Source organism: Lepisma saccharinum, chromosome 8, assembly GCF_977018435.1.
Source record: "Lepisma saccharinum chromosome 8, izLepSacc3.1, whole genome shotgun sequence".
Classification (NCBI taxonomy): Eukaryota; Metazoa; Arthropoda; class Insecta; order Zygentoma; family Lepismatidae; genus Lepisma; species Lepisma saccharinum.
Window position 1 is genome coordinate 54,237,035 of NC_139236.1, and position 132,340 is coordinate 54,369,374.

Genomic DNA, 132,340 nt, shown 5'->3' on the forward strand with positions numbered 1-132,340 from the left:
TGAGCAGACGACAGAATTCCGCAATTTCAGCGACTGTCAGTTTGGTACGTTCTACTGCTGCCAACTTAGTTTTTTTTAGCAAGACTTCCTCGCACCGAGGAAAACACCATTGTTATCTGTTGTCTAACTAAAGGAATGGTTGTAGTTAATTCCAGTCTTGGCTTTCTAGATAAATGAATTTCTGACATCTGTATGTGCAAGTAAACATAATTTAAATTTTGATTATTTTCGTCTCATTTGTTCTGTTCTATGCTAATCGTGACGATGAGAATGTATGGAGAATGAATTAAAGATGATCAGGAAACATTGACATGACCACAATTAGGTCACCTAGCTTCGTAACGTGTTAGGATGACGACTACGGGGCTTTCAAGAAGAAAACATAAGTTAAGGTGACCTCTCTCATTCAGTGTTCTACCCCTTGTGTTAGTAGACACCTTTACGTGATAATAGAACATAGGATCCTTGTTTGGGACCCGGCAACACGACAGGTTACTATCTAACATATAAACAGGTTATAATAAATGTAGTTGCTTGAGAGAATAGAATCCCAATTTTTAGGCGCAATTTAGCTCTTTTCTGCCAATCTAATGTGACAACACTGGCCTGTTCCGCCAGACCTGAAACAGACATGGCCCGCGCAATGACCCCATAACACTCTTTGTCCTAAACCCCCCAAAAAAGTCTTCCCATGCATTGTACTCTCATTGCCCGCCCACTTCTCTTGTTATTCCTTCAGGGTAAACGAAACTGCCTACCTCTTCGCTTGAGTCGGCTGCATAAAAAAAATGTCTGCTTGTAATATCTATTCGACGATAGTGTTAACGCATTAAATAACGTTTCAACAACTTTTAATTTTTTAAAATATTTTGCTGTCACTTGCCACTGCTACTTGCAAAGGAAAATATAGTTGAAAACATTTTAGAAATGATTGTTATAAGAAGGAAACATGAAAGACCAAAAGTGGGTCCTACCTTACCGATGATTACATCTTCACTCAATTAAGAACTCGATTGTTCTTGTTGTTCTTGCATAAATCTGATCGCTGTACACGACACGAATCACAAACAAAGCTCTACCACCACGAACCTTGCGCTCCGAGCCACGCTCCCTTCTAGCGTCCTGAGCAGGAGGCAAGTTTTCACAGACAGGGAACAAACGAGAGAATCCCCGTTCACGATAAAAATAAATTATTCTATTTCCAGTTAAAGTAAAACTACTTTGGAAATATAAGACGTATCTAGCATTTTAATTTACATAATTTGGTATGAAGACTTACTTTGCAAATATAAGTTCTTTAGACTTTCTGTTTACGCTACGGTGTTGGGTGAATCGACAAGACCATCAGCACTCTGACCAGAAAACGAAGTCAGAACTACAGTACTCTGTAATTTTCAATTTCACTTACACTTGTCGATGAAAGGAAGGAAAACCTAAGTTTCGTACAAAATATGGAGAATGTACAATGAAATCGAAATCTCTCTGCACGAACACAAGCTAATGTTTATAAAAAATGCTGGTACAGCACAAATTTCCAACCCTGGCGGAAATGCAGTGTTGCTGATATTCTGTTCGTCCTAGTGGGTAACACCGCGAGGCCGGCCTCACGAGCACGTTATAAGCATACGTACAGAACTCGTAAGATTAGACTTCCCTCATATACGACCGTACGACGGATTGTGAAGAGGGGAGGCCCCAGCAAATGTGCCCCACTCCGTGGAAAGTTCGTATACTGGACAGGGTTAGTTTTTTTTTGTAATTATCATAAATGAAAATTCCAAACTTTTCCATTGCATTTCATATGTTTTGACGAAATACGTAAATACACCTTTAAAAGAGTAATGGCGTGGGTAGGTCCGGCCTCCTGGCCTCATAGGACGCTTCGCCACTGATGGACAACAATACCTAGCATAACATCTAACACAGATAAACACAATTCTTTCAACACAAAAGCACACGCAAACAAGTTTTATCATCCAAAGAGAATGTTCCGAAATCATTAAATGGATAATACGATATTTAAAGCATGGATTGTTTCACAGTAAGAATGAATGCAAGTTGGCCCTACAAGATTTATGCTGACAGCCAATCAAACGATTATGAGATAAATTTAGAGTTCTTCCGGTAATGGGAATTTATTGGAAAGGAAGAGAATGTATGACATTAGTAGATTGTTGGTTACCATACAGAGCTTTATCTGCGACACGTAGTTTCAATCCCACAAAAGGAGAAATTATTTAACATCAGTGAGAGAGCTTGACAATTTGGAGGTTTTGTGTCGCACAGACTTCGCCTTCGGGGCACTAGGTTCGCTACATCGAGTATTTTGTGTCCCAATGAATAAGGAAAGCCATCTGATACGGTTTATCAAAATGGACGAAGCACCAGGGCCAAAAACACCCGAAAATATAAAAATATGACGTTTCGAGTGTTGCATTTCGCCTCAATACGCTGCTTCTCCTCTAGACGCCTTTCGCACACAGCCAAGGGGTCAGTGGCACGCACGGAGGGTGTCGATATCCCCAACTAATCATTGGCCTCATTTTGGCGATACTCTCTACGTGCAGAGTATCCGGCTATTTCCGGTTTGCTGCAATAGAAGATATTGTTTGAGCGCAAAAATGTTTTTCTGGTGATCTATCCTGATGGAAAGGGAAAAATTAAGACCCTTTTCGTTTGGAAATGTTATCCTTTGTTCAGGGGCATATCCAGAAATAAAATCTGGGATAGTCCAACCAGGAGTGCCCACCCCCCTATTCCCTAAGAACAATGGCGCATCCCCCCTCGATAACGGTAGGAGGATAGTTATTTCGTTTTTTGGGGAGGGTGTTTTGTTATTTTTGGAATCGTAATTTCAGAATTGAACATCTGTTGACACTTTTTAGAAACCGTTTGAAATATTTGGCTGAACTCTTCATCTGAAATCCCCCGAAGTCTCTGTCTGAAGCACTTCTTACTTAACTGCCAAGGTTGAAGAAATTTAACAAAAACATTAATTGAATCAGGTTTTTCTATCAAGTTTCACACGCTTACAATAGTTTGATTTTACTCTCTGGTACATAATGCAATATATTTATTTTTAGTATTTCACCTCTGCATGTATTATTTATATAAAAAAACACACTTTACTTACTGTACCAAAACAGTGTCTCGCTGAAGTCAGATTTTCAGCTCATATATCACTATCCAGTGTGAAACAAAGAAAGGTTTTAGTGGATGTTATTTGCAGAATCCACAATCTGTGCACAGAGAGAATTTTCTATACCTGCCACATCAAGTGTCTCATCGGAAAGTAAGCTAAACCTTTCATAGTATTTTCAAAAAGAAGAAAGGAATTTGGGAAGGGTCTGGACCCACCCCCTGGATACGCTCTTGACTTTGTTCATGTCACTATGCCTTAATATTCAATATGGTCCCAGTAACGACACAAACACACATACACACATGCACATATATACATGCACACATACGTGAATACACAGTTTTGATTTGTTTCACTCCAATCTACCAACACTACATATTCTCTTCGATCCTTCGTTATCTAGGATTCCAAATCGAAGAAGAGCAAGGCTATTTACGTCATCCAGGGTTGGGTACTTACAGGTAATAAATAATTTTCTACATGAGAGTCAAGTATACTTGACGTGTAAAATACGCATAAAAACTCGTAAAACATGTAAAATACGTAACAAAGTGAGAAATCTAGAGGCTGTATTGTGCTCTTAAAGAAACTATAGTAATCCTGATATTGCTTTACTATTTGTATACTTTACTTTTATTGTTTATCTTACTTTATTATTCCTTTATTATGCACCCATTATGTTTTTATGTACGAGGACTTGCTGACAGCGGGCATTCTATACATCTGATGTTATTACAGCTTATAAGCATTACCGTATTCTCGATGACTTTTCACTAACTACACCACCTTAGTTGTGGCAAGGGAGGGGGAACACACTAAACTGCTCCTAACAAATATTTCCCTTGAAATAGAAATTGCGTAAACAACATTATTTGGAATGCAAAGTTCATAATACTGTATACCATTGCAATGTAAACATTTTCCATTGCTACATCTGCTGCTTTGCTATTAATTGCATGTCATGTACAATTTTAATGGCTTGTCAGAGACTAAGGTGTATGCTCAAAAACGCTTCACAATACAACATATTCAGCAACACAGTACACAGTAATTCTTGATTTTAACAGCAGTTAGTTCATCTTTTGTTGAACAATTCAATTTAAATATCGATAACTTCAAGCACGGATGTACTTGTACATACGTATGTATGTAAGGTGACAGTACACTCGACTATGACATTTTTAAAATTTTTATTTAAGTGCATGCGATTTATTGATGTATGAGTCTTTTTGTATTAGTTATTGTACTTCCTAAGAATGTTGCAAGTGTACATCACACTGAATATGTAAAGTATTATTTCACCTTAAAGAATCCGATACAAACTCATTTGCAACTTTTTAACACAAGACATTTTAAAATCAATCTTCTCACATAACAAAAATGAATCGAAATCAAGAACTTTAAAACTATCGACATTCATACAGAATCTCAATGGCTCCCTATTAATTTACAAACACATGTGCAATAGAAAGAAATTGAATACGTGTTGTTTTTGAGTGTATAAGTATGTATTTGAGGGCAAAGTTAACCCATATATTCCCGAATTATTTTATGTTGACAATTTTTGCCAAATTTATGTATTTTACTCTATTATGACTACTGATCATCAGGAAATCAAAACTAATGGAAAATCTATTCGTGTTCAGGCTAGGTGAGGGTGGGTCAAAAACGACCCAATGGGAATACCAATACTAACTGCATGGGTCGTTTTCGACCCAATGGGAAGATAGGGATATAATTTGTAACAATATAGGCACTGGCAATTCATGCAATCACTCACTGACTCACTCTCAAACACACACTCATTCACTCACTCTCCAACTTTGATAACAATAAATAAAGAAAACATATGTATTTGATGTCCACAGTTTTTTACTTTGTTATGCAGGTTTATGTTCTGTTGGCAGCATAGGCTATCACAAGAAAATAAAACATAACAATAGTTACTTGATTATACACAAAATATAGCCTATTGTAATATCACACATCTTTTCTCACTTCATGAGTACATTACTTCTTGTGAAAATTTTTAGAACATTTATCGTAGAGAAATACTTTGCACTGGCTGCAATACCTATTGATTTTGTTTTTGCAGCTGGCACAACTTTACCTATATTCCTTCTCTTTGATCATGAGATTTATTCTGAAGCACTTTATGCTAGAGGGTGGCTCTCGGGATATGCTTACAGAGGAAAGCCTACTCCAAGAATCTCTTATTATTCCATATCCTGCCAAAGACACTGTAGCAACACTTCTTCTAAACTGTTACATATCTCCATTGTAGCCTGCATGCTGAGCTAGCAACTAAGAATTTACAGTCACATCTACCACCCAAGACATGAATGGAATGTACAACATTTTACCTCTTATTGAGGTACACATAGTTCATATAGGTATAGTTGAGGTCTAATCGATCAACACCATCTATGTTGGTATTTTTCAATTCAATAACATCATGCATTTCGATTTGTACTCTCCCTCCAGCAGCAGATGAACGTCTACTTGTCAGTTTAGGAGGCGAGACAAATTATCAGTTGTCAGTATCCGTTTCCACTCTTGCGTCAAGAGGACAAAGAAAAATAGTATTTTCTCTATGTTGTGGTTCCGCTTCAAAGTGATCAAGTATCTCAGCTAGCGTAGCGACAGAGGTCTGTCAGTAAAGAGAAACACATGTTCTTGTACAAGTGAGTAACATGATTTTTTCTTCATGATAAAAAAGTGACAAAAATGCCTATACGGTATATTTCAATTAGAATAAAATAATAATTCGTAAATTTCGAAATTACAATCTTAACCCGTGGCGGAATAGTCCATTGAGAGCCCGGGCCCACCTACCGACTGCCGACTTCACTTCCCCTGATCTTACTCATTCACTCACCCGATGTGGGAGATCATCCAACCAGTTATGGCGTGACGTGTGGTCAGCACGACGAGCCCCCAGTCTTTGTTGTAGGTTTCCATGAGCAGGTTACGCTTGTCATTCGTAGCTCTCCAATTTCCTCACGATGGTTCGAGGCCACTGGTCCCATGCGCAGTCCGAAATCTCAGGAGAAAAGAAAAGTTGTTACACTCCCCCCAGGAAACTCGAACCAGAGCCCAAAGCATTACTCATTAGACTGCACGGTCTATTATGCATAAATTGATATGATGTATGAAGTATCCATGCAAACCTTACAAACCTAAAAAAATAGTAGAATAAAGTGAATAATTCCAGAAAACAAGACATAAAATGTGCTTACTCCATTAGCAACGATATTCCCATTGGGTCAAAAACGACCCACCTGATGAAAACACATAATTGTTTGAGATAATGAAACAATTTCAAAAAACTGTAATTTAAAACAACAACTAGAATTCTTTAGGAATCATATTGTAAAAAAAATGGTTAATTGTGAGAAAATAAAACTGCACTTAATTTTCTTTTGACAATGGTATTATAGCTTTCCCCACGATCAGTGTGCTCCCAAATTCAACGCCAACTGCATGCGTCATAATTTTGAATATTCAGCATCCACTTTGAACAATTATGAAAATTATAGTATGCACATTAAATCCAACTCATAAATAAGAAAGGTAAATTAGTAACAAATAAACAGTTAACAAAATAATATTGAAGTGTGCAATGGGTCGAAAACGACCCAATGGGAATATATGGGCTAATTACTTGAACATACTTCATTTCGAGCTGGTATGAAATTCGAAGTTTGCTGTGGAGAGGTATATAAAAACGATGGGAAATAACCAGATGGAAATCATCCGTATCTCATACGTACAATGAAGTGACCACCTCTCCATCCTCCCTCAAGAGCTTGTGAAATCGCCAGACAAAGGATGATGATGTGCCGAACTCTTCAACATATTGCTCATAAGCACAACTCTCTCGACTCAAAGCGCTCTAATAAAGTGCAAAGATGATGGCTAATGCTTGTGCAGACAAAAAGAAACCTGAAATCCGGATTTGACCATCCCTAGTTAACTTGTGTGCTTTTGCCAGACAACAAATGATACCGTGAATTCGTGGAGTCAGAATCTTGACCCTACCCTCTCGATTTCAATTAAATAGTTTATTTCAGAAACCCCCTATGGATCACTTCTGGCAAAAATGATACTTGTGCAGTGGGATCCATAAGTATTGCTCAGCAAATTGTCAATTACTATTTTTGCTGTTTTTATCTTCATTCTACGTATTTTTAAGGACTGTATTTTCAGATATACTGGTTCAGAGGTTGTAAGCAGATTGTTTGGTGTTTTGTGTCAGTTCTTGAAGCGCAAAGGGAGTAAACGTGGGGATGGACAATTTGCTTGGTAATATTTAAGGATCCCACTGTACAGTTTCATATATCCCTTGCCAAGACGTATCGTTTGATGCAGAAATCGATCATGTAACGATGTATCTTGGCAATGGTTATATGAAACTGTACGTACGAGTATCGTTTTTGCCAGAAGTGGTCGATGGGTGTTTGTGAAATAAACGATTCGATTGCTCTAACACAGTAACGGCTCACGATGAATATGCCTCCGAAATCCGGATAGTAAGACTTCAGAAACCGATACTTAATTTTTTTCCGGAATCCAAATATTTTTGGCCATCCATAGAAGAAACAGAGAAAGGAACAGACAAAGATAAATAGATAGATAGAAAGAGGGAAAGAGAGAGAGGAAGAAACAACGAGAGAATGAAAGATTGTATGATATAAAAATCTTAGTTGTCATGCCAACCGAATTAGAACTCATATTTACTCCAATTGCCAATCATGGTTATGGGAAATCATCCGCAAGTCGGATTTTGTCTCTCAGCAAAAAGGCAAGTGTTATGTTAACAAAGTATTATTTTCATTCACAATCAACCAAGAATTCATCATATTTCAATTAAACTTTTTGCTTTAGAAGTCACGTGGGGCGAGGGAGATGATCTTGAGTTACCACTAAGTACGACTAAATACTGTCTTAGGTTCCCTTTAGACGGCAGCATTTTGTTTAATATTTTCACTAACATAAATGCTTCCAAAAATATTTATATCAGGTAGTACTTTACACGGAAGTATTTCACGTAACATTCCGGTTAGCATTTGCAATTGCGATGCGAAGCGTGTAGATAACGTTAGAGCACGAAATGCTGTTTTCACAAAATAACTAATCATGATAAAGAGACGTAGTTACAAATAAAAAATGGTTATTTAACTCACGCGATATTGTGGAAACAAACTGAAACTCTACACATTTCTTATGACGTTAAGTAACCATCTATCTCACCTATAGCCTAATGAGATATTTCTGTTCATGAGTCAGGGCCCTGTGTTTACAATAAACAACTAATATATTCACGAGAAATGACTCAGGATGTATTTCATAATTCTACAGTGTATAATTTATTGAATCTACTGTATATTGAAGCAAACATGACCACGCACACACGTCTGTTGTATTGTGCAAATACGCTGCGCAATTCAGAATGATCAAATTATTTTCTCGACCTATGTTGTGAAATATTCACCTACAATTAGAAATTGAATTGGCCCTTCTCACCTGCCCCCAATTCACTATTAAATCTGACTCGACGATTTACCTTGATTTGCGCTAATTACATTTGTACAAGGTACATTATAAACTCGCTTCTCATACCCTGTCAGATCCAGCGTAAATGGTTTCTATCTGCCGCCGTTTGATGGAAGGTGCGTTCCTGGCAATATTAAGCAAGGACGTTTCCATGAAGAAAGAGTTATAATTGTTAGAAAATTGATCTGGTTCTCTGGATGGGTTCCAGTTCTCAAGTTTAGAGTCCTCCTTGCTGCACTCAAATGCTAAAAATGTGCCTTCAATTCTTTCGGTAAGCACTTGCCTTGGGTGCTGATGGTGTGAAAGAGGTTCGGTAACTTTTGAGGATTCCTTTCTTGGGATGTTACATAAATCTTCTTCAGAATCCGATTTGCTCACGTTTTGGTTCTCGCTGTCAAGTTCCACTTTGTTCTTGCCGTTCAAAAAGTTAGATATAGTAGGTTTATGGATCGATGTACTATTGTTTTCTCCTTGTGGTATAATAGGTGGGTCAGTAGACGACATACCACTTTTCCTGGCTTGTGCATTGGGTTTCAAGTGCGAGACATTGTGTGACAAGTCTCTCTTTAACTCTGAATATTCTACTTGAAACGGGTTGCAATTCATTTTGCGAGCAACGTTCCTCTTGTTTGATGTCACTTGGCTTTTAGAAGGAAACCATTTCTGTGGAGTTGTCTTGGAACATGTGTTTCTCGGATTCATTTTTTTCTGCATTGTACTAGGTTGTTCAGTTGCAGTTTTTACTGAAAACGCCATGCCGCCGGTTGCTAAACGCGTCTTTCTTACTGAAATTGCGTCTAAAATGTCATCATCATTGATTGAATAATCTTTATTGACAGATGACTCAAGGAATTGATAAACATGAGAAATATTTTTGAAATGTTGATGCCGTATTTTCTTTACCTTTGTTACGCTCCTTGATTCACTTACTTTTTTATCAGTCGAAACGTCATTTGGACAGTCTTCTGATATATGCTTCTCGTTTGAATCCACGATGTAGTCTTCCAAATCGTCGCCTATTCCAGAAAGAATTCGTGCATTCCCATTGACATCACACGCTATTAAAGCATTTCTGCTAATTTCTTCTTGAACTTCTTCTGAAAATACTTTCTGGGTTGGAATGTTTGGGGGAAATTCGCCCTCTTCTGCACACCATTCGTAATTCTGACTTGGATGTTCTGCGAAGGAAGAATCATGACAGATGTTTAACGTTTCGTCGGTTTCCCTTACAGGTAGACTTTTGTCCATATCCTTCTGATCTTCCTGCCCAAATGTGTTATCGTCAGTTTGGTATTCTGTGCAAGTTTCCTGCTGTGTTGTCGAATTGTTGTCTTGGTTCTGCGAATTTCTACCGTCAATTTTTGATTTACCTTGAAATGTGTTAACTCCTTCCGTCTTCTTAAGGTAAAGGCTATTCATAGCGAGATTACTGAAGCGTTGTAAGTTAGGTCGTGCTTTGGGTAACACTTTACAAGTCCAAGTCGCCAAGGTAACATTTTCAGACGCTCCTGGTTGCAGCAGCTCGATAGTAGTTCTGACAACATTCGGAGAGCCATTTGCAGCGAACTCCTCTTTTATGGTTCGTCGTTCAGTTTGCAGTAGATCAGTCATGACTTCCGCGTCCTTCTTGCTTGTGCTGATGTTGGCTGGCAGCTTGCAGTTGTCCGGCAACAAGACGAACGAGCCATTTTTGCTGACTTGTAGATGTCGGGGGTTTGTTCTCAAATCGTGCGAGATAGACACACCTTTAGATTCGGTTCCAAGCGCAGGAAGGTGTAACTTTTCCTGCACAACTCGAACCCTTGCTCCACCCCTTGGTGTTCCATCTTCTTGTTTCTCATTCCTCATGTTTCTGGGTGCCATCTGAGTTGAAGACTTAGCGTTCAGAAACGGTAAACTAATACTGTACTTCGACATTGTGCTATATTTCAACATCCACTTCGGTGAACACAAAGCAGATATTCTAATTAATAGCACATATCAACACACTGTTGAAAACTAGAAGTGTACCTTCCTTCCAAAATCATTTCAGCTCCAGTCTACACGTAACACATGTACGCCGCTGCTCATGTTCACGTTCGTCTAGTCTGGAAGGAGAAAATAAATTGTTTTGTTGATATAATTAAACGTCATATTATTAGATACATATGGAAGTGAGATAAAGTGTACTGTGCAGTGCGATTACTTACGTAAATCTAACTTCTTATTTATACTAAGAGCGAGTTACAGCTTCGAAAGCATGTGTTCATTTAACGTTGAACCATCTCAACCCTGCACTTGCACACACTCTCACCCTAGGTAGGCTTGCTAGCTAGAAAAAACTACCGTTTACCTAATACTGTAACTGCAAATTCAAAAATAAAATAAAATTGTACAATTGCATGTAAACCTTCCACGTAGTACACCCAAATGTCAACCTTACTTCCACGTAATACACCCTGGACTGTATTTTGCAGACTAACGAGGTTCTGGCGTCTGGACCTACGGCCAGTATAATCTTCGCTGGACTGTGTGTGTGTGTGTCCTGTGTTTTGTCCTTGTTTGTGCTGAGTGCCCCTTTACAGCCTGTTTTTAATCCAGGTAAGGACATTTTTGTTATGATAATGGGCGGGGCGCCGTATAGTGTGACGGGTGCAAAATAGCATAAGTGCTGACGCACCCAAGATTTTTAATTCAAATTCAAATTACATGTACTTACCGCTACTTGCTGCTCGGTAACATCACATGCAAATTAAAAATTGAAGAAACAATCAAGAGGAAGAACTTACTATGTCTTAGAACAACAATGAAACTTCCGAATTGTTTGATCTATAACACTGATGAACAAATTCAAACTTTTTTTTGCTCCTTTGAACGAAAATAGGTGATTATTTATAATTCGACCCCGCTGAATCCAAATCTGAAAGTAGAAATGCTGTATCACCTATAGTTTTCCCTGGATTTTCATTTTTTGTTTTTAATAAAAATTTAATTCCCTTTGTAATAATACATCGAAATTTGAAATTATTTTAGTTTGTTTGCTCATGAAATAAGATTTAAATATTGAAGTGAATAACTATGAAATATAAAAAAATTAAAAAATATATATAGGACCGATTTTGACTGTTCAATGAAGAAATTTCATGCAAAAAAAGGAAAAAAACACATTTTTACTCGCATTTTCAAAATTTCTTTCTTGAACTCTGCCGTTTGTAACTGCCACCAGAAACCTCTTCCTTGAGGTTCCAACTATAGTCTGTACCGATTTTCCTGCATATCGTTTCTCCATGACAGAAATATCCTGGTGAAATCTCTCGCCGCATTCGTCACTAACCGCGCCCAAGTTAAGGGGGAAAAAGTCCAAATGCGAATGTAAAAAGTTGAATTTTCAAGGACATATTGCACCCCATGCGCTGATAACACTTCAACAAGTTCTTAACAAGTTCCTTGTAGTTGTCAGCTTTCACATTTCTAAGAAAATTACAGCATACTTGTCTAAAAGCTAACCATGCGCATTTCTCTTTTTCTGTTAGCAATTCCACAAAGTTGTCATCATGAATGATCTCACGGATTTGCGGCCCAATAAATATGCCTTCTTTTAACTTACTATCACTGAGTTTAGGAAATGTTTTTCTCAAGTACCCAAAACCCTCACAGTGTTTATCCAAAGCCTTAACAAAATTTTTCATCGGCCCTAACTTTATATGCAACGGTGGTAACAAAATCTGGACTTTCTCAAGTAGAGGGTGATTCCTAACACTGTTCTCTCTAGGACTTAAGTTTTTTCGTATGGGCCAATCCACAATGTTGTAATGTTTATCTTCCGCCCGGCTGTCCCATTCGCAAAGAAAGCAACAAAATTTTGTAAATCCAGATCGCATGCCTAACAGTATACCAATCATTTTGATGTCTCCGCATATCTGCCAACCATATTTTTCATAATTTATCACTTAATACTGTATCCATACTTTCATATGTTTCCTTCATGGTGGAAGAATAGGCAAGGGGTACTGATGGGTATATATTCCCATTATGCAACAATACTACTTTTAAACTATTCTTAGATCAATCTAAATATAGTCTCCACTCGTTTGGGTTGTGACTCCTTCCAAGTTCTTGCGGAAGGCCTTCTACATCATTACAGTAAGTTAACTCATTACTAACAGAAAAAAAATGTGTCCGTGATTGTTGGCGTTTCCGATATGACACCTTAATACCATCTTGTAATAAATTCCACCCTCGGAGACGAGAACCTAATAATTCCACTTGAATTTTAGAAAGGTTGAGGTCTCTAACTAGATCATTTAGTTCGGATTGGGAAATAAAGTGAGGTATATTTGGATCAGGAAAATTTGGATCGGTGTTTGAATATGAGGGTCCGGGTTCGTCATCTGGAGAAGCACTGCTTGGTTCTGTTTCATCCACTGTCCATTCTTTAGGAGGCTTAGGAATTGGTATAAAATCATGACTCGTAGGTTTCTTGGCTGAAGGAACATCAGGATAAAATATACAATGTTTTGATTTAGAACTATATCCCACTATGTTTGTTAAACAGAAGTAACAATCCGTAGTATGATCTTTCTGTTCTGTCCATATTACAGGGTTTCCGAAGGGCATTGATTTGTGAGTGCCATTAAGCCAACCGCGTAAAGTTCTCGAACAATTACAACAAATTTTACCTGGTGCCTAGCTTTTTCCCTCGTCTACTTTACTTCCAAAATACAACTCATATGCTTTTTTCACTATAGGAGTGATAGTATTTCTCTGTGACTTCGGAGTAAATTCCCCGCAAACATAACAAAACAAGTTCAGGTTATTCACACATTTGTGTGACATGGTGAACTCATTAATTGACTTATAATATATTTCTTTAAAAAAACAATTGTGAATGCTCTCATCGTTTTGTTAAAATACAACTTACACTTCACTTCACTATACAATATAACATTCACAATTTCACGAACATACACAAACATGAAATACGGCTACTTGCGAAGGCTACTCGCGAAGTTATCGAAAAGGAAGTTAAGACTCGAATAACCCACAAAAGAACAAATTTTAACAGAGAAACAGGAAATTTCTCTGCCAGATGTTTCCTCCACTATATATTAAGTGCCAGTCATAAACACAAGGTCGCTGAAAAGTTCTTATCCATTTGCTAGGAACCAAACGTTAAGCCGGAAGCGCAGCAGGGTGCGGAGACCTGAAACCATAAAACTATAAAATGTGGGTGTTCTGCAAAAACCTTAGGTGATACAGGAAAACGGATGCGATATTAGTTATCAGCACATCTGAATACATAAAGATCACTTAGTTTTATTTAAAGGAGTATTTCATTGTTTATCAGTGTAATCTGCATACCTGTTTGAACATGAGGAGGTTGCAGGAACTTGTGGCATTCCATGAAAAGTAGTCCTACTCTATGTAAATATCAAAATGAATCAATCTGGACAGTACTATTGTTTTTAATTGCATTAAGATTCATATGTTTGTGAATGCATACAATTTGCGTTTTTCACCAACATATAATATTAGCATCTGTAGACTACATGCTTTACAGGCAAATAAAGTCAAATTTTGCTGCAGTTTTTAAAGCGACACACACGTAACGTTTTTTCGTTAATGCTTTTCAGGCATTCAGGCTATGTCATCATACTAAATTTTTCCCCCCTTTGTTACCACAGTACAAAGTACTTCACAATTCTATGAAATCAGTTCTTAAGGCCGTACTAAAGGCAATTTTGTGGTAATTTTTTGATAACAGATGGCAGCACAGTTTGCCATGGCAACCGAGGGCCATGTTGCCAGATCTCCGCGTAAACAAGATAGATACATACAGGTTGGTCGATTAGGGTACTCCTTGATGGGATATGACGTCACGTTGGTTAGCAGATTTTATTGAAAAATCTAAGTAGATGTGGAGCAACGTAATTGTTTATCATGAGATTTTAGTTGTATGTTCTTATTGAAAAAAAATACAATTTATCAGCAATGCAAGGTAGTAATAGTCGTAATAGTAATATAAAATCCCTTGTATTGTATTATGTATTTCTTTTAATATTTCGAAAGCAGAAGAGAACATACAAAGATAGCTGTAGTTAATTCAAACACGAAATGCATAAAATAAGAAGAGTAATTGAAATAATTGAAAACATTTTGCAATTACGTTTGAAGCGAATGCTGCATTGACTGTAGAATTCACTTTATATGACAGTACTTGAACATATTTATATCTTTTATCGGTGACGTTAGCAGATTTTCTTCATAAATTTGCAGAATTTCAGTGAACATCTTGTAAATATTTATAAATATTAGCGCTCTCTAACGATCCTCAATCTTTTATCCTTCAAGTGAATAAAGATGTAATTCTGCACCCTTATTTTTACTGAGTTTTAATATCGCGATTTTGAAAGAAAAATGTCAGAAGAATCCTGAATACACAATAGAAGACATATTTGTTATTTTTGTAATAGTACAATATTAAATACAGTTTTGTAGCGCATCTAATTTATTTGCATGTCATGTCACCACACAATATCCTATTTCATAGTTCTTTAAGGATTTGGTCTATTCTGGTTTTCTGTTCTGCAGCTGATGTAGAATCTTTGGAAGTATCAGTAACATTTTCAAGTAACAGTAACTGTAAACTACTTACGTTATGAAATTAGTAATTGTAACTCAGTTATTTTTCCACCTAACTAGTAAGTTGTACAATTACTTTACTGCATGGAAAGAAATATTAACTTGAACCAAATGTTCTCCTCAAAGAATGGGTAAATTGACGATTATTAAAGCCGGCCCCTGTGGCGGAGTGGTTAGCACATCGCGCTACGACGCCAGGGGTCCCGGGTTCGAATCCTGGCCTGGGCATGGATGTTCGTGAGTGTCCATTCATCAATTTCATCATATCCACTCATCTCTATCATCGTAAACTAGCCAAAAGTGACACAAAAAGCGAAGTAAAATAAAGCAAATCAATCAATCAGTTGATGATTATTAAAATCTCGAGACCATGAGGACAATTTTGTATTTTTTTCGTCAAGAGCCAGGATGTATCCCAAGTTTATTTTTATTAGAACACTTACCATATAAGACAACATACATAATCTCCAACAATCCTCATGGACAGTAATTTTATAGTTCATCAAAAATTCTAAAAAATATTTGGTTTGCTCAACAAAATTAAATGAAATGTTAATCGTCATTGCTTTGTAACAGAAGTTTACTGTGAATTTTATTGCCTCAATGTTTGTACATGAAATGTAAGAAATAAGTTATAATTTCATGAAACTTAATGCTTAGCATTTAGTGGTCATCGGTGGTGAAAAGGACATCGCGCTTGCAACTCATGATCCGAACAACGTCTTACGAGATGAAACAAATTTAGAGTAAAGTAACTGTAATAATAACTATGTCAAGTACTTTCTAAAGAACAGTAATAACAGTAATTATATGCGAATTACTTTATCAAGTGATTAACTCGGAGTTACTTTTAAAGAGTAACTATTCAAACACTGCTGATATATAATCGAGTTCAGCAACATATTGGTATGAATTGCGAGGGAAGCTGAGCCTCCCCCTTGGCAAAGTGGTAACGTAATCGCCTTGTAATACAGGAGTCCCAGGTTCGATAGACTGTGAGTGTACAGTGATCGTCAAATAAAAATTTGACAACTAGATCCTGAAAATCTCCCTTCTTTGCAATGCGTCTTGTCTAAATCTACGGCGATGAGTGATGTAATGGCAAGTTCTGTCACTGCCGTTGAGTTAGGCAACACACATAACGATTTGCAGGGATGCAGGTATTTCAGAATATAGGTGTCCCATTTTTATTGCCGGTGACTGTATATAGTGGTTTGGATCCTACTTTAAACTGTAGGTTCAGTCCCAATTAGCCTTTCTGTGTATAAAGAAGATTTAAAAAACGTATTTCGAGGGAAGATACAATACAGCAATAAATACCATTAGAATAGAAGTTCAATAGCTTACAAAATAATTGTTTACAGGGACTACAAAAACTAGATTTTCGGGATATATAAAATCATATTTACGTTGTTGTTTCAATGCATATTTATTATTTTTCTTTATCGTACCCTGCAAAACATTATTGCGTTCTCTGAGAGCAGTGTTGGCGATTGGGTTTCAAAACTTGAAGAGGGCAGGGACACTTTAATTTCCATTGGTAGATGAGGTTTTGTATAGTATTGGGGTAAAAGTGGGGGCCATCTTCCCCTCCCCCTAATTGCCGCCACTGTCTGAGAGATATGCTTTTTGCAAATCATCATCGTATTCAGGAAGAAATTTATTTCCTTAGGATTTTTGAAAATACCTCTAAAAATTTAAACTTGCAAGAATATCAATGAATGCGTAGCAATGCTTGACAGACAAGACAAGTAAGTCACACCCCTGGCACCGTTTTTTTTTCTCCTGTTTCCCCTAATATACAATTTACAATTGATGACCACTTGCTATCAGATATTATTAAGGCTTGAAACATAATTTCTTGAGCATATTTTGGACTCTTGATTTCTAGTAAATCATCACCATTCAATCAAGTGTCTGCGCTAGCAAGCAAAAATGTATGTACTCTTCCATGTAAAGTTCAATGGTACGCAACTGCCATTGTCGGTCAAACCTATTGTCCTTTTGTACAAATTTCAATAGTGCTCTTTACTATTGGTAGAAGACACTTCGATTAGTTTCTCAAATGCTCATCTGCAAAAGGAACAAATAAAAATAGTTTTAACATTTTATATGAGACTATGAACTTACAAAACATGTTTAAAAAATATTGATATTACATTGTTACAACCTTAGACAAGTTGAGTTAATAATGGAACTTGCAGATGTTGAGTAAATGAATTTGAAAATAATGGATCCAATTGGCACTATAATGGTTAACGAAATCTTCCTGTTATTAAAGGGCAGTATGGTTCACGATATGAGCTCACTTCAATGATCTAACTTTATAATGAATGTTAAATATGATGAGCCTAAAACAGAAATTGGCAAAATAATTGTTAGAAATATTTTCATAGTAGAGTGATGATTGCAACGCTATATGGAGTGAGGTTCCTCCAGGTTCGAATCATGGTTTCATGTATGTATTTAATCATTATCTTTGTTTCAATCATCGATTTTATCAAATCATTATTCATCATCATTGTTCCAAGGAGCAGAAGTTGGAGGTAAAATAACAAAAATACATTATGAAATGGAAATTCAGTTCCTACTATATTATTATTGAATTATTATAGTATGTAACGCCGTTCCTCGATGTCGGTAAAAATGGAAGCATGAACAAGGTGACCTATACTCGCAGAGGTATATAGGGCGTGGATAATATAAATCGAGGAACCGCAATTACAATTTTTACTTGTTATGGGGTTAACCGAATACTTATACGGAAATGATTCCCACAATAACAACAGTTTGAATAATGTGTGTGTAAATTCCTCACCCTTCTTTACCCTTTCCAAAAATTCAGCAAGTTATACAACAAGCATTACCTCAATCACGTCACCAATCGCAATTCGCACCAATGAAAAGATAGTACATTCACTATAGACGTTTATTTAACAAACTTAAATTTGCGGCAACATTCTTTCAATATTTCCTTCTATTTTTTTTACTAAGCTTCACAACAAAATTCCAGTTTACGTACACCCGACAATTCTCATTCTTAGCATTCTTTTTGATCAGAATAATTTACAATAAAATAACAATGCAAATAAATGGTACGCCTTTTTCGGCAACAATAATACAGATAAAATTTACATTTTTAAAATTTGTACCAGTTCGACATTCAACGGACAAATTCTACTAATTTATAAATACCTAAAATTATAACCATTTAAAAAGAGAATTAGATGCTCATTAATTCCAAATATTCAGTCGGTTAAGATTTGTCTCGTTTTATTATTAGTTGTAAAAGGACTTTCGTTATGACGTCTTTTGAGGTTGAATGATTACCTATAAAAATTACGTTCTTGGGTCACACGCGTATCGGTTACACATTTGGGTTACTGTTGCGACGACGTTTTACGCTGTTACATGGTACGCGCAAATGTACATATCTATTTTTCTCACTCGTGATCTTGTTTCAGGCACATGACACATTCAAAAAAGCCCATCTTTTATCGCGTCTTATTTGCAATGCAAAAATCAACAATTGGCAAAGTATGAATTTAAGTTTGTTACACAAGTTCCAGTTCACTATAACACACGTAATCTTACGTACCTTCATAAATGTTCTAGTTGCCAAATTAGACCGGCTGTTCGCGCCATCCAAAGTAGTCGAATTGATGCAGTCAAATCCAAATGTTCTGTTACGTAATAGATTTTATGCCGTTACTTCCTTGATGCCATGTGTGCTTGTGGATACTGCAGCAAATTGTATTGGTTCTAGTTATTTCAAGGTTCAATGTCTATGTTCCGACTTAAGTTCATGCTGACATTAAATACTTCTTGGTTAATTACTTCGTAAAACAAATACTAGTCGTGCAAATATATATGTGCGTAAAAATGGTTACCACAAATTAAAAAAAATACTGGGCGTGACAATTACCACAAAACGACTAACGCAAGATTTATGTATATGCTGAAAAATTGGTTCACGAAACAAATAAGTCCATAGCACAATTCCTTACAAAGTTTTTTAAGTGACGGGACACTATGTTGCAAAGAAGCAATGTAAGTTCAAACGGCAACACGTAAACTTTAAAATGAATGACGAAAGTTCTCAAAGTCCCAACTTACTATATGTGGTTGCACACTATACAATTAAACTTGCCCCAGTTTTTGAATAAAATACCAAGCGACATTGAACCTTGATTGTCGTGCGACGAACTGTGATTTTCCTACCTCCGCTGCTAGCGAAGAAGAAACAGGTGAAAAGTAACAGGAGAGACATCTATCGGTATAACTTGGTAGTGAGGAAAAATAACCTCATGGGGATTTTTATAGAATGAAATTTCCCGGGTGGGAAATTTTCACTCCATGTAATGGGATGACGCAAAGCGGGACTCACAAATAAGAGATTTACGTCATCACCGTTACAAATTCCCCCAACCGACGATGAAAGAAAACCAACCCCAAAATGAGCATCTCGGTATCCATAAAAGACCCATATTACAATAGTACCACTATGCCGGAAATTATTTATCCAACATTAAAACTTAACAGGCAGATCCACCACTTATTTACTATGGAAATTCATCATTATCCTTATGTTCCAATACGACTTCATCTTGGGAATTGCCCTCAAGAATTAATACTTAAAACTACACTCCATTATTGTAAAAACATGATAACTCCATTACCAAAATATCAAGTAAACGAATCCACACGATTCACAAAACTCTAAAAATAGATACAAAATTTATGACACAAACGCAGCAATAATTAATAATAAACACCACACTTCATAACTGATATAGAGGAAAAAAATAGTGAGTTCAAAAACTATGATACACAACTAACGATGGTTAACATGATAAGGTTGTTTCACGATTATCAAAAATGATTGTCCAAATGATTCATGATGGTTGTCAGAATGATTCAAGATGTCTTGATGATCGCTGCATAAGATGATGCTGATCCAATTAAGCATAACGTTCCAATAACCATACCAAAACTTCCTTAAAGATGAATCGTTGTAAGTTTCCTTGTTGCAGTTGTTCCAAAGGCTTGTTGTCCCAGTTTCTCGAAAAATTTCATGCAACGAAAAAAAAATAATAAAAATAAAAAATTGAAGAGAAGAAATAATAGGAAAGAGTTGAGAATTAAACGAGACAATTTAGCAGGGGAAACACTAGAAAAACGAGCATCTATTACAGAATCTCTGGCAGGAAAATTTTTAACTCCATGCATATGACAAATGATCATTTATGATTTTTTTTTGAAAACTCAACACAAAAATATAAATAGTACCAAATTTCATCAAAAACGAGAACATACTTTAGTTACTCAATCAAAATATATGAATCCAAATGACATACTAAATGAAACAGTTAAAAGTCACTCCTTGAATTAAATAGGTATAAAATCTTAATCCGACATATAACATCAGGACAAAATTTTGCATAAATACACATAATTATTTTTATTTTACCATCGTTGTCTTGCTATCATGACACACTCGATAAATACATCAGAGGACCCTCTGTAAAGAGACAGTAAACAACCAAGAAAATGCCATTAACCTAATACATGATATATATCAATACAAGGAACATACCCTTAATTTCTACGTTGCAAATTGTTATTGTGGGAACGTTTAGGTCTTTTGTTACATTGAGTGATCAAATGTCCCGATTCTTTACAGTATCTACAGAAAATATGATTAGCCGGACTAGATTGTAAACAATTATTAGCATTATCTGGAATTCCAGAATTCTGACCTGAGACATTAGATGATTGTCCTGTTATCGGATAACGAGTTCCACATGGTGGAGGACAAGATTGCCAGACATTAATTTTACTTGCTTCTAAATGAGCAATATCCTGCGCCAAGTTAGTTAGCTCTTTTAGAGTTCTGGGAGCTGGGCGGAAAATTAAACAACTAATAGTAATTTGATTCAAGTGTTGCAATACAAAATGTAGTATATCAGTGTCGCTCCAGTTGAGAGCCAAGGTTTTCACGGAATCAACAATCTCGGTAATATACAAAACTAACGGTTCCACCGGACGTTGCAAACGCATTACATGCAAGTCAGTCAACATATTATATTGGGGAATCGACACGAGTTGGTTCCAAATTCTTGTTTTCAAGGCTGTCCAAGATAAGGGAGACGCTAACGCGTCCATCCAAATAGAATACAATAACCCACTTGTACGGCACAAGGCACTATGCAATATCCATTCTAACTGATAATGCGGAGAATTTAACAGCTGTTGCAAGGACTTCAAAAAAAGAAATATCTCCTGTGGATTCTGACCATCGCACATTTGCAAAGATTCAACCGTCAAATTTAAGTTCTTCAAAATAATACTCTTTAGTATTGAATTAGATGACTGGGACGAATTAGGACCTAAAGATGATCCCGCTTGATTTTGCCGACTAAGAGGCCAAAAAGGTCTCTTGACTTCAGTTTCAACATTGTCAGGTCGAGATGGTGGATGATATGTTAAAGGAGGAGGAGATGCTATACTTCTATGTGAACACAAAAAATCCACTGGAGGAAAAGGTGGTGGGGGTGGAATATAAAAATTCCCACTTTTACTACCCCTAATTACCGATGAATTTACAGGATCAACAGGCATTTTATATAGGCAGTATACCAAACCCGAGGTACAACGTTCTTCAAATCGAATTTAAACGATTTACAAAAAAATGATGTAGACTCGTCCAATTCACACTACTTATGAACTGCTAAGTTAAATTTGAAAATTGCCAATTTTATTTTCAAAATCGAAGGAACGTAAGATAAGGTAACTGCAACAAATCTTAGCATAAAAATAAAACCAATAAATACAAAAGAAAAAAAAGGGGGGGAATGCATCAACCAAAAATTTTCAAAATACAATGTAAATATATTATGCTGAAAACAAAGGCACATATAGTCATACACCAGATAAATCACTCAATATCCCAAGCCAAAATCCAAAATTCCAATAGGGTGGGAAAAATTTATTCACTTCAAACTTCACTTAATGAAAGAAAAGGGGAAAATGGCCATGCTCTGACTGCCAATTTTTGTAACGCCGTTCCTCGATGTCGGTAAAAATGGAAGCATGAACAAGGTGACCTATACTCGCAGAGGTATATAGGGCGTGGATAATATAAATCGAGGAACCGCAATTACAATTTTTACTTGTTATGGGGTTAACCGAATACTTATACGGAAATGATTCCCACAATAACAACAGTTTGAATAATGTGTGTGTAAATTCCTCACCCTTCTTTACCCTTTCCAAAAATTCAGCAAGTTATACAACAAGCATTACCTCAATCACGTCACCAATCGCAATTCGCACCAATGAAAAGATAGTACATTCACTATAGACGTTTATTTAACAAACTTAAATTTGCGGCAACATTCTTTCAATATTTCCTTCTATTTTTTTTACTAAGCTTCACAACAAAATTCCAGTTTACGTACACCCGACAATTCTCATTCTTAGCATTCTTTTTGATCAGAATAATTTACAATAAAATAACAATGCAAATAAATGGTACGCCTTTTTCGGCAACAATAATACAGATAAAATTTACATTTTTAAAATTTGTACCAGTTCGACATTCAACGGACAAATTCTACTAATTTATAAATACCTAAAATTATAACCATTTAAAAAGAGAATTAGATGCTCATTAATTCCAAATATTCAGTCGGTTAAGATTTGTCTCGTTTTATTATTAGTTGTAAAAGGACTTTCGTTATGACGTCTTTTGAGGTTGAATGATTACCTATAAAAATTACGTTCTTGGGTCACACGCGTATCGGTTACACATTTGGGTTACTGTTGCGACGACGTTTTACGCTGTTACATGGTACGCGCAAATGTACATATCTATTTTTCTCACTCGTGATCTTGTTTCAGGCACATGACACATTCAAAAAAGCCCATCTTTTATCGCGTCTTATTTGCAATGCAAAAATCAACAATTGGCAAAGTATGAATTTAAGTTTGTTACACAAGTTCCAGTTCACTATAACACACGTAATCTTACGTACCTTCATAAATGTTCTAGTTGCCAAATTAGACCGGCTGTTCGCGCCATCCAAAGTAGTCGAATTGATGCAGTCAAATCCAAATGTTCTGTTACGTAATAGATTTTATGCCGTTACTTCCTTGATGCCATGTGTGCTTGTGGATACTGCAGCAAATTGTATTGGTTCTAGTTATTTCAAGGTTCAATGTCTATGTTCCGACTTAAGTTCATGCTGACATTAAATACTTCTTGGTTAATTACTTCGTAAAACAAATACTAGTCGTGCAAATATATATGTGCGTAAAAATGGTTACCACAAATTAAAAAAAATACTGGGCGTGACAATTACCACAAAACGACTAACGCAAGATTTATGTATATGCTGAAAAATTGGTTCACGAAACAAATAAGTCCATAGCACAATTCCTTACAAAGTTTTTTAAGTGACGGGACACTATGTTGCAAAGAAGCAATGTAAGTTCAAACGGCAACACGTAAACTTTAAAATGAATGACGAAAGTTCTCAAAGTCCCAACTTACTATATGTGGTTGCACACTATACAATTAAACTTGCCCCAGTTTTTGAATAAAATACCAAGCGACATTGAACCTTGATTGTCGTGCGACGAACTGTGATTTTCCTACCTCCGCTGCTAGCGAAGAAGAAACAGGTGAAAAGTAACAGGAGAGACATCTATCGGTATAACTTGGTAGTGAGGAAAAATAACCTCATGGGGATTTTTATAGAATGAAATTTCCCGGGTGGGAAATTTTCACTCAATGTAATGGGATGACGCAAAGCGGGACTCACAAATAAGAGATTTACGTCATCACCGTTACAAGTAGATCAGTCAAGAAGCAAAAAAGCTTAAAGAAACTTTTATCTGCATGGAATGTTAATAATAGGCATCCATGCAAAATCAATCAGTCATAGGTCTGAGAGAGAAACAAGTCAAGCTTCAAACTCACTGGTATTTGAAGTAAACTATTTAGTACAAACGGCTACTGAAATCCAATCTGATATTGAACCAAATATACGTAGCATAATCAGGACAAATTATGATTTCTATGAAGCTCTGTGTCATCCACAATTAAATTATTGCCCTTGTACTTGCAAGTATGGGAACATTTATCTATACCGGTACTCATTTTGAAAATCTCAGTAAACATACAGACTTGTGTTCGATAGACGGTAAGATTTTAGTCTAATAACTGTTAGGGTGTACTTTTACACTTTAAATATATACAGCATCAAGTTATTGGACGAAATGCACTCTCATTATGAGCCGTCCTAAATTATAAAAGGACAAGAAAGCAGAAGAGCTTCATACAGTTTACAAAACCGGTTATCTGACGTGTTTCTGTAAAGAAGATAACAGAACTGTGTCCGAAACTTGCAACATTCAGGGATCTCACATTACATCTATTCGAATCAAACCTAACTTAGCCTGACCTACTTAATACATATGAATATTTGCGAGCTGCTTCAAAAATAAAAAAGAGACAAACTCTTGTAGAAAATAGGTCAGCAAGTACTCGTTTCAACCATGTACAAGGACAAAGTAAAAAACATTTAAACAAACTACTGATTTGTAATAAACATTCCGATGTTGTACATGTGAATAGCACGAGTTTCGTAGGTTTGGAAATTAACTTACAGGAATGAAAATAGAGCATTTTATGCAATATTGATTTAATGATATCAGATATAATCCATATTAAGCTACGTATATTTTATGCTATAGCAATGATCTCAAAACGGTAGTTATTAGGATTATGTCTAACGTAAAATATAACATTCTATTCTGATTTTACATTTACAAAGAATTATCAACTTCGTTTGGAAGTTAAAAAAGTCATGCAGTGTCAAGCGATATTCTCACCGATATTGCATCAGAAGATATTTCTTCAACATGTAAATAAATTATACATTTTGCCTATATTTCAAACATTTTGCCTTTGATGGATAATATTAAGCAACAAGCAATTAAATATTAAGACTTACCTTCGAGCTTGTTCAGCTCTTTAACATCCTCCGTGGAATATTTGTTCCCTTGTTCTCGTATCTGTACGGAATTCGATATCCTCTGGTAGCTTGGTTTGATTTTCACTCTTTCAAGAACTTGCATTGATCACATCGTTAGACAACACGGAATGAAATATTGGCAACAGTGTATGCTAAATCTGCACCACGGAGTATATTGCGACGAAACGCCAGTTCAAAAGTTTTAATGATACGCACTATTCTCTGAAGGTACGAAATGTTTTCATTTTTTCACATAGTATTTAAGATGCTTGCGGGAAGAACATGTGATCTTTGTTTCACCACGAAATCTTCCATACTAGTCATAAAAGAAAGAAAATGCACCGGTATTAACAAAACTACCACTTCAGCGCCATCTGTACGCAGCAGTTTGAACATGACGGAAACCTTATATTTTCTGTTATTTACTTAAATCCCTTTAACCGTAACAAAATTATAAGGTTCACATGTTCTAGTGAATAAAACAATCTTTTATATCGGAAAATTTCTTCCTTACTGAATCTATATTAGTTGTACGGTTACCCTTAGAAATTTGGGTCTATGCTTTAGCATGGCTTTAGAACCCCCTTAATGAATATTTGAATCCAATCCCATATCAATAACCTTACATTTTATGTTTGAACAGTGGCGGCGATTTGGAGGCAAGGTGCAAAACTGGGGTGGGGACCATGATAGTTTACTTTCCCTTGGTAGATAAAGTTTAGCATAGTGCTGGGAAAAAATGGCAAAAAATTTGCGGGGGGTGAGGCGACTGCATCCACTGGCCCTCTCTAATCTCCGCCACTGTGTGTGAATGTCACACACGTAACGCTGTAATGCTCTTCGTGAGCATTAAATTTAAGGCATTCTATATGCTATAATGAAAGCGAGATTAGGAAAACCAACAGTGGCGTGTCCAGGGGACTTATGGGAGTTATGTTCATAAGTGAATATTGGAAGGGGGAAGAGTGGGGCAACTACTTGCTTCATAGTTATAGAAAACTATGAAACAAATCTGCCATTTCTGGGAAATGACATCTGATTTCATTTTGATCATGAGAGTTGTTATTTCCAAGAAACAGCAGGGAAATATATATAAAACGGAGTTTTTGTCCTTTTAAATATTTAACACAAAGATATGATGTGAATTAATTGTAAAAATATTTGTTGTTATATTTGGACTTTGCTCTGCTTAGCACGCCACTAAGGAGTAGAAACCTATTATTTTTGTTGTTGTCATTATGTTCTTTCTTCACTATCCAAATTCCTCTCAAGAAAAAGTACGTCGAATATTTGGGAAAATGTTAAAATATATTAGTACAAAGTAAATAAAAACTAAGTTATCAATCACCTTACGAAGTTCCATACCACCTTCTTACGAAAGTTCAGCACCGTAACTCTACGTACGGTTACGGACACTGCTGGGTTGTAACAAACCCATTGAATTTCAATGGAAACATTACAACCCAGAAGTGTCCGTGACTGTACAAACGATGTAACATGCGGAAAATATAACCTTGCACACGGTAAAACTTTTAAAACGAATAACTGAAACAACTTGCCTTGACGGGAGTGCACGGAAGCAACGAGAAGCAATATGTCATAATAACATATGAACGTTAAAGGAAGTACGTGAAGGAACAAACACGTACGTGTACAGTCACACAAGTACACAAACATGCACTTGTCGGAAACACATACTGGTTTTCATTGAATTCGAAACTGCAATCAGTTATATGATGGAGGTAATTGCGATTTTTCTCTGCACAGAATTTTAACGAAATTACACATTTTTTTAATGACTACAGAGAAAAGGCACAGAGTTATAGGGTAATTCCGGGAAAGAGGGACCAGAGGGTAAGATGGACCAGAGGGTAAGATGAACCAGTTCGTTATTTCTGAAACTAAATAGTAGAATGCACCAGTGGCGATGTTGACTGGTAATGGCGGAGATTATTATTGACACACTGTATTGTTTTTGTGTTCATTGAGCAATTATTTTAGACAATACACCGTCTAAAATCAGGTGGGTCAAAGTTTATCCACTATTTACATGGAATGGTATTATACGCGTTACCTGATAATATTTTTCAACCAGCGTCTCATAAAACGTGAAAATGATATCAGTCAATCGTCGTTCTGTGTCGCAGCGGTGCTGGCATCAACGGTGCCATCATGGCTGCCTGTTCTATTCTCTCCCGGACATTCGGGAGAGTTGGACCACGTCGCCACGGGAGAGATGGACCATTTGGTATTTGAGTAAGAAGTCAGTTTCCGGCAAATTAAAGATAACACTGATTAACAAAAAAATAATTTCGGCGGATATCTTGGTATCCAACACGCGATCTAAGACAATTGAAACATGCTGATTCAAAATATGCAAACCATTTGTCTGTAACACCCACCATTCTTGAGTTATACGACATCAACCATTTATATGTGTTTAACATTGTATCAAGGCAAACAACTCACAGACATAGGTTTCACTAGAGCACTTATTGCTACATGGAGTACTAATGAACATGGCTTTAGCTAAGAAAATAGTGCAAATGCGTCACGTGACACATATTCTATATAGTAACATCTAGTTGAAGGTATAATACACATATAAAATACATACATATAGAATATATTTTCTTAATTTAAGGTGCGTTTGGTTTGAATTTCTTGGCTGTAGAGTTGCGTTTGTGCTGAGCATTTGGCATGTCACGCTAAAGCATCCAACAGTAATCGGCCAACATTTCTGCACTCCATCGACCCCGATAGCGTGACTCCATCACCAAGATGTTCTGATGAAAATGTTCACCATGTTCGCCGCTGACCGAACCTAGGTTCTCGGGGAAGAAGTCAAGATGCATTTCGAGGAGATGAATTTTGGGGGACATGTTGCAACCCAGCTGTCTGTATGCACTAATGCACTTCTGCACAACATTCACATAATCAGCAGATTTATAATTTCCAAGGAAATTGGTTACGACTGACTTGAATGCCACCCATGCATCTCTTTCAGTGTCAAACAGTAAGTCTTGGAAGTGGCTGTCAGCAATGATCTTTCTTATTTATGGAACTATGAACACACCTTCTTTCACTTAACTCAACTCCGGAAACATGTTGCACAGATACCGAAAAGCATCTGAGTCGTTGTCTGGTGCATTCACGAAATTCTTCAGGAGCCCCAGCTTGAAATGAAGCGGTGGCATGATAACTTTTTCACGCTCAACCAACGGCACACGAAGGACGTTTTTACTTCATGGCTGCATTCTATCTCTGATCGGCCAATTCTTCTTTATGTAGTGGTGCTTCCTATCCCTGCTATCCCACTGCTATCCCACTCGCAGATGAAGCAGTATTACTTCTTCGCCTTCCTTATCCAACCGCGCAAGTTGCATGCACATGCCAAACAGATGAACTGTGGTGCCCACGACTTGCCACTATCCACCTTCAAATCAATATATACAAGTTCATATGCTTTCTTCAGAAACTGTGTAAAAGACTTTCGATGGGATTTGTCTGTTAGATAGCCACACACGTAGCAAACCAGATCTGGTGAATTTATGCAACGTCTGGACGCCATAATCCTCTGTCACTCAAAATAAAAAAGAAACAAATGAAAGTATAGTAATGCGATCTTGAAAATATTTCGACATATTACATTAAATATAACTGTTTTCACAAACGACGAAAAAAAAAATTTCGGTGTTGCGTGAAAAATAACGAAAAACGACGAAAATTTTTTCGACGAACGGTATTCCATGAAAAATAAAATTTTGTCGATATCTTCAAAACCTGACGTGATAGAGCAAAACGGTTTTTAGATTTGAAATCAGCATGAAAAACTGCATTAGAAAACGTAAACATCATGTCAGATATCTACAGCTTGTTTATCAGTGTAATTGGGTATTTTTATGAATGGTACTTCGGTACTCCAATCCATCTAAAGTGTTGGTTTTTTTTTTTTTTTTAAATAAAAGTACTGTAGCCTAATATGTTTATGTAAGATGCCCGTGAACGTACGCGTGCATGTGTATAATGTGCGTGTTTGTCTGTGTGTGTGCTTGTGTAAATCTGTGTGTGTGTGTGCTTTTGTGTGAGTGTATTTATACTACTAGCGATGAATACTGGATTTAATATACTATGTGTTCCAGTTGTACATGATAAGTGCTCAAAATTTTAAAATAAATGTGACTTGTGTTGGAAGAAAAAACTAAAACTTTAAACTAAAACAAGTATGTTCTCATTGGCTACAAGAGAACTGCAAAATAATATGATCAGAAATGCAACTTGTGTGGAAAGAAGGAATCTAAAACTTGCAAAATAAAATTATTAAAATTTAAAGAAAGTTGTTATTTTATCAGATATTTTTTTTGGTCACAAAGGTCTATTTTATATGAAAGAAATACCTCAAATAGGGGAAAGTGGGGGAATTGCGACCACCTAAGGGAGATTTTAAAAATCTCAAAAACTGTACGCAGTGAAACAAAAAGAAAATGTGGGCCTGAAGAAGCAATGTTTGTAGTATATCTCTGCGTATTACTTTGCTCCCTGTCGTTAATAGTTATCTCTGTAAACGTCAAAAAGTAACAATGTGCGTGTGAGCGCAATTGCCCTATTATTATAGTAGGGTAATGGCACTCAGTACTCATCCTAACAGTAAATCAATACCATTTTTGTACTATACAGAAACTATATCTTTAAGTACTTATATTTATTAATATGCAGATACAAATTAAATTGAGCACAATTATGCACAAAAATGCACACATGGGACGCTTATTATGAGAAACGTCTTTGCACCCTTCATGTACCCATCACAAACAGCGTGAGTGTCATTACCCGATAGGTGCCATATTATGTTCTTTGTTTCTCGTCTCATGAAGAATCTCAAATGTTTACTTTATAATAATTAAGAAATAAACAGGAGATACTATTATTATATCTGTAAAATTTTCAAGACTCTAGCTTAAACGTTCCGTCTACTTACCTTGCACTTTTTTCCTTCCCAATTTTATAACAAAATATGACAAATTCGTTTTTCGCACCCTGCTTCTTAAAAGTCAACTCCACATGTGCCGTCTTTTGTTTGGTGCCTCGTAGTACTGGGTTCTAGATGTTAGCACGGGTTACTCTTCAATAACACCTTCCGTAACGACTACAGAGGGGTGAGCGCCATTGCCCGCTGAGCGCCATTCCCCCACCTTCCCCTATACTATACTGATAAAATAGTGTTTAATACTAATGTATTGTTCTATTCCTGCTCTCACTTTTCTAAGGTCCATCTTTCCCGTATAAAATGGTCTATCTAACCCAGGGTGATATGGGATAGATGAACCACTGGCATATTTTTTAATTATTATTTTTTTAAAAAAATATGTGTCTGTTCTTTTCACATTTATAACATAATTTTTGTTAAAGTATGTCGCCAAAATACTATGGTTCAATTTTCTCACCAGTATTGCTATAAATAACAAAATTATAGCGATTCCTAAAAAGGGGGTCCATCTCTCCCGGACTTTACCCTATATTTGTTGCACAAAAACACAAAAGTTAAGAATTAATGCTATCAATACACATTATCCCACTCACTTATTCAATGACATAAATTAAGTTACCTTGACATAAATTCTAGCCATGAGGGAAGCCTCGGAGCCAGATAATCCTCCATTATGACTTCCCTGAAATTGATAAAATTCAAATATTGTCACATTTCCATAATTTTCAAGCTTAAAATACCATTTGGTGGTGAAGTCACAGATTAGTGAAGTTCCTTGCTGTGCTCGCTGACTTACCTTGGAAATGAGTTCCTTTCTTTCCTCAAGATCAATACAGATGAATCAACTTTAGATACTAAACATGCTTTCAACAAAAACGACATCTACATAAGCTGCAGTCCAAGATTACATAAACAATTTTAACTTACTACCCAATACAAAAGTAGAAATTCTCAGCGGTACATATAATGGAATACATAATACAATTCATAAGAAACCAGAGATATACCATGAAAACATTGGCCGATTTAGCGGAACAGGCATGGGACAGGTTCCCATCCAAAATGAGGACTAAATATTTAGAAAGTATTTATAGCATTTTATTACAACGAAAAATGTATGTTCGAGATATCGGTTTCCAGATAGCAAGAAAATAAAACAAAGTTTAGAAGAAATACATTAATCGGGACTAGATTTATTAGACACTGAAATAAGTTATTTTAAAGGGGTTTGCATTTACCACGTTGGTATTTACAAAGTTCATTACTGCATTCATTTGAAAATTTTGATTCTCACAAAATTTTGGAGTGGGATGCAACCCCATCAGCTCCCCCCTTGCGTGCGGCAGTGATTGTTAATACAACTAACGCATAACCACTACCATTTCACAAAGATCTACTGAAGCTGTCATCTAATAAACGAAAGATTTTGGATTCGTTTCCTGGTGGAGATACGTTATACTGTACGGTGGTTTGGATTTCACTTTGAAAGTCGTCCAGTCCAGATTGGTTATCTGACCACAAATTGAACAAAATTGTCTTGATGTGAACATACCACACACACACACACAAACACACACACACACACACACACACACACACACACACACACACACACACACACACACACACACACACACACACACCATGTATTTAGGCTGTTTGTCGTGTTTCATCTTATAAGCTTACCGAATCCAGTGCCTCCAGCAGATACCGAAACCAGGACCCCTTGATTACAAGGCTACGGGATTATTTTTCCTCGTACATTTAACGCAGTGGTACAGTCGTCGCCTTGTAATCAAGGGGTCCCGGGATCGATATCTGGTGGAGGCACATAGTGGTTCGGATTCCACTTTAAACTGTAGGCCCAGTACCGATTAGCCTTACTGTGCATAAAGTGGACTCAATCAATCAATCGTACATTTAAAATGGTGTAAAATGGCCATACGTGCCGAAGCAGCCAAAATTATAACTAATTCATTCATTCAATAAAACGAAAGTACATTTTAAAAATAATATCAGTATCCTAATATTTGTCTGAAGGTAAATGAGTGAAATTATGGAAAGTTCCCAGAAGGAGAGCAGACTGAAATGCAACGGGATGGTAGAGTGTTTCCTGCTCTTCGTGAAATATGGCATTATGTAATCTTGGACGCAGCAACACATGCGAATGGATTAAGAAACCGAGGCCACTCGAAAGGAGATAAACAAGGAACAAGAGTGTGCGGAAGGCATTTCCTATAATTATATAATAAGCCTCTCCTCAATGGTAAAGAGGTTTTTGTGTCAAGGTTTTGATTTATCTTTACCCAAAGGATATTTACTACGGTAAAATACCGGGTGTCCCAGAAGTCTTGCCCTGATTACAAACTTTATTCATATCCGCTATATGCAAGGTAGAGATGTGAAACTGGTGCCAAAATGTTGGAAAACTAACCAAGTTTATTTGTTGCAGGTTTGAGTAACGTGGCTGTAGTGTAGCAGTGTCAGTTCCCAGAAATGTTCACAAATCAGGAAAAAGCTCAGCATGTCTTCTGGTATCACGAGACCCGGTCACCAATAACAGTGCAGAAGAACTTTCAAATGTACAGAATTCTTTCGTCTATAATATCTGCCATCAATAAGTTGGTATTTAAAAATTGGAATTTATTTTCATTCCCAAATCCTGTCAAGTCCAAGAAACATTGTATGGAAAGATGCCACCCGATGTCAAGAGCATTAATTCCGGATTCCTTGGCACTGACACTGCTAGACTACACTCACATTACTGAAACCTGCAGCAAATAAACTTGGTTAGTTTTCCAACATTTTGGTACCACTTTCACATCTCTACATTGCATATAGATATGAATAAAGTTTGTAATCAGGGAAAGACTTTTGAGACACCCGTGGGAAAGCAATGCTCGTGGAGAGAGTTATAAATAGATATACGCAGTTAGATAGATTGATTGATAATTAGAGAGAGAGGAGTTAGAGCAGCAGAACTATGATTTAACTAAGAGACTTCAGAATATTGTTTTCAAGACGGCTTTTCTTTTTCAGAAACAGTTCTCTTTTGAAAAACTACAATGTTCTTCTAAATTATAGAAAATGTGACGTGAATTCACCTAACTAATACTAAAATGGATCACGATCCAAGTCTCTGTTTTTCTATAACAGCCAAGGAATAGGAAAACAATAATCGATATCTCAGAATTAAATAAAACCACAAGCTTGTAATTGTGGAGTCTATACAAAGACACACACTATATATAAATTAATTGTATGTTCTTTTTCGATTGATATGTCCATTTCTCTGTTCACGTAAACAAATTGAATCATTCGATATGTGCTGATTGTTCGGGAAGTATTATAGATAACAATATTACATTTCGTGGACTGAAAGCTGGCCTCCGTGGCGGAGTGGTTAGCACATCGCACTACGACAAATCCCGGCCAGGGCATGGGTGCTTTTGTGAGTATCTCTGCATCAATTTCATCACTCATTCCCATCCTCGCGATTTGCCAAAAGGGGAAGAAAAGCGAAGTAAAACAAACCAAATTAATCAATTCGTGGACTCAAATAAATACAGGGTGCTAATACGTATAATGGGATACATAATATTCCAAACGATCTGTCCATCTGTCTGTCAGTGGCATTTAAACGATTTCTCCCAATCAAAGTATGAGAAATATATTCTGGATAAAATTACTAAAAAATTAACAACTAGGAAAATAAAATTATGTGTAATGGAAAAAAATTCAAATGTTGGTTATGATATAAATTATCCTCGCAAATCCATGACCAATAAACCCTTGTGAAATGCCAATGTTCTTATTAGTACCCATGGAGCATATCGCGGTTTACAGAGAAAATACTGGTCCAACTTGCTAATACTTCTTTAGACAATGGCGATAATGAGCAATCAGAAAGAAACAGCTGTGGCTTTCTCTGGATTAGAAACCATTACGCTTAGAATCGCACATCCTAGGCCTTCGGAACGTGATCTCAAATGTGTAGAGCGTTCATGAGTAGAATTATATATTGTGTACACAAATCCTGAATATTTCTTATGACAGAAAAGCTATTCTATATTTCCTTATCTTGAGCATTCACCTTGTATTCCAATTAATATTATGCTTGGTAATAAGATACCTGAACCCAATATGGCCTATTTGCTGTTTGCAAAGTAGTTACATGATGAATTCAACACGTGACGTTTGTATGTCATTCAGACTGTCCAAAATGGCGTGCTTGAACCTTTTGACTGCACCTATAATATAAAAACTTGACGCCAAAGAAGTGAAACAGCTGTACCTCGTGATTGTGTTCTACATAACCTAATATTGCATAGGTAAGTTATTACATACTACATCTTCCAAGTCTCCATTCCGTATTATGATATTGGTATCTTATCATTTGTACTTTTCAACAATGCGCTTTCTTTAAAGTACTGTTAATAACGAAGAGAAAACGATCACCATGTAGGGTAGAATCAATATGGTCTACATGGGAAGATACATTATTTTTATAAAATTCACGTACAGATGGGACTCACTAAGGGTGATAAAGGACCTTGCGTTTGCCCAGACTGTAATGTGTAATCCATTTATTTCTGGTCACAAATTGCTTTTGTTGTTTTGTGAACGATCTTATTTCTTTGTGCAATCTCATGTCATTATGTAAAAAAAAAATGTAAGGGTGTCAATATACTTATCTACCTACGAAAGTAACATTGTGGTGCTTTCAATGTTGATTTTTTGGTGTGATAGAACAAAATATATCACTAGGCCATTTTGGATACATTCTGTACTCAATATGGCCTAAATGTTAAATTTTAAAAAATCTTCACTGCACCATTATTATTTTTTGGAACTGGCTCAAATTTTCAGTTAACATACAAAAATGTTCTCTCTTTTGAATCATGCCATTAGTTTTACCTTTCTGGCTTTGTACATCGTTATTAAACAATCGGAAACCTTAGGTAGGCCATATTGGATTCAGAAACCTTTTGTAATTTTATTTTTGCATAATTCCATTTATTTTTCTGACCCTCCCAGCCTCTGCAAATATTATTATAATTTTCTTCTCCCTACGACTGAGTAAAGCATGTTTTATGGTTGTAATTGGTCTTATAATACTATAGGAAGAAAAAAAAGCCACCATAGCATGTAAACTCTGAGAAATTTATTGAATAAATATGTAACACGAAATAATATACAAACATATCAAGATATTTTCTGGAAACCCTGTCATCAATCAATTCAAGTTCAACTTTTTGCGCGTTTTCCTTTCCAAATACTTCTCTTCTACCGAAATAGTTCTGCAGGAACGTCCAAAATATACATTTTTTTAGCAGTCCAGGAAATTGGCAGCCATCAGCAACTCCAGCGCCACTTCATTGGTGACGGGGAACTCCGGAATCTGAGCGGCGCTGTTGGTGTACTTGGCTTTGTAGGCGAAGTAGTCGCACACCTTCTCCAGGACATGGGACGGAATCTCCCTGAAGTGGATCTGGTTGGTTTCGTTCTCTTCGAAGTTCCCGGGCCCACTCAGCATCGCCTTGATGGTCCCGGAGGCCATGGCCAGGGCCCGCTTCACGATGAACTCGTGTCCGTCAGACGAGACCAGCTTCAGGTACTCCGAGTCGGGTCCCTCGCAACCTCCGTAGGTCTTCTCTGGAATCATTTCGGCGTCTCCTTCCATTTTTGCACACACAGCAACCTCTTTCTTAGCTTCTTGGTGATATTATTCTCAATCGAGCTCACTGGCTTCACGTGCAAGTGCTAAAGCTTCGTTATCGTTTAAGCTCTGTTGCCTAGCGAATAGCTAACAATTAGCCTGGAACTTATAACGAATACCAAGGTTTCAAGTCTCTTTGTTGCTGTTCTTGTGACTCAGAATTGTTGTACTCGTAACGTTCATTTTACAGGGTGAGTCAAAAGTCAGGTTACATAGGTATTTATACAGTAGTATCCTTCAATGTATGCACCTTGAACATCAATGCATTTGTGCACGCGACGCTTCCAGTTCTCCAGAACAATTTTCAGAACGTCCGGCATAATCATGTCTGCACATTACACAATGCGTTCCTTCAGATGCTGGATGTTCTGAATCTTAACTGTGTAGATGAGCGCCTTTAAATGACCCCAAAGGACAAGATCCATTGGTCAGGAGACCGCGGTGGCCACTCAACGGGACCACGACGACCGATCCATGCACCTGGAAACTGGACATTCAACCATTCACGGACAATTAATGACACAAGGAAACTTCCTATATAACTTGACATTTGACTCACCCTGTAGATAGATTATTGTATCGATTTCCTCATACCTCTGCCAACCCGTAGCCACACACCTCTTCTCTTTATTCCCTCCCTTAAAATAATACAAACGTGAAAAGAGCGGAAGCAAGTACATGAAGGCAAAATGTAAGAAGAAATGAAGTACAGCCACCGGCAATAAAAATGGGCCACCAAGATCTTCAAAAACTCGCTTCCCAGCCAGGTGTTATTTGTGTTGCCTACCTCTACGGGCGGTGACAGGAGCTGCCATTGAGAATTTGCTGTTAACATCCACTTACCGTCGTATAGTTAGGCAACACACACAACTTCTTGCAGCGAATATTTCAGGATCTAGTGGTCCCATTTTTATTGCCGGTGACTGTACATGCACGTACAGACAGAGAGAAAGAAAAGTGTCACAGAAAAAATTAAAATAGAGAAAGGTATAGATAGAGAGATCGAAAGAGAAGAGAGAGAAGTGAGATAGAAAGGAAAATACATAATTAAAAATGAAAGACAGGCAGAGAGAAGAAAAGAGAGGAGCGAAACACAAAATCATACGGAAGAAGAGAATTAGAATCACAAACAAAGATAGGGAGAGAAAGAAGACAAATAGGTAATAGAGAAAAGCGAGAGAATGGAAAATATTGTGCCGTCATAATTATAAATAAATAAGGAAAATCATTTTCTCCAAATATCTATTAATGAACAGTGTGTAATAAATGCTGTTCTTGATACACGGAATAATTACGTAAAGATAAATCTATATGAGCAGCTGTTTATTGATTTTCGTTCTTGTAGCGTAAAGAAATTCACAATGCGCCAACACTTACAAGTAACTAGATTTAATTTAATGTAGAAATTTTGTTCATGTTCACGTTATGCAAAAAAACTGACCAACACTGTTGCCTGACAAATAATGTAATTAGCAAAGTGCAGACAAAATTGTGTTTGTATGTATTTTACCTTAGAAGCCAAGATTGCTACGATTATTGAATTCTAATGTGACGAGAAAATTATAGACTTGCTCCCGACAATACTCGATTGAATATTGCCTGTTGATGAATGCCGTAGAAAGTAAAAAAATGGGCGCAAAGTGAAAGTTGACGAAGCAAAAAATGCTTTATTAATCTGGTTCGTGAAAGCGGAAGGAAGGACAACGCCTATTTTATGTTACACATATTAAACAATCTTCCGTAACACATTAGAACATTACACTTAAATTTTTAAATTAGCACAGGAATTTCAATGAAAAAACCCCGCGCGTGCTAACAGGAGATTAAAAAAACGTATTAGTATGAAAATCCCTGAACAGTGGAGCGTTTTAACAAGAATAAAATTGATTCTGTACGTCGAGATGAGACTTGGATTCTCTAGTACACACCAGAATCAACACAGCAGTCAAAATAGTGGATAGAAGCCGGTTGTTCGGTCACAAAGAAGAAGAAAAAAGGTCAGTTCCATGAATAGGAAATGTTATGGCGTCAGTCTTTATGGATGAGAAATGGATTTTTTTATTGCTTATCTTCAGAAGGGGTAAAACAATAAAAGGAGTACACTTTTAGATAGACTGGATGAAAAATTACATGAGAAAAGATCCAGTTTTCAGATGAAATTTATAATCAAGGCAATGCACCTGCCAACAAAAATGTTTTGGCAAGTGGAACAAATTAAGGGATATGAAATATGTATTGTTGGAACATGCAACCTATTACCCAGATTTGGTTCCCTCCGAATTCTCTCTCTTCCCAAAACGCCTCATTTTTGGTCAAGAGTTTTCCACTGAACCAAGAGGCGATTGCAGATGTAGATGGGTGTTTTGCAGACTTTACGGAAAACCAGTTCGTGGACGGTATAATGGTGCTGGAGCATCGCTGGAATAAAAGTATTGATCTTAAGGCAAATTATGTTCAAAAATAAAAATAATTTTGAAATTATAAATTCGGCTTTTCATTGTTAGACAGCGAACTTTTCAGACCACCCTCGTATGTCAGATGTCATTTTTATTTTAAGTCCACTTTATGCTCAGGTAAGCAATTGCCTTCACTGAGAATTGAGCTCGACCACGTGTTTACAAGCGACAGCTTTACCAGTACATTATATGAAAGGTTGTTCGCCCAATCATACTCTGTCTCGGGATCTCTGGAGCAAGAAAACGAATACATGTCTCTGCGCAAGTAGTGACGCGAGACGGCTTCAACAATGAACACGTGAGAGGGATGGAATTGCGAGCAGCGTGTACTGCTTCGCTCTGGCCACTCGATTTCCTCCTCTTCTCTGACACTGTGCGCGACTTCTCAAGAGATAGTTGGCGCAGAGTATAGTGTCTCCAACGAGAATTGAACTTGAACCTTGTTTACAAGGCGACAGCGTTATGATTTGATGTTATTGATTTGATTCATTGATTGTTTTAATTCCCCTTTATGCAGAGTAAGGCTAATCGGAACTGGACCTACAGCTTAAAGTGGGATCCGAACCACTATGAGCCTCCACCGGGTATCGAACCCGGGACCTCTTGATTATAAGGCGACGACGCTACCACTGCGCCATCGGGGAGGCCTCCAGTATGTTATGGGAGAGATTGTGCACCAAACCACAGCAGTTCTAACAGGTAAATTAGTCTACTGGCCACGGGCTATCAGTCCTTGAAATGTCTACTGCCAAAGAAACGGCTACATTTGACGCATGGCCTTGGAGTAAGCAGAGCAGGTAAAAGTAGCAACTTCCGAAGGGGAAAAAAAAATACGAAAAGAAAGCTGAACAACCAACCTGGTTGAGAGCTAATGTCTACAAAACGTGAGCACATGCTGAAACAATTACGTAAAAGAAAGCTCCCGAAAGAGTTCGTCGCCTGGACAGTGGACAACTTCGGCGAACGTATGAATAACAGACCCATGGATGACTTCCGTGTGTAGAAAAATATTATGTAAGGAGAGAAATCCTAGAGTTTTTCTGCTCAGCTACAGAAACTTTCATGTTTTTTTTCTTCTCTTCTGAATCACTCAATAATTGTTCCCTCTTCTTACTCCGCCCAGATGAAAGGAAGGCAACGTTTTCCATGAATCTGTGGTCAGTTATATTCACGCAGTTTTAGCAATGGGCACGTTGAAAGCTCTGCTGCTGTTTGTTTGGTGTGTCAACGCCGAGTTCCGTTCCAATGTCACCACAACTGGGTTCTTCGATGTCTACAACCCCTACCGGCTGGCGGGTACTTGGGGACTGCAAGACGTTCGGACGTCCAATTCCTGCTACAGTGAAATGGAAACGTTCCTCGCCAGTCTGCAAGAAGGACGACTGTGGGCCGTGAAAAGTAAGCCTGAATTGTTTATCCTTATCCTTGGTGTCATAGCTCATATCCACCGCCATAGTTTTACACCCTTCCCCAAATCAAGAGGCAGAATATTTTTCTAGAGATATAGGGGGTGAATTTGGTGATTTACAAACACGCAAACAAACAAAAAATCGCCTCCATTGTGATCAATTTATTGACATTTTTGTATGGTCATATCTATATATATTTACTTATTTTTATTTTTAAATTTTGCTTTTGTATTTCTATTTTTGTTATTTATTGTCACTTTTCTTCCACTTTCGGCTAATGATGCCAATTCCAATTCTGTATTCCACATAAATATTGTCTCAAATTTCGCTTTACATTGATGCTAGAAGGAGAATTGGCAATTTGATTAATGTTTGCTTAAGGGGATTTCACCTCAACAAACGAGTAAATAAAAAATATTCTTTTAGAGAGGTTACTTTAAAACAAGTTTTCTTGTGACACTTAATTTATATAATTTTTTACACATTTATTTATTCTTTTTTATCTCATTATATATCAATGAAATTAAAATTGTGAGTGTCTCAACAGTTACTCTATTTACAACAGTCAAATAATATGAGGGCTGCCTCCTTATCTATAACTGATTGATTAACTGATTGGAATTAAAATTGTGGGTGTGTAAGTACTTAAGCTACTTTTATCCGTCACATTATACGGCATCAAGTCATTTTTTTTTACTTTAGCTGAAATGAACACACTCTCTTAGAACTAAAATCTACTTACTTAGTTTACAAGCCGAGGCCGTAAACAGACACTCAGCACATGTAAGAACAAAACATAGGACAACACACAGCCCTAGAGGAGATTATACTGGATGTATGTAGGTACAGCCGCCAGACCCTCGTTGGCCTGCACCGATGAAGTTTACCGGGGTGTACTGCATGGAGGGAGGTTGACATTTAAGTGCTTTCCGAGAAGGTTATCCATTATACTGTACCCCTCATTTAACACACAAACAGTGGCTTGCTCAGGATTTTTCGAAAGGGAGTTAGTTACGTGTACTTTTTTTTTAGTAGTCAGTCCTCAATTTGCAATCCTTTCCTGCCTTTGTCATTCTTTTTCTTAGAAATACTGGACCAAATGGGAGGGGGCTATGCACACACATGCATACATACACACACACACATACACACGCACACATATACATGCATGTGCGCCCACAAGGGGCCACTTAATCCTACATACATCATGGCGAAAATAACATCCGAATTAGCACATAGAAATGGACTATTTCTCAGAAGTCATGTGATTTTGTTTACTTCGTTCTTGCAGTAGATGGAGAATAGTATGAACATTTGTTCGTATTTCCTACCATTATGGCTTGTAAATGTCAAAGATTGTTTCCTCCAATGCATGAACCCAGGGGCAACTGTCAATGGCCAAGAGACAATGAAAGAGGAAAAAGCGAATTTCCCTCCAATCAATTCCTTTCCCTCTCAATATCTCTCGCCGATATCACATGCACATCGCGAACTTTCTTTGGTTTTCACCATAATAGAGGACTTAGTTTCCTTCTTCCCTCGCAAAGGATAATAATTCAGAAAACCACGAGATATCCCACGGCCAAAGAGATCGGTAGGGACGACTTTATGCAAGCAAATGAAGGTCCATGTTTTCTACTGTGTTGTTTAGGGTTGAAATGGGGGTGGACATCCCGAAACAAACGCTCTTCCTCTTTTGCATACAAATAAATTGGTAAGTAAAGAAATATTCGTTGACAAGTGTTGCACATAAATAAAAAAAAAATACTTGCTGTTCTGTCTCCTCATTCGATTTTTATCTGGCGTCATGAACGGACATTTCACTTTGTATAACATTGTTGAATTTAATGTCTTTAATGAATAAGAGGCAAGGTGGACACAAGGCATTTATAATCTGAGAATGTATTTGCTATGTCTTTGAAAATAATGCATTGCTTGCTAACTACATACATACCCTCCACCGGTGTAAGGGGTGACCTTTTCTGAAAGCACCCAAAAGTCAACTTCACTTCACCCTAGTACACCCCTGTAACTGCTTCTTGCACCAACGAGGCTATAGCAACTGGTCCCACGGTTATGATAACCCACTGTGCGGCTTGTATTGTGTCGTCGAAATATGCCCTTCATCGACCATTCATTCTCACCTTCACGATTACTCAAAAATGGCAGAAAGGCAAATTAAGATAAAACCAACCAATATAAAACACACCGACACACAAACTTATGTTAGATAATTAGTTATGTGTCAGTCTGTGGCAGAGGGAGATGAGGGATCGAAGATTATGGGTTCGAGTCAGCGTTTTCTCATCAATTCCATGTAATCATCGTTCATCCTCATCTTCGCAATCAGCCAAAAGTGGCAGAAAAGCGACGCTAAATACCAAGAAGTACAAATGCTACAATCTGTAAGCTACAACACCACGAACTATTTACTGAGGCATGATGCTTTGATTGATTGATTGAATTGGTGTTAAGTCCACTTTATGTACAGTAAGGCTAATCGGGACTGGGCCTAAAGTTTAAAGTGGAATCCGAAACACTATGTGCCCTAACGGGTATCGAACCCGGGACCCCTTGATGACAAGGCGACGACGCTACCACTGCGCCCTCGGGGCGGCAAGCATGATGCACCACAGTGAATATATCAGAAGATTAAAACTATGTAGAAATTCTTCAAATGTAGGTCGCGAATGTTAAAGAAGTTGCAAGAGGCCGAAGGCCGCAACCCACGTGCGAGGAACGAGTTTTCCCAGCATCAACTTCACTTTTTAAACTCACGTCCACCGGCAAAGCAGCTGTCATTGATTTCCTTTCTCTGAAGCAGTCAATTTTTCAGACACTGTTGCGCTCGTAGTTTCTCTAACTGATCTAGTGAGATTTTCGATAATCTGTGTAGCATTTGCTTTCAATATCAAGACGTAATAATAATAATAATAATAATAATAATAATAATAAATTAAAGTTCGCCAGGGTCATTATCATTAGGGCAACTCATTGTCGCGCTACCATCTAGAGGGTGTCCGGCTTGAAAGCACTTCCACGCAGTACAGCCTGGTCTCCTGGATCCACAGCCATGTGTCCTGTTCATGTGTGTTTGTATTGTCCTTTCATAAATGTCATTCTCATCTTCGCGATTAGCCAAAAGTGGCAGAAAAGCAATACAAAATAATAAAACCAACGAATAGAAAGTATAATAAAACAAAAACTACTAACTTGAAAAATATAAATATAGGAAAAAAAATTATAGAATGTTTAGAATATCATACTGTGAGTTTTGTTCCACATTAGCCAATGAACACTAGAGAAATAGTGCCATTACAGCATTCTATGTAAAAAAAATATGAACCTTAGACGGAAAATATATGATATACATCAATATCTATATAAAGTAACATGAAATTCATGTATATTGTTCTAAAAGCGTAATTCGCCATCATTGATCATTTTTGTTTGGCTAAAGGGAAAGCATGTCTAATTACACAAAAATCCGATGATTCAAGTTATAAATTTGCTTCTAAATTTGCACCCATTACAGAACTTCATTTATGTTTTCAGTGGTGGATGCTAGCGGTTGGAACCCTTCCGCGTTCTTCTGGGGAAACTATTTATGGACTGGTTCCTCCAAATTGTGCCTATCGGTTGCTCGCAACGAGACAGGAGTAGAAACACCTTTGCAAACGAGGTTCTTCAGTGTCGACTTTCAACTCAACGTCACTCTCCGCGAACACTTCGAGGTGAGAAAATTGTCGAGTAATTCTTCCTATATGATGGATAAATGCTGAGTGCCATGATTGATGTGTCTAAACTATTTGAGAACTTTTTGTGAACTAGAACCACCGAATATTTAACATCTTATTAAAATAATATTCTAATAATAATAAATCGCTTTTATTAGAACTAATCCGTGTTAAGACAGAATATAATATGGAAGAAGATGCTACAAAGTAAAAAAAAATGTAAAATAAGAAATTTAATGAGAACCATTTTCTAGTGTTCATTATGTTGATGTTTGTAATATAAAATGTATGTGAGCTGATATTATGAAGAAAGATGATATATTGAAAATATTAGCTGTGAAAAAGGATGCTGTGTGTATCTATAAACATATACGTACCCATACATACATTGGTTTGTATATAAAAATATAAACAAGATTGGAAAAATTGTTCATAATTAGGTGCTTTTTAGCCTTTCTAAAAGGATAACCTTTTATGTCGCCTCCACACAAAGTGATCCACAATTGCCATTATTATAAAAAGAATACAGGCTATCGTGATTGCAATAAATTATTTCTTGAAATTGTAGATAATGAAAAATAGTTGTAGGTTACGAAGAAACCATCTGAGGGCATCATAGTTTGTAGTGTATACCTATTCCAACTAGAATCAAGATTAGAGCGCTTTATTAGAATGTTTAATACCTATAACAAATTTTAAGGGTTTGTTTATTATTATTATAAGTGAAGATTGAGAGTGCGGAAGCACCCCGTCACAAACCTTTTCCTGGCGTCTATGGACACACGAGATATGAAATTAAATGAAAGTAACGAAGGAACCACAAGAGCTATAACTGAAATCTTCGTTTAGTGACTGCTAAGAGAAACCTAACTTCTAATTCTTTGCAGAGTCGCCAAATTCGCATGGGTGTCTGTCTTCCCAGATCATGTAACGTTGAAGACGCAAGAGAAATAGTCTTAGCATCGGCCGACAATTCTCCTTACCTTGCAGGAACAGTTTCCATCAGTAAGGTAAAGAATCCCAATGAACCATATTCACCGTTGAAGAATTCTTCCTATGTTCTCCTAATGTAAGTATTCATCTTCGTTTCCCACAATACTTAATTCTCGGTTAATTACTTTACTAACCCCGTGTGCATTTGTGTAGCCTAAATCTTTGAATCGCTTGACCTTACCACATTCTATGTGTAGCTGGTTTGGACCATTGAGTGCCAAATTTCAGTCAATTTTGGTTAGTTTGAGGACCCGGGTAGCGTCACCACGGAATGTGATGGTTTCTGATCACATCAACGCAATGTTAGTCTTGTTCAGTCATGTCGTTCATTTGGTTATTAGCCATCATCATTATGTAGGTAAATACTTCTCTTGTATTCTGTATTCTCATTTTGGTCAGAACTTAACTCTACAAATGCTTTTGTATACATTATACATTCGTGATAGTGGTTGTAAAATTTCTCAGCGTCAAAACCTGGGCCACTTCACGGTTTGATGCTTGTAGTGACATCCTCGTTGAAAACCAATGTTCAATTTGAAGCAAAAATACACTACCAGCCGAAGATAATACCACAGGTTAAGGGTGGAGACGTCAGTTTTTTATATCGACAGCGGTGAAATTCAGCAGCGCCATCTCTTATTATTTTTGGCAGAATAAGTGGAAGCAAGAGTGCGATTGGTGCCTCTCGGCGGATTATTACAAAACTTCTTGCGAATGGTGATTCTCAGCAGGAGGTCAGTGCACAGGTTTTCCTGCCTTCGTTCCAGATCTGCTTATATACCATTATCTGTGATGATTCTATCCTGAAATGATCTTTAGGATTGTCAAATGCTTGTGTCAATACTACTTACTTTCCTCACTTATTGACCCGCCACAAGCTGAAGTACAGAAGCTCGTATAGTCTCAAATTTCCTTTGGCTGAATCATAGATAAAATAATCTACTCGTCTCCCTCACTGTAACATCTTATTTTAGACAAATGAATAAACATTCACTTCGAATCTAAAACAAGGAATGGAACTAGACTGACGGTGGCTGGTGTAGTCTGAACTAATGACACTGCACTGTTAAAACGATTTGTCAAAACTGAATAAAAATAACTTTGATTAAACCGAATATTCAAAAGTAACAACAGTAATTGAGTTCTTACACGAGCCATGTTTGTATCCTTCCGCTATCATTACTTTCGTATTCTTGCTCCGTAAGAAAAGATTCCTCATTTACTTCAATGTTGGTTGAATGCAAAGCTAGTAGTTTCCGTGCTATGTCTTCACACATACGCCCTTGTGCAAATTAATTGAAACAAAGCATGTTTTCTACATTACTCGTAATCGTGTACTCAAAACAAACACTAAAAGTCAGTTAGATCATTTATTTTGTTGGCTGATGCAATCATTACGTCAGGTTACTGTATTGCATCAGATTTGAGAATCCTGTCCAATCGCCGTAGTGTTCATTGACTGATGCAATCATGACGTAAGCAGCTGCAGTATTGCACCAGATTTTAGAAACCTCACCAGATGTGATTCGACCGCAGGATGAGATGGATGTAACACCTAGAAAACGCACGCAGATCATAACTTTGCACGAACATACAGCTAAAACGTATAGAGAGATCGCGTCAGTGGTTGGTGTGAGTTTGGCAACTGTCAGTGGTGCCATCAAGTTGCAGGAGGAAACCGGATCGGTTTCTCCTAAAGGTAAAGGAAATTGAGGGCGTAAGAAGAAAACAATCCCTAGAGATGATGCTTACTTGCTTCGACAAAGCAAAAAGGATCCCCGCAAAACAGGTGAGGCACTGAAAACGGATTTGCAGGAGAAAGGAATCAAAATTAGTTCCTCTACAGTTCGCAGGCGCCTTATTGCGGTCAGACAAAAAGCCAGAAGACCTGTCAAGAAACAGCTTTTAACGACAACAATGAAACAAAATCGATATAAATGGGCAAAAAAGTATAAGGAATGGACGAAAGACCAGTGGCAAAAAGTCCTATTCCCCGACGAAAGCCATTTCTTTGTACAGGGTCAGCGAAGTCAGCATGTTCGAAGGTCACAGGGAGAGAAGCTTCGTGATTGCCACATCGATCAGTCTGTCAGGCACCCACAAAAGAAGATGTTTTGGGGATGCTTTAGTTATTATGGTGTTGGAAGCCTGAATCCAATAGAAGGAATGATGCGCTCGCAACAATATATTGAGGTTCTACGAAAGTGTGCTATTCCTGAGCTGAAAACGAGGTATCCTGACGGTACTGGGATATTGCACGCGGACCTAGTGAAGTGGTGAAGAAATTCATGACACAGCAGCAAATACTGGTACTTGATTGGCCAGGGAATTCTCCAGACGTAAATCCCATTGAGAATTTGTGGGCTATATGCAAAAGTCGCCTCCATGCTGTGGACTGTACGACTATGGAGAAGCTCATTCAGGCGCTCATTCAAGTGTGGTTTAGGGATCCGAAAATCAACATTGACTGTTCGAAACTAGTAGACTCCATGCCAAACCTTGTTCAAATGCTGCTTAAAAATAGAGGAGGTCATATCCGTTACTAATGTAAGTGTAGGTGAGTTTTGTATGCATGTATATGTGAGTTTTGTACAATAAACTACTAAATTCATGCTTTGTTTCAATTAATTTGCACAAGGGTGTACCTACATTCCACAAATATATGCGCATATTATAATCAGAAGAAAAATATTAATAAAGCAAATTTTCGAGCCTGAATAAATATCACTTGACTATATTGATTTAGTTACTATCTACTTTCACTTTTAACAGTGTGGCCTCAAGTAAAATCGAAATCTTACACTAAGAATTGTTTGAAACTTAATAATAAATCACCTTTATTTAAAAGGTCATTTTTCAGCCTCAAGGTTCAGCCTGTGTTCAAATACTATGATGTAACTTGTATGTTTATGTTATGTTATGTATTTTGTCTACATCTTTTTTCTTTCATTTTTTATTTTACTTTTATTTTTATGTTGTTGTCCTTTCACAATTTTTGTATCATTTTATTCCTACAACAGTTATTACAATTACTTGATCAACAGTAGCATTCTGTAACTAAATCGTACATTTTATTGTATACTGTATTAATACCGTAACCACATATGTATAAGAAATGTAAATTTAAATGTAATCTATGACACGGGTTAGGTGGCAGAACAGCCTCAGGCTGAACCTCGCCCACGCAAATAAAGAATTTGAATTTGAGGTAGAACAAACCCTTGAAGGTGGTAAAACTAATGGATTACAAAATACACGTAGAAGGAAGTTACAAGGTACAAAATAATATAAAATAGGGGGAAATAAATACATGGAAACTAAAGGCTAGGTTAATTGAGTTGATTTGGGTGTGTGCACCTTGAAAATATTAACTGTGGTAAAGGTTGATATCACACTAGTAAATATGAAAGAGCTGTGCTCAGGAAATAATTTCTAGTTGTTGCTACCTTGCTAAAGGATAATGTTCGATTTTCTCTTTGAGCTGTTTATGACAAACAATGGACGTTAGGAAGGTTGGAAAGGAATTCTATTTTCTGGTTGATGTTATTGCGTACAATTTTCTGCAAGTTACAATTAATCACTGCGAACTGTATATAATATGCTATTTAAACAATTTAGGGACAATTTTTCTCCTGTAAGTTACAATACTTTACTAATAATTTTCTAATTATATATTCACAGGGTGATAATTGGAACTGTGGCAATTTTAACTGTGATAGGAACGGCACTGGATATTTTTCTGTCGAGGAATGACAAAGATATTGTTTCCCACGAGCAACAAGAAAAGGACATTCGCCTTCCGGCGAATGGAACCTCTAAGGACATTTTGAATTCGAAGACAGTAAATAGGAAAATAATTTCCAAATTATGCGAGAAAGTCCACGGAGAACATACAAATTGTGGTGAGTAGCAGTACTATTACAAATTGTTTATGAATTACCTTTGCAGCATCATAATAACGAAGTTGGTAATAGAAACTTCAGTGTTTGGACCTGGAATCGACATACACTGTGTCTATGCCAGGCACAAGCTACCACATTGAATATTTAAATCAATGGAACTCACATGAGTCTCGTGAACGCATGCGGTGCATGCTGCGCATGCGTCAATTGTGGAAAAAAGGATAGCTTGCTCTGCGACGACATTCATGAGCATTTCTACATTCTAATTTCTTCATATAGGAGAAGTATTTATTTTACACGAGAACGCTGAACTAAGCTTATATTAAATTTCTTGGATCTGAAGTGAAAGAAAGTAATAATTCTTTTCCCACAATTGATGCATGCGTCACTTCAGATCAGATCAGAAATGATTATATGATTACATTTCTGATCTGATCTGAAGTGACGCATGCATCAATTGTGGGAAAAGAATTATTACTTTCTTTCACTTCAGATCCAAGAAATTTAATATAAGCTTAGTTCAGCGCTCTCGTGTAAAATAAATACTTCTCCTATATGAAGAAATTAGAATGTAGAAATGCTCATGAATGTCGTCGCAGAGCAAGCTATCCTTTTTCCCACAATTGACGCATGCGCAGCATGCACCGCATGCGTTCACGAGACGCCTCTGATGGAACTTAACCTTCACCACAACTATACTTACTTTATATTAATGAGATATTGGAACTCAACGTATTTTATAATTTGTTCCCTTTATGTCAAACATGAAAGTAATTCACTTATATATCCTGATAATTAAACTATCATAACTTAAAACATGCAATATTGCATTGATAAAATTGTTTAATTTATGAGTTATTTTCTATATAGTAAATATAAAATAATTTCTTGTATTGACATTACTTTAGATTTCAACATATCTGTATGCTGGCTCATTAACTTACTTGATAATACGACCCATATAGAAACTGTATAAAGTATAATAAAAAACGTATGAAATGGCACAATCACTTCCAAATTATTAATAAAGTATGATGTGAATATAACATAAAGTACTGTTTTGTTGTACACAACGGTAGCATCCTGTCAGCCACAATTAGACTACCCGCATTGGTTAAATAAGTATATCTTATTCCTAAAACCGTGTGCAAGGCGAATAAGGCGAATACCCCAGTGTTCATTATAGTGTCACTCATGCTTAGTGGCGAGGTCAGATAGGAGCAGGGAGAGTGCGTCTCCTTAGACCTTATGTATTTTGTATGTGTGTTTTGGGGCGCTTTTTTTAATGTGACTGACCTCCAGACAATTTCCTACCCCCTCTGCGTCCATACTCATTTTTGTTTTCTGGAGGCGTCATTGTCATGTGCTTCGCCAGTCATTTTTGTTTGATAAAACTTGAATAGTAGAAATAATAATACCAACAATTATTATAAAATAAGAACTACTATAAGCTAATAAAAATATACTCATTTTATTCAGATTTATTATTATTATTATTATATTATTATTATTATACGGTGTCCTTGGGTATAGACTTCTACTTGATCCACGACTGTTTTACATTTTTTACATCATACAGTCAGTGTACTGAAATGGAGATATTCCATTTTGTTATTAACTTTTGCAAACTTTGTTCACGAAAAACGATTTAAAAGTTAGGGTGAAATGTTCGTAGACTTTATTCTGTGGGCCGTTTGACATAAATCTCATTTTTCAAAAAGAGTGGAAACATTTATGCCTTGGACTAAAAGACAAAAATGGTTCCAGTATTTTGCACTCAATCTTTTCGATCTAACACTTTTTTTGTTACTGAGCTTTATATATGTTATTAACTGTAAAAATGACATGTTTTCTTCTGTAACTTGAAATGAACGATGCCAATTTCCAGTAAGGAATTCTAGCCTCTTTCCCAATCCTATTGTAACTGCTCATCTCTGCTGAAACATTTATGGAGGAATGAACCCCAAATATCTCACTATATATGACCATATGTATTAGTAGAATTCTGTATGTGTAATATTTTGTTGCTAGCCTAGGAAATACCTATAAAACAATGCATTACAAATCGAAACTAGGAGCTTCTACATACGAATTGCTCGACAATGTGTCCTCATATTTTGAGAACTGTTTTAAAAATTAGAACTACTTGTTCAGTGATTTATTCAGTATTATTACACAAAAATTGTATGTATAATAAAATTGACTTTGTGCTACATTAACATCATACTTTCTTAATATTTTAGTAACGTATTTTCAAACGTTGTTGTGTATTAATTTATAACTGCCTATCTACGTGGCAGAATTGTTACGTAGCGCGCTACCAAGCTGGGTTCTTGGATTCGAACCCTGAGCAACAGAAGAACATTTTGTTTGTCCTCTTATCTGCCAATCTCTCCATCGTCGCGAATGACATAGATAGAAAAACAAAACAAACCCAGCAAGATATAAAAGCAATATGATAAACTGATGCAGTGATTGAACTTTAATGGACCAGTGCACAGCATTCTCTTGCCAGAATCAAAGTATTAGTGTAGGATAAAATTCTTCCCATTGCAGGTGTTTTCACGAAGCTCTTCCTTTCGTTTTCCATCAGGATCAACAGCAAGTGGATATTCAACATGGAAGAAAACTCCAAGGAAATTCCATCTCTTCATGGAATTCGGTTCATCAGTATGATGTGGATAATAATGTTTCACACGAGCCTTATATCAGGCAACTACATGGGTGAGTATCATTTATGGAATCATTGTGGAATCGGGACATTGTGTACAAGTAATATTAGACGAACACAAAATAATATTTATTCCAGGATATCATCTGGCTTCACTGTAGCAGAAAAACATGGCTAGACGATTGCCGTAGTGTTTCTAGTAATTTCTTGACAAGATTTGAGATTATGGCAGTAACGACGTCAGAGGAAGAACAAATGGAGTAGAAGGCCCTGATTGACCAGTCCCTCCACAAACAAGAAGGATAGATAAAAAATGCTATTTTAGCCATAATATGCATTTTTATAGTATTTAGAGGTATATTAAAAGTGATTGCCCCTTCAGAAAATATTGCAGCCACCACTATTTTATTTTTCTGGCGCCGTCACTTTGTTATGGCTTCCTTTCTTGACAGCCAATTCCATATTTTGCAATATTTCCTACATTTGACATTTTTTTATGATAGCCGAGTCAAAAATATGGTGGAAGCTGTAACTCGTACCTATTCTCCCTAGGAATGCCTTTGCCAACGGGTATAATAGTTTCAGCTTAAGATTTCACATTAAAAACACTCAGCCGGTACCCAATATTTCTTTACATTTATTAAAATTAAAGCAAGTTGGAGCTGTTCTTTTAATGTGTATCAGGGTATGCTTCATGGGTAGTAATCAGATCCTGACATATCGAAAGTTCATTGGTTACTAACTCTTGAGCGATCTAGCCAATTAGAATAACATTGTTACACGTAATTCTTATTTTTGCTGTGTTACTTGCTTGATTCCTTGTTCAGTAGCGCAATGACTAAACTGTCCTTCATTTGTATTTCAGACAATAAAATGGCGGTAACGGAGTTCCGTGACTCTGCTTTATATATCTACAGCATGAACGCTGTGTACGCAGTGGACACTTTTTTCCTTGCTAGGTACGTTAATAATTTTATCTTCTTATAACAATATGCGTACATAAAGGCACAATCTGTGTGGGAGTAATGAATAAGTGAGTAGCAGTTATGTTTTGAGAAATAAACATTCAAGATTTTTGTTAAGTTGATCTGCAAAGTCAAATGTAAATATTAGCTCCAAAATATTATTCACATATGGGATTCTTTCACAATTAATTATATCGTTAATTCTCTTCGCAAGACATTGTTCGCATTTATTTATATTATGCATTCTCATCGAGTAGAAAGGAGGAGCCAAAGCGCTTGCAAAAATATTGGAAAAATTGATATAGCGCTCAAATCTTTTCAATCTAAAGCGGATTTTTAAAAATGCTGTGTGTTTGAAACTCACTTCACACTACTTCCAGACATGTGACATTCTACAAATGATTGAAGACGGTATTTACGCTTTCTTCCAGTGGACTGCTTGTGTCTCTGACATTCCACTCGAGAAGACCAGACAAAGATGAGGCCAAGAACGCGGGAGCTGTATCCTTTCTAAGAAATTTTCTCACTCTGGTTGTCAAGAGGTACTGGAGGTAAGTATCTAATCAACACCTTAAAACTTGAGTTTTATTATGCTTAAAACAGAAGATTTCGTTAATAACTTCGAAAATAATTACCAAATATTATGAGTTTTACATAATAAATAACTTAATCATTATCTGATCCTTGAAACTCGCTTCATTATTGAAAAAAAAAAAAGAGCCATTACAACGTGGCGTTCGTTATGAAGAGGTCAAGTTCGATGTTTAAATGTCAGTCTCGATGGTGGGGTGATAGAGAATCGCACTACGAGTCTTGGGTTGGAATCGATTAAGACATGAACGTTCCATTGTTTTTCGCCTATATCACCATTCATCGTCGCGATTAACTAAGTGAGTCAGAAGGCAATATAAAATAACCGAAAATACAAACTCGATTTATCTGTATTCATAAAATGAATTTGCAAAACAAGTGACGGCGCCAGAAAAAGTGAATGGGGGAGACGCGATTTTTTTCTAGGGACACTTACATTTTATATGCCACTTATGGAACGACCCTCCTGTTGCACCATGTATGACTTGAGCTAGAACTTTGCGATATCATATTTGGGATAAAGTGCGTGATTTAGGAGGCATGGTAGAGAGGAACAAGTCGCTAATTTGGAGGCTTCGATAACATTTAGGGTCACTTAGATGAAATCAAATTCTTTCTGCAACCATGAAAGGCTAGAACCCAATTACATTCTGCATTTAAACTAAAAACCTACTTTCACTTTACCTTGGTTGTAGAGAACTATATTTACACTAATGTACGGTCACAATTTTGTAATAATTGTTCTAGAATATATAGAAGGCATAGTTTAAACGGCGTGTGTATGTGTGTGACGGAGGATTGGTTTTCTACCTTCCATTAATTTTTGCTTTGAGAGGGACTGAAATTCTGCTCAAATCAGTCTAGGCTACATTTTTGTACGCTGAACAAAGAATAACTCTGCAATTTACCCTACTTTAAATCCGCCACTGATCGTATTCAATACCACGAACTTGCATTTGTAGGACAGATTTTGAATTTCTAATAACTAGTATGCAGTTTTCTAATCTCCCCCATTTATCGGGTTAGGTATAGGAGTTGCAGCCAAAGAAACAAAATACCCGAAATTTCATGTAAAAGGCCTTTTAGCAAACATATGTTTCTTTGGATTTCAGGCTATCACCTCCTTACTTCTTGATGCTTCTTATAACCAAGGTTAGCAGCGCCACACATTACATCCAGTCATTTCATGAGACTTACCAGAGCGACCATGAAATCTGTGAAAAATTCATGTGGAGGAATTTGCTCTATATCAACACTTGGTTCCCAGAAAAAGAAATGGTGAGTATTTTCATTAATATCAATGGGATTGTAAATTCATCATTATAGATTGGAACAATGAGAATAGTTATTATAAAGATTAATTGATTTGGTGCTTTAAGTCCACTTTATACACAGTAAGGCTAATCGGAACTGGACCTACAATTTAGAGTGGGATCCGAACCACTATGTGCCTCAACCGGGTATCGAACCCGGGACCCCTTGATTACAAGGCGACGACGCCACCATTTTTTTATTGTCTCATTCTGATATACAATTTATGGAATTACATTGTTGTTGATATAAGTGTATTACTGATATTACAATTTGTATTTCTATCTGGTTAAGCTTTACATTTTTGTTTGACCTAAATTAAGTATAAAGCACTAATAAGAAATTTGCATACCATTTCTTCCTTGCTTGGAGAGGAATTTTTTCGTATTGTTCTTGCAAGAAGATACTGAATTGTTTCTGTAACTGCTCTCGCCATTGTGAAATATATATAATAAGTAACACCACTTCGCCATCGGGATGCCCTGTTATTGCAAAGAGAAATCTCAAGGCAATTTTAAAGATCTCTTTGGCCAAGTGGTAAGCGTAACGTTTTACGAAGCCTGGCGTTCTAATCCATGGAAAATATATCATGGTGATCGCCCCATCATCTATTCTATCACTTCATCGTGCATAGAAGCAGAAATTTAAAAATTAAACACAAGTAACTATTCGTTCCTCGATTACAAAATTGCTAATATATTATTTATAATATTATAGTGAATACTTAATCTGAAGAGCAAAGAACAACGAGTATGGCGTAAACTTAGGGCAGATGGAAAGTTCGATATTTTTGTGTTGTTTGAAAATATAGCTCTATGTTGAGGTTCACTTTTGACTTTAGAAATGATTATAAAGAAATTTCAAAATATCTTATGTTACGGAAACAAGTTAGAAGGGTGTCTAAATGCAATATTATTTAATATTTTAAGTTGACACTTTTGATGCGTAGCTAGAATACATTTCCTCTCCTGACAACCAAGAGCCTTCAAAATGGCAACGAATAAGCTGCGAACATGAAAAAATGCGGCCTGCTTACGTCTGCGGCTAAAGCTTATGTCGTGTGCAGTTTTGTAAATCTTAACCATTGTGGAAAATAACCTTCAGCTGTTTCGTGGAGGAACTGATACAAGATATAAGAAGAAAAAAGAGAAAGAAGTGAAAGAAGCAACAAGGGAAAATGAAAGCAAAAGTAGGTATAGAAGAGAAAAATATTCAATAAATAACCATGTATTACAAAGAATGAATCGCTATCATTTGGAACACATATTCACCAGATTTGCAACAATGCTTAAAGAATTTTAGGTTTCTTAATTAGAAATTTACACGATATGCGGAGTGTAAGAGCATTGACAAGCCTATTTAACTGCTTTGTTTGAACCAAATTAGAACATGCGGATTAGATGTAGTTTGGTCACCTTACCCAAATGTAGTAGTAAAAGGGTTGAAGGAATACAGAATAAGTTGTTTCGCTCTCTGTATTACAAAAAATACAAAATATCATCCTGTCAGTATAAGATATTATACAAATTACCACTAAGTGAATTCAAAATGAAAACAAGTATGGAAGCATTTCGACAATTATTTTTATGTAATTTAGTTAACAGACTAGTCGACATCCCAAACATCCTCCAAACATTACATTTCCATAAAAAAAAAAGGATAGGGTTACGGTTCAGGAACTTTTTTTATTACGGCAAATTCCCACCTACAGAAGATTTCGCCTATTTTAAGATTATGTGTTGAATATCATGAAATAGAAACGTCGGAGAATTGGATTTTGCAATGCCATTTAAGCAGTTTGTGTTCAGTAAAACATCTAAAGTATACTGTATTAAAGCAAGCGTTCTCAGGTATTCAGCCAGGTTAAGTCGATGTTAGCGTCCAACGTTTCGAGCGCATACATTGCTCTCATCAGGGTATGTTAAATTGGAGACCAGTACAAAGTTATATATGTGAGTGTGAAGAGGCGGAGCTTAGGTTCTGTCCTTTGATTTTCTGGGATCCAGAACGAGATAATCACAGGACAGAACCTAAGCTCCGCCCCTTCACGCTCACATATATAACTTTATACTGGTCTCCAATTCAACATACCCTGATGATGAGAGCAATGTATGCGCTCGAAACTTTAACATCAAGTTCACCTGGCTGATAACCCGAGAGCACTTATTTCGATCACGTCACCAGAAAAGCTACAATTCCTGTACTGTATTAAAGTTTGTAAAATATGCTTCCGCTAGTATTTTATTTATCTGGAATATTTTGGACGGTACCCCTCCCTATACTTTGTAATTTGAATACAGTTTTATATTCGTTTTTCATTCTTTCGTTCATTTTCTGTTCTATAGCAATTTTGTAATTGTTATGTATTTATATTACCATATGTACAATACTGCAATTGGAGTTTAACTCGATTAGAGGGGATACATAAATTAAATAATAAATAATTAAGAACGAGAGAGGGAATAATGAAAAATGAAGAAAGTGAAAATGTAAAAAATGATAATACAAGACAAGAGATGAAACGAAATTTAAAAAAAGGGATAGAAGGAAAATACGAGAGGAATAAAGGGAAGAATGAAGCAAGGAAATTAGAAACCATGTCAAAGTCAAAAACTCACTTAACATTCATAAAATTTAAGTAATATATTAAACATTTTCTAAATAGTAGATTTAAACACAATCTACTATTGTGGAACACAGCTCTAGTAAATAAAGATTTTTACTTCGCTCAGTTCCTTGGTTAGATCTTTATCCTGTGTTTTATGTCATATGCTTATTGTACATTTTTTTCAAAATGTCTGAAAATCTGAATTATAATATAATTACAGCTCTGTTGGATTCTCAACCACTAAGTATTGAGGGTGGAATTAAAAGGCAACTGTAGATATTCCCTCTTATTGCATCGATGCTGCAATATTTCCAGTGTTTCCACAAGGTTATAATAAATTACAAAATTGTTATTGCATACTGTTCTATACTTGGTACTGACAGACATATATATATCTAAAAGTCAAACATTAAATGTCCCCATCGTCCACGAGGAGAAGAGGCATATTAATGAAACTGTTTTGCTAAATTTTATATCTTTTTATGTTTAATTTATAATTTCCATTAGGGACATTCCACGTGAAAGTGACCCTGAACCTCAATTTTTAAAATTATAAATGTTGCTGTAATTTTATCATATCTTGTGGATGAACAAACTAAAATTGTTTGTTGGATAAAAATTCAAGTATTATACATAATTAAGTTAGAAAGTAGAAGGTATTTTACATTTTATTCGTTTCTTTTAACTTTTTGATTTCGCTGTGCTTTCTATTGTGTCCCACCCGTAACACCAAAAAACAACTAATTTCTCCTTTAACTGTTACATCTCCCACCCCCAAGTCCACTAGAATATTCAAAGATCAATTACCTTCTCCCTTTGTCTTAAATAATTTATTCTTCATCATTTGACAATTCACAGAAATTAAAATATACTTCTTATTAAGTGAGGAGGCAGTATTTCCCCTGTCCCGGCCGTGACACAAAATTGTTCACTTAGAGCTACAAATCCGGGAAAGTATATTTTAAGGGAAGTTATGTTTATTCAAGAGTGTTAAGTTTCATAATTCATTGCACAGAGACAGAAACTAAGAAAAATGTTGTTTAACTACCAGTAGAATAGTTACTTCAATATTAAAAATGTAGTCCGCATGTCCTACCCGTGACAATGAAATGCCCCATTAGTATTATATCATCACAGAATAAGTTTGGAATTCCTGTTTATCAGGGCTTGTGATGAAAATTATTAGGCGTAAGGATATTTGCTAAAGAATTTGGACTAAATAACAAGATGTTCCTATGGCTTAATGTGATGGCAATGAGACAGATGGGGGGAATACTTTGAGTGGATTTTCTCGAGTGGCAGTATACCTTCATTCCAACCCCCCCCCCCCCTTACATGATGATCTGGTGTTTATAATATATGCATCTTTTATGTTTATGTTATGTGAATCTTGTTAAACATTTAAATAATTTGCTATTTTTTCGCAGTGCATGAAATGGAGCTGGTTCTTGGCCAATGATTTTCAGTTTTACATCATTGGAACATTTCTTGTGATGCTATCTCTTAGGTAAGATGTGTCATGATTGCCAGACCTGTTGCTATTGATAATTTGAATATATATAATTTGAATGTATGGCTATTTTGATAATATTGTAAAATTAATCCAATTTAAAATACCACACTAGAGAGTGGTGTATGTAGTGCAGTGAAATATAACTACCAGCATACAATAAGTTGTATAAAATCTTTAATACTGGTACGTACCAAAAGTGCAATTTACTATAATGCCAAGACAAAATTAGATAATAACAACAGAACTTGATCTCTTGCAGGCATATGAAGACCGCAACATCTGCATTGGTGCTGATGCTATTGGGATCTTGGAGCTGGACTGCGTTCGTTGCTTTTTCGGAGAAGGCCCCAGTCCGGTGAGCACATTCCTCTCACACAGTGGCGACGATTATGGGGGAGAAGTTACCTCCCCAATTTTCGCTACTTTTGCCCCGCACTATGCTCAACTTTATCTACAAAGGGAAATATACTCTATTTGCCCCCCCTAGTTTTGGCACCTTCCCCCCCTGTTTTGGGACCTAGTCGCCGCCACTGCTGCAATGTGAGTATACGGTAGAGCCCAGGGAGTGGTTTTTGACTCACATACTTAAATTTATTTTTTCATTAAAGAAATTCGTATAACTAGAAGCTATTGCATCTTAATTCTCGCCCAACGAGCATTCAACAAAGATAATGGTATGCAGCAGAAAATTTCATCTTTTAAGAACAAACAAAATTATAGGGTAGAATAAAATCAATGAAGGGAAGGGATTTTCGTATCTTGGGAGTACAATAACTAATTATGTAAGATGCAGGAAAGAGTTCACCAACACACCACATAGTGATTAATCCCAACAACCCTAAAATATTTCACAAACGCCCAATTTATGATCATTTTGGGTCTAAATTTATCCTTACACCCCCTAAATACGATCTTACACAACCCCACATGGAAAATTCTAAATAAACCACTGACAGAACAGGCAATGGAAAGGGTTAAACCAGAAAAAAATATTAACCTTCAGGATCATAGATTTTACTGTGAGGAAGAGGTTCCTAAAGGCATTTGTCTGGAGAAGAGCATTGTGTGGATGCAAAACAGAGGCAGTGGCTGAATCTGAAAAGAAGACTTTTTAGATCTGTGACTTATGGTACTACAGGAGAATGTTAAAAATTAAATGAATAGACGGAGTAACAGAGACGTGCACATTAGCAAGAGAGCTTGTAGAAATTGATCCTCCTGAGAAGATGCATGATGGCAGGTCATTTCCTGAGATATGAAGGTATAACAAAACCACAATGGCAGGCCTAGGATGGATAATATCAAATAAATTGTTCAAAATGTGAATTTCTAGTTACATAGAAAAGAGGGTATTAGCAGATGAAGAAACAAATGTAGAAATTCAACGAAGTAAGAAGAGTATGATGTAACTAAGTTCCATTAAACACGAAAGCTCTGGAAACGAAGGAACAAAGCAGAAAGAAGGGAGAAATAATGCTTGAGGGGAAGTATAATTTTGTATGAAAAAATGAGCTTGAGCAAACCAGCCTCGGAGTTAAACACTTTAAGATGAAAGACATGTTTTTCGGTAGTATTCTTCACTATTACATGTATCTATTTTTAGTTACATGCTTCGTTCTATCGAGGACCTCTCCAATGGCCTAGTGGTCACGTTTTCTTGTAATCAAGGGATGCCAAGTTCGACATATTGCACAGTGATTCAAATCCCACTTTAAACTGTTCACTATCAATTAACCTATCTGAGCATAAAGATACTTTGACTTTCTTGTTCTACGAAGTATCAATTTAAAACATACGATATCTATCGACGGAAATACGTACAAGAAGTACACGTGTGTGTGTATATATTGGGTGTTTCATAAATAATTGAGGAGTTACAAACATTTATTGCAAGTAAAGTATTGAACTTACGTTAATGAAATCCGTTCAGAACGAACGAGAAACTCAAACACCAACAAGTATGCACCACGGGTGACACGACACCCATCGAAACGATAGTCTACTTCTTGCCACACTCGAATCAAGATGGTTCTGTCGATGGTGTCTATCGCTGCGATGATACGCTCCCTGCGATATCACACGGCATCGGTGAGACGAATACCCAGTCTTTCGTGAAACCCCACAAAAAGAAGTCACACGGTGTAAGGTCTGGTGAATTTGGGGACCACAACAGTAGATAGTAAATGTGATTCCCACCGCAACCCTGATTTTTCGACCCCTCAGAAAATCGCACCGAAACCTCAAAAACTCACTTTCTCTCCACGTTTCGCGCCTCATTTATTGCGCTGACGATGTTTCACAGCTCAGAAAAGCCGGTACGAGAGAATTCACTTTCTCATCCTTGAAGTACGAATGTACCTTATCGTAATTTTTTCCTAAGTCCGGACCAAATGTTTATATATCGCGAGCTTTGTAAACCTCTCGCGAAAACGATGTGATATTTCTGCCACACACACACATATGCGCGTGCGTGCCTCTCATTATTTTTCCGTATTGTGACGCAAACAAACAAACAAATAAATAATTGTTGTTTTTTAGGATCCCTGGCCCCTATAACCTCGCCAGGGTGCGTGGTGCCCAACCAAAAAAAAAAGTAAAGGTTCTAACGGCTGCGGTTGTAGATAACCACACCTCTATAGAGTTTCACGTGTTTGTTTTTCTCAAAGATCCTATGGGACACCTCTGTTTGTCAAAAATTCGAGATATTTGCAATTTAAGATTTTTTTTTAAACGCTGTGGACTTAGAAAATTTTTGATTGATGAAAAAAATTGGTTCCATGACGACCTATGTTTATTTTGGTATGGGTGGACAGAGGACACCGAGACTCGACCAACGCGCTAAACCCGATCTTTCTACGATTATTTGTTCAAAAGTTACGAGTGATCAAAATTTTGGAGGGTGGGCTAACTTCTTACCTCTTGACCTCAGTACCACCAAAACTTGGTACACGTATTCTCCACCTCCAAAATCGACAGGGGGGTCGATATATTTTTTCGATAACTCTTACCATTTTCGAGATATTTGCAAATTTAAGATTTTTTAGCACAGGACTTGGAAAATTTTCGGAACATTTTTTTTGGTTCCATGACAACCTACGCCAATTTTGTTATGAGAGGACAGAGGATACCGAGACGATGCTAACGCAAGAAATCCCAGCTCTCTATGATTATTTTTTTCGAAAGTTACGAGTGATCAAAAACATTTTTTGGCAATTGACCCACCCTTGACCTCCAAGAACCTCCGAAAACTTAGTACACGTACTCTGCATCACCAAACTCGACAAGAGGGTCAACGGGAAGGATATTCGCGCTATCTCTTACGGTTTTCGAGACATTTTGCAATTTAACGCTGGACTTGGAAAATTTTCGACAGATGGGGGTCAAATTTGGTTCCATGACAACCTATGTTCATTTTGGTATGGGTGGACAGAGGACACCGAGACTCGACCAACGCACTAAACCCGATCTTTCTACGATTATTTGTTCAAAAGTTACGAGTGATCAAAATTTTGGAGGGTGGGCTAACTTCTTACCTCTTGACCTCAGGACCACCAAAACTTGGTACACGTATTCTACACCTCCAAAATCGACAGGGGGGGTAGCTTCGCTACCGGGATGGGGGTGTTTTTCGATATATTTTTTCGATAACTCTTACTATTTTCGAGATAATTTGAAATTTAAGATTTTTTTTAACGCTGTGGACTTGGAAAATTTTCGATTGATGAAAAAATTGCTTCCATGACGACCTATGTTTATTTTGGTATGGGAGGAGAGAGGGCACCGAGACTCGACCGACGCACTAAACCCGACAGGTGGGATGCTTCGTTTTGGCGCAATTCTTTGACCTATTTTTGAAATGACTTACGACATTTTCCTACAAGGCTGTCTCCCCTTACGATGTTTTCCTGTAAGGCAGAGATCGTCTGTCAATGGGTCCTGAGTGTAATCTACTACGACCTAATACTAACTTTCTTTTTACGTTTCGCGGCTGTTTTATTGCAATGACGAACTAAAAGAGCGGAAAAAAAAGGCTCTGAAAGGTGAGTGTCAAAAAACGTACTTTCAAGTATGCATGCTCCAGTAATGTAACTTTCTAAAAACATGTGCCGTCCATGTTTCTATATCGTGAGGTGTTTCTGAGATGATGGCTTTTATATGCGGCTGTGAATGAAGTTCTATACTCTTAGAAGCAATAATGCTGTAACGCGGAAGAAAGGATATAGGATTCTTGCAGTGATATGGCTGCATCAAAACAACTGCTTTTTTTTTATTCACCAGTTCCATCTGTTTCTGCGGTGATGTCATCCAACAACAGCTCTTAATAATGGTCGCGGATTGCTGTATCCAGATTGTCGTTGCATCTGCGGAAATATATAGATACTCAATCTCTCGTAAACATTCTGTACAACTAAAATTACGTTCAATTCGTCCTCTTCATTTCTCAAAATTAAATTTCTCGTAAGGAAATGTGAGTCCATATAAAATGTTCAATTTGATCCATCCATCTAATTGGTAAATAAACTCTGGATATTTTATTCTTCTTCTATTTTCTTGGAGAATGGGATTTCCCAGGACCAAGTTTCAAAACGACGTGCTACATGCTCAAAGTATTGTAAAATCTGATGACAGCAAACTGTCTAGAACCTTTCTTGAATACACAATTTATTTCAAATCGTTCGTCAGTTTTTTCAAACGTCTAATAGATTCGTAGCATTCGCAACCAGCACCACCATTTCGAAGGCAACGATTTTTTTGGTCTGATGCTTTTTTATTGTCCATGATTCAAACACCCGTTCATGAGAGGGCATCCCCGATCGCCTTGTAATCAAGGGGGTCCTGGGTTCGATACCCGGTGGAGGCACTTATTTGTTCGGATCCTACTTTAAATTGTAGTCCCGATTAGCCTTTCTGTACATAAAGTGAACTTAAAACAACAGTTTAATCAAAAAAACCATCCAGGAGAACACATATGCTGCCTTTTTATATTGTAAATCTGATTGTGAGTCCATCACTGAACTGTTAGGAAATGCTATGCTCCGTTTCATTTCTACTTCACAGCTGCCCCGAGCAGAAAATAATGAACCAGGATATAGGAATGCATTGACTACTACAATGTGTGTTGATAAGTCCATAGTTGGAGTGTTCCATCCCTATCAACAATCATAATTTTTTTTTTAAAAAAAATGCCTCCAATCTTATAGCATGAATATCAGACGGGCTCCATTCTAATTAAAATAAGATAAATTGCCTATTTCCCCTTCCGCTACCTTTTTATTTGTAATTCTCTTGTCCCTTTCTTTCCTTGTATTTTTTTTCTGTTTTTCAACCTCGTGACGTAGTGGTTAGCACCAATTAATTGATTTTGTTTATTTTACTTATTTCCGCCACTTTTGGCTAAAACGCGAAGATGAGTATGTGATGATGATGAAATTAATGAAGGGACACCACAAAAATAACACCCATGCCCAGGCCAGGATTTAAACCTGGGACCCCTGCCTCAACGCTGTTGATTTCCGGTTCAGTGGTTAGCACATGATAACTTATTTGAACCAGTTTAAAAAATTCAAATACTTAGGAGTAATATTAACAAATGAAAATTATATTAAAAAGGATATAAAATAAAAAAGTAGGCTTAAAATTTAGGAAATGTATGTTACTTCTCTCTAAGAAACTTATAGTTAAAATATACAAAACAGTAATTTTTTGCCTGTAGTATTATATGGATGTGAAACTTGGTCTGTCATATTGAAAGAGGAACATAAATTTGAGAGTATTTGAAAATAAGATCGTTAGAAAAAATATTTGGATCTAAAAGGGGTGAGAAGATAGGTGAGTGGAGAAGGTTACATAATTTAGAACTACATAAATTTATATTCATGTCCAGATATTATTAGATTAATTAAATCAAGAAGACTTAGGTGGACAGGCCATGTGTGGCATGAATGGGAGAGGGAAAAAAAAGGAGTTTACAGGATTCTTGTTGGGAGACCTGATGGTAAGAGACACCTGTAGGAAAACTAAAAACGAAGATGGAAGGACAAATATTTGGGATGCAGCTAACGGAAAATTTTGGTAGGGATGGAAAAGAGTATATAGATTATTCTCAAGATAGTGACAGATGGAAGGCCTGTGTTGATGCAGCCATGAACCTTTTGGGTTTGAGAAGGCTAGAGAGTTAGTTAGTTCGTTATGAAAGCACATGCCACTATAAAAAAAATACAATCCCTGGCAAAAAAAAAAAAAATGAATTTAAAAAAAAATGAAATTTATTTCCATATAATGAACTTCAACCTATACAATTGTACATTTTTTTTTTTTTAATTTTGCAGGATTTAAATGAAACAGGCGTAAATAAGAATTGGGAACACGTACGTAATGCAAATAGAATCAGCAGTTAAATAAAGTATAAATCAAGAAAAAGTAAGCCATGGTTCGCATAACCTAAAATAGAAAAATAGATTGATTGATTTAAGTCCACTTTATGCATAGTAAGGCTAATCGGGACTGGACCTGTAGTTTAAAGTGGGATCCCAACCACTACATGCCTCCACCAGGGATCGAACCCGAGATACTTTTGATTACAAGGCGACGACGCTACTACTGCGCCATCTGAGAGGCACTAATAAAAAATAGACTTAGGCGGTTAAAGAACAACAGCATGTTTAGAAGATTACTTGAAAAGTAAAATTAACGAAATTGAAATAAAAAGTATCAGAGGTGCAAATGAATTGAGAAAGGGGTGGCAACCTAAAGTAAACTTGATATAAAATGGCCGACTATTTTAAAATAGATGGAAGAACTACTTTAATGACGTTTTAAAAGTTCACGTAGGAGATAAATCAGAAATAAATTAAATACGCACAGCAGAACCTAACTTGATTGAAGTCAAAGATGCCAAAGAGATAAATTAGTCGAGAAGAAACTTGTTAATATGTCTGACACAATGTACAATTCATGATGGATTAAAAAAAAAAGAAGATGCATTATCTCCATTGCTCTTTTAATTTTGCCTTAGAATATGCTTCTAGGAAGCTAAAAGAAACTAACGAAGTAGTTTTAGCATATGCAGATGATGTAGACTTACTGGGGAATGTGATAAATACAATTGAAAATAATGCTAAAATATTTTATTTTTTTTCAAAGCAGCTAAAGAGATATGTTTTAGAAGTTAGCATTGTGAAATCTAAAGATATGTGCTTACAGGCCGAAACCAAGTGATAACAACTTGTTTGAACCAGTTTTTCAAATCCAAAATACTTGGGAGTAATACTAACAAATGAAAATGATATTAAAGAGGAAATGAAAAGAAGGCTTAATTCGTGTTACTTTTCTCTGTCTCCTCGTTTCATATCTAAGGAACTAAAAAAATTTAAGAAATATATAAATAGATCTTGCTCAGGATAAGGACAAATCGAACTGCAAGCATGAACTTTCAGGTTCAAGAAAGGTAGAGAATTAATTAATTAGTTAATATTCAATGTAATATGGTTTCACGTATTATAACAAAAAACAAAGTTAGTAATATGGTATTCATATTGACAAGGGAATTCTTACAAATTTATTCTTCTCGTAAGTTTGGCAATAGCATTTTCATCCTGTGTTATTTCAAAATCTTCAATTATGCAATGCAAAAAAGGAGAAGAATTTCCATGACGTGATAACATGAATTTTGTACGTTTAAAGAAAAAATGGAAACAAAGAGCTGTGCTAAAAAAAAAAAAAAAAAAAAAACTAAAAAAAGAACACTTGACTCTGACGAGCGGGAAACATAATAGAAATCAAGGACGGAAAATATGAACAGAGGAAAGTGGATATTCAAAAGAAGGAAGAAGGTGGCTCTTCCATGATAATTTTTACTCTCTCAATCCTCCGAACAAAATTCATAAACATTATCATCATTGAATGGTTGGTTACGTTGTCCCTCCAGACGAAAGATGGAATGTATACAGGTTTACAAAGCTCGCGATATATAAACATTTGGTCCGGACTTAGAAAAAAATTACGATATGGTGCATTTGTACTTCAAGGATGAGAAAGTGAATTCTCTCGTACCGGCTTTTCTGAGCTGTGAAACATCGTCAGCGCAATAAATGAGGCGCGAAACGTGGAGAGAAAGTGAGTTTTTGAGGTTTCGGTGCGATTTTCTGAGGGGTCGAAAAATCAGGGTTGCGGTGGGAATCACATTTACTATCTACTCACAACATTGCACAAAACACTGTAAGAAATGTGACTGACGTGGGTGATTCAAGTGTCGCCTAGCGGTAGGGATATGAACTCTCAGCTTAACTAAACATAAACGCACAAACTGTTTGCGTTCCTCGATCGTTCTGGAACTTTTCAATAGTTTACTTGCAATTAATTTTTGTAACTACTCAATTATTTATGAAACACCCGGTATATTGTATACATACACACACACACACACACACACACACACACACACACACACACACACACACACACACACACACACAACATGAGAAAACAGTTGATAATATAATTGAATTTATTATAATTTCTCGGAATGTCCAGCTTGTTTGTTTCTAGTTGTCTTAGTCATATTTTCTGCTCTTTTTCAGCCACCTTCCGCACATTTTGAATTTTGATCTGATTTACGGGAGACCATGGACAAGAATTCCACCTTATATAATTGGTATTTTCACTGGTTGGATGATTTTCAAAACGAAGAGACAGTTTCGAACCAACAAGGTATGGATTTCACGTTCTAACGTTCAAATTAACACAATGATCAATGATTGGACTCGCCAGGGCCTGCTTTAGGTGGCTGCTGGACCTGGGGCATACAATATACAATTTTTCTTCATGTTAATTTTCGTGATAGTAATGGGTAGTTTATTGTATAATTTTAATTAGATGTGATCAAAAATAGTTTTGATAAATCTGGTGTTTTTCTTGTATTATGTTCACAATGAAAAAGCAAAAAGTCTTCTATATTTTGGAAATTCTTATTCAAATGTTCAGACCTATTCACATGGTTGTCACGTTTGGCAGTTGACAAGATGAACAACACCAAAACCTTCTTAATGCTTTATCTCTTTGGCTGTTCGAATGGCAGGAATCTTGCACGTGATTAATACCATTCAGCGTAGCCGCTATGTTGAAATTGTAGGAGCTTGTATAATGAGCTGAACAGCTACGACTAATGTATTCATGAGGAAGATAACACCTGAACTAACACATAGGAAAGGAACTATTTATCAGAAGCCACGTGGTTTTGTTTACATTAACTTAGTTTTTGCAGTGGATGGAGAATAATCCTATTTGTTGCTTTTCAGTTTTTGGCGGCAATATTGTGGATTCTGTCCGTGCTCGGGATGCACGGCTTGGTGTTCCTGCCTTACAAAGCACCGTTCGATCGCTTGTCTTCCGCTGCTTTCCTGGCGCTCAGCCGCTCAGTCTGGGCGCTTCAGATAGCATGGGTGGTCATCGCCTGCGCATCAGGGATTGGCGGTAAGAACTGGAGATTGTACGACAAGAATCATCTCTTTTCAAATTCTATATTTTTTTAATATACTTTGCATTGTGTTTAAAAAAGTTACTCACTTTCAAAAATTATAACTAGGAACACACTATACATTTGATGTGTATAATATTTTAAATCATGATAGTGCCCAAGTTCTATGTTTGTGGGTTGGTGTCATTTCCTTTAGATCAATTTTCACAATATGCTGCATAATTCTTTCTCGGTTTAATGTAGTTTTATATTATCTTCTCTGTGCATAAATGTAGCTACATGACAGATTATTTTTATACTATATTTAATAGCGTTACTGAAAAATTTGGCAGATATAAGAACCTAGCTTCCTCTAAGTTCTCTTAGGATATTTTTAATGCTTCAAAAATTATTTGCTCATCAGAGAAAGTCTTGTGGGTTCAACGGCTGATGAAATATTTTGTATTTTTCCGTTGAATTTCTAGACAATTTTCTTCTCCTGTCTTCTCTATATCCTTTTCCTTTCCTTCTTTCTCCCTCTCTTTTACTTTTCCTCTCTCTTGCTTACACTGTTTCTCTATCCTCCTTTACGTCGGTTTATCTGTATTTCTGTCACATTATATTTATTATTCTCTTCTCTTTACATGGCAGGTGAGATGTTAGAGGTGACCTTACATGCCAACCTCACTTCCACTTACAAGGGAGGTTATCTAAGTGTCCCCCTTCGATTTCCATGAAACTTGGCAGGTGTATAGAGGGGCCCAAAGGAAGAAATACGTGTTCTTGTGTTTCAGCTAAAGAACTGTTTTAGGGGGCAACCCCCCCCCCCCTCAAATGTCAAGATGAGGAGAAATTGAAGTGGGAATCTGACCCCGAAACCACGTAAATATGGCATAGGAAGAAACAGGGGGCATAGGGCCCCTCTATACACCTGCCAAATTTCATGAAAATCGGAGGGGGACACAGGGGTCAGATCCCCACTTCAGTTTGTCCTCATCTTGACATTTGAGGCGGGTTTTTGCCCCCTAAAACCGTTTTTTAGCCGAAGCAAAAAACACGTATTTCTTCCTTTCGGCCCCTTTATACATCTGCCAAGTTTCATGGAAATGGGAGGGGGACACTTAGATAACCTCCCTTGTTAGTACACCTTGGACTGCATTCTTGCAGACTAACGAGGCTCCGGCAGTCTGGGCTCGCCGTCAGTATTATATTCCGTGAGACATAAATGTGTGTTTGTGATTTTTTTCCATCGATTTCATCTTGTTATCTTTCATCCTCATTTGGCATTTGGGTGCCTTTGCGAGATCATCCCTTACACCAGGGGTTCCCAAACTTTTTCGTTTCACGGCGCCTTTAGTGTTTCAAGATTTTGTCCGCGGCGTCCTGGTCAGAATGTAGGCCTATCTAGCACTTGCAACGCTTATTTGGTGAGGTTAGGTTACTTGCCTTAAGTTAAAAAATACACACATATTTCAAATTCAGAAACATTTTACACATAAAAAGTACTAAATAAGCACATACATTGGAGTAAGTGTAACTTCAGTGAAAATATTTGAACATTTCGCGGCGACCCAGAGCCTTACACCCTACACGTCTTGGTTCTTTATTTTTGTTTCCATCTTTTGTTTCTGTATTTCTCCTTCACTCTCTGCATCTTGTTTATAACCGACACACACTCCCTCTCCTTTCTTTACGTCTCCTCTCCTTTGTTCCCTCTCTCTTTCTCTCTCTCTCTCTCTCTCTCTCTCTCTCTTTCTGTCTAGCTTTTAATTGTCCTGCTTTTCTCTCACTCTACCGTTTCTTTCACATTCGTCTCTCCTTTAAAACCTCTGTCTTAAGATGACAAATACACATCACATCAGTGCAACCAATTTTAGGCCAACTTTTCGATTGTCACCCTTTTTGGATCAGATGTAATGAACTTTCTCACCGTTTCAGGTACAGTGAACAGCCTCCTCAGCTGGAAAGGTTTCCGTCCCTTGGGTAGACTCACGTACTGCGCCTACCTCTTGCACATGCTTATCATCAGGAATACGATGCTGGCCAACGACGGAGCGTTCCACCTTTATTCGCAGCTGATGGTAAGCGCACAAGTGCTGGCGGCACAGGGGGAGACGTATGCATGCTGAACTGAATTTCCTGCGTTAAATGTTTGTTTCCGGCCTTCGAGATACAGTTCAGTGGCGTGCCCAAGGGGGGGTTGGTGGGGGTTATAACCCCCCCCCCCCCTTTGGCCCAGTATTCCTAAAAAAAGAACGTCAAAGTTAGGAAAATATGACAAAATGAGGGCTAATTACCAAGAAAAAGTATACATAACCCCTCCCTTTTGAAAATCCTGGGCACGCCACTGAGTACAGTACAGGATCAAACGGCTCTTACAATCTCACCAAAATTTGTATCAGCAGGATGACCAATCACTAGGGCCATTGAATTTTCGCGATGCGCGAAATCGCGAAATGTGAAAAAAAGATGCAATTTTGAACATTATGGACGTAACTACACCCCCAATGATGAAATTTGCATGAGTTTTATTCGCGAAGTAATGCGAAATGTGTGCTTTTCCACGAAATGAACGCTTTTTCGCGAAATAACCGTGAAATATCATCAAGTTAAGTAGAAAACACGCAAAAACAGGCAATCGAGGTTGTGCGCGCAAACTGTCGATTTGGAACGAAACGTTTGCCTAAAGTTTCCTACCACTTGCAGCTGAAGAACGTTTTATCTTCGATCACATCAGGAAGACGCTGCAAATTGAGATTTCCCATGCACATAATCTCAGTTCGAAAACTTCGCTCCCTGTCAAGCTGCGTTCCTTTGCTCCCCCGAATGTCTACTCAACTTCCAGTTTCATTGAACTTGCTAGCTGTAGCAGCGATAAGATTAGTCTGTTTTTTTTTTCCACCGCTGGTATATACCGCTGATCTATCATTTTATTTACCGCTCTCCTCAGTTTTTATTTACCAAAAATTTGTCTCCCTACCAATCACTTACCCCAACGTTTTGGCGGTCGGAATAAGGGGGAGGTGTAGCTTTGAACTGGAGCAGCACTGCATTAGTACTTTGCCCCGGGAATCTGTGGAGCAAGGCCGCGGATAATGATAGAGATGGGAAGAAAGTCAGTGGGTGGAAAGAAGTAGTACGCACTGCTCCTAACAGCAGCACTTCCACTCTCATGCTTTCATTGGTTGATCCCTCTAGAGTCATTAGCCTACTTGCGCAGAGAATTGGTTTCGTTCGCCTGCTCCAGAGATTCCCGGGATAGAGTATAATCATTCCCAGGTGGAAACCTACAGCCGAGTTTCATTTATGTATTTCCTCGTTGTAGAAGTGCTCAGTACGATGTGTACAAAAGCCTATCCAGGAACAATTACCAACAGAAAAGATCAACGTCTTCTTATGATAAAGAATTAGGTTAGGTTTTGTTAGGTGAATCGGAGAATTGGAATGTAATTTTAATTGAATTTTACATAATTGTGAGACATGCTGTGGTTATCATTACGAAGTTTGCAAATGTTCACGTCAAAGTGGTCCGGATCCTGCTTTAAACTGCAGGTCCAGGTTCCGATTAGCCAAACTGAGCATGAAGTGCACTTTTACAAACTTTGATCTTCCTATTTGATATCATAAACGTAATAAAGTTATGTCCATAGTTGGAAAAATATGACGTGCGCTTCACAACCAAAGAGTGGTTGTAATTATTTAGATTTTATAAGACAACAACATCTTGTACAGTTTTGAATGAGCCAAGACGATAAATGAATAATTCATTGTTTAGGCATTCCGAGTCTCGAAGACAACAAATTTCTCGTCAAACTGAAATAAGTTCCGAAAAATTGCGTGAGAGGACGCCGCGGACAGAGACATCTATGGCAATAGTGTGTACTACGTGCACTATGGCATGACTATGGATAGCGAGCATATCTGTGTAAGGAACCTGCGTACACCGCACAGATATATGGCGCCATCAGGGTTAGACGAAGCAAAATACACATCCTATGCTCTATACTTACAGTATCTGTATATAATTTACCATAGAGTTTCAATTCATTCAAGCAAATCATTCAAATGTACTATTGGTTTGTTTTCACTTTCATTTGAACGAAACAGTAACAATGAATACAGTTCACAGTACAAACAATTTTATTCTGAGTTGCTGTTTATGTAAACTGATTGTTGTAGAAAAATCAAATGCTAATTAGTACATAGATTTCAATCCAATCAAATATTCTCTCTTCTTTTACAGGTTGTCCTGTTCTTTGGCTACCTATTCATCTCATATCTGGCAGCATACCTGCTCTGTTTAGGATTCGAAGTCCCGTCCTTGATGCTTATGAAGTTAGTATTCGACAGGAAAAGGCAAAAATGAATGTGTCAAGTGAGAAACAATAAACAAACAGTGCTTACAACATTACACGAAGTAACGTCAACAAATATTTGCAGTAAAATAGTAATTTACTGATTTATCGAGGAAAGCATTATTTAGGCATCAACGTTGTAAGACTTTATGAAGTACTGGTTCGATGAATTCACAGTTATCTATTGGTGTAATTTTTTTTTTCACTGTGGTAACCTGTGTTAGAACTATTTATTTACAGTAATTTTTCTGTCTTTACGTTGTCCAAGTGTTTTGAATTACTTTAGCCTCCTCATATGTGAGTAAAATCAAGGAAGGTAGAGTTTGGTAGTGACAACATACCTTTAAAATGTCTGGAAACATATGTGGGATTAATCTTCATTGACTTTATCATGCTGTCATTACCGATTCATCGTTTGATTACTACTTTTAACGAAACATATCTCTCGAACTTCAAGTTAATATATGAAAAGAACGAATTCCAAAGTGTATCTCTCTGCAAAATATGGGTAAGGTCAGCATACAAGAAGATAATGTATTTTATATTTAATGTTAAAAAATAATGTTCGAGTGCTTACGAAAGTTATTTTATCTCCAAAATAATCTAGTCATTACACAGTTGTCACTGCTTCGCATTGCAGATGTTAGTCATTTAATTGTTATTTGTTGTTTTTAATAGCATCGTGTGAACCCACTGGCGTACGCAAGGGGACTACAGCCCATCCCAAAATTTTGAGAAAATCAAATTTTTTTAAAGAATTCGGAGAAAAATCCCAAAGTGGTAAACGCAAACCCCCTTAAAAAGTGACTTCCAATTGTAGTTTTTGTCTTTGAATAATTTTGAAAACGAAGATTAAAAAAGGCAATTGTAAAATGCTTTCTCTTGTATCCCGCTCTTATCTAAAACACAGCTATTATCCACCTTTAGAATTCCAGCCCTCTCCCAAAAGTAATTCTGCGTACGCAAGTGTGTAAACCTGAAGGTTATTCCTGTATTTAAACGTAAGTTATTCTGTAAACAGTGACATCAGAGGAGGGCAGAGGGTCGGAAGAACCCCTCTCAATTCTATCAGCCTCATAAACGCACCTTACATTTGATATGTATAGGTATATTATGTATGAATGTTCCAACAAAATAATCTCACTTATTGTCGCGTTATCACTATATGTAAAAGTGTTTGTATTTGTGAGCTTTGTTTTATTAACTATTGAATCTCAAAGCAGTAAATGTACACAGTATATTTTCTTAATGGTGAACTATATTTTAAAATTTTGCGAATAAAATGTTTGAGAACATGTTGTTAAATGCAGATACAGTGCATGAAATAATATTATTTCTTATAATTCCTAAGCTGTGTAGCCTCGATGGCTGAACGTGTTGAGTGTCGACACAAGATTCGCATCCGGGTTCGAGTCCAGCCTCATGAATGTGCGTTCCTTTGTAAATATTCTTGCGAAATATTTCATCTTCAACGTTGCCATTAGTCAAAATTGCAAGAAGGAAAAACATAAAATAACAGAGTTGAAAAATATTAAACAGAAGTGGCGTCATTTTAGAAGTAAGCGATATCGTCTAATTTGACACTATGAACGTAAATTTCATGTACTTTTGTGACCTATTATTATACGTTGATCTTCTGCTACTTTTGGCTAATAGCGACGATGAGGATGAGTGATGATTTGATGAAATTGATAAAGTGACACACACAAAGAACACCCATGTCCAAGCTGGGATTCGAACCCGGGAACTTCGGTGACGAGATCGAAAGTCGAGCACTTAACGCGCTGGCTACAGAGTAGGTTGTAAATTATAATTACATATGATAATCAAGGATAAAGACACATGTCGTCATCTCCTTGCAGGATGGAGCCCTTGTATTCCTGAGAACATCCCTATCTGGGATTTTACCCAGATTAAAATTTCAATTTTATAACATATTACAATGTAACACAATATTTCCATTAGATTATTAAATGTATGTTGGTTCATTATAGATAGAAGAGGAAGAGAGAGATGGATAGAGAAAGAAGGAACAATATGTAGAAAGAGAAGGAAAAGTAAAAATAAAGAGAAGAAAAGGTACAAAAGAATTGCATAAAGAAGGTAAAAGAAACCACTAACTAGAATCTTATCATGCTTTCAAATGTCTCCAATGACAACACATCTATTGTCTAACTGAAAGTATGTACCCAACTTATAATCAACGGATACTTAACACTATTTAATTATACTGCGCAACACGAAATTTGTCGTTTAGATGAAAATGTGTGATTGTAATGTATTTGTACATGACAAAAACGAATCTGCAATTTGTTTCCGAGTATCACGTACAATATAATTTAGCCAAAAATACAAAATTTGAAAGTTACATAACAAACGTACAATAGCTGAACGTGTGTTTCTCCTGTGTTACAAAGATTGAATGCGCGAAATTATACATTGGTATGACAGGATAAGATGTATGCAAGAAGGTTACAAGAAATACTGTTGCTTCCTCTGTGAATGGGACAGTCGGGACAGAGATAATCATTATGTCCGTAAACACTGGCCGCTACTACAGGCATCAAGAACGTATCACGAGATCTAATTGAGAAGCCCAAACATGTGGGATGCGGTAACGAGAGAGGAGTTATTTTAATATAATGAATCGATCAGAATGTATTTCTGCCCCATTACACATCAAGCTTGGTTTGATGAGAATCTTCGTCAAAGCACAAGGCCGAGAAGGCCAAGCTTTCAGGTACCTCTGGACGAAATTCCCACACTTAAGTGAGGCAAAGGTTAAGGAAGGTGTGTTTGTTGGCACACAGATTAGAGCCGTTTGATTCCACACTTTCTGACCCAGCAAATGCAGCATGGCAGGCATAGTTTTCTGGGTAATGTCAAAGCACACAAATATGAATCACTGTTCGTGACATGGTGCACTGATTCCATATCATGGGATGCCACATGTACCGTAAATTACACTTTCTGGACTCACATGTGGGCTTTTTCCTGAAAAACCTGGCAACAGTCAGTGATGAACATGGGGAAAGGTTCCACCAGGACATCGCTGTGTTTGAAAAGTTGTTGGAACGGCAATATGCTTGCTGACTATTGTTGGTCTATTATCAGGGAGACCCCCTACAGATATGTACAAGCGTAAATGATCCACAACGTCATGTTTGTAGGTATTGTTATTGTGCTTTCTTACTGTACATTGTATTGTAATATGCCTTTCACACATGCATCAGGTGGCTGTCCAATGAAAATGATGCGTGATAGAAGCATATGGTTTTTACACTTCAATTCTGTATGCTTGGTTTAGTCCAAATCACATGATTTCATCTCAAGGACAGAAAATGTCTTCAAATTTGTTGTTCAGTGTTATCTGTTATTGTTGTCTTCAAAAGGAGTAATTTAAATAAATTTCATTAAAAAAGTTCATGGGAGGGAAAATCTACACCTTTGGTCTTGTCTGGAGATTCTCATAAATCTTGGAATAGGTGTAACACATGTGGAGAGATTCAACAAAATTATTGTAATATAAAAAATGTTTCTTTAAAAGAAAATTGTTTATTAGCTTGAGGAAGTAACTAGTATAATGTTGAAGAAAAGCGATAACGAGTGGAAATATAGATTCTGAGAGCCAACAGTAGAACTGTGAATTATGTAGGTAGAAACTTTTCGTGAAAGGAAATTTCTTATTCATCATGTGACTTTTATGTAATTTTTGTATTCTTTTAGTTTAGTTCGCAACAATGATAACACTGGGGAACAGTGAAATTGCGGCACAGTGTTTGAGAGCTAATTTAGGGCAATTTCATGCTGCTGAATAATGATATAATAATATATTTCCTGAATTGGCTCTAATTTATGAAATAAATGCAACTAAACCAAAATGGCGGAAACATAAGACATACATATAAATCAACTTCCAACAACAATTTAATATTTCGTTTTGTGATTACAATCATTATTACGTATAAAAATAAATTTATATAGGCCTATGATCAAAATAATTAAGAAAATATGTACACAATGAAGTAACAAACTATGTGAAACGTTTTCTACACGATTTCCTGCTGTATTGCTTTTTAGGACAATCCCTCTGTAAGCTCCAACAGTAGTTGGCCATCAAGTGGCGATCCCACAGTCCCTGGTACCTTTCTTCCATTATCCTTATATCCTGATGGAACCTTTCTCCCCGTTCTTCACTAAAATCACCAACGTTCTCAGGGAATCTGTCAATGTGGCTATGTAGAAAATGTATCTTCACACTCCCAATTTAGCTCCCAATTTCTCAACATTTTTCAACATATTTCCAACTATATCGGGGTACTTTTCTGCTCTGTGATTCCCCAAAAAGTTTTTGACGACGGACACAAAGCTCAGCCAGGCCTCAGATTCGATGTAAGACATGTAAGTTGTAAAATTGGCATCATTTATAAGTGTACGAATTTGTGGTGGTCCGTCAAAGATTCCTGCCTTTAATTTTTCAATACTTAGTCCTGAAAAAGTGTGGCATATATATTTGAAACAATCACCACTTGTATCTAAGGCCTTGACAAACTGTTTTATCAACCCAAGTTTAATATGCAGTGGCGGAAGGATGATTTTGTCCCTATCTATCAGCGGTTCATGAATGATATTAGCTTTTCCCACTGTAATATTTTCCCTTGGGGGCCAAACTTTTATCGTCCAATGATTTTCTCTAGCACGACTATACCACAAACATAGGAAACAGGGATACTTTGTGTACCCCCTTTGCTGTCCTAGTAAAAAAAATCACCATCTTCAAATCCACACACACGAGCCACTTATGTTCAGCATATTCAATTTTTTTCTAAAACCAGTTTTATGTTTTGGTATTTTTCCTTAAGGTTTGTTGAGTGTCCGATATATTGCTTAGCAATGCTTCATAAGTTGCCTAGCAACAATTTACAAATAAATAAATAAGTTTCTTATGCGAATTTGAGCCCATTATCAAATTTTGATATTACCGAGAAAAGCGTAGAGTAATTTTACCTCCTACATTTTCCATGGTGTGTTTATTTTTATAACTGGAGTCAATTCAACTGAACCAATCTTACAATTGGCAATCACAGCTGTTTTGTGTGCTGAAACTGTTATTAAACTTTATGCCGCAAAATAAAATCTTTTTTTTGTTCCCCAGTGTAATAATGACATTTATTTCTTTCTCTCAAACAGAGAGTTAAAATATGCACACTCTTAACTGTATTTATCAAGGATTGGATAGCATCTCTCGAAATGCAAAATAATTATAATTTGCGCACTCCTGCACTCCTTCCTTGTAAAATTCATTCCCGACATTTCCTACTATTGCAAAACAGAACGTGTGAGAATTATTTTATAGTCACTTTGAGGTGATGCAAAATTGGCATATTACTTTGGTTTGAGTTGGTGTTTTAAGTTCACTTTATGCACAATAAGGCTAATCGGGACTGGACCTACATTTTAAAGTGGGATCCGAACCACTATATGTCTCCACCGGAAATCGAACCCGGGACCCCTTGATTACAAGGCAACGACGCTACCACTGCGCCATCGGGGAGGCCCTTGGCATATTATTGAACGAATAGATATTATATCTCTTTCTTTCTCTATCCACTTACAATAAAAATGAATAATTGAGATAATACTATGGTGGTTCAAAAAGGTATTCTGGATTCCTCTGAGGTTCTTTGGGGAGGATTTTTTACTCAAGATGGTTACGATTATGTAATTTGCGGAAATCAATGAATTCCCTGTCAACCTTTACCTCGAAAACTTTTGCGACAACTCAACGAACCGTCGATCATTGCATGAGAAACGAACACATCTGAGAGTATCCAGAAGTCGAAATTTCATCATAAATACTCACTGCCCTATTCGCGTATAATTAATTTCCTTCAGGTTTGATTGTCCTAATAAAGAAAACAATGAGCCATAGGCGTCGCTAGAAATGTTTGTAGGGTGGTCAGGCTGTTGATACAAAATTGTGTGAATAGAGTATCAAAAACAATACTCTTGCAGCTATTATTATTATTGTATTATTACTATTATTGTTCACGTACATGCGTACATAATGATCTATAGTGAACAAATTATTGAAATATTGGACGTAGTGCAGTATTTGGTCACTAAGTAGCAATGGACCATTATTAATACAGTATAGCTATCGCGTCACGTTATTCACTTTACTATAACAAATGCTGCATCTGACAAGAAGGCTATTAATTGCACTCAAACATAGGCGTGCATAAGGGGAGAGGGGGGCAACGGGTGTCAGTAGCCTCTCCTAATATTCTCACTTAGAAATTTCATGTAGAGAAATCTTATTACCGTTATTAAACAATATTATTCTCTTTAAAACATAAAGTATTTTCAAGCTGACGAAAGTTCCCAGCAACTACGGCGGGTTTATTTCCTATGTAATTGGACTAACTCACTTCGTTCTCCAGCAAATTACTTGTTATTAAGACTCACACATTTTATTCGCTAGACTAGTTGTTTTAAACCTAATGTGGTCGTTGAATAAATTGGTTACACATTGGAAATGAATAATTGTTTTGAATCTGCTGTACAAAATCATGTTTACATGTAAATTAGTCTTACCCACAGAGATGGAAAGTAAAGAGGGAGGGATGCCACGAAAACTGGAATTCTTCTAATAGAGTGATTTTCGGTGGGTCCGGACACACACCCTGTTTAGTACCCATCAATACAATAAAACAGTGAGATGGAATGAGATTTTTCTTTCTCCGTCTGAACTTTCATCAAGGCTTTTACCCCTCTTAATCAGAGGGTCTGCGCACGCCTATGCGCTCAAATTATTTTTACTACTACTTCTACTAGATGAATGAATAATACAACCGAACTGGTTTTTAATTTAATCTTTGAAAGTTATGGGGAAATGTCAATCGTTGAGTTTACGTTGCGTGACTTATCACATAAAAAACTCATTTTTGGAATCTTGGAAACTCAAGGAGCCATTTATTCTTCCACTCAAATGGTAGAATATGAATACGGTACGTCCCTACATTTTACACTCAAATTTTTCGAGCTCATTTTTTTCCATCAGGTTTATTCTTCTGGAATACTAACTACTGAGATTTATTTCTGTTATCGACTTCCAGAATTACATTTTTTTCCCTAATTTGAAATGTTGAGTTGGTGTTTTAAGTCCACTTTATGCACAGTAAGGCTAATCGGGACTGGACCTACATTTTTAAGTGGGATCCGAACCACTTGTGCCTCCACCGTGTATCGAACCCGGGACCGCTTAATTACAAGGCGACGACGCTACCACTGCGCCATCGGGGAGGCCCTCCTAATTTGAAATGAACTATTACAATTTCATGGAAGGTTCGACGGATTCCTCCTCACGACGCCTATGCAAACGCCTTAATCTTTTAGTGAGTAGCAAATAAATGCAAGTACTTACCAACTGCACATCAATAAATTCAGATAGTGACGTATCCTGAAAATAGAAAGATATTAGAAATGTTTAATAGAAAATGAATGGAAAATTGTTTTCAGTACAAAAATATTGTGAGCAAAAGGTAACTGTGCACCTACGCTACGCTACATTACGCAGATAAAAACTTCCCTTTCTTGATGTTTGTTGGTATATAAGGTTGGTTAGTATGTCACTCATTGTTGTCAGTCACTCACTGTTGTTTCTTCGGAGCGTAAAGCACGGAACTGCATTAGCAATGGTTTTGTTACTCGAAGCTCGTGTGTTTTTGGTGGAACAAGTCTTTCGACATGGAGGTGAATATACGGAAGAAGTGCGAAATAAGTTTTTGGAAAGTTTTCCTGATACAGATCCACCACATCGTAATGCAGTGCGGCGGTTGGTCGATAAATTTCGCAGAACGGGATCAGTGAAGAATGCGCCGAAATCAGGCAGGTCATGAGTTCTAGCAGAAGACAAGCTACAGGATATTTCGATTAGAATAGAGCAAGGCCGAAAGAAGTCAATTCGTAAATTGTCACAGCAAGTGAGTGTATCGTACGGCAGCGCAAGAATCGCACTGAAAAAGCACTTACATTTACGCCACTACAAAATAACAGTAGTGCAAAATCTGCAAGAAAGGGACCACGACAAGCGTGTTTAGTATTGCCGGTGGTTCAGAGACTTTATTGCTGTCAATGGAGAGGATATTCTCGACGTCACATTTTCCTCAGATGAGGCCTGGTTTCATTTATCCGGTTACGTGAACAATCAAAACAAAAATACACGAGCTTCGAGTAACAAAACCATTGCTAATGCAGTTCCGCGTTTTGCAATATCACGCTCCGAAGAAACAACAATGAGTGGCTTACAACCAACTGCCCATGTCCTTATGTACCAACTAACATTATGTATCAACGAACATCAAGAAAGGTAAGTTTTTCTCTGCGTAATATAGCGTAGTGTAGGTGCACAGTTACCTTTTGCTCATCCGGTATTTTTTGTACTGAAAAGAATTACAAGCACTAAAATGTTGAAAATTATTACCCTAAAACTTTATATAAAACTATAAAGTGTCATGAAATAAATTCATAAGGCAATGATCCATGTAGTAGAAGGAGTTTAAGTTGAAAACTTATAATTATACTACATATTGGTCAGTCAAAAGTCAGTCCTAAAGAGGCAGTTAAGGAAGGTCACCAGCTAAATATCTTATAATGTTTGATTGGAAAAAATCTTGATATTTTTTCAAAATTCCGTCTTTGTCAATGTAATGACCCTGCGTGGTCGCCATATTATATTTTATTAAGAAGATTTGGATAAAGAATGCATTCTAAATGTCCCTGCGAGGCGTACGCTTTTAGTTTAAATGTGTTACCGGATCCACCTCTACGATAATTAGTTTCGCTTATTATTTGACCCTGCGTGGTCGCTGTATTCTGTAAACGTTAACGGATCCACCTCTATGTTTATTAGTTTCGCTTATTATTAGACCCTGCGTGGTTGCTGTATTCAGTAAATGTTATTAATTATTGTCATTTACACTGTTCAACTCGTTGTTTAGAATTGCAGAGCCCTGTGAGGCTCATTATTAATTGTATTGTCTGAATGCACACAGTTTTACTTTATATTAACGCGTGCATCTAGTGATTTTCCCACTAGTGATTTCTCAATGTCAAAACCTTGATATTTCTCAGTACGAAGTTTGCTGTATGTAAAAAAATGAGTTAGCAACGCGTACTTGTGGTTAAAATTTTCACCACCAATGCGCCGCCCCCGCGAGTATAAAGTCAGCGCAGCCAGGCCCGGAGCTCAGTTGTGTGGCTCAGTTGGCTCCCTGATGTCAACAGGCAAACATCCAGGGTTAATTGCAAGGAATATAGAGATTAGGTACAGCCATCCGAAGATTGCCGATCTTCCACGAACGCGTGACGTCACCGGAGAAGCAGTGAGCTCGGCTGAAGCAGACGGCCCCTACAGCCGGGAAGAAATAACCTGGCAGTAACGTCACTCCCTGCTAAGTCAGCGTTGCCAACTACTATGAAAGGAACCATTGCACGAGTAAGAGTACGAGCAGTAAGGATAGCGGTGCAAACTACCAATTTTCAATTTAATGTTAGCACTGCTAGATGTTTATTTTATGTTTGTTTATTTTAATTATTTCATATAATTCGGCTTTCAGCAAACCTTCTGCATGCGGAATATTGTGAGATGATAGCCACGACTTCATTTCATCCTTCTGCTGTTTGATGTTGGGATTTTTTTCAGTAACTTGTTGTTGTGGTATGGAGGATTGTCACACACAATAACAAGTTTGGGGGCAGATTGGGAATAAGCTGTTCTTCGAACCACAACATAAAATTGTTAGCATTCATCTCCCCATGATAGTCACCAGAAGTTGTTTTTGTAAGGAACACTAGCTTCGCCCCCTCCACAAATCCACTTTCACCACCGGCATGCACAATAATAAACCTGGGACCCTTTCCTGTTGGCACTTTTAACCCCCCCCCCCCCCCCGAATCTTTGGAATCCAGCCAAACTCTGGGGACAGTGTGGTGTGTGTTCACGAAACTTTCCTCCATGTAAATGAAAGACCGGCGGTTTGCTCTCTGCGCAGTTCTTTAACTTCACGCAAAAATGATCGCCGCAAAGCAACGATGCTGTTTCGTTCAAGGAGTAGCTTAATGCTGTTAACGCTGTGCTTTTTAAATCTGAATCCTAATTTTCTTATGATCATACGCAACGACCAACGCGAAACCTTAAAATTAACATTTTCTTGCAGTTCCTTCATCAGTTTATGTACGGTGACAACAATGCCTTTCGTGTATAAATCATGGATTGTTCGGCGCACGACTGCTTCATCAAAAGAATCCAGATTTGTGACACGTTGCTGGGCGTTCGGTCGGTTTTGGCCCGCCGTTGAAAAAGGTTTCCCGCTCACACTCGCAACACTTTTGTGTTTCTCCTTCAAAATTCTCCACACAGATCTTTCACTGACACCTGTCGCCACGGGCGTTCTGTGAACAGCTGTGGTTTAGTTTTCATCGCAATCAAAGTACTTATACAGATTGAAAACTATTTCTCTTGTATCGCTGTGCAAGGGCTTACCTCTCTTTACTCCACTGCTCATTGAACAACAATGACAAAACCAGCCAAAAAAGCCTTCTTAACATAGAAACAAAATAGCCTGCAATCCCTCGCTCGTAGCTGCGGTTTGTTAGACTCATGTAGCAGTGTGGGGGTTTGCACGCCTGCATCACCCCTCTCGGAATGATTTCGATTGGTTTGCACGTCACCTTGTCGTCCGCTCTAGCGAATGAGCCTTCGCTTCTGGAAGGAGAGGTGAAGGTGGGAGATGACGTCACTGCCAAGCTATTTCTTCTGCGCTGTAGCATTTATATGGGAGATTCAGAGAGCGAAAGTATATTATTACTTTTAGGAGGGGGAAAATAATAATTGTCATCCTCCAAGATGGTATTGAGGCATCCTTTTAATGATTAGTAACATAATTGAAAACGCGCTACTTTTAAAAGGGGGCAAAGTACATGTGAAAAAATGTATTTTGAAAATCCATATTCCTGAAACTTTCTGACCGATGCGCTACAAAGAAAGTTGCGTGTTCTCCTTTAGAATTTCGTCATTTTACAAATCGTAATATAATTTTAACAAAAACGTGGCATGCTAAAGAAGAATTAAAGAGTTTAAAAAATAATTGATTAATAGACTTAATTTATTTTACTTCGCTATCTGTCACATATGGCTAATCGCAAAGATGAGGATGCGTGATGATATGATGAAATTGAAGAAAGGAAAGTAGACCCATGCCCGGGCGGGGATTCGAACCTGGGGGCCCTTGGCATCGTAAAGCGTTGTGCTAACCATTTCGCCACGGAGGTCAGCATTACAAGGAAATAAACAGAAATTGGCATATATGTTTTAATATGCGAGAAACATTTGCGAGGAGGTTATTGAAGTAACAAATAATTATTACAAGACGTTGTGATGAAAATTATTAATATATCTGAAATATCGAGAGTTGACCTTGCCGTCTCTAAATGTACTTTTAGGGTTACGCAAAACCTTTACTCAAAATTGATAGTGTAAATTTATAAGCTATTAAAATTTAAAACTTATTCCTGTTCGAAAAGAGAAACTGCCAAGTCAAATTAATATTTCGTAGAAATACATATATTTGTCTTTCATGAGGCCAAGAGAGTATTTGGAGGGGACGCTGGCTTGGGAGCGCTATAGCCCCGGATCTCGATCTGGAAATGGGCTTCCAGTGGGAAAACATTCCTATGAAATAGTCCAGAAGAAGGGGCGAAATGATTTTTTTTAATGGCTCAAGAATACAAAGATATAAGTGGATATTTGACAAGCTTAGTCTAAAACTTACAACTGAAGTCGTACGTGTGTGTTTGGGGGGGGGGGGGGTGGCTACGTCAGGTAACACAGTGGAATATGATTCACAATAAATAATTAAAATAAATATGTGGGAACAATAGAAATGAAAATGTGCTGTAGCTAGTGACGGCGCAATAGTAAAGATGGATGGGTAAATCATATTTTCCCGGGGCAATCATGTTTATTATTCCGTTACATACGACACAAAAATGCATATTTTGGCTAAAAGAGCATTCATTCATTTATTTATTTTTGTCGTTTTACTGGGGGCAGATAAGAGAGAAAGAGAGAGAAATTGTCGAACGAGAATAGGGGGGCGTTCCTGCCTCCCCCCCCTGTAGTGTGGTCACTGCCTATAGCTATGCTGGAGAAGAATGCACCAATTAATACGTTATTAAATAAAACAGATACTTTTAAAACTTTTAATCAAATTATTTGTGAACTATGGTTTAAATTTAGAGAGATCACATTTAATTTGGATGAGTTAACTTCTGAAGCCTGCCAGTTCCGAGCCTTCTTCCGGTGTAACTGCACAGCCCTTTGAACCCTAGCTGCTGCGTTCAGGTGGCGGAACGAGCAGAATACTAATTAAAACAAATATGTGACAAATATATATATATAAAAAAAGCAACGTGTTGAAGCTATTGACGGCGCCAAAGAAAAGACAGAAGAGAAACGTGGAGAGTGCAGTGATATTTTACGGGAAGCAGCAGGCACGTATCCAGGAATTCCTTTCGGGGCGGCGGCTGAACACCATTTTTTAAAGGGGTATCACAATTGTATGTTTAAGGCCAGTGGTGGCAATTGGGTTCCAAAATGTGTGTGTGTGGGGGGGGGGGGTGGACGAAGAAACAAGCATTAAGAGGCCATAGTGTGATAGTGTGGAGGCAAAAGAATGGGGAGCAACTATCTCCTAAATCGTCGCCACTGTTTAAGGCTGTCATTTTAATCAGAACGTGAAATCGGGACATTTTCTACCACTCAACTCCTCTGTTTCCATGCATTAATATTGTGTGCCGGAACCATCTCAGTATGTATGTTTGTCCATTTCTTCTCATCAGGCATCAAAACATCTATGTACCAAAAGTGTTTTTACGAAGGTGTTACACATGCACGGAATGCACAATCCACTCGACAACGCGAGATTCAAACTGTGTGCAGGGAACTGGAATCAGACAGTTCACGAATATTTCTCTCTCATTCGAGCCTGAACACCACTAATGTGTCTTGTCCTCCCATGTTTGCAGCTCTTATAAAAGCCGAAACCCACCAAATTGTTCATATTCATGCCTAAGCACTCGCAAGTGTCCAAAATTGTCTGTTGAGTGTGTGTCGAACCCAGTAGCCTTAAACAAAAGTATTTTTTTATGCCATGAAATTCTCGGACTGCATACACAAAATTTGGTCCTGGCACAACCAAATCATCACTCAAAACTTTGATTTTCAGTTGATCTGTGCAGCTTATTTCTTTTTTAATAAATCGCTCCAATGCCCAGCCCGATACTGCCGAAATATTCACTTTAGAGAGAGAGACCTTAGATCTCTTCGTCTTTCCATCCGAACTACTCGTAGCACTACTCGAAGTTCCGCTGTCGTCAATGTTTTTAGCTTTGGGACCGAACTGGAACTAGTGGTAGACTTCGTTACTTTACGGTATTTAGTCCATTTCATTTTCGAATCACTAGATCTTATAAAGCAACCAATGGACACTGACTGATCACTAATCGACTGTATGAATTGTCACACTTACCTCTGAAGTCTCCACCTATTCTGTTGTACAGATCAACCGGGAAATTGAAGCCGCGTATTAATATCCTCGTTATATTCTAGAACGTTTCGCAGATATCACGATTCGTAAATATTGCCAGTAGTTCGACTCCTTCTCTTTTTCAAGAACGTTCCCTCTCGCGCTTTCCAGAGATTAAAAAATTACAATGAATCCGAATCGCCCTACCTGCGGCGCTACCTTTGTTGTGCAGCTTCCAAATGCTGACAAATCTCTTCTACATAGTGTTCAAGTTCGCTACGACAACACCGAAAGCGTAAGAAAAGTTTACGTGCAATATTATCAACTACAGGGTTATAGAACATTCTCCGTCTTGCCTTGATAAGTATTTCTCTCCTAAAATTATCGTCACATTATTCAAGAAGACAAAAACCTAATTTTATCTAGTGTAAATTGAAAACTTTCCTGGTGGGGGGGGGAGTCCACGAGTTACTATCCCCACCTTGGATACGCGCTATAAACAATAACAGGCTTATAGAACATTCTCCGTCTTGCCTAGATAATTATTTATCTCCTTAAATTATCGTCACATTATTGAAGAAAACAAAAACCTAATTTTATCTCGTGTAAACTGAAAAATTTCCTGGGGGAGGGGGCTCGAGACACCTGATGCCCACCTTGGATACGCACTATTAATAATAACAGGGTTATAGAACATTCTCCGTCTTGTCTCGATAATTATTCCTCTCCTTAAATTATCGTCACATTATTCAAGAAGTCAAAAACCTAATTTTATCAGTGTAAACTGAAAAATTTCCTTGGGGAGCGTGGGGGGGGGGGGACTCGAACCACCTGATCCCTACCTTGGATACGCGTTATTAACAATAACAGGCTTATAGAACATTCTCCGTCTTGCCTAGATAATTATCTCGCTCAAATTATCACCATATTATTCAAGAAGCCAAAAACCTAATTTTATCTAGCATAAACTGAAAATTTTCTGAAGGGGGCTTGAGCCTCCTGATTCCCACCTTGGATACGAGCTGTTACCAATAACAGGGTTATAGAATATTCTCCGTCTTGCCTCGATAATTATTTCTCTCCTTAAATTAACGTCACATTATTTTATTTGACACCACAAGAAACAAAAAATCTCATTTTATCTAGTGTGAACCGGAAACTTTCGGGGGGGCTTGAGCCCCCCCTTGGATACGTGCCTGGGAAGCAGTCACGTTTATTACACCCTTACATTTACATACAATATTATAAAGTTCTGCTTTTAGATCTCGCACAATGTCTTTTTCACAAAAATGGGCAATCTCGCATTTTTTTATATCAGTCAAGCTGTGATATTTTAGTTTTCTTCCGTTAGTTTTCTGATAATAGTTTTCACAGCTTTCCATAGCATTTAGGCATGATTTCAGTTGACAAAATAATCTTATTTCAAAACATAGAGCAAAAAGAAATCCAACGCGCTTAAGTTAAAACTCCCTTACATTGGAAGCCTGAAAAACACAAAACAGGGGTTCCTTCGTAACACGATTTCTTGAAAACCATTTTACACATTTGAATCAACTTTGTGATAAATTGATTAGAAAGGATGAATCTTAACAGTAAAAGTTGTAACTTTTCCCTTTATACTATATTTTAGAAGATATTCGTTGTCAAATTTCTCAATATTTGCATAAGGAACCAGCCTTTTCCGTGCTGAGTGTTTCGATGGTGACGTCATGCATCCACGGACAACTGCGCATACGATCTGCGCCGCCGAACGAGCACCCCCTGGGTTAATTGGCCTCCCAGCCTGAGAACTAGAAGCCATCCCAGAAGGAAGGACGGAGAAAGAAGAAGAAGAGCCTAGCAGAAACCTACCTACCTGGTCTGCTCGCTTAGGCTGATAGGTGCCCAGGTTCTACCTGCCCGGCTTGTCTGGGAGCACCCGGACCTTCCTCTCTAACCTGCCGTCCCTTCATAGGAGACACCGGTTGGCTTGCCAATTCCCAGCTAACGCCAGGGGTGTCACGGCATCCTTTAATCCTTTTACCCTGCGCCCGTTATTCGGGATTACCGATTGGTTTCGGCCAATTCCCGGCTGTGGTTGGGGTACTACGCACAACCTACTCTCTTTTACAGGGGAACCCGTGACGTCAGCGGCGACCAAGGCCCTAAATAAAATTAGGTCCCCATACTCCCCCTGACGCCTCACAGCGAGGAATAAATTGGATGTTCCCTGCCCACCCCCTTTCTCTTCGAGACCAAAGGTGGTACAGGTAAAAGCACGTGTGTGGTACAAGTAAATGCACGCGCGTGGTAAGGGTTTCAGGTAAAGACACGTGTGTAAGTGTGCTAACGGACACCCTTGTGTTGAGATTATAATAAACATATATAAATATATATATTAAGCTGGTATAGTCTTTCCTTACACCCAGCAAGCCCTGAGATAATTCCGAGTCCATGTTCTACGGCTGACAAAAAGTTAGCGCATATGGGTAGACTTTTGCTGTCAACCTAATTGCAAGGTTTAGTGTGTAGAACGCAGCCCGTGCCAGTGCTCCTGTGCTGTGTTGTTAGTGTAGTGCGGAGCACGTGGTGAGGACGTTGCATCAAGTTCTGACAATAAAAACAAAAGTTTACCAAACTTTTATTGTACGGTGCACAAATATTGCTCGGCAAATTGTCCATGAGCATTTTCATTAATTTTTATGTTGCATCCTTCGTGTTTTCAAGACACGGATTTTTACGTATGCTGTTGCACAGGGTGTCACAGCAGCTTGTTTGGCGTTTTGTTTTAGTTCTTCAAGCTCCCATTGTGTAAGGCAATGGGAATAAACATGATGACTGACAATTTGCTTGGCAAAACTTGTGTATTCCATCAGAAGCGCAACCACGAATTTTTGTTTGGGAGGGGGCAAGTACTAAAAGGATAAACGTGCCAATAATAATAATAATAATAGGAATAATAATGATGATAATGGCATTATTAATATTATTATTATTGGCATTTTCCTGGCATTTTTCAACACGTTCAATTTCACATTAACTAATAATGAAAAACAAACACATTTTTGAAAGACAAAAATGACGAATATAATTCCTTTTGTAACTTTCATGTAGGACATATGTTTTACACATATGCAACATGGAGCGACGCAAAATAAGAAAATGCATACGCATCAAGTTAACACAAAATTGTTCATGTATTCAATGTTTTTTTTAATACATATATATATATTATATAAATACACTACATAATCAATTCGTCCACCTCATAACAAACTAACAGCAAAAATGATATAATTTGTGTCTCACATGTGTGTACTCCATTTCCTCAAAATGATTGTTCATACATTTAAAACAAAACTGTTTAGCAACAACAATGTGAAGTACATATTTGGGCATACTTTTCTCTTGAGTAATTTAGAATCAATTTTTGCAAACTTGAAACAATATTGATTTAATAGGGCTATGAACGTATGTAAATAATTTCACGGGGCGCTATGGCATTCTCTCTTTTACAACTTTTTTCAATTAAATCGGTGCACAGGCCCGGCTACTGCCGCCTGCTAGCTACGGCTCTGAACTTGAGACTGTAAGAAAAGCAGATAATGAGAGCGAAGCGAGCAAGAAAATTTTACGAAACGTATTTTTATGTGTATAAAATTTGAAATCGAAGGGGACAATATTTCTTCTGTGTTACCCTGAAGGTGCCCTTTGCGGTCAATGTTTCCCTTGCCCCCCTAGAATTGATTTCCTTCCAAGGTTTGGGGGGGGCTGGGCAATGCCCTCTTGTGGTTGCGCCAATGTATCCAATTTTATAAGTATGTTTTGAGAATTGAACTTTTCATGATACAGTCAAGTGTAATAATATGTGAATACTCAAATTACCCATGACCATGTTATCCAGTTTTTTGTGTGCAATGTAAGGTTCCAGAGTTGAGACAAAACTACCAACAACACCGGCACAAAACCACCCCGTGAAAGTGCATTCCACGTAAAATTAAAGCGATAAAATATAATAATGAAACATTTCTGTCCAAATATATTTGAACTTGAATGTTCAACGACGCATTGATGACGTTCTTGTTTTCTGTGATATTGTTGGCGAAGTATAATACAATGTGAGAAAAAGACGGTTGAGATAAATACAATTAATATTGTTTGCTAGAAGGAAGCAGGTCCTGCAGAGTGGCCGTGCTGTTTAGTGTTTTATAATACAATAATTTTTCAACTAAAATTTCAACGGAGAGTTCTCAGAATAACTAATAGTATGATAATTCTTGTTCTACACCGTGGCCGTGCGGTGTAAGGCGTCATGCTTTGGGCTCAAGCTACGGAATGCGCTCAGGTTCGAGTCTCCTAGGAGAAGCGTAACAACTCTTCTCTTGAGATTTCGGTCTCTGTATAGGAGGCCACTCACCATCGTGTGTGTTACGAGTGAGTAGTGTAACCCGGTCATGGAAACCTACAAAAACGACTGGGGGGTTCGTCGTGCTGACCACACGTCATAACCTAACTAGTTGGATGATCTCCCAGTCGGTAGGCAGGTCCTGGCCCTCATGGGCTGTCGTGCCACGGGATATTATAGAAGGAATCAGAGAGAACAAGAATGACTCAAATTCATGGAGAATTCATGTTTAATTTTGGGCGCCTCTTGCTCTGCAAATAACGGCATTTCAGGCCAGCAGGTACAGCCACCTGCAAAAGAAAATGGGACTATCCTGAAGTTCTGGCTTTCCTAAAATGCGTTATGTTTGTTGTCTAACTCTACGGAGATACCAGAACTTCCTATTGAGAAGTTGCTGTTGAAATTCTATCCTCGCCGTAGAATTAGGCAACACGCAACACATTGCAGGAAAGCCAGTATTTCAGGATATTGATGTCCCATTTTTATTGCCAGTGACTGTACCTACATGTGAAATCAAATGGATCCAAATCTTGCGCAATACAATGGGACAGTCAGAAACCTGAAATTCCAAGGTATTGGCTACGGCAGTTGACCGTAATTTGCAAGGATTGCGAAACTTTTTCTGGGTGACAAAAAGGGGGAGGTGCAAAACCTCTGACTGCGAAAGAACTGCGGTTCACAAAGCCAATTCCGACTTGACAGAGATGTGATTTAAGGTTGCTCTCTATGTATGCCGTGAGGTCTTAGCACCCAAGGCACATATCACATGTCCTGGAGTTAGCCAATCGACGAAAGAACAGCACGAACCACAAAAAAAGAGATTTAAGTAAGCATTCAAATTATAGGCTGACCTTAATCACAAGCGATTAATATATGTAAATGCCGGTTATCATTATGTAATCGTCCCCCAGGGCCACACGTCAACAACTTCTTCTTCCTTTCTTCATGCGAGATCTCCTTTCCCAAAGACTCTTATGAAGGGACAGCAACCGTCACTTTCATAAATCCAAGATGAAAAGTGTTCAATTTTATGTTACGTAAACAGCGGCTGCGGAATATGGGGCATATTAGCCAAACGATGTCATAATTTCAGTTGACCAGTTGGGAGATCAGTTGTGGTCAGTGTTGGGTGAAGATCATGGGGATATTTTTGTTCGTTTTTGCTCTGTGTGGATGTGTAACTGCAGGAAATGTGACCAATGGAAATTTGGATGCGGTCCTCGACATCTACAACCCTTATAGGCTGGCCGAGTCATGGACGTTGAAGGAGAACCAGGTGTCCCCAGAGTGTTGGGCGTCCATGGAGATTTTCGTGCAGGGGCTGCTGGAAGATGATATTTGGGCTGTCAAAAGTAAGTGCATACTGAAATGCTTAATTTATAGTGCAACATATAGTTTTTCTTGAATGGTTTTGTCCTGAATTCCACTGAGCTTGGTAAATTTTTCAATGTTTAATCAAATACCCTCTACTTTCAGTTTTTTTAGACAATATTGGTTAGACTTGAATAGAAAATAAGTTATTTTAGGAAAAATATATATAATTTGTCATTTTTAGCACACAAAATGCATGTTCTGAATGGATTCCTCTCGCGGACCACCGATAGGAACCACTAGTGTGGTGGATAATCTTATGGTCTGTGCCTCGTTTCAATGTTAAATCTACCTGAATAATAGAGAGCGAGGTATAAGGGAGTATTACGAAGTTCATTCGGCCAGCTGATGTATGTGCTTTTGTGTAACACGTATCATTTCATACCAGAACAACAAACAATTATTTCTTGCCTCTTCCGGTTTTTTTAAAAACTTTTTGCAGAGGATGTGTACTTCACTATAACAGTTTCTACTTATTGAGAAAAAAAATGTAAATATTTTCAAGATGGGCTTTTTCTGTAAGATGTTTAAAATATGATAGAACTTCGAAAGAACTAGAAATCTCATCCTATAGTAAGTTAATTTCAAGTGGAAAACCAAACGAGAACTGGATAGTGGATGATCATGAAATTATGAATAGAATGCGCATTGAAAAGTGCTTATTTTAATGTTCAGAAGTAGAAAGCCAGTAGTTAGCAATTCCAGATATGGGACTATGCTTTTCTTAAAGTACACAATATGCTCTTATATGCTATCAAGACTAGGCCTACACTTTAAAGTGCGATTCGAACCACTTTGCAATCTGCCTCCACCGAGGATCAAACACTGGAAATCCTGATTCCGCCATCAGGGGGACTCTAAAAGATAAGTAGACAGTTTGTCAGAGTCAAGTTAACAACAATGCAAATTAAGAAATGCCAATTGTACTACAGCGATATACTACATCTAAAAAAAAATACGTAAATGGTATTTAGGGGTCCTGTGGACCCCAAATATAAAATGCAGCTATAATGTATATGGCCACTGCTTTAAATGGAAATTTTTTCAAAAATATGTTTATAAAACTGAAAAAATTTGCAAGAAAATTAATCCTTTTTATTTTCAAGACACTGTGAACAAACATTTTGAACACGCACACTGGACACTTCCACAAGAAAAAGTTACATAAACAGTACTTTGGGGTCCACATGACCCCACTTACTCAACAGTGTGAACAAAACTGGCTTTCCTGCAAAACTAATGGCTTTTCTAAACTCCTCACCAGATGTCAGGAAACTACAGAGATGAGCAGTCTGCAGAGCAAAGCCATCTGGTGGCAGTCACAAAAAAACATATCAGCCGGGGTCCTCAGAACCCCAAAGTAGCACTGCAGGGTTAACTAGGTATGTGCTTTTGTAGCTAACGTTGACTTGTTGACTAACAATATCGCCACCAAAAGTTCCGTGTTTAAGTCCCAGCCGGCGTATTGTTCTTTGTGAGTGTCCCTTCGTTAATTGCAACTAATCGTTACTCATCCTCATCGTCGCGATTAGTCAAAAGAGTAAGCACGGCGTACTATAAGAAATAGAAATTGAGCTGGGTTCTCTTGTGTACGACTTTAATATTTTTTTCTTTCTCTGACTGGTGGTTTTTCTAGTGGCTGATGCCAGCGGCAGGGATCCCTCGGCTTTCCTGTGGGGGAACGACCACTGGACGGGGTCCTCTATGCTCTGCTTCTCTGCTAACGGCAACAGCACAGAACTGGGGACGTCGCCTTTTCAGCTCAGCTTTTTCAGCGTCACCTTCGGCCTTGACTTCACACTTGGAAACTACTCGGATGTAAGTATTTTTTTCTTTTTTTGTATCTTTTGTTAATTCTGCCCCTTGTATATGTCTCTAGGATTGTCGTAACGCTAACGTCATAGTCCTAGATCGGACATGGATGTTCTGCTAATCAGATAGGGTGGTTGGTTGATTGAATTGTTCTTTTAAGTCATTTTATGCATATATAGGCTAATCGGGACTGGACCTACAGTATGTGCCTCCACTGGGTATCGAACCAGGGACCCCTTGATTACAGGGCGACGATGTTACCGCTACGCCATCGGGGAGATCCGTAGGGTGGCTGGTGTGTTACCTAGAAATTTAAGTGCAGGCTCGACCAGGACTTCAAATACCGTGCCTTTGGTCCACGCCTTATTTATCGATTTGGCTGTTTTACCTGTGTGTGAAATTGCCTCTGTCAGTAATACAGCAAGGAGATATGTTGACTTTGAAACGCTGACAACGTCGACTAGAAAGGCAAAGTATGTGGCCAACCGTTCGAAAATCCAACGAATAGCGATCGAGCCCTGTCGTCAATTCTTCACCCTGTCTATTGTAAGGGAGGTGGAGATAGGGGAAGAAGAAAGACCACACAATTCGTGGGTCAATTTGCCGCTTGTATGGTGATATGTTGGTCAGGCTGCTAAAGCCAAGAAACTCCTAAATTTTGTAAGCGAAATTCAGAGAATTTAGCAGAGGTCAGAATTCGGCACTTCCCTGAAGTTCGATTTGGCACAGCGCGATCGTTCTTCACTTGCATTGCAGAATGCTCAACAGTCTTCCTTTACTCTGTTCCGGGAATATGTGGAGCAAGTTTGTTCATAACGGTAGAGAAGGGGAGATAGAGGAGAGAAGCAGTACGAGCAGCTGCTAACGCCTGGTAGCTGCAGCCGCATTTTCCTCTTCATTCACTCACTTCTCCATTCACGCATTCATTGGTCGAGCCCATTCGAGTCACTATTTGGACAGAGACTTGTTTTCGTTCGTTTTCTCCAGAGATTCCCTGGATAGAGCATAGTTGGCGTTCCGTATAGTATCTCACAACGTGAAGCAGCGTGGAGTAGATTGTTTTTACTTACAGTGGCGTGGGCGAAGACACGAATAAATTAGGCAGAAATTCATGTACTACATCATCTGCATATATGAAAAGGGTTAATTTGTATTTGTATATTGCCTATTTTACGACATTTTTCTTCCACTTTTGTGTAATTGAGACGATGAGTACTAATGATTAGATGAAAACGGTGAAGGGACAATACACAAGGAACATCCATGCCAAGACCAGGATCAAGCCAGAATTAGAAAGGACTTGGGACAGTAAAATCTCTCACAAGGCATTGAACAGGAAGTAAACTCAGAGAAATAAGTTACAATGGTGCAGTCACGCCTGTTGTATCTGAAGTAATGCCAGTATATCAATTGTATAAAATCAGTAGGGGAGCATGCATTGCTTACTAGCCCGGGTCTCCAAATATGCAAATTCGGACCTGACCAGGATTCGAGCCTGGAATTTTGTTAGAGATATGTTTAGTCCAGCACCAACACCCTTGGCCATCGAGGTGGCTGGACTAATTGACTTGGACCTTCCTATGTTCTCTAACCACTCAAAAAATTATGACTAATACTAGTAATTGTTTATTTAAGTTAAAAATAATATTGTAAAGCATGAATACATTATGAAAAGATTTGTCCAGAAAAAAAAATTCAGTCTGGGGAAGTGTAAGTGTGTTTTGAAGGCTGTGTAAAGGCAAACTTACAACCAAAATGACCACAAATTAAATATTTGTGAAAAGCAAAAAAATATGGAGTGTCATGATTAAGGAGCGGAAGTCCTTAGAATGTCCTAAAAAATGGGGAAAATAACGTAAAAAATGCAAAGAATGACCATTAAATTTGTGAGTTTCAGGTTAAAAATTGACATGAAAAGGAAATTGAACAAAACAAAAAAAAAAACACCAAATGATACCACATGCACATTCAATTAAAATATGAAACGAGGATTTTCAATGGAAACAACCGAATAATTTTAAAGCAATTTAATGAAAAAGTACTATACACTGACTCAAGAATATTATCAAAATGAAAGAAGTGACAAAATATGACGAAACAATACACCGAATATTGCGAAAAATGACTGACAAATGCCGAAAATCGGGGAAAATAACCTAAAGCCTGAAAACTGGCAAAAAAATACAAAAAATGCACTTTAAAATTATATTTTTTGGGTTCTAGACGAAGTGTAATATTGTGTGTATCTAATGGGCATGGTGCCCAAGATGTCAGAAAAAAAATATGACATTTCATCAACTTCCGCTCCTTAGTCATGATAGTTTGGGTTATAAATGCCTTACATTACTTAAATGCCTTACATCACTACGCCATAGGCGTAGTGATAACACTTGCCACCTTGTATACAAAAGGTCCCGGGTTCGATCCCAGACTTAGGAACATTGCGCAGTGGTTCGGATTCCACTTTAAACTGTAGGTCCAGTGCTGATTAGACTATCTGAGCATAAAGCGGACTTAATACGAACCTTGACAATGGGCGAACCTAAAGGAGGAGTAAAGTTACGTCAGAATCCTCTCCCTCCTGCGTTCGGACTTTGTTTCCTGAAACAATAGAGCTGCATCATTATGCCGTGCCATTGTCTTGTTCATAATTGCTCTCTTTACAAACATTTCTATGGTGAGTCTATGGGTCAAATGATAATGTAAACGGGTGTATAGTCTGCAGAGTAGAGGGACATGAAAATTTACACAATTAAAAATAACTAAGCACCTCTCCCCCCTCCCCCCACCGTGCGAAATGAAATCATAAGTATGTCACTGCACAGCATATATTTTTCGTCCGAATTACCATTTTCCCGAAAAGCAGCGGTAGATTTCTTTTGAATTTTATCACAACTTCGGGAAGTTGTTGTCCCGTACCCTCCTCCCACCAAAACCCAACTTATGAAAACTGCCAGATTTGCCTACTTTCTGAATTTCTTCCAAAATCGGCTAGAATGTGTCGTGGATAAAATATAACAAAAATATATTTTTATTTTGCAGAGTCGAACCATAGACATGGGTCTGTGCCTCCCTGACACGTGTTCGAACACCGACGTCGAAAAGATTCTGATGGAGTCTGCATACAGCTCCCGGGTGAAGCTTCCGAGGACAGTCCGCGTATTGCAAGTGCGAAATCTGAATGAGAAATACTCCTTGTGGGACGACCAGTTCTTCATCATTACCGTGTAAGTACCATGGTTGTTCAGTGTCGATCTTATATATTAACAACAAATGTTTCCTACTATCGTACTGGGGAAGGCTTGAGAATATCCCCCTCCCCGCGGTCAGAATTATGTTCCTTTTACGTATCTACATTAGTTCCCAACCGGTGTGTTTGTTGTGTGTTTTCTATCGTCATTAAGAAGAGAAAGACGACGGCCAACTCGCGAACTAAAGTGGACAGTCATTTGTTTACTCCTCTCTCAGTCACTACAGACGAAAATGTTCTCCTTCCCTTGTGACCGAATGCTCCCATGTTGCCATATTTATAACTTCCTCCCTTACTTTGCTGTTTAAAATTCAACAGCGTTAAATATTACGTCTGTGTTTGCGCTGTGTACCGCTTTACCCTTATTGATGAAGCAAACAGTTCACACTGTGATGTGTTTGAACATTTTGTCATCGCCACGCTCCCTTCCATCCATTGGCGTTGAAAACTCGACGACAGCGCCAGGGGGTGTTTCAATTCTTGGTAGAGCAGTATATGATTTTTCCATGAATAACTTGCACCATTTGATATAGGCTTGTTAAATCTTGGTAAAAAGTTATGAAGTACCTAAAACTGTAAGTTATGCAAAATGGTATTTCAAACAAGTTGGAGCAACATTTTCCATGCACGAATCAGAACATTGACACATGTCATGTTTTTTAACAAAAAGTCATTGAGGATAGTTTATATCTCAATTAATTAATATCCGAGTATGATTTTATTACACAAAATTTTATCTTTTTAGCATTCATAGTTTCTTAAATAGTCCAATCTAGATAACTAATGCATTCTTATAATTATCTTATCGACATTTTACTCACAAAATTCAGTAATTTCTACTTTTAATAGTTACGGATAGGTCGGATATTGTTATCTTTTTACTCCTGCTCACAGACAAAAGGACTGGAAGATGGATATTAAATATATACATGCATTATTCGTATTTTTTTCAGTCTCGAAATCATATCCTTGTATCTGTACTAATTTCGGAGCAAATGGTTCTTTCGTTGACATGAACAGACAAATGGACGAACCAATTGCGAAAATTTTGTAGAATTAAGTTGATATTTTCTATACCTTTCAGTACACACATGCTTGAACATGAAATTGGTTTTGGATAGCTTGACATGCTCTCAGATCAAAATCGTCTGGGCCGCCCCTTGCCCCCTCTGGCGTCAACACTCACTTTTCTTTCTGAGAGTGTTAATAGTTTGGCTTACATGAGCTTTATATAAGTAAAGCATTTCCTATTCCTATCCCTATAACTACAAATTGGTTATGCACTGCGCTGTCACTCCACGTTAAAAAAAATCTCCTTTAATGCATAGCAAATTAAAATCAGGTACTAAAAAAAGGATTACATCGCAGAAGAATAATAATAACAATAATTACAATCCCTGCTTTCACATTAATCGACATAGTGACGGCCGGCAGGCATCAAACATATCCTTGCCGATTCGATGGAAACATCTCTTTGCTTTTAATCCCGGCCAACACCGAGACGATGTTTTCACTCATGTTTTCCAGAAGAACTTGAAAGATAAATATCCAGATTAACATTCCAGGCTGGGAGCGCTGGAACGCTTTCCCCTCCAACAGCGAAAAGTGAAAGGAGCGTGCACGAATTTTAACATGAATGCTCAAACAATTAGTGTTGTTTTGATGTCACGAAAATGAAGCAAAACTTCCCCAAGTAACGAATTGCACTTCAACTTCTTGCTCTTGTTTAAATGTTGATGTCTCCCATTGCACCCGCCAGACACAATGCATTTAAACAATGAAAGAAAACAAGAAAAACGATGAGGTTCGTTAATTGAATTTTAAACTTAAAGAAATACCCGGGGATATTCTATTGAGAATTTCCAATATATGTTCCTCGTAGTGCATTAGCACGGGAGTCCACAGGCAATTTTTCAAAAGGGAGGGGAGGGGGTCAAAATTAACGTCATGTTTAAGAAAAACTTTTTGCCCATTTGCTAAGGGTAAACACGTGCTTGATTTAATGTAGAATATTAATGGTAATACATTCTACTGGATCAACCAGATGAATGAATAATCGGCACAATTCTGTATCTCTATTTTTGCACATTTGCAGTGGCGTATGCAGGGGGAGATGATGGGGCTACAATCCCTCATGTAATTTTGAGAAAATCATAATTTTCAAATAAAGTGAGTAAAGAACTCAGGGAAAAACTAAAGTAATAATAAAACATTAAAATGCTGACCAAGGTAAACTTTTATAGTATAAAAAATATACATAAAAACGTAACGTTTCCACCTTCTAACAGGTAATTGTGATCGTGATTGTCAATATTCGTCTGAAGAAGACCCTGTTAGAGGGTGGAGACGTTACGTTTGTATGTATATTTTTTATACTATAAAAGTTTGCCTTTTAATGTTCTATTAACATGGAAACAAGGCTTAACAGTGTTACCAAAGTGATAAATGCAAACTCTCCTTAAAGTGACCCTCGATTATCATTTTTGTCTTTGAAAAGCTTTTAAAACGAAGTTTAAAAATGGTAATTACGAAATATATTTTGGTGTATCCCCCCCCCCCCCGGAAAATAAAAACCTGCATGCGCTAATGTTCATACCAATAATACACGGAAATGAACCTTTACACACCTGTTCAAGAAAAATCTTTGAATTTAAGTGACAAATTTTAGTCATGGATTTACGTCGTGTAAACCTTTACATAAATTATGATTTTTGAATGTTTATAAACTCACAAATCTATTTATTCCTTGGTTTTGATTTGATATTCGTTATTTAGCTTAGGTTTTCGCTAATCGCGGCTATGAGGATGAATGATGATATGATTACACTGATGAAGGGACACTCACAGAAACACCCATGCCAAAGCTGGGATTCGAACTCGGGGCCTCTGGCGTCGTAGCGCGTTGTGGTAACCACTATGCCACAGAGGCCAGCAACGGCATTATTCCTTGGATTAAGTAATATTTAAACATGGAGTACGCACCTGGTTTCTGCATTTTACATAATTTTCAGACTAAACTCATTTCTCTCTGCGATTATTCCGTTGCAATAATGTTTTTTTGTTCCTAATTGAAATTATTCCAATTCCCAACCATATCGACTCCTCTCGTGATGCCCATGTATAGAACGTAAGTGTTCTGTAGGCTAAATGAAGCATAAAGTTCACAGGATGAGAATAGGTTTTCCGGATGAAGTTAATTCAAATCAAGAAAGATAAGGTGAACGCACGCTCCTTGTTTTGGTGATGACGAAAGAATATACGCTGATGAAGAATGCACCGTCTTCCTTTGAAATAAGGAAGAGTGTGAGGACATCCTTAAGTTCCTACTTGGAGCGTTCCTTCAAGAAAGAGCGCCTGCCAGTCCATAAGGAGATGTTATGAAACTGACTTCTTCCAACCTGTAACCAAGAACATCCTGTTTGTCAGGTTCAGCTTCATGACCTTTGGCAAACTTAGCACGTGAATTACGCCACTTTTAACCGGGTTTTAGGGGAAGAAAGTATTTAGGCTTTAATGGAAAGAAGTTTGAAATTGGTACTCTTGCTTAGCTTTTTTGTGCCAAATGGCGTGTCCGTTATTACCGCGTAAAACGTGCAGTATGAGACAAGGTGAAAGCTCTTGCTGAAAATCGAATTGCGTGGTTATATAGTCCCAGTCCACATTAAATATGTTGATTGATTGATATTAAAATGTTGGGTGCCTCGACACTAAGTCTATTTCTACCTTTTATAATATAGGGAGACAAACCCCTTATGAATAACAATATGAAGGACAGGTCTTAAATATAACACCGGCCTCTCTTATGGCGTAGTGACAACGTCGTGGCCTTGTAATCAAGGGGTCCCCGGTTCGATACCCGATAGACACACATTGTGTTAAACTGCAGATCCAGTCCCGATTAGCCTATCTATGCATAAAGTGGACTTAACATAACTAACTGAAAGAAAACAAACTCCTTCATTGAAACATTACGTGCAGAAGAACTTTACCAAGAGAAAGCTCAATAAACCTGAGGGCTGAAATTTTCGTACCTATGCTAGAGGCAGAGGCTTTAAAGGGGCACTCGGCACATATAAGGATATAACAGAGGACAACCTACGTCCCCACAGAGCATTGTACTAACTGTGGGTTCAACCGCCAGAGCCTCGTTGGCCTGCACGAATTCAGCTCAAGGTGTAATACGTGGAAGTAATATTTACACCTGAGGGCCTTCTGAAAAGTTCACCCCTTACACCCTGGTTAAGGTGTAATTTACTAATTTATCAAGAAGCATTTCAGAAATGTTATCATGTTCTCAGCTAAAATGAAAGGTAAAATACCACTACCATAGCCAGACATGTGCTTGTCGAATTTGAGACTCTCGACATTTTGCTAACTTATTGCCATACCTTGGATTTGGGATAATTTAAATTACATTTACATAAATTTCTCACACATTCACTATTAATTACTATACTGCAATGAAAACTATTCACAGAAGTGCGTTTACTAACTATAGGCCTATCCATATTTTTTTGTTTTCGTTGTAGTATGTCGTTTTCTTGCCTGTATCGAAAATAGTGTGCAACCAAAATTGATTCTGCAATATGCCATTTAGCAGAAACCTAAACAAATAAATGTATTGTTTTATAATGATCATAATAATAATAACACTGGAGGCAGGAAATCAAGTGAGTTACTGGCGGAGTGGTTAGCACAGCGTGCTACGACGCCAGGCGTCCCGGGATCGAATCCCGGCTTGGCATGGGTGTCTTTGTGAGTGTCCCTTCATCAGTTTCATTATAGTATAATCACTCATCCTCACCTTCGGGATTAGCCAAATGTGGCAGAAATGCGAAGTAAAAAATAAACCAAATATACAAAAAATCAAATCAAGTTAGTTACAAAGGATGATTTTAAATCAATAGGTGATTCTGGTAGTATTTTGAGTGCTGATCACGGAAATGACATTCATTTTTTTCCCATCACGTCAGAATTTTTCACAATGTCACAATCAAAATTCTCATATTCGCCATTCCATTACGCCTATTGCAGAACGCAATAAAATAAATTTAAACAACGGTATTTTGAATGCTGATGACGGGTATAACATAAATTTCGTTCCATCATGTCAGGATTTTTCTCCATGTCATCAAGTTCAATCAACTCACATTGAGTTTTGGACACTTTTTAAAGGAAATTTTTATGAGGGATTTCGAAAATGAAACTTACGTAATCACAGTTTACAATTTTCATGCCAATGGGTCATGTGAAGATAGAAAGTGGATTAAATGCTTACTATGTGCATTTATAGTTTAAAATTGGAGAATTTGTATTGTACGACCAATATTATACCACCATTTAAACAGAGCCATCTTCTGTGGAAATGATGGAACTACATATTTTATTTTGAAATTAAGGTAGTTCATATATTGCTCTTTTCTGAAAAAAACTAGACGTGATGGGTAAAAATGGATTTAATTTTTGGAATCAGCATGTTGAAATTATTCTCATACAACAGTCATCTGAGAGTCATCCAAACCCATGCTGGCTGGTGTTATATATCTTCTGTTTAACAATTCTGTAAGATTGAAATTGAAAATTACTCATATATAACTTCCTCAAACTAGAATACGGAACTGCTGTAACGAAAATCTTATTATAAGGCTACATTGTAGGTAATTATGACGCTTCTTTTTCTGAACAGGGCAGTCGTTGTGATAACAACAGAGTTGATAGTGGCAGGCACGATCACGGACATCGTCAAAATCTTCGTTTGCAAGTTATGCAAGACTAGAGAAGGAGCCATAAAAAATGGTAAGAATGGATTTGATTTTCTTACAATCTTTAAGTTGTAGATTTATTTATTTGTTGATGTTTGGTCAATTTTCTAACGTTGTGTAAATATGTGATGCATAGTTGATGACAGAAGACATTGGAATGTTTTCAACAAATATTAAGAGATTCGTAGAGTTTTAAGAATAACAGTAGAAGGACGAAATTAGATATTACTAGGGGTATCTAAAAATACGCACCGCTTGGACAAGATTGTTAAAGGAAGATGTGCAATTCTTATCACTAATTTGTTAAAATGTGCAAAGGAAACTACTAATTCTCTGAATATCAATGACAATGTCTCTGTATCATCATTCAATGCTATATAGAGTATATCCATTGTCTATACTCTGTCCCAGGAATCTCTGGAGTGAGGGTATGGAAAAAAGTATCTGCGCAAGTAGTGACTCAAGAGGGCTCGACCAACGAACACGTGAGAGGGAACGGGATTGCGTGGAGCGGGAGAAAGTGAAAGCTGCTCCTAGCCTTTGCAGCAGCGTGTACTGCTTCGCTCCACCCACTCCCCTTCTTTACCGTCATTCTTGACCTTGCTCCAGAGATTCCCGGGATAGAGTATAGTGTTTTTACTTATTCCAACACTACGTTTCGAGAGAGCTTCTCTTCTCTCGTCTCCAGGCGAATAAATATTATTTTGTCGGTGGTTGGGATCGAATCTACAACAGACCACCGGTAAAATATACTCTGTCTCAGCTATCTCTGGATCAAGGCTGCGCGTAGCGGCAGAGAAGGGGGAGAAATCGAGTGGGCAGGTCGAAGCACTACACGCTGCTGGGAAGGCTGGTAACTGCGGTCGCTATCCTCCCTCTCATGTGTTCATTGGTGGAAGCATCTCGCGTTACTACTTTCGCAGAGACTTGTTCTCGTTCGCATTCTCGGAACACAGTATAGATTTGTTCACCTGAAGATACGAGGAATTATATTTTCCTGTTTCTTAAAAAGCAAAATCATTAGCCAATTAACATCGCCTGCTAACGAGACCAGAGTTTACATATCGAAACGAGAACGAGACTGGCATTTAAAACTCGAGGCTTCATTTACAGTACAAGATTTAATAGATAGTAAACATATTTTCGCAGATGCCCAAATTGCCATGCAGTATTGTGTTAATGTGCTGTACAAATCAGTATTTTTTTTACCATTTCATCTGATATTTTGACAATAGCAAAGAATCCAATATGTGTGAATTGACACAAATACTGTATGTTGACTGTAACAACACATTCAGGAAAGATTTACCAAGTACTAAAATTAAAATATACTTCTTTAGCATTTGATTAGCTATAATTATAGGGTATTTATTTCCGCTGAACTTACTGAAAGGCAAGGATTAAGATTGGAATAATACGGCTTTGAATGACACCACCAAGGATTTATCATCTACTACTTAATAATATGCATAACATATTAATCAGGAACTTTACTTTTCGTCAACTGGATCTAACATACTTTTATTGTTATTCAATATAAAGGTAAAAAAAAAAAGTAAAGTGCTCCCCTGTGCATAGCGGGGCATAACGCCCCACACTTTCATGATCCGGTCGTGAGTGGAGGTGATGTGATCAGCATCACGCCCCTGACCGCCTTTACCCCCTAGGGTTTCCCCCAGGTACCCATGTTATTCGACACTGGGTGGGCGCCGGGGCCGCTTCCAACGTTAGAAAAGTTCCCGGATTTGAACCGGCCGGGGATCGAACCCGGGACTTTTAGCATGGTAGTCAGACGCGTTACCGACTGAGCCACCTGTTATTCAATATATATTCAATTATTTATCCTTTTGACATTAATTTCCTTTCCGGGACAGTTGCTTTATACAAATTCCGGCGATCTTATGTACACTTAAACTACATAATAAACAATGTTATTATTGTACCGTATTTTTACTTATTCGTGTAATAATAACAAAATATTAATTAATTTACATGTTATTATGAGTAGACCTATAAATTATATTAATACAAGGTGTACAACTTTGCTTCCGCCGTTTTTCCCCAAAAATATGACGCTGTAATGAAAAACATTGCTTACCCAGGCATTATTCAAAGTATTGTCCATCGCTGGCCACTACTTTCTCCCATCTTTCGGGCAGCGTACGAATGCCGCGTCTAAAAAATTGTTCATCTTTGGAGGCGATCCACGAATCGATCCACTTTTAGACTTCTTCATAAGATCGGAAGTGTTGGTCAGCCAGTTCATGAGCCATTGATCTAAACAGGTGATAAGCAGAGGGAGCGATGTCTGGAGAATAAGGCGGGTGGGGTAGGACGTCCCATCTTAATGTTTCCAGGTACGTTTTCACCACTTTGGCAACGTGGGGCCGTGCGTTGTCATGCTGCAAAATCACTTTGTCGTGCCTCTCGCTGTATTGCGGCCGTTTGTCCTTCAATGCTCGGCTCAAACGCATTAATTGCGTTCGATAACGAGCACCTGTGATTGTTTCACTTGATTTTAACAGCTCATAGTACACGACGCCGAGCTGGTCTTCCACCACTATGCCGGTCTTCGACGTTAAAGTCACCGTTCTTGAAGCGTTGAAACCACTCACGACAGGTTCTCTCACTTATAGCGTCCTCACCATACGTAGTGGAGAGCATTCGATGAGCCTCAGCCGCAGTTTTCTTCATATTGAAACAAAAAAGTAGATCCTCCCGCAAATGGCGAGAATTTGGCTCGTACACTGACATTTTCAATCGCGAACAACTTCACGATGCACACACCACTCGACTAATGTTTAAGTGGGGTTATCTTGACAGAAGTCCAAGCTAACTGTGTGACGTCTGCGATCTGCTTCTTTCGACCGCTACTTCCTGTTGTTGCCACCTGTCGGAAAACGGAGGAAGCAAAGTTGTACACCTTGTATATTAATTTAAACATTTATGTTATAATTATTATTATTTCTGAGATACTTGGTTCGGATACACCCCGAAATGTTTTTATAGATACGTGCCTGAACAAAGGGAGTTGTTCCATGTGATGCACTAAAAACTAAAAATGCATGAATTGAGATCAGACATGACCAGTTGAAAAACACTAACATTACACGTTTAATTGTGTATGCACCAAAACCTTGATACATTTCGTGTTCTGTGTGTAGAAATAGACAATTTAAATGTTTGCTAAATGTGCATTTCTACTAATTTTTCAACATTCTGTGAATTAAATGATCAATTAAAACATAGTAAATTGAGATTCTTTATTTTTTTAATTGCAGGTATTCTCGCAAGTCTCGTTGTTCCATTTTCTGTCCGAAGAAGCACAAAATGGATTTTCACCCAGGAGACAGGCAGCGATGGCATCAAGTGTATTCATGGCATTCGGGTGCTTAGCATGCTGTGGGTTATCATGTTCCATTCGCTAATCATCCCACCATACTACAGCGGTAAGTAATTAAAGACACTATCTAAAGTGGTCATTAAATTAGTCACTTCCTGAATAATAACAATAAGGTTTCATTACTTTTTTTCCAAATTTCACTTTTTTTTCTATTTAAGACATTCATCTGCCAAATTATACATAATGTAATTCAACAGGTTTCCTCAGTATTCTTATTACGGAGATGATGTGTGATTTTCAAATTGTTGGCAACTACTTGTGAAAATCATCCAGAAAAGGACGTAGATGATTATTATTTTATATGGCGAAATTGCCTCCATTACTCCATCCCTGCCTATGAGCGCTGTTACATAAAAAGGTAAAGCTACCTCCTGCATGCCGTGAAGGCATATGGAGGGTTGTTGAGGTAGATCCACCACACGTTCATAATCTCGGTCATTTGTGGAAGTAATGCGATCATCACCACGCTCCGGCCGCCTGTACCCATATGCCCCCCCCCCCCTCCGGCGTACCCTTTATTACAGGCTGTATAAACAACAGAGAGAGCTCCATGCAAGGACATTGCTGGTTAAAGTTCCCATCCCGGAAATTGAAGTCGGGTCTCTTACGTGACTTCATTCTTCTTGTCGATGTGTATCAACCTGTGTTTTCATTAAATATCTTATTTCATAATGTCTGACTTTCTATTCAGTTTTCATCACGAACAACAGAAAGAATCGCTTTTTACTATGGATTCGAACCTGGTTTCATCGCACCTGCGCTATCCACTCCGCCGCCAAGGTCGACTGGACCCCCGCGATTCGTCATAAGTAGGGCTAGGAAGTTGATAACAAATCATCATTTTGTTCTGGGCTTTGAAGACAATGTTAAACCTGATAGTAGTCCGTTTCACTACAGTTAGAACCAGAAAACATTGATTTTTGTTTGGTTTGAGTTGGTGTTTTAAGTCCACTTTATGCACAGTAAGGCTAATCGGGACTGGACCTACACTTGTGTCTCCACCGGGTACATTACTTTTATTTTGCATTTTGTTTTTACATTTTCCGGCCTCATTTTGATTTTAGGTCATTTGTCAGTATATTTTTCCGTTTTTACTACATTTTTATCATTTTTAAGTTTCTTTTCCCTCCTCCCCAGTTAGTTTTAACCACCAAACAGCAGATTTTATCAAATTATTCAACTAGTTTCTTGTAATTTATGAAGAAATCAAGCTTTCACTTTAAGTGCGGAAATCATTTTAGGTCATTTTTTAAAAAAAATTAGGTCATTTTTAAATAATTTTAAGGTCATTCTATGGGACATTTTTTTATATTTCTTTTAGGTCATCAACTTCCGAGCCTTAGTCATGTGTGTCATTCCTTTAGTCAATGGAATGGTGATAACACACTTATATTTAATATCAAATTATCCCCTTGCACATATACAACACGAAATTGTAAATGATTGGGGGGATGCATCTCCTTTGCCCCCGCCCCCTACCGTTCTCCTTGCATTTTATGACCGCCCCTTCCAAAGCTATTAATACACCAATAGAGCACTTGAGCGATTCTCGGTGACGTTTAATTACTTCTGGGGCTACACAACAACACTCCCTCGCACATGGTGGTGGATAATTCACAGATACTTCATATGTATTTTTAAGGTATTTTGTTATCATAAGCCTATTGAACATAGAGGCGTATGGAGTTCATTATCTTTGCTGAAGGCAAATAGGAAAACAGGAAAGATATGTTGCGGCAGAAGTGGTACTAAAAAGAGAGAGGTAAGGACAATAAAAAATATGATACACAAAGGTAAAGTGGAAATTATGGGGGGTGAATATATGGTGAAACAACACACACACACACACACTGAGGGATAGACGGGAAGTAAGAGAGAAAAGGAGAGGGTAAGTAGGAAGAGAGAGAGAAGGATAAACAGAAAAAGAGAGAAAAGTGATAGAAAAAGAAAAGAAAGAGAGAAGGATAGACAAGAGAGGAGAGAAAGAAATGGGGAAGGACAGGAAAAGTGAAAGCGTGAAGAGCAAGAAAAGAGAGACAAAGAGAGATGGACAGGGAAAAAGACACAGAGATTGGTAGAAAAATAGAGGGACAAGAGAAAGAGAGATAGACACAGCAAGGAGGAGCGAAAAAAGGGAGCCTGTATGAAGGAGGCACACTGACAAGGAGTGACAGAAAAAGATGAAATATAGGAACACACACAGACAGAGGGCCGAGAGCAGTGGGGAAAGAAAGAAAGAATTAAGAGAGACATTAAGAAACAAACAGGAAAATAAACATGAGTAGGCTATGTACATATTTAAAAATTGATCAGGTTGAGGATTCAGGCATATTAAGATACACGTAACTTGTAAGAGGTTCATAGGTTCAATCCAAAGATTGAAAAGAGACTGGAATAACTTTTGAAATATCAAAACAGAATTTATCTTCTTAAGGAAGAAATATTTTAAAAAGCGTTATTCAATATTCGTATTTCAGATAACAGAATGTTAATTAAGGAGAAAAATGTGGGAATCTTGTTTCTGCTTGCAGTCAACGCTGTGTTTGCTGTAGACAACTTTTTCTTAATGAGGTAACTATTGTCATTAATATTCTTTTATCTATTAATACTGAAAAATCAGAAACTATGAAGCAAGTAATTGCTTCTTCATTAAAAACTTGTGAAGAGATTGGAATGAGGCAGTATCTACGTTTCTCTTTTTATAAAAATATTAATTACCAAACTTGAAGATATAAATAGTTACTTACCTTTAACTTCTACATCATCGAAAACGCATTGATTCTATAAGCAGAACGTACGCACTAAACCCAACTTCTGGAGTTTTCAAATATAAGAACTATACTTTTTATATAATATATATGCAAGCCATTACACACATGTGTAACGTAATTCAACATTAGCAGTTATGAAACTTTTGTGTTTATATATAAACGCGCATAATAATTACAAATTTCTATAAATGTACAAGATAAATACAAATCTGGTATATCAGATAAATTCAATATTCAAGAATATCGCTACAAGTGAACTTTATTCTGATTTTTTTACATTACTGTTTATTTAGACACGGACTATTCTCAGTCTAATGGCAACATATTACAATATCATAGGGAAATTAAAAATAAGAATTTTTTGAATTAATAGACTTTTCAATAATTATGTTGGTTGTTGCAGTGGGATAGTTACAACTCTCAGCTACTTGAAGCGAAAGGAGGCAGAGAGTGAAACTGAATCCAGCATCAGGCGATGTGGAGTTAACCTTCGAGACTATTTTACCCTAATCTTTAAGAGATATTGCAGGTAAGTGTTAATTATAATATAGCTACTTATTACAGACTGTTAAGAAAGCAGCTGCCGGCCAATATTTTGAAACTAGACACACGTATTGTGAAAATGTTTTTGTCTTATTTTTCTTTTAATTGTTTGTGCCTAGTTTTGTCTACACCCCTTTTCACTTGCGCTTTGTTATATGCCTTGTGTGTAAAATGTTTCGTTAAATTATCGTATATCACCGCTATACCCTGTACATTACATAGTTTCATATATTTGAGTTAAGTTGTTTTCTAATCGGGACTTGACCTACAGTTTAATGTAGTATCCGAACCACTATGTGTCTCCACATAGTATAGTTAACAATATACAGTAACATATGACTGGAAATTTACTCTAATTGAGATAGTAGTCCCTTATCTGTAAGCCAACTGTGAAGGCTGGAATAAGTTTATCGCAACAATGAGATAGATTACAAATTGACGAACATGAATGAACATAATATTCCAAGCTCCAAATTATTTTCAGGAAAACGTGGGCGCGCGTGTGTACGTACGTTAGACTTATGCCTGTATATATAAGTTTCTCCTTGCTATTATTTTATATTGTTTTATCTTTTTGTATAATTTCCTTTATCTAAATGCAAATATCATCTACGAGAATGTAGATGTAAGTATAGTTAGGTGAGGGAAAAGCCTTACCATGATAGAGTAAAATATACATGAAACCTAACATGTTCCTATTATACTGTATATTTTATAACTGAAAGAATTAAACTTTCCCCAGTGATATCAAGCCTATAGTGCAACATACACCAAAATATAATAAAAAGTTAAGCTAATTAAGCTAGCACAGTCTTCACTTCGACATGAAAAGCAAATCGAAATAAAATAAAGAAACGAATTGATGATAATACGATGATAAAGAACCAACCATGGCTTACAATGAGATTTTAACCTAGAATCTCTGGTTCGGGGCAAGTCACTACCACTTCACCACAGAAATATCTTTGATACTGACAGAATGAAATTCGAATAAACTTAACAAGTTTGAGCTTGTACAGGTTACTCTAAAAAATTCGTACAAAGTTGTGAAATTAAATCCATAATACCTAAGCTTTCTTACAGCTAAATACTGTTTCCTTGCAGGCTCTCCCCACCATACTTCTTCGTGTTACTTCTGACAGCAGTTACAGGGAAGTGGTACCATACTCGATCTATCTACACAAGCTATCAACCTGATCACGAGAACTGCCAGCAGTTTATGTGGAGAAATCTTCTGTACATCAACAATCTATATTCGGAGAAGGAAATGGTAAGCATCAAGAGTACATACTGTAGACGGTAGGCTGTAATCAAGAATCATTGGTATAGCCCGGAATGAGCCATGGCTCACTACAGTCTCTTCTTCTTGGTGACACCACTGTCCACCTGGAATAGGAAGTGTTTGGGAAGAAAATAAATTCATGGTGACATAGAAATCATTAGTTTCTTTACTGAACACTCAAACCTAGCTCGTTCTCCAAGACTTTTTATTTTATCTGTGTTAATTATCATTCTAAATTCTGTCTAGACTTCCATTGTATTTCTCCGTCCTACACTATACACTTGTTTCTTTTTTGTTGTTTTTAATTAACAATATTTTAATATTGTTATTGTTCAGTATTTACATTTTCAACCTATGTATGTGCTCAACCGTGCCCCTGGCCCCACTATTGCGTACAATTTTCACTGCATTTTGAACAAATTACAGTGCATTGTAACGACTATTGAGTTGTTACATAATTTATGGAATTTTCAGCATTTTGTTTGTTCTCACTTTTTCTTCATAACTAATCTATCTTATTGTTTATGGTTAGCTCTTAAAAACCGTAACTTACGTCAGCAAATGTATGCACTACCTCTGCCCTATTTAACTTTTGTATCGTTTGCTATTTTTCAGTGTATGATGTGGAGTTGGTATCTGGCTAACGAATTCCAATTTTACATCGTTGGACTTGTCATCATCATACTGTCTGTTCGGTAAGATATAGAGTTTTTATATTGTGTAGGAAAGGGGCTTCTGGGTGCAGGGTGGGGTAGGGTTTCCTCACAGAAATTTTCTCCCAATAATAATAATATAATTCAAGAACATAATAATATTTAAAAGTCAAAGCTTGTCCACTTTATAGTCACATAGGCTAATCGGGACTGGGTCAACAGTTTAAAGTAGGATTCAAACTACTGTGCAGTGTGTCTCCGACCGGAATCGAATCCGGGGTCCATTGCTTACAAGATGACAGAGTTGCAACTAAGAACTAATACTTTATTGCATAGTATCTTCTATATTGTGAACTATTGTCAAACCTTCTGAAAATATATTTTCTGGGCACTTCTCAGGTTGTAGTTACAGAGAATAAATAGTGCATAAAAGAAAACAATATTAATGGATGCAAAGCTATTGCTCCAATCAGTAAAATTAGTGAGTTAAGAGTTTCATATAAATGACAAATCAATGGTAACGTTTTATAGTTAATTATTATTTTTTAGTTAACTGGCATTTTTAAGTCAAATCATGAAAACCAATCTCCTTATTTTTTAAAGTCATTGTTGAGTCAATAACCTCTGACGAAATCATATTAAATACAGCATGAAAGAGAATTCAGTTTGGTCATAAAATTTATTGAATGTTGAACTACTTCTTCTTCAACTTCTTCAATTAACCTATTTTAAATTAAATTATTCATCAAACCTTCGTATATTTTGTGTGTGATTCATTTCTGACATTAAATATTAACGATTTTTTTATTTTATATTTCTCTTTTTCCAGACACTTCAAAACCTCTCTGACGTTCCTTGTCCTAACACTCATAGGGTCTTGGATGTCGACAGCAGTCATAGCTTATTCAGAGAACTCGGAAGCCAAGTAAGTTGGACAATTTGATTTGCTCTGTAGAATGAACTTACACCTTCGAGCGTTGATTGGTTAGCAAAATATATCCTTTAAAAATTGACTTCTGCATACTATTTTCTTCAACCCATTATTACATTATGAAACTGTACTGTTCCTACTTCCGATGAAAATACTGAATTTTTACCTCTCATTTTTTAAAAATTGAATTCGTTATTTTGTAAAGCGATACTTTCTCAAAAGTGTGTGTACAATTAATGGTATTATCAATTGACAGGCATGAGGACCTAGCATTCCATCTCGACTCGATATACTTCAAACCTTGGTCAAGGATTCCTCCATACCTAATTGGGATTTGTACGGGGTGGTTGATCTTCAAGAGGAAGGAGAAAACCGAAATCAGCAAGGTAAGAGAGAGCCCATGTAACATGACCAGATTTTCATATTCTGTGTATTAGTATTTAGTTTCTTGTGTTAGAAATTTTTATTGGATATTTTACATCCAGATGAGATAAAACTTACATAATTAATGTTCATATATTAGCAGAGTTGGGAATTTTTATTTGTTTTTTTAAAAAAAAACGTGCTACAATCTATTTTCCTTCCAAGAGTTTCACATTTCCCTTACTTTACTCAAAAAGAAAGATGCTACTTTCCCAATAAAGTGTAGAATAGTGTACAGTGTAAACACATAATAAATTTCAGTTTATCCATACATACACACGCACGTAAATACGTAAAGTATAATGCTCACATCGTTGTAAAGTCGGCCGGAGCGTGGTGTCGATCACATTACTTTCAAAATGGCCAAGATCGAGGATGTGTGTAGCCCTACCCCCACATCCCCTACATGTGCCTTCATGGTACGGTGCTATATGGACGGGGAACTTTACTTTCTATATCTTACCTTACATTTAATCTTGAACGTGTGTGGGAAACAAGGAAGCAAAAGTCTGCCATTTTCGAACAGCTGCAGGAAGCAAATCCAGACTCTAGTGGTGCGTCCAAGTCAGCTATGTAGTTGTGTCGCAATGTGGAAACTAAGAACTAATCTGTGCGTAATAGAAATGCCTTGCTAGGATAAGCCAGAACGAAGTATGCAAAGTCCAAACTACCGACATTGTACAACAGGCCACGAGATAGCCGGAATGAGTTTCATCTGGCAACAAGCTATTGCGCTTATTGCTCCAAGACTTCAGCGTTTCAAGGAATGATTTGATATGATTTGATTTGGTGTTTTTTTTAAGTCCACTTTGTGCACAGTAAGGCTACTCGGGACTAGACCTACAGTTTATAGTGGGATCCGAACCACTATGTACCTCCACCGGGTATCGACCCCTAAATTACAAGGCAACGATGCTACCACTGCGCCATCGGGAGGCCTCATTTCAAGGAATGAAAATAAAGCTATAGCTGCTAGAGAGCTGCAGTGAGAGTATTTCGCTCGAGCGCCAAATAGTTTGCACGGGTGACGCTATAGATCGACCACAAGGAAAAAAAACCTTGGGAAGAAAAGTCCCCGCGCAGCTTTCCCTTCTTCCCTCCACCTCGGGCCATAAGGAAGCATGGTCCACTCCCCCCCTCCCCTACTCGCGGGGGTACGGTGCACAGCAGTCGCGGGTCTGCGCAGGTTGTTTTGCTCGTGGTTCTACTATAGATAGCGTACGGAATCGGGAGCTTCCTCGCTAGAGCGAATAACGCTCGAACAGACAAAAGGAGCGGTACACACTCGAAGCCCAGTAGCACAACCATAATTTGTCTGTGTCAGTGGGCCCTCAAATATGGATCGTGAAGTGAAATATACAGTGAAATTGAAACTTAAGTAAACATACGGTAGCCGTTATCTCCATGTTAAAATGTAATTTAGTCTACCTTACTACTACAGTGATACATGAAAATGAAACAGATGATTGTGGGCTGAAACTGCCAGGACGGATCTTTTATACGATTATCTCACATGAAAATGATATTACATTGTAAACGCTAAGGTGGGGGACTCGAACGAATATGAGCCATGCAGTACTCTACTAGCTACGATTGCCATGCCAGTGGTAAGGTTTTCATTCACTGGTAAAACTATAATTCACGTAGGGGATTGAGATCAATCTTTTTTATGAAATCTTTCGACTATGCCTTTTCATCATTGTTTCAGATTGTTCTGCTGGCCGGCTGGCTGCTAGGAGGATTCTTTTCATTGGGCGTGTTGACGATTCCTTACAACGTGACGTTTTCAAGATGGACAGCAGCGATTTTCATTGCACTCTACAAATCAGTGTGGTCTCTCTCGCTCGCATGGCTTATTTTTGTCTGTGCTTCAGGTTATGGAGGTAAGCTACCCATTAAATGCAACAGATATGTAACCAGGAAGTTACTGATATGACCAAATACACAAGTAATATCAAAATAAATTGTCCTTTAAAAATTATATATAAAGATCATCTGTTTTAGCCAAATGAAGTATTTAAGAAAATATAAATGCCACATAGTGGAACATTACATTTATCCTGAGATTTCCACCAGTGTATGGGATTGGTGGCCATCCACCATCGTGAGGAAATTGGGGAGCTACGAATGACCATACGTCGCCCCGTTAACTGGTTCGATGATGCCCACCTCTGCTGAGGCATGTATGAGTTGTGACTAATTTCAAATTTTGAAATGTATAATCACTTCTTATGTGTGAAAGAAAAATAATGTAATACTATGCTGTTTTGTTGCTTAGCAACCAGTTGTTAAAAACAAATGAAAGAGATAAGAAGGACGTTTTGTGTGTTGTTCAAATCACTTTAAATCGAGAATAAGTTAATGTAATTATTTAGTGCAAATAATAAGTATACTCATCAGAGAACGGTGTTGTGATTTAAAACTACTGTATATACATTACTGTTATTTTTATACGTAATTTGCTGTGAAGTAGAACAGTGATTTACTGAGTATAATGTAAAATGCTTAAGCTTCTATGACACTAGCAGAGTGAAGCTGGCAGTCGGTAAGGGGGCCTTGGCCCGCAAGGGATGTTGAGCCACGGGTTATTATTATTATATGGTTTAACTGGGTTAATACCTAGTTGCAAATTCCAAATGGAATGACAAATTATCTTGATGGAGAAACTATAATGTCATAAGCAAAATTTAAACAAGTAGCTATCGAAGTGAAGAATTTTTATATGTAAATATTATTTAATAATATTCCTATGTCTTTTCAGGGCTCCTCAACAAAATGCTTGGCTGGAGAGGTTTCCTCCCACTGAGTCGATTGTCCTACATCGCCTATCTTGTGCACGTGTTGATCATTAGAAACACCATGCTGGCCAATGATGGGCCGCTACATGTATACACGGACCTAATAGTAAGTTTTATTTCCTCCTCCCATTAAGCTAAAGTCTATGATATTGAGTAGTAATTACTTTTGTCAGTCAAGCTTTCAACTTTCTGGGTTGATTTAGTTGTTAATGTTGTCACCGAGCACCAGTTTTCAAAACAATTTTCGTCACAATTTTTTGATTTCTTCCTTTTTTCGGCTGAGCAGATACCACTTTGAACCGATAAACATATGAATGCTCTTACCGGTTCGCACCGATACCGATGCTTGAAACTTGTAGCAATTAAAAGTTATTCAAAGCATTGATTAATATCAGTGTCGGCGACTGGGTGCCAAAACAGGCGAGAGGGGGGAGACATATAATAATATGGGGGAACCTCTTAAAGAAGTCCGCCTCCACCCGCATACATTCAGGGGGTATATTCTGGTGCCTTTAAACAACGTCATTTCCTCAGAATTTCGGTTCCCCCCGTTTATTATGTATCATTTTTATTCATTTTTTATTTTAAAAATTACATTAAAAAATTAAAAAACGCACTGTTATTTAAGATTACACTAATTTTGATTTACCTATAGCTATAGGTACCTTGGTTGTTCTGGTTTCCAAAGTTTCCAAAACAATCAAGGTTTAAATTGTTAGAGAAAAATGCATAAGTAAAGTTAAAAGATTAGTATCAAGGTTTACATATCAAAAAAAGTTGGAGATAAAAGGTGAGTAGTGTTAGTAGGAATATATAATAAGATATTATATGTTAACTAATTATTCATTTGGTTGAACAGATCAAAGATTGGTTTAGGGGCGAGATAGTTCTTTTTTTGGTAGACAAGGCTTACCTTACCACCAAGAGAACATATTGCGGGGGCAAAAAGTGGGGGGTAACTGCACCCCCAGCCCCACCGTAATCGCCGCTAATGGCTTCTTGCTATAGACCTAAATTCAGTCCAAGATTATTCGTAACAATATCCTCTCAAATTAATCCTCATTCAATGCTTCCGTGACAGAAGACAACTAAAAAACAGATCAAGAAAATATTGTTTTTCAGCATGCGAAAATGTGTCCTTTTCGCTAGAACCATGTGATTTATTTTATGCAAAGTCAATTAGGATTCGTGTATGGCGATCTTTACTTTTATCAAGGATCAGGTACAAAAACACTGCCTGTCCACATTGTACCTGTACAAAAACGAAACGTAATAAGTAATACTTGATATTATTCTCAAGTTCAAACTTTTACTTCTTTTTGATGATTCATCTCATTGCACATACTGCGAGAAATTCTACAAATTTTTCTTAAGGTAAAAATATTCCAGAAATATTCCAAAAAATATTCATTCACGTTTTGTAGCCTAAAATGACTTATTTACGTTAATTTGAAAGGTACTGGAAAAAGTTTTAGGCAAATTTTGCCACATATTTAATTAATAATTTTCTGTCATCTGTCGGGAAGAAAGAGAACTATTTTCTCTTATTTTAATGCATCTATGAAGAAAATTCATTTAGAAATCAGAATTAATAATAATAAATAGGGAAGCGATGTCATAAATATAATGGGAAATCTATAATAAATTATTTACAACCTTCTGCAACTACTGTAAGCAAAATAAAATATTAGATAAAATGTTGTTGGTAGGTGGTGAAATGTAAATCATTTTTATAAAATTATAATATTTAGAAAAAGAAAAGAGGCATTCTAATATTGCTGTTTCATTCATTCAGTATGGTGTCCTTTTTAAAAGTAGCCTGGTTATGCAATTGTGAATATTATTTTTATTAAACCAGTCTGCCTCCTTGGAGGAAAAATTACAACGATACGTTTGCATTTCTCTCCTGCTCCAGCTTTCCAAGTACAGGTCAATTGCTTTATTTTCAAATCATCTCCGAGAGCCCCAGTCATAAGATGAAATGCAAATATTGAAGCATTTCGTCTCCATTTTGTGAGTTCTTTTTGCCAATCATAATTAAATGTTTCGCTCTCAACAGCTTCACCTTATTTATAGTTCCTGGAATCCATGTCGCATTCGAAATATTTTATAATATCGTGTAACTTCAACATTTATTCCATAACCACACGCTACAACCTGCTAATAACTGAACGTATAAACAAAAGATGTATCCTACATGCAGCGGCCATATTGGTAGCGACACTAGCGCTCAAGTGGTAATGGCGAATACCCGGGACAAGTTATCTCCCGGCACCCAGAGGGATTCTAATGTTAAAGCTTCTTGGGCAATAGTAGGCCTAATCAGCTGTTTGCAAGTTTCTTCGTAGATAAAAGCGGCACCAACGGGTCACTGCCAGAAAGACGGGTACTGCGCCGGAAGAAAGCTTGGCTTGACATTTGTCTCTTCTGCCGCGGGCGGACGGACAGTATCATTGTGTTTGTCCAATAATCCACTGTATCACCATTCATCCTCATCGTCACGATTAACCAAAGAGGTACAACAGCAAATAACCGAAATATGTCGATACTGTATTGCATGTGTTACGCAATGTAGCTATTGCATGCAAAGAAAACGACTAGAATTTCTCTGCTATTTCCAGACGGTTAAGGACCTAAAGATGGTCCGTTGACCACTGCTTTCTCCCAAATGGGCGGTCGAAAGTGGTCAGCCTCTCCTGTTACCGTTTCCTCCGCTTCGGTGAACCAGAGGATGACGAAACAAGATTCTGTTTCTAGAGACGCCGGATTTATAACGTAAACCGACTTTCAGCTGTCTCCAACGGAGAAAGTTTTTGGGAGGGACTCTTGCTTCGTTTGGATCCAGTAAATTAACCCGGATCCTACTAGCTTTTTCTTTCCTTTGGGTTCATATATTAAAGGTGTGTCTAGAGACTGCGTGTTGTGCGTAATGGCAGTTTATTTCTGTGTGTGCGTGAGGGAAGGAGAAAATATACATAGTTACCGATTGCAATGGTAAAGAACTTCCTGGGTTAGATTCATTATAAAATTTATACTTATTTGATAAATTCAGGACGAAGAATGAACTTAATTTATTTAACAATAAACATATAACAATTATAAAATGCACGAATACTATGGTTAAGAAGTCTTCAGCTGCTTCATGTACACGGTATTAAAACTCGCTTTGGAGACATGAAATCTCGAAGGATCATTAATAGAACTGACCACAATACAGAGCGATCAATGGACAATTTGCGTCCACGTATTTTTTAACTCGACCGTACCTCTGTGATCGTAGTAAATTCTTTGGAAATTGTAATTCAAAAACCTATGAATTTTAATTTCAATAGATATTTTTCTGAAATGGAAAATAAAAGTGCGGCAGGGGGCTTGAAATTAATTTTCAAAGGCTTGTGGCTAATTTGCGAAGATGGCGATGAGTGATGAAATGATTAAATTGATGAATGGACATTCACAAACAACAAAGCCCGAGCGGGATTCGAACCCAGGACCCTTGGCGCGTTAAACATGGCATTGATATTCTGTTTACATTGTCAAAACAAGCTGAATTAATATGGTGTTGAACGATTTGCGTACACGGTTCTTTGAACTTGACTAACTCTAATATAAGAATAATAAAATATACATGTCTAGTAAACGTCAACTTACAGTAAATTTCCTTCTTTTCAGGTCATATTGTATTTTGGATACGCCGTTGTGTCGTATCTAACAGCCTACGTCATCTGCCTTGGTTTCGAGGCTCCCTATCTGTCGCTACTGAAGCTCGCTTTTGGGAAGAAGATCAAGAAATGATCAAAATGAGTTAACGCATTGAGGGTGCGTTTTTACACGTTGGAATGGTGCTAAACGTTCCTCAACATTTCTCTAGTGATTAACTGACCTTGTGAAAACGAAGATAGAGGGAATGCTGAGTGTACAGCGAGCAGTTGATCAAATTATATGAAGTATACCCTGTGGATTGATTTGTTGATATTGCTGTACTCACAAATATGGACAGATTAAGTCTTTGTAAGATATAAATAAGAGTGAATCTCAGTTGTGATCTGTCACAATCTATCCAGAGGGTACGAGACTGTGATACAGTGAAGACATTGAATATTATACTTATCGTTCAGTGGTGTCTTGTATACCGTGGACTGTTTTCTTAGTGGTTTTGTTGTGGTCATAAGGTTATTCTGGTACACTAATCGCCACTAAATAGTCTGTCGCCTAGTGCCACTGTTGCCAAGCGTATATTTCGTGGAAACATGGTGACTTACCATGTTTGTGCACGAGTCCTTCTAGAGGGCAATCAAATAATGTCATTGAGTTCGTTATTCAAGCCGTTAGAGAGCAAATTATGTTTCTCTCGCCGTTTGAAATACCTGCTCAGTTGCCATCCCCTCCCCTCCGCTGTGAATCTGGCAACAAAGTGTTCAAATGTTTAAAATTCTCTCACAAAGGGAACCGGGAACTCTGGGAGAGAACGAGGCTAGTACTGCCTCCAGTGCTTCTGTCAGTGGATGGAATTAATCACGTGATAGCTGCCAAAGTTTTCCAGTAGACGACAGACCACGTAGTGGCGGAAACTGTACCAGTATAAACATTCTGAGGTATAGACCCGACCATTGGTAAGTTAAAATTAATGTCCATCCCCATATAAATAATATTTTGGATCTAATTAACCGCGATCAATGTTTTGAAAGAAATTAATTAAGCTATGTCTTTTAAAGTAAACATTAATTATAAATAACGGAAATAATAAAGATACATTTTAGAAAGGATTATTTATGTAAGTCTCTTCCCTCTCTATTTTTAGTTCTTTTAAACCTCTCCTCCAACAGTACTTCAGGTACAACCAGAAACCCCGTTTGGCATCTTTACTCATGAGTAGGGCTCGGAAGTTGAAGACCTATAAATTGCCAAAAGAAGACCTAAAAATATAAAAAAGGACCTAAAACGGAAAAAGGACGTATAAATGTGATCCAAATTAATTAATAACTTGAGTTTTGATTACATAATAATGAATAAAAAATACAAAATACTGGTGGTATGGAACACACAGTGCGAAAGAACTGAAAGCTTCAAAATAAGAGTAAGTTGCCACTTACAGCGCGACCTTGCAGACAAGTTACAGTTAGAGGACCTTGTACCGTACCTGCTTCAGTCGTCCAAAAATGTTTTTCTCTCGTTTCAGGAGTGGTTGAAATATATATATATTTTTTATTTCCTTACTACAGAAAGGATGTTTAAGAGGTGATGAACTTATGCCGATTCGAATTGAGAATGGGCAGTAAAAACGTAGTCGAGAGAAGGTGAAGTTGCAAAAAAAAGCCATTAAAACCTTTAAAAAAAGGCTAAAAAAGGACCAATAAGCCATTAAATGCCGAAAAAGGCAAAACAGGACAAATAAAACCCACCTTTTTCTGGCCTACAATGATCCAAAATGAACATATATTATGTTGGGCCTCGTCTTCGGACACTGGGGGAAAAAAGGATTTTTCCTCAACTTCCGAGCCCTTCTCATGAGTAAGTCTTTCCCAACCAGGGAAAGAAAATCACCCCTCTGAATATGTGTTCTATTATTATTTCGGATAGAATGACAGTCATTCACTGTTTAAGTCATGAATTCGAGTTTGCTGCTCACGATGTGAAAAAAGATGCAGTCATTGAACTTTAAATCTTTTATGGATGTACTTTAACTTCAGTCAAAACAGCAAAAATCAAAGGATCTTTTCGAGAGTGGTCAAGCAGTGGCAACAAGAGTGATGGAAATTAACAAAATGTTTGACATCCGTTGAGTGGCATGTTATCAAACTGTGTCGGCAGTAATAAAGAGTTATCCAGCCTTAGTTAATTTCTTTTCAAGTCCTGAGCTCAGTGCAGCTATTAGTTGAAAAGAAAGATAAAGTACAAAGGAATGCCAAAGAAGGTGCCGACTTAGTTATTTGTAGTAGAACTTCCATCTTTTCCATGATGTGGTAGTAGATCTCCTCAAACAGTTTTCATTGCTTCTACAGAGAAGAAGTGTTTGTGTAATTACTGCATGGCAGGAAATGACTGTGGTAATAAAATAACTAACTCATGAAAAAGCACCATGGAGAGGGTGTAAAGATGTAGAATTTTAGTTTCCTCAAAACAAAGCATTTATGAGTGTACTACTAACTGAAACATCTGAAGCCGATGAGGAAAAAAAATCATATTTTCGGAAGCATTTCCTTCAGGAACTTACAGATGAACTTTAAATAAAGATTTGAAGATCATGGAATATTCGAAGAAGAATCTGTTTTGAACCATGAGAAATGGCCAGAAAATGAAATAAAACGCATGTTCTATGGTGACAAAGAAATCACTTTCTTGTGTGGTAGGGTTAAAATAGTTCGCAACGAATGCTAAAACGTGAAGACGAGCTCAATAGGTGATTTTCTGAGTGAACTTTCTGCAAATTACAGATCATTCTAATCAGCGATTGAGTGTGAAAGAGGTTTCAGTAAAGTGAACATGACTCTTACTGAACAACTAAATCGAACGAAGGCTGAAACAGTATGAGCATTGTACTTGCCGCTGCGAATGGCTCTACAGTCAGAGTTGCAAACAAGCTGGATTTTTTAATGTGTGATTTTATCTGATGAAATGCAAATTTATTTAAACTAATATTTTTGCTTTTTGAAAACTTCGGCTAACCTATTTCACTTGCAGTTTACGTTGTGAGTTTTGTAGTTCATAATGGCAAATTTCGCAGAGGAAAGGTCCAAAGAAGCCCAACAAAAAAGTTGCGGAAAAAAACTGTCCCCCCAGAAAAAAAAAAACATTTTTTGGATAATTTTCAACTCTATCTACAAGGGCCGGCCCCCGTGGGGGAGTGGTTAGAACATCGCGCTAGGACACCAGGGGTCCCGGGTTGGAATCCCGGCCTGAGCATGGATGTTTGTAAGTGTCCATTCAGCAATTTCATCATATCATCACTCATCCCCATCATCGCAAATTAGCCAAAAAGTGGCACAAGAAGCGAAGTAAAATAAAGTAAATCAATCTATCTATAGGGACGATTTTTCTGTGAATTTTTTTTCTGAAATGAGGCCACAGTAAGAACACCATGCTGCAACGCATCATTTATGCATCGAAATCAGTAGCGGCAATTGTGTGCCAAAAGTGGATGGGGGAGGGGGCAAGGACAGTTTATTTATTTCTTTGCAGACAATGCATAGATAGTATTAAGAGACCATAATGTGGGGGCAAAAAATGGGGGAGGAACTTCCATACCACGACCCCGCTAGTAGCCGCCACTGATCGGTAGTTCGGAAATCCCCCTCCCCACTCTTCATTTTCTTCAATTCGAGCACTGGCGTAAGTGGTACTGGAAACCCAACATACTGTGACGATATGTATATATAGATGGTCTATATTTCAAATATTTCTGGATTTCGAGTTTAGACACTGTATCGAAAGTATAATGCTCACAATGGAAATAATCCAATATATATTAATAAAGCCCCAATCCCACCACTGACTCACTGACTCATTGACATAAATGTTCTCCATGAAGGAAGCCCCGGAGGCGAAAAACACCCGATTACGACCCCCATGAAATCGTCCCAAAAGGCCGAGAAAATTGAAAAATCGCTCAAATAGCCATTCCTTAAGGGTGAAAATGCCCTTTTTCCACGTCCCTAGCAACCGTTACCCCGGACATTTTTTTTGCATCACACATTGTTTCCTTGCCTTGATTGTCGAGATACATTATATTTCTCACAGATCTACAACACACAGATGAATCAACTCCTGGCTTTGAAAAGGTGGCTCAAACAAGGGTGACATCTACATAATAAGGAGTTTCAGCCCATATAGAATTACGCATATATTGTTATACTCAATGCGAGAATATCTACATCGTGCTTGTTTTAACTAAATGTTAACAAACATGATAACAAACAATTCTTTAGAGCATGCCGTGCTTGTTGGTATCCATGGAAACGGACGTTGCTAGGGAACTTAAAGAAAGTTTATTTTCAACCGGAAAACTACTGTAAGGGAATTATGCTAGACTTTTCGAATTTCAAAACATGAGCATCAGAATTTATTACAGAGAAGAGGTATGAATTTGATTGGAATGACTGATAACAATTATTTTTCAATTACGTTTAAAAATGTGAAAATGACAAAAGACGTATATACTGCTTTTCCAATATAGTGTCGCCATTCAATTCGTTTATATGAAATATCTAACTATTTTGAAACTGACAATATTTACCCAGTTTATTATTATGAAAATATACAATAATGTGTTGAATATTTATGCAATATTAGAGTACACACATAAAGATATTTTCTAAAGTTTTCAAATTAGCAATCTTATACACTTGTTCACCTTCATCCAATACAACATGCAGATATTTTCAAAGTCATTAAGATCATTTAGGAATCTCATCTACAGTATAACGTGATTGCGTCCACAACGTGGCCGAAGGTCACTCATGCGAGCGTACAAGAAAGTCGAAAGTACGCGAGTCTTTATTATATGCGTGATAAAATTAATGAAAGCACGTTTTGTTTATTAGAGTTTGTCTACATCCTCAAGTATCTCAATCATTTAATGACATTTTTCCAAGTTGTTCAAAACGTAACATCTGTTATATGTTCCTTTAACACTCTGAAATGAAATTCTTAACATCACTGCAGAAAACTAACTGATAGGATAGGAAAAGTATTCAGGGGAGCACTGGACAAAAGAGCAATTGCCCCCTAGGCTCCACCTCATAATTAGATTTTGAACCTCTTTCGAAATTATTAAGAGCTAATATAGAAAATAATTACCTTAACCTACAGCAACAAAATGGAGACTAACGTGTGGTGCATAACATATGGTGGATAATATTGGCCACAAGTTTTCAACCTGTGGTCCCCGCACTCCTATAGTGTCGCGAAAGTGTAAAAAAATGGTACTAGCTTTCATACTTACGTTCGAAGAAGAAAATAAGCTTTCAATTGTTACATATACCAATTTCAAAATAAGTTCTACAGCTTAATTAAGGTAAAAATAAACATATTTCGTATTTTGGTTTTATTAGACATGGTTTATAATACAAAACTTTTTATACAAAATGCACTAGTATAAAATCCACAATTCCAGACCGAAAATTCTACTAGTAGTTCCAAATTGATGGTCTCGCTGCAAAGACGACGTTCCAGAACTATCGAAGGAGCAGCTGAAGGCATCGATACCTTTCGTAAGGACATGACTATAATGATATATGCTCATGACCGCAAACTGGGAGTGTCAAGGGGGTCACTTGACACTCCCCCGCCTGAAATAAGAAAAACTTAAATACTTACTCCAGCTTCTTTACTTTCCATTGTTCCTCTTTCTGTTTTTCTTATCTTGCATTTTCTTTGCAGAGCGTTTCACCTTCCTTTCTCAGTTATGGGATTTTATTTGCTAACTCTGTTTCATCTTCGTCACACCCTTTACTACCCTTTCTCACCTGTTTTCTATCTTGTTTACCTTATTTACTCCCTTTTTCGTTCATTCTTCCTATAATTCTCTACTATTGACTGTTATATTAGTTTTTCTCTCTTACACACACACACACGCGCGCATTTTGACTGTCCCAATAGCTTATTTTACTTGCATTCTTTCTCCTTCTTTTTACCGCTTCTTTTATTTCCTTCGTTTCGTAATTTCATTTTCCGTCGTCTTTTCTGTCTCTTTAGACAAATCGCCACGCTGAGGATAGACAGTTGAAATTGATGGGAAAGTTAAAAATCACACAGATGCCCACGACTTTAACCCGGAAGTATTAGTAGCGAAATCATCTCAAATTATTTAGGTTAAGATGTGTTCCTCTAATACAAGATAGATAGTACGCACTTTACGCTTCACTAGTTGCGAGATGCAGAGTAAACAACATGTGCACCTGTTGCGTGGGACTTCCCATTTGGCTGGACAGTCAACATATTATGTAACACCCTTGTAACACAAATTATCTAAAAGGACTTTCCAAAGCAAGGGACATTTTCAGTTAATTCAAACATTATGCACGCAAACGTTGTCAGGGAAAATAAATGACAATCGTGAGGACTTAGCCCGTTCATTAGACTTCCGGAAAACTGAAGAAAGAAACGGAATGTAGGAACAGAAAGACCGCTTATATCATCGGATCAACGCACGCTTTCGCCACACTGCTTTCACTTTCGGTAACCTTGAACTTGCAATCTCGAGCTTCGGTTTCTGGCTGTTTCTTCCTGGAGGACATCTCTTCCTGTGCAGTTATTCGTGAAGCGCTTAACTGGGAAATCCTTTATTAAAAAACACAAGGCTTCACAGTACAGCATGAACATTTCCTTCAGCTCTGGCTCGAGGGAGAAAGTGATCAAGTTCTTACTACATTGCATAACACGTTTGTAATTGGATAATTGGAAAGAAGCTCTTGAAAGGACATGTGTCGACAATGAATGATACTCCCGGAGTCGTTCCAATTATTCTTTTGTCTGTAAGAACGAAGTAACATAAACAAATACACATGGCTTCTGAGAAGTGCTTTTGGTTGTTCGAATGGCAACTGTGCAAGAATCATTGGGCGTAGTGCATGTGATAAAACCATACCACCTAACGTAGACTGAAGTTGTGGAACTATATTACGATAGCCGAATGCCGAAATGAGCATTTATTTATTCATTTTAACACAACAGACGAATGCCCAATAATGTGTACTACATTTTCTGCTTTGAGTTTGTAAGTTCACATGATTTCATGACAAGAAATATTTTTGAAGTTGCAGAAATGTGAATATAAAACATGTCAACGCTAAAGTAAATGTACACAACAGAAACTATAGTTACTAAAACGATAAGTTATAATAATAATAATATAAGTTAGATTGAAAAGAGTAACATAAAATATATGTATGAAAATAGCCTATATGAATACAAAATTTCAAATATTACAATGTACAACGCATTATCTTTACACTCAATATTTCAGATCTGAACCACCACGTACAAAACAAAATATATGCTAATATAATGCATTACAATTTACATAAAATATGAAATTAATATAAACACAGTAAAATTCAAGGACATAACTTTACGATGTAATGTAGCGACTTGTCTTAATTACATTCTGAACTACAGTGAATTACAATTAAAATTCTTTTCGAGCTGTACAGCTACGACCAGTACATTTACGAGCAAAATGACACCATAACTAACACTGGAAGGAACTATTTATCAGATGTCAGGTGGTTTCGTTTACATTAACTTATTTAATTCCTGGTTAGTTTTTCTTCTGCACTTTCTTTGCCATTCTTCAGGGTTTTCTTGTTTTCTTAAAACACATATTGTGTTGATTCTTATAGCATGTGTTCCCAATAACCTTTTTCTTCTAAGTTAAAGTTTCACTTTTCTTTAGTGGCATTCACGTTGTGCTCTTTTTCTGCCTGGTATACAGACTGATTTTATTGCCTATTGCAACGTATGCTGGAGTTTTTCTTGCTGCCTATGAAACGGGCCCCTATAATTAAGAACATTTTTTCTAAACCGAGGTATAAGGAACAGAAAGAAATGTCGACTGGCTATTATTGTTATCTGGGTCATCGATTCAGAGTGAAGTGACGGGAGCAGGTGAAGCGCCGAAGGCTCTGATATTCAGAAAAACAAAGGTTGGTGCGCTAAAGAACGTTGAAATACCTTTCCCAATATAGGTTTAGGATTAACGATACGGGAAACAACTCTTCTCCATTTTAGATGGTAACATCTGGTTCGAAAGTACTATTAACCGTGACATATCCAGGCAACGGGTTCACTCTTGCTGTATAAGATTGAAATAGTACCGTTATGATTACATTTTCATACACAATAATCCACTTCTAAATTTCAAATTAAGTACTTTCTATGTTAGTTTGTTCTTCCATATAAAAATAAAGAAGAGATATACGAGTATTTGCTGTCTGGGTACCCAAGCATATCTCTTATCCTACTCACAATAAATCGAGTAAGCCTGCAATTTACCACAAAATTATACATGTATTTAAATACATGACTCCAATATAATTAAACACGAATACAAAGTAAAAAAAATGGGTTAAACTAAATTCTCAAAAAATCTGTCATTTTATTTGTAATCAGCGGCAATAAAAATGGGTGCACCTAGATCCTGAAATATTCGCTTCCCTGCAAGGCGTTGTGTGTGTTGCCTAACTCTACGGGGGTGGTAGAAGTTGCCATTGGAAATTTACTATTAAAATCCACTTGTTGCCGTAGTGTTAGGCAACAATGAACAACTGAAAAAAATGAAGGTACGAAAATGAAAAGAAAGAGCCAAAAACAGAGAAGAATGGAGGCGTTTAAAGTCTGCAAGAGGCTGTAGAGCTTGATGGTAAGCATGTATGTTTGTTTGCTCCAAGAACCAAGAATGTGTCAATTGACCAATAATTTCAAATTCTGTGACTCCAATAACACATTGAAGTCTTTTGATGCATGAAAATGCACAGACAATGCATCAAAGTACAATTTTATCAGCTGCTGTCCAGTGTGATCAGTGGCGTGCCCAAGGGGGGTTGGTGGGGGTTATAACCCCACCCCCCTTTGGCCAGTATTCCTAAAACAAATAATGTCAATGGTAGGAAAATATGACAAAATGAGGGCTAACTACCAAGAAAAAGTATAATAAACCCTCCCTTTTGAAAATCCTTGGCACACCACTGAGTGTGATGCAGTAAAAATGCACCAATTGAACAGATGAGACACTCACTTCCAGTGGCGTGTCCAAGGAGGATCGATAGAGTACATAACCCACTCCTGTGGTCCAGTATTCCAAAAAAAGAACGTCAAGGGCAGGAAATTGGCAAAATGAGAACTATAAAAAAAAGTATACAGACCTCGCCCCTTTTCGAAAATCCTGGCAGGCCACTGATCATTTCAAAGAAACCAAAATTGCATGTTTAACTGTGTTAATTGATGCACCAAAAGATCATTGGCCTTGATTAGTGTGTACAGTTCGTTCTGGACTGGTTTTATTAACGTACGTTCAATACTTGACTTGAAATAAATTTTGTAACCCCTCAATTATTTCTGAAACATCCGGTATGTAATACCAGATGCTTCAAAAGAAGCTACTGGGATTTCTTGACACCGGAAACGTTTCGAATACCACAAACCTCTAGGTCGAATAGGAATAGCAATTCCCCTAGAAAGTGCATTTCAGTAAATATACTCAGTTTCACTTGCATTTCCATTTCATGGTTTTCGGCAATCACGGGTTGTAATTTCTTCGCCAAGCTCTGGGAATAGTCGTTTGAAAACTTTACGACAGTTCACATGCAAATATCAGCGGAATATCTTTCACGTTTCAAAGCAAAAACGCTTCCGGGCCTCACACACGTGTGTCACGGTCAACACACCTGAGTAGGTAACATGTCCACTTTCCTTTACGGCTGTCTCAAATCTTTAATCTCAATTGCAACCATATGATTTTTCTACACCTGCCTTCTCGGATACAACTGTCAGATGTAAAATCAGCAGGATGCGAAATTATTGGAGGGACAATCCAAGGCGATTCCAACCCCCCCCCCAAAAAAAAAATATTGTCAAAAAAAAATCCTCCCCACCAAAATCTGGGGGAAGAGTTTTGTTTTTACAACAAAGATAAGCAGTGAGTTTTGACTTCAAATATACACACAAAGAACGAAGGATAAATACCGTTTGTGTGCCTATTTGTGAGTATTGCATGCTTTGTCTCTCTGTTTCAAGAATCCACAGATCGGCACCAAACAAAAGCATGCAAAAACTAAACCAAAAGCCATTTCAACTGTTTTGTAACTTATTGATATTTTTAACCAGTTGGTAAAGGGATTGGTTTACTACTATATATATATATATATATATAAATATACTGTGGCGGCGATTGGGTTCCAAAACTAGGGGGGCAAGGTGTTAAAGATGGGGGGGGGGCAAAGACAGTTTACTTTCCTCGTAGCCAAGGTTTAGCATAGTGTGGGGGCAAAAGTTGCAAAAAGTAGGGGACAACTTCGCCCCTAATCTCTGCCACTGTATGTGTGTGTGTGTGTGTGTGTGTGTGTGTGTGTGTGTGTGTGTGTGTGTGTGTGTGTGTGTGTGTGTATATATATATATATATATATATATATATATATATATATATATATATATATATACAGGTATTGGACATTGAAACTGAAACACCTGGTAGAAAGCCATAATTTTTATTTAATAAGGTATTGGGGCGCCTTTGGCGGCCAGTACAGCAGCAACACGACGTGGGAAGGATCGATAGAGGACCTGCACCGTGTGCAGAGGGATTTGGAGCCATTCCTCCTGAAGCACAGTGACAAGTTCAGCACGTGTACGTGGTGGAGGGAAACATTTCCGCATTCGATCCTCTAACAAACCCCATACAGGCTCAATAATGTTGAGATCCGGCGATTGAGCGGGCCATGGCAGATGTTCAACCTCACTGTCATGCTCATCGAACCATTCTGTGTTACGTTTAGCAGTTTGAATAGGGCAGTTATCATCCTGAAACACAACACCACCTTCCGGGAAGAGTGTTTGAACCATAGGGTGTAAATGGTCCTCCAGAATGGTCCTATAGTCCTTGGCAGTGACACGATCCTCGAGATCAATTAGTGGGCCCAAAGTCTGCCACGATATTGCACCCCACACCATCACGGATCCGCCTCCATGTTTAACTGTGGGTATCAAGCAGTCTGGGTTGTATGCATCAGAGGGACTTCTCCAGACGAACACTCTCCCTGTTGTTGGGAACACGGTGTAGCTGGACTCATCCGAGAATATGACACTTTTTAGGTCATGCAACGTCCAGTTTTTATGAGTATGGCACCAATGAACTCGCTTTACGGCTTTTGTGCTACTGATGAAAGGATTCGGGTTAGCAACCCTGCCATGAATGTTGGCCTTATGCAGGTATCGACAGACTGTTTTCGTGCACACAGGTTCTGTGAGGTGTGCATTCACTTCTGCGGTGATTGCCGATGCGGTGGTTTTCCGTTTACGTGCAACAATCCTAGTAAATGCCGTGACGTGAATTTACAACTTCCGTTGTCCCCTGCAGTTGCTCCTCCTGGATGTGGTTCTTCCTTCCTGTTCTTATGCACACATCACCCTGGATACTGTAGCTCGTGAGACGTCACAAAGTGTTGCAGTTTTGGACACAGATGCACCTGCTAGACGCGCCCCTACGATCTGCCCTATTTTGAAGTCTGATATGTCCCCCATTATACCGCTCTACACACACGATTTCACGTTCAACGACGAACCTCTTTTACTGGAGTGACTACCAAGGACCCGCAAACGTGACTCATTGCTCATAAGTACGATTTCAACTACCAGATGACTCTGGTGAGTCCCACGAACATCCCAGGCTATTTGCGCAGGTGTTTCAATTTCAATGTCCAATACCTGTATATATAAATAATAGATTTTAAATATTTAGTAATTTACTTTTACATGTAATAACATAATAAATGTGTATATCATATATTAATTCATGTGTGTGTGTGTGTGTGTTTGTTTGTGTTTGTGTAAGGAACATAGAAGCGAGAGGAAGATGAGGTAAAAAATAGTACAATATATGGAAGAGAGAGAAGAAAATATTAAGGGAGAAGAGAAACGAAATTAGGAGGATAAGAAGAGTGTGGAAGTGTAAACAAAGAGAGGAGAGAGATAGAGAGGGAGAGAGAGAGGTAAAAACAAGAGGCGAGAAAAGTGATAGAATGAGATAAATTCAAATACCCTTGTCGCAAGAATCAGATTTGTGTTCAGAGTATGTTGATCTAGAAGAATGTAAAAAAATAAAATAAATTGGGGCACCGCAAAATATTAGGTTCAATGCACGTAACATTATTTTGGCTACCAATTTAATAGGCAAGAGAAGTAGAGAGATAAAACAGAGAGAGAGAGAGAGAGAGAGAGAGAGAGAAAGAGAGAGAGACATATATTTTTGTTAAAAACTGCCCAATCGCTCAAAATTTTCTGACCCTACTCCTGCCACTATGACAAAGAGTTTCTTTGTATCTGTTTTAACTTCACTTTATGTTCAGAAAGGCTAATTGGGACTGGATCTACAGTTTTTAATGGGATCAAAACTACTATGTGTCTTTACCGGGTATCGAATCCGGGATCCCTCAATTGCAAGGCAACGACGTTAGCACTACACCATCGGAGAAACCTCACTATGACAAAGAAATTCATTGTGCATCATGATCATGTTGGAGATGCACAACATAAACTCTGTATCCTCTCCAAATACGTACAAAGATTTCTACTCAGACGCTGATTAGACATTTTTTGCAGTAGTCAATGCAATGGTAGGAAATCGACAGAATCGCCAATACACGTAAACTTTACATAAACAACGGGTAAGTTCAGGAATGAACAAATAATGTCACATCATGAACGAATTGCGTAAGATTCCAAGTTACAGTTCTTGCAATCAAACCGCTGCAATCAACATTACGTCAGTTGCACGTAACAGTTTTACTTCTTACTAAGTGCCGGATTTATTCTTCTAAGAAGCTTTGCATGTAACTTTTATTACAGTTCAATACTGCTGGTGAATTATTCTGATTTCCAATAGAAAAACTTCAGATTACGTAGCCGTTATTGCCAGCCCTCTACCCTGAGACCATTTGTCTGAACCTGAGACAATTTACAAGCAATCAGTAACTCTCAACTGCGATTGATACCATGATTGAAATATTGAAGCAAAAAAACAAACAAAAGAATAGAAACAAAAATGATAAAACTGCACCCACACGAATATATTTGTCAAAAGTTAATAAAATTGGCCTCAATACACACATGGTGTTGTAACATGGAAAAGATAAGCACTATTGGCTAAGAAATTATATGTGCATCTTATGTTGTCAATCCAGTGACTTCTTATAAGTTGAGGTATGCGTGAGTGTGTATGAGAGGGATTATCTCACACTTATAGCACATATCTAAGCACAAATTGACAAAGAAATTTACTTTTCATCTCGCCACGAAGTTCTCGGGTTCTACCAGGGCATACATAGGTGGTCTTTGTGAGCATCTCTTCATCAATTTCGTGTAATCACGCATCCTTATCGTCTCGACTAACCAAAAGTGGAAGAAAAGCGACGTAAAATAACACAAATACAATGCAATACCTTCAACTTTCTTAGCACGCATAATTACAATGCATCACATATAAAGTCAGGCATCTTTGAATTGTTTACGAAATGTGAAGGAATTTTCAACAGACGGAAGGCATGTAGTAATTTCTTCAATCAATGGGAGATTTAATGTTAACAAAGAAAGTTACGGGAATAAATGACACCCATTGTGCAATTACAAG

At 37.5% G+C, this 132,340-nt stretch overlaps 3 protein-coding genes and 1 pseudogene across 3 annotated transcripts; 2 read left to right on the plus strand and 2 right to left on the minus strand.

The window, feature by feature from the left end:
* Window positions 1–8,567: 8,567 nt before the first annotated feature.
* On the minus strand, window positions 8,568–11,439 carry LOC145991471 (uncharacterized). The gene is made up of 2 exons (XM_083127478.1): window positions 11,397–11,439; window positions 8,568–10,785 (listed from the first exon to the last, which is right to left on the minus strand). The coding sequence occupies exon 2, from the start codon at window positions 10,631–10,633 to the stop codon at window positions 8,759–8,761; it is 1,875 nt and encodes a 624-aa protein (XP_082983604.1). The 5' UTR covers window positions 10,634–10,785; window positions 11,397–11,439; the 3' UTR covers window positions 8,568–8,758.
* Window positions 11,440–35,488: 24,049 nt separating this feature from the next.
* Window positions 35,489–36,127, minus strand: LOC145991472 (elongin-C pseudogene; annotated as a pseudogene).
* A 3,578-nt stretch (window positions 36,128–39,705) lies between these two features.
* Window positions 39,706–72,200, plus strand: LOC145991784 (nose resistant to fluoxetine protein 6-like). Its single transcript, XM_083127835.1, has 14 exons — window positions 39,706–39,919; window positions 43,486–43,664; window positions 44,555–44,736; window positions 48,342–48,562; window positions 51,119–51,286; window positions 52,099–52,192; window positions 52,630–52,749; window positions 53,902–54,067; window positions 58,136–58,215; window positions 58,481–58,576; window positions 66,801–66,930; window positions 67,518–67,692; window positions 69,614–69,756; window positions 71,919–72,200. Exons 1-14 carry the CDS (start codon window positions 39,706–39,708, stop codon window positions 72,039–72,041), a joined length of 2,091 nt encoding a protein of 696 aa, XP_082983961.1. The 3' UTR covers window positions 72,042–72,200.
* Window positions 72,201–91,029: 18,829 nt separating this feature from the next.
* On the plus strand, window positions 91,030–119,754 carry LOC145991474 (nose resistant to fluoxetine protein 6-like). The gene is made up of 14 exons (XM_083127479.1): window positions 91,030–91,355; window positions 93,011–93,192; window positions 96,229–96,413; window positions 102,123–102,232; window positions 105,480–105,647; window positions 108,079–108,172; window positions 108,776–108,901; window positions 110,020–110,185; window positions 110,813–110,892; window positions 111,680–111,775; window positions 112,038–112,167; window positions 113,913–114,087; window positions 114,966–115,108; window positions 118,675–119,754. Exons 1-14 carry the CDS (start codon window positions 91,142–91,144, stop codon window positions 118,795–118,797), a joined length of 1,992 nt encoding a protein of 663 aa, XP_082983605.1. The 5' UTR covers window positions 91,030–91,141; the 3' UTR covers window positions 118,798–119,754.
* Window positions 119,755–132,340: the final 12,586 nt, after the last annotated feature.

Bases quoted from the DNA above. Each gene is read 5' to 3' on its own strand.
- LOC145991784 (XM_083127835.1), top strand. From the start codon at position 39,706: ATGGGCACGTTGAAAGCTCTGCTGCTGTTTGTTTGGTGTGTCAACGCC. The intron at 51,287-52,098 runs GTGAGTATCATT...TTTGTATTTCAG, and splicing joins TATATCAGGCAACTACATGG to ACAATAAAATGGCGGTAACG. The intron at 52,193-52,629 runs GTACGTTAATAA...GCTTTCTTCCAG, and splicing joins GACACTTTTTTCCTTGCTAG to TGGACTGCTTGTGTCTCTGA.
- LOC145991474 (XM_083127479.1), top strand. From the start codon at position 91,142: ATGGGGATATTTTTGTTCGTTTTTGCTCTGTGTGGATGTGTAACTGCA. The intron at 112,168-113,912 runs GTAAGAGAGAGC...TCATTGTTTCAG, and splicing joins AGAAAACCGAAATCAGCAAG to ATTGTTCTGCTGGCCGGCTG. The intron at 114,088-114,965 runs GTAAGCTACCCA...ATGTCTTTTCAG, and splicing joins CTGTGCTTCAGGTTATGGAG to GGCTCCTCAACAAAATGCTT.
- LOC145991471 (XM_083127478.1), bottom strand. From the start codon at position 10,633: ATGTTGAAATATAGCACAATGTCGAAGTACAGTATTAGTTTACCGTTT.